Source organism: Hippopotamus amphibius, chromosome X, assembly GCF_030028045.1.
Source record: "Hippopotamus amphibius kiboko isolate mHipAmp2 chromosome X, mHipAmp2.hap2, whole genome shotgun sequence".
NCBI lineage: Eukaryota > Metazoa > Chordata > Mammalia > Artiodactyla > Hippopotamidae > Hippopotamus > Hippopotamus amphibius.
The window spans coordinates 124,620,449-124,764,627 of NC_080203.1; the positions used below are offsets into that span (position 1 = coordinate 124,620,449).

General features: G+C 38.5%; 3 protein-coding genes across 5 annotated transcripts; 2 read left to right on the forward strand and 1 right to left on the reverse strand.

Moving 5' to 3' along the window:
- Positions 1-33,952: 33,952 nt before the first annotated feature.
- Positions 33,953-96,478, reverse strand: MOSPD2 (motile sperm domain containing 2). Of its 3 annotated transcripts, XR_009050296.1 has the most exons (16): positions 96,335-96,478; positions 96,100-96,169; positions 77,971-78,126; positions 76,273-76,359; positions 74,550-74,704; positions 70,336-70,396; positions 67,881-67,919; positions 62,631-62,755; positions 48,829-49,005; positions 47,920-48,032; positions 45,807-45,903; positions 44,938-45,034; positions 44,434-44,563; positions 37,163-37,265; positions 36,351-36,540; positions 33,953-34,868 (listed from the first exon to the last, which is right to left on the reverse strand). XR_009050296.1 is itself a non-coding variant. In XM_057718397.1 (15 exons), the coding sequence occupies exons 1-15, from the start codon at positions 96,341-96,343 to the stop codon at positions 34,827-34,829; spliced, it is 1,461 nt and encodes a 486-aa protein (XP_057574380.1). In that variant the 5' UTR covers positions 96,344-96,478; the 3' UTR covers positions 33,954-34,826. The 3 variants fall into 3 exon arrangements, 2 of the variants coding, with proteins under 2 accessions (XP_057574380.1, XP_057574379.1); XM_057718397.1 differs by lacking the exon at positions 36,351-36,540 and having other exon boundaries at positions 33,954-34,868; XM_057718396.1 differs by having other exon boundaries at positions 33,955-36,540.
- Positions 96,479-96,822: 344 nt separating this feature from the next.
- On the forward strand, positions 96,823-121,548 carry FANCB (FA complementation group B). Its single transcript, XM_057718522.1, has 9 exons — positions 96,823-96,893; positions 104,092-105,163; positions 109,607-109,759; positions 110,505-110,597; positions 115,797-115,925; positions 118,500-118,666; positions 119,536-119,978; positions 120,098-120,335; positions 121,029-121,548. The coding sequence occupies exons 2-9, from the start codon at positions 104,231-104,233 to the stop codon at positions 121,441-121,443; spliced, it is 2,571 nt and encodes an 856-aa protein (XP_057574505.1). The 5' UTR covers positions 96,823-96,893; positions 104,092-104,230; the 3' UTR covers positions 121,444-121,548.
- A 14,267-nt stretch (positions 121,549-135,815) lies between these two features.
- Positions 135,816-136,685, forward strand: LOC130842486 (protein SET-like). The gene has a single exon (XM_057719146.1). The coding sequence runs from the start codon at positions 135,816-135,818 to the stop codon at positions 136,683-136,685; it is 870 nt and encodes a 289-aa protein (XP_057575129.1).
- Positions 136,686-144,179: the final 7,494 nt, after the last annotated feature.

The window sequence follows — 144,179 nt, forward strand, 5'->3', positions numbered from 1 at the left end:
TCGAACTCAGGGAGGATCAGGCAGGCCGAATGAAGCCTATTTCCTGTAATAAAGAAATGGAGGACACAGAAAGGCTTTTGTGCCCAGGAGCCCCGTGGGGTTCCTGCTTGGTATCTATTGCTGTTGAAGATGAGGGAAGATGAATACCTAAACTAGTGGTTTTCAATCTTGACTCCATGTTAGAAGCACTTGGGGAGCTTTAAAAATCCACACTCCAGAGCAATTAAATCAGGGTCTTTGGTTATCAGGCATCAGGATATTGAAAAGCTCCCCCAGGTAATTCCAACTTGCAGGCAAGGCTGAGAGCCAGTGGCCTAAAACAGTGGTCTTCAAATTTCCTTGCCGTAGGGGAGGAAAAATAATTTCCCTCAACCCTTCTGAGTTCTTAGCTGAGACCCAGTGATAAAAGATTAAGAAGAGAAATACAAAGAAAAGTTTACTGACATGTATACCTCATGTATACATGAGAAATACCCAAGGAAAATGAGTGACTCCTTAAGGTGGCCTCAAGATGGCCTAAGTCACCACCTTAAACACCATCTTCGGCTAAAGACAAAAGAAAAGTGGTGGGGAGAGGAAGTTCAGTTATGGGAGGTGACCAGGAAAAGCAAAGTAAACAAGGGTAAGGTTTGTTATGAAGACTAAGTTGGTACATTCTCCATTGATGAGTTTCTGGTGATTTAGTCATCTTCCTCTTCCTGGTATAGAGAGGGAGACCCCCTTACAAATAGAGACTTCCCTTGTAAATGTAAATGTCGCTTATAAGAGGGTAACTTCTACTCTGTCTTCAGAACTTTTCCTGTGTCTGCTGTCTCTCAAAATAATCTTTGTTGCCAAAGAGGCAGATTTGGGGGTGGCATATTCTGCTCCCCTTCAATGTATATTACAATTCCCAGGGGAGATGAAAAAATTCCTGATGCCCTGGTCACACTCCCCACCTAGGAAATAAGAATCCCCAGGAGCCGGACCCAGGTATCAACATTTTATAAGGTCCCCAGGTTAAGTCTGATGTGCAGACAAATTTGAAAAGTAGGAGCCTAAAGGACTGAAAGGGATGTTGCTGCCAAAAGCTCAGCCTCTCTGTACACTGATGCTGAATTGAATCTCGGAGACAGAGTGTTGGGTGAAGTAAAAAAGGATAGATTTATTACTTTGCCAGGCAAAGGGGGACACAGCAGGCCTCTGCCTCAGAAAAACTATGTGTCCCAACCCAGGAGCACTTGATTCAGAGTTTTATAGCAATGCTTCCCAAGAGTGAGGGTGCAGGGTCTCAGGTGGCGGGTCTCCTAATCTTGATGAGCTTTTCTGGTCCCTTTAATCTTGCCTCAGGTGGTTTCTTGGCTGCTCCTCCCTTGATTAGCAACCATTCAATCTGCCCTTTGGAACTCAGGGCAGGTCATGGAGGCTGGAGTCTTGCCTACAAGAAAGGGGGACGAAAAAGAGGCCTCAATGCCCGGGAGCCTCACAGGGCCCTGCTCGATTCCCGAAGGAGAGAGAATATAAGAAGGCATCACAGTTTAATCCACCTGGTCAATTTGCCCAAATCCTGTTCTTTCCAGTGGATAGAAATAGCTGGATCTCTGGCTAGACATAATGCTGGAACATAAAACATCCTGAGAACAAGCCTCATTTTCTTATTTGGGGATTGAGTGTAAAAATAACCCTCAATCCAAAAGAAAAAAAAAAGAAAAAAAATAACCCTCAATCAGAAAACCTCAAGTCAGCACCTTCCCTCACCTGCCTTCAGGCTCAATTTTATCAATTCCTATTAAGCTACACTCTTGATACCAGAAGATTTGTCCTTAACCTTGGAGGCACATTAAAATCACTCAGGGAGATTTTAAACTCTCAATGCCTGGGCCATATTCTAGACCACTTAATTCAGAGTCTAGCGGAGTGGGAGGATGGAAAGGGGGGGTGTGTGGTACTTTTTAAAATTGAAATTTGTATGGACATCATTGTAGATTCCAGTGCAGTGGTTTTAATTTGCAATTCACTAATGGCTGATGATGTTGAATGTCTTTTCATGTGCTGATTTGCCATCTCTGTATCCTCCTCCAGTGAAATATCTATTCGTGTCTTTTGCCCATACTCTCATTAGATGATTTGTATTTTTACTGTTGAGTTTGAGCCTTCTCTGGGTAGTCTAGATACTTTGTTAGACATGTGTTTTGCCAATATTTTCTCCCTGTCTGTAGTTTATCTTCTTCAGTGGGCTTTCACAGAACAAAAGCTTTTAAATTTCATGAGTCCAGTTTATCCATTTTTCTCTTAACAGATGGTGCTTACCGTATAAAGTCTAAGAACTTGCTGCCTAGCCCTAGATCCTGGAGCTCCTCCCCTATATTTTCTTCAAGTTTATAGTTTGACGTTTTACATTTAAATCTTTGATCCATTTTGAGTTTTTTTAAATTAATTTATTTATTGGCTGCGTTGGGTTTTCATTGCTGCACACGGACTTTCTCTAATTTCATCGAGCAAGGGCTACGCTTCATTGTGGTGCTTGGCCTTCTTGTTGCGGTGGCTTCTCTTGTTGTGGAGCGCGGGCTCTAGGCCCTTGGGCATCAGTAGTTGTAGCACATGGGCTCAATAGTTGTGGTGCACGGGCTTAGTTGCTCCGCTGCATGTGGGATCTTCCCAGGCCAGGGATCGAACCTGTGTCCCCTGCATTGGCAGGCAGGTTCTTAACCACTGCGCCATCAGAGAAGTCCCCAAAATTTCCATTTCTTAAGGATACAGTCCAGAGGTATCTCTTCTTGCATGGAGGGGGATCCTCCCATGCCGAGTAACTTTGACTTCCCAAATTCCCGGGTTTCGGCACCAAATATGATCTTAGGTGGCCTTGGCCCGCAGTGGCTTGAAGCAGGGTTTCAGTTCCTGGTCAGTGATTGAGGTCAGGTCGCATTGGTGAGAGCACCGAATCCTAGCCACTAGGCCAGTGGTCAGTGCTAAGGCCCTGGCCTTACAGCTTTGAAGAAAAGAATTCCCATAAAGACGGAAAGTAGTGAAACAAGTAAAGTATTTATTAGGAAAAAAAAGAGCAGAATACATGTGGATAGACACACAGGCAGACTCAGAGAGAGTCGCCCATTTTGAGTTAATTTTTGTATAAGATGTGGGATTTAGGTCTAGCATTTTGTTGCTTTGTTTTTGCTGATGGATGGCCAAGCATCAGTATTTTTTTTAACATGTTTGCAACGTGATTTCCACATGCAGCCAGGATTGAGAACCAGTGGCCTGGTGATTGAAGGTCGTCTGTTAGAAATCTGCACTCTGAGATTTTTTTCAGGAGCATTACAATAGGATTTAAAAAGAATGACACAGCACTATTTACAATAGCCAGGACATGGAAGCAACCTAAATGCCCATCAACAAGTGAATGGATAAAGAAGATGTGGCATATATATACAATGGAATATTACTCAGCTATAAAAAGGGATGAGATGGAGTTATATGTCATGAGGTGGATAGACCTACAGTCTATCATACAGAGTGAAGTAAGTCAGAAAGAGAAAGACAAATATTGTATGCTAACTCACATATACGGAATCTAAAAATGGTACTGATGAACTCAGTGACAAGAACAAGGACGCAGGTGCAGAGAATGGACTGGAGAACTTGAGGTTTGAGAGGGGGTGGGGGATGAAGGGGAAGATGAGAGGAAGCGAGAGAGTAGCACAGACATATATATACTACCAACTGTAAAATAGATAGCCAGTGGGAAGTTGTTGTATAACAAAGGGAGTCCAACTCGAGGATGGAAGATGCCTTAGAGGACTGGGGCGGGGAGGGTGGGGGGGACTCGAGGGAGGGAGGGAATATGGGGATATGTGTATAAAAACAGATGATTGAGGAGGAAAAGATGGCGGCGAAGTAGAGAGACGTGGAGTGCATCCCTCCCCACAGATGCATTGGGAATGCACGGAAGGACGCAGTCATTCCCACAGAGAACCAGCTGAACACCAGCAGACGGCCTCGGACACCAGAAAGGGCTGCGGGGAGCCCGACATAGCCGGTAGGGAGGCATCTACGAGGGCTCAAAGAGGGTGAAGCAGCGGAGCTGTGGCAGACGGGAGGGAGTGAGAAACATTCGGAGGGTCCGCAGCGCAGCTCAGTGTTCCCGGACCAAGACATCGATCCGCGGCTGAACGGAGGGTCCAAGAGCGGGAGTGTGGGAGCAGGAGAGCTGGTTCAGTGTGGGAAACATTGTTGCCGGTAGGGTGACGGACTGAGAGGACAGGAGGGAGGAGGCCAGCAGAGAGGAGTGCCCGTTCCTGAGAGCTGCCCGGCCATGATGGCGGCTGGAGGCTGCAGGCTCACTGGCGGCTGGGAGGAGCCACGCGCATAGCCTCTCTCTCTCTTTCGGCGCCTCTGCAACAGGCAGTGGAGAGACGCCCTGCGGGCCACCTAAGGCGCTCAGGGATAACAAGTACCCTCAGGCACTCGGGTGGGGCTAGATTAAAACCCCTTGCAACGCCAGCAGCAGGGAGGCTGCCTAGAGAAAAAAAAAGAAAAAAGAAAAGAAAAAAACCCCCGAGAGAGGCCCAACTCTAAGACTTTCTGTTTACGCCTGAGCCACCGGCGCCCTCTGCAACAGGCACCTCCAAGCCTGACTGAGACATCAGTGCGCCACTGCTCACTCCCTCCCAGGAGAAGGAGCCACTATTGTACCCTCTCCCTCCCCACACACCGACGCTTACAGACGAACAATAAAGGAACCTCTGCTGGTCACAGAATAACGCAAAAAACCCAAGGACAAGCAACTCCAAAAGTTTGGACAACCATGAGGAAACAAAGAAACACCATGCAGGCAAAGGAGCAGGAAAAAAACCCACAAGACCAAATAAATGAGGAGGAAATAGGAAAAATGCCTGAAAAGGAATTTAGAGTAATGATAGTAAAAATGATACAAAATCTTGATAACAAAATAGAGAAAGTACAAGAAACAGTTCATAAGAACTCAGAAAAACAAACAGCAATGGATAACAAAATAACTGAAATTAAAAATACTCTAGATGCTATAACCAGCAGAATGACTGAGGCAGAAGAACGAATAAGTGAGTTGGAAGATAGAATGGGGGAAATAACTGCCACAGAGCAGGAAAAAGAAAAAATAATAAAAAGATTAGAAGACAGTCTCAGAGACCTCACTGATAACATTAAGCGTACCAACATTCGAATTATAGGCATCCCAGAAGAAGAAGAAAACAAGAAAGGGTCTGAGAAAATATTTGAAGAGGTTATAGTGGAAAACTTCCCCAACATGGGAAAGGAAATAATTAACCAAGTCCAAGAAGCACAGAGAGTCCCATACAGAATAAACCCAAGGAGAAATACACCGAGACACATATTAATCAAACTAACAACAACTAAACACAAAGAAAAAATATTAAAAGCAGCAAGAGAAAACCAACAAACAACATATAAGGGAAAACCCATCAGGATAACAGCTGACCTTTCCACAGAAACTCTGCAGGCCAGAAGGGAATGGCAGGATATCCTGAAAGTCCTGAAAGAGAGAAACCTACAGCCAAGAATACTCTACCCAGCAAGAATCTCATTCAGATTTGAGGGAGAAATCAAAAGCTTTCCAGACAAGCAAAAGTGAAGAGAATTCAGCACCACCAAACCAGCCTTACAACAAGTGCTAAAGGAACTTCTCTAAGTAGGAAACACAAGAAAAGGAAAACACCTACAAATACAAACTCAAAACAATTAAGAAAATGGTAATTGGAACACACATGTCAATAATCACCTTAAATGTAAATGGATTAAATGCTCCAACCAAAAGACACAGACTGGCTGAATGGATACAAAAACAAGACCCTTCTATATGCTGCCTACAAGAAACCCACTTCAGACCAAGGGATACATATAGACTGAAAGGAAAGGGATGGAAAAAGATATTCCATGCAAATGGAAGTCAAAAGAAAGCTGGAGTAGCAATCCTCATATCAGACAAATTAGACTTGAAAGTAAAGACTATTAAAAGAGACAAGGAAGGACACTCCATAATGATCAAGGGATCCATCCAAGAAGAACATATCACAATGGTAAATATCTATGCCCCCAATATAGGAGCACCTCAATACATAAGGCAAATGCTAACAGCTATAAAAGGGGACATCGACAGGAACACAATAATAGTGGGAGACTTGAACACCCCACTTACATCCATGGACAGATCATCCAAACAGAAAATAAAGACACACAAGCTTTAAATGACACATTAGACCATCTCGACTTAATTGATATTTATAGGACATTCCATCCAAAAACGACAGAATACACGTTCTTCTCAAGTGCACACGGAACATTTTCCAGGATAGATCACATCTTGGGTCACAAATCAAACCTCAGCAAATTCAAGAAAATTGAAATCATATCAAGCATCTTCTCAGACCACAACGCCATGAGACTAGATATCAATTACAGGAAAAAAACTGCAAAAAAGACAAACACATGGAGGCTAAACAATTCACTCTTAAACAACCAAGGAATCACTAAAGAAATCAAAGAGGAAATCAAAAAATATCTAGAAACAAATGACAACAAAAACACAACAACCCAAAACCTATGGGACGCAGCAAAAGCAGTTCTAAGGGGGAAGTTTATAGCAATACAGTCCTACCTTAAGAAACAAGAAAATGATCGAATAAACAACCTAACCTTACACCTGAAACAACTAGAGAAAGAAGAACAAAGAAACCCCAAAGTGAGCAGAAGGAAAGAAATCATAAAGATCAGAGCAGAAAGAAATGAAAAAGAAAGGAAAGAAACCATAAGAAAAATAAATAAAACTAAAAGCTGGTTCTTTGAGAAGATTAACAAAATTGACAAACCATTAGCCAGACTCATCAAGAAAAAAAGGGAGAAGATGCAAATCAACAGAATTAGAAATGAAAAAGGAGAAGTCACAACGGACACCTCAGAAATACAAAAGATCATGAGAGACTACTACAAGCAACTATATGCCAATCAATTGGATAACCTGGAAGAAATGGATACATTCTTAGAAAAATACAATCTTCCAAGACTGAACCAGGAAGAAATAGAAACCATGAACAGACCAATCACAAGTACGGAAATTGAGGCAGTGATTAAAAATCTCCCAACACACAAAAGCCCAGGACCAGATGGGTTCACAGGCGAATTCTATCAAACATTTCGAGAAGAGTTAACACCTATCCTTCTCAAACTCTTCCAAAATATTGCAGAAGGCGGAGCACTCCCAAACTCATTCTACGAGGCTACCATCACCCTGATACCAAAACCAGGCAAAGATGTCACAAAAAAAGAAAACTATAGACCAATATCACTGATGAATATAGATGCAAAAATCCTCAACAAAATACTAGCTAACAGACTGCAACAGCGCATTAAAAAAATCATACACCATGATCAAGTGGGGTTTATCCCTGGGATGCAAGGATTCTTCAATATATGCAAATCAATCAATGTGATACATCATATCAACAAATTGAAGGATAAAAACCATATGATCATTTCAATAGATGCAGAAAAAGCTTTTGACAAAGTTCAACATCCATTTATGATAAAAGCTCTCCAGAAAATGGGCATAGAAGGAAATTACCTCAACATAATAAAAGCCATATATGCAAAACCAAAAGCCAACATTGTTCTCAATGGAGAAAAACTGGAAGAATTCCCCCTAAAAACAGGAACAAGACAAGGGTGTCCACTCTCACCACTATTATTCAACATAGTTTTGGAAGTTTTAGCCACAGCAATCAGAGAAGAAAAAGAAATAAAAGGAATCCAAATTGGAAAAGAAGAAGTAAAATTGTCACTCTTTGCAGATGACATGATATTATATATAGAAAACCCTAAAGACTCTACCAGAAGACTGCTAGCACTAATTGATGAGTTTAGTAAAGTAGCAGGATACAAAATTAATGCACAGAAATCTCTTGCACTCCTATACACTAACAACGGAAGAGCAGAAAGAGAAATTAAGGAAACTCTCCCATTCACCATTGCAACAAAAGAATAAAATACCTAGGAATAAACCTGCCTAAGGAGGCAACAGATCTGTATGCAGAAAACTTTAAGACATTGATGAAAGAAATCAAAGACGACACAAACAGATGGAGGGACATACCATGTTCCTGGATTGGAAGAATCAACATCGTGAAAATGTCTGTACTACCCAAAGCAATTTACAGATTCAATGCAATCCCGATCAAATTACCAATGGCATTTTTCACAGAACTAGAGCAAGAAATCTTACGATTTGTATGGAAACGCAAAAGACCCCGAATAGCCAAAGCAATCTTGAGAAGGAAAAATGGAGTTGGTGGAATCAGGCTTCCTGACTTCAAACTATACTACAAGGCCATAGTGATCAAGACAGTATGGTACTGGCACAAAAATAGAAAGGAAGATCAATGGAATAGAATAGAGAACTCAGAAGTAAGCCCAAACACATATGGGCACCTTATCTTTGACAAAGGAGGCAAGAATATACAATGGAAAAAAGACAGCCTCTTCCATAAGTGGTGCTGGGAGAACTGGGCAGCAACATGCAAAAGAATGAAATTAGAACACTTCCTAACACCATACACAAAAGTAAACTCCAAATGGATTAAAGACCTGCATGTAAGGCCAGACACTATCAAACTCCTAGAGGAAAACATAGGCAGAACACTCTATGACATCCATCAAAGCGCCATCCTTTTTGACCCACCTCCTAGAATCATGGAAATAAAATCAAGAATAAATGAATGGGACCTCATGAAACTTAAAAGCTTTTGCACAGCAAAAGAAACCATAAACAAGACTAAAAGGCAACCCTCAGAGTGGGAAAAAATAGTTGCCTATGAAACAACGGACAAAGGATTAACCTCCAAAATATACAAGCAGCTCATGAAGCTTCATACCAAAAAAGCAAATAACCCAATCCACAAATGGGCAGAAGACCTAAATAGACATTTCTCCAAAGAAGACATACAGATGGCCAACAAACACATGAAAAGATGCTCCACATCACTAATCATCAGAGAAATGCAAGTCAAAGCCACAATGAGGTATCACCTCACACCAGTCAGAATGGCCATCATCACAAAGTCTGGAAACAACAAATGTTGGAGAGGGTGTGGAGAAAAAGGAACTCTCCTGCACTGTTGGTGGGACTGTAAATTGGTACAGCCACTATGGAAAACAATTTGGAGGTTCCTTAAAAAACTACAAATAGAACTACCATATGATCCAGTAATCCCACTCCTGGGCATATACCCAAAGAAAACCATAATCCCAAAAGAAACTTGTACCATAATGTTTATTGTAGCACTATTTACAATAGCCAGGACATGGAAGCAACCTAAATGCCCATCAACAAATGAATGGATACAGAAGATGTGGCATATATATACAATGGAATATTACTCAGCTATAAAAAGGGATGAGATGGAGCTATATGTAATCTGGTGGATAGAACTACAATCTGTCATACAGAGTGAAGTAAGTCAGAAAGAGAAGGACAAATATTGTATGCTAACTCACATATACGGAATCTAAAAATGGTACTGTTGGACTCAGTGACCAGAACAAGGATGCAGATACAGAGAATGGACTGGAGAACTCGAGGTATGGGAGGGGGCGGGGGGTGAAGGGGAAACTGAGACGAAGCGAGAGAGTAGCACAGACATATATATACTACCAACTGTAAAATAGTCAGTGGGAAGTTGTTGTATAACAAAGGGAGCCCAACTCGAGGATGGAAGATGCCCTTGAGGACTGGGGCGGGGAGGGTGGGGGGGGGGCTTGGGGGGCGGGAGTCAAGGAAGGGAGGGAAGATGGGGATATGTGTATAAAAACGGATGATTGAACCTGGTGTACCCCCCCAAAAAATAAATAAATAAATAAATAAATAAATAAACAAAAAAAACAGATGATTGAACTTGGTGTACCCCCCCAAAAATAATAAATAAATAAATAAAATTTAAAAAAAAGAATGACAGAAAGAAATGTGTGCTTTTAGAACAGTGCTGTCCAATAGAAATACATAACACATAATATATAACATATTAGTATGTATTATGTATACATACGAAATGTAAAGTTTTATAGTAGCCTCATTAAAAATTAGGTAAAATTAATTTAATAATATATTTTGTTTATCGTAGTATATTGAAAAAATTCTTTCAGCTTGTAATCAAAGTACAAATTGCTGACACATTTTGCATTCCTTTTTCTGGAATAAGTCTTTGAAAGCCAATACGTCTTTTATACTTATAGCACATCTCAGCTGGACTCACCACAATTTTAAGTACTCAATAGCCACATGTGGTTAGTGGCTACCAAATTGAAAAATAGAGTTTTAGACAAAAACAGTCTTGTTCCTCACCCCCTGTTCTTTGCATGTTGGCTGACTAAATATGAAATTCTTGTGCTGTTCCTACCTAGCACAAATGTAGGGCTACTCATTTCAAATAATACAGGCTGTGTTTAGAAAACCTCGCTTCTGCTTACAGCCAGATGAAACAATTCTCTTCTAGACAGATGCACTGGTGGTGGAATGTGCTTTCATAAATATTTATGTTGCACCGACGGCAATGGGCCCCAAGCCATGGAGTCATGATACTCTCCCTCCACACTTGGATTCTTATGGTATTTTCCTTCAACTCAGGTTATTAAATTCACATGAGTGTGTACAGTGTTCTAAATCCACGAGGACCCTGTTTATAGATAGAACTGTGCAGCAGTGAGGGCGGAACAAGGTAAATCTTAGCCACACAGTGTGGACTAGAACAGAGTGTCTCATTGTCCACACTATTGACGTTTTGGATTGGACCACTCTTTGTCTTGGGGGGTGCTTTTCTATGCACCGGAGGATGTTTAGCTGCATCTCTGGTCTCTACGATCTATGCACTCCACAGGTGTGTCTCCAGACGTTATCAGATTGTTCCCTAGATATCAGAATCGCCCCCAGTGGAGAATCACTGGGCTGGAATGAAATGAATTTCTGAGTCATGCATGGGCTTTTTGATGGATTTGGTTTTGTTTTTTGTTTTGTTTTGGGTCTTTGGGGCCTAATTTGAAATTTTACATGACTAACTACATTCAAACTCTTAAAAGATAAACTGAGGCATATTAAAGAATCTGAGTTTATTTGAGCAAAAACGTTTCAAGCTGAGCATCCAATTTAGCAGATAGAAAACTCTGAGGAGCTGTACAAAATGAAAACATGAAAGACTTAGAAAGAGATGAAAGAAAGACTCTTTCTTTCAGATGAAAATGAAAGACTAGAGAAAGAATGGAACAGAAACAAGGAAGTTACATGGGGGGAAAAGCAGGTTGATTATTACAAGGTGACTTTCCCATCGGGCAGATGACCTAACTAGTGCTGATCAGGTGACTCCTCATTGACTGGTTTAAGATTCCATTTTGGGGAGAGCTAAAACTGTAATTAAGTCTTGGTTTGGTGATGTGGGGCTTAGCATAAGCCACTTCATTTGGGGCCTGTTGTCTGGTTTGATAACACATCAATTTATGGAGTATTTCATTCTCCAATTTGTTTTCTTTTTGAGAGGAAATTATGTTTCTAAATGTGCCTATGGCAGACTTTAATCATTGGGGAAATGGCACCCTTAGTTTCAGGCCACGGTACTGTGGACTCTTTGAGACACAAAAACAGGACAGATTCTCATCTAATCTATGATATAAGATTTACCTTCAAAAAAGACCTCTATTCCCTGCTTGATGAATTCTCGCTCATCCTGTAAGGCCAGCCCAGATGCCGCCTCATTTGTGAAGTCTTTGCTAATTTCCCGAGAAAAATGATGCCTTTGTCAGAGGTCTCCTTGCTTTTCACTGAAGCTCCGCTAAAAGCATCTATTCGTTATTACCCTCATTCCTGCGTAGTGCGTGCATGAAGGAATGATTCCAAGTGATGTTACGGGTAGAAGCTGGAGGATGAGGCACAGCCAGCTCTTATTAAACCAAGAAGCATGCTTCATGTACCCACAGACAACAGACAGAGCAAAAGTCATCAGAAGTAGATGCATCCTTGGAACATGGCCGAGAAGCTCTGCAAAAATATTAAAAATTAATAAAGAGGAGTGATTGTATCCATAAAGAGAACACCCAAGGCCAGAGTAGTTAGAAAAAATGGTCATCAGTGCTGTTCATACCCTTGAGTAAACTGGAATCAATGTTGCAAACTCCTCTGGCCCAGTAATTTGTGACTTGCAGGATGTCTGAATCAACATTCACAGTAAGTGTCCTTTACAGTCAAGAATCTCTATAAAAAGTTATTGTGCAGATGCTAAAAAACTCATTTACACAAAACATGACACTGCTGTCACTAGATGGAAATGTTAGAGCTTTACGTTATCTCACTGCACATCAGGAAGATGGCTAAAACTCTCCAAGTGGGTCTGTCAGGCTAAGCTAGAATATTTGGAAGAAACATAAATCAATTCACTTCTACCTGTGATCAAGAACAGGATTCCAAACAAGCCGAATTTTGCTTTCCTAAGCGCCAGCGTCATATTCAATCTGCCTTTTAGAAGAAATACTCAATTCAGTGGTTCTCCAACTTGAAGGTACTTAAGAATTTCAGACACGAGCAAGCTGCCTGATTTCCTGGAGGATTCTGATTCAGGAGGCCTGTTGGGGCTTAATCTGTTTTTTTTTAATAAGCCCTGCAGATAATTCTGATGTGCATTGGCCTATAATCATTCTTGCAGAGAGAATGATGACCTGTAACCCAGTGATTCCCAACTGGGGGGGGATTTTGCCCCTACCCCTACTCCACCCCCAGGGACATTTGGTAATTTCTGGATACACTTTTGGTTGTGACAGCTGAGAGAGGGATGCTATTGGACAGAGCCCTGGAATGCTCCTAAGCATCCTACGACGAACAGAACAGCCCCCACAATAAAGAATGATCTGGCTCCAAATGTCAGTGTTGTCACAATTGAGGACTCTGTGCGAACCCACTGGTTCTGAACCTTGGCTCCATACTGGAATTACCTGAAGAGCTTTAAGAGATTCTTATGCCTGTATCTCACCCCCAGACATTCTAATTAGTCTGGCATGTAGCATGGAATTTTGGACTTTTAATACTCCCAAGGTGATGCTTAATATGCAATCAGGGTTGAGAATTGTGAATCTAGCCAGTGGTTCTCAAACTTGACCATGCATCAGAATCACCAGGAGAATGTTAAAAACACAGACTGCAGGGCTCCACGCTTCGAATGTCTGCTTCAGTAGGTCATGGGTGGAATCTGAGAATCTGCATTTCTGCCAGTTCCCAGGTGATGCTAATGCTGCTGGTTTAGAGACCACACTTTGAGCCTGTCGTGGGAGGCACTGAAAATTAACTCTCACTCTTTGATCTCATTCTGGTCTGTGATTTTAATTTTGAGACTGCTAAGCTACAGATAGCCCTGATGACATGAAGAAGAAAGGAAGAAATTTTAATTGACATGTACACTCTGCTATATTTAAAATGGATAACCAACAGGGACTTACTGTATAGCACAGGGAACTCTGCTTAATGCTCTGTAATGATCTAAATGAGAAAAGAATTTGAAAAAGAATAGATACATGTGTGTATAACTGAATCACTTTGCTCTACACCTGAAACTAACACATTGTTAATCAACTATACTCCAATATAAAATTAAAAAGAAGAATCTTTAGATACCTTGACTTGAAGTACGCTCAGCAGAACAGAGGGGAGGCAGTGCTAACCATTATTCAGCATCCCTCCACTCTTCTTCAGAAAGGGGCCTGAGACTTGCCACTCCGTGGCTGAACAGCAAAGCTGCTTAAGATTTTGTCTTTTAACCTACCTTGAACATCAGCTCCCATGATCCCTGCCAAGAACGAACAGGCAACTAGAGATAGTGACAGACCGCAGCACAGATGTGTGACTATGGCTCATGGGTTGTCATCGGGGTCTGTCCAGGGAGGGAATGCATGCTTTCATAGCTACTGGTTTCCAGACCAGACTTGTAAATTACAGAGGGGTGAAGATGGAGTGAGTGGAGAACAAGGATGTGGGTGACAGCTTCTAGTGCGGGGCAAAACTCCCAATACCGACTGCCTGCTCATTCTGCGAGAGGCACTGTCGTGGTACCCAACAAGCCTGTGGGAGAAACAAGGATGGATAAGATACAGTTCCTAAAGGTACAGAATTTATTTACATTAGTTTCTTCATGGTGCTTGTCATGACCAGGCTGAGAGCACACAAACCATAACTTTTGATTTCCTGCTCTACTGGCATTTCTTATTTATGTGACTCTCATCTTGCAATAGGAGGATAGGTAGGATCGCAGTTTTGGGTCCAGTGTGCTTGGGTTGGAATCTCAGCCCTGTTGGTCACAACTTTTATAAGCCTGGCCAAGTCTTGCCACCTCTGTGTGCATTACTTTCCTCAAGGGTGAAGAGGGAACAATGATAGTACTTATCACATAGCTTGGTCCCAATGATCCAGGGAGATAATATATTTAAAGTGCTTACCACTGTAGCCCACACATAGTGAACCCTCCAAAAGTATTGGCTCTTATTATCATAGCATCCCAATCAGAACTCTTATTATGGAATATATGCTTTATAAGCAGCATTTTAATAAATCAACAAGGTAAAATCAACCATGTTCTTTATTTAAAAAAATAGCAGGCAGCAGCAAAGGGCAGATTATTTTTAAGAAGGGCTTCAATTAAGATTGCAAAGACCTCATTTCCAAGAACTTTAGGAAATCTGTCGGGTTTGGTTGTTCACATGCATTGGCCCAATTACCAATGAGCATGTTTATCTCCAGAGAGTCATTGACCCTGCCAAAATGAAGCTGAAGGATCAGGTCATTGAATGAAAACTCTCTGAAACGAAATGATTTCTCGGAGCAAGGCAAATAAACATAAACAACTTTAGATCCATGGCTTCCTATTTTTCTTCAGCAAAACTTGTGAGAGCCTTGACATGTGTTTGGAAAGCTATGTTCCGAGAAGCTTAAAAAGCAACTTCAAGTCCAACAAGAGAAGAGTTTTCATTTAGTCCTCTTTGGGATGGTTGCCATAAGGGTCAGCAGAGAAGTTTCTGTAACGTGAACATCTAAGCATTGCTTTCACATTAGGGCTTGCACACATTCTAAAGGCAAGATTGAGAAACCAAAGAGCCAGCTGTCAGAAAACCTGATGAGCGGGGAAAAGAGTCACAAGACCCTCTTGCAGCAAAATCATCAGACTGTGCTTCTCTTTTTGCTGTGCCTTTTTGCTGTATTCAAGGGTGTCAAGAGGAAGAGGGAAGAATCTTTGACCCAAAGAAGAAGAAGGGCAGAAGATTCTTATCAAATCTAAACTTGTGAGCATGTTAAGCATGTGACTTTTCCGTTGGTGGTTCTGATGGGAAGAAGCAACTGACCAGCTGAGAAGAGGCAAAAGGAAAAAAAAAGTCTTTGGCCCTAAACTGGCTTCAGATTGTGGGTTTAGATCTCTAGATGAGGGTTTCTCAACCTTGCACTACTGACATTTGGGGCTGGATCTTTCTTGGGGAGGGGTGCTGTCCTGTGCATTGTGGGCTGTTGAGCAGCATCCCTGGTCTCTCCCCACTACATGCTGGTAGAAACTGTCCCTCCTCTGCAATTGTGAGGATCAAAAATGTTTGTAGACATTGACTGGTGTCCCCTGGGAGGCAGGATGACAGCCCCGCCTCCCCTGCCCTGTTGAGAACTACTGCTTTAGATCTGACCCAGATGAGAAGACTTTGAGCAGGGGTCCCCAAATGATCTGTAGGGAAAAACCAGTTTTGAACAAATTTCCAATCCATTGTGAACCAATACATTTTGAAACACCATAAAAATGAATTACTTAAAAGTAAAGTAACTAAAGGATATAAAATATAAACGATTTTTTTATGATTAGATTCAAATGAGATGAAATTACTCTGTAAAGCTGGCAAAAAGGTTTCCAAATGCTCTCTCTCCATTTCTGTGCTTATCTCATGTGGACCAATAATGACCAGTAAACTGGCTCAGTCCTCAGTAGTACTCATTTGGAGCAAGTTCGACTTAGTGAAAAAATGCATTACATCAAGTAATATTTGCAACATAGTAAGAATTGTTCTAAAGTCTTTATAATATATCATGTTCAACATTTCATCACCTTTAAATTAGATGATTTAGGTTAGTTTTAGTGGTTTTGTTGGTAACTTCTAGTTAATTTTTAAAAGGAATACATGCCTTTGGAAAGGCATGATAATTTATAGCTGTTATCCACTGGAAAGCTGGCTATGAAGACTCCCGCTGAAATACAGCATTTGTCTTGTAGCTAGTACATCATTTTTTTGATTCATTCATTGGTGCATTAATTCAACATGTATTTGTTCAATAACCCACAGTATACCAGACATTGGACTGGGCACTGGGGATCCAAAGATGAGTGAGGAAGAAATTCTACCTCTGAGGGGAGGATAGTGGCATTCAGAGAACCTTCCTGGAGGAAGTGATACCCAGCAGAACCCAAGGCGTGACTAACAGTTCACAGGACGAAGCAGAGGAGGGGCAGAGTTTCAGGCAGAGGGTACTACATGTGAGGCAGTCAGCAGTTAGTCACAACCCTTCCAGGGAACTGAAAGTAAAACATGGCTGAAGTTGAGTAGAAGGGGAAGAGGCAAAAAGATGATGCTGTAGAAATAATGCAGGAGTCAGATCATGAAGTCCTGTCAGCCCTTGCTATGCCAGGTATGGTGCCAAGGACCAGTAGCACTAGCATCAGCTGGGAACTTTTTGGAAATGCAGACTTTCAGGTCCTACCCCCAGATCTGCTGAATCAGAATCTGCTTTTTAACAGGAACCCTAGGGGATTCTCAGTAGAGCCTGAGAAGCACTGTTCTGAGATGTAGGAAGGCTGAATTTTTTATTGAGACTTTATCCTGAGGGACACAGGTAACGATGACAAGGTTTTTTGGCACTGGAGGTTGGCTAAACTAGTATCCCCAGGCACTGTTGCCTGCCTTTGCCATAGGTGTCAGGTAAATATGCCCGTAGCTCAATATTGACTTTCCCAGACTCCCTTGTGGCTGGAGGAAGGGCTACTGCCTTCCTGATTAAAATAACAGGGGTGGCCAGCAGCTCCCTTGGCTGTTTCTTTCTGCCTTTAATGAGGCTGTATTTCTGGAGCTGTGGCAGCTATGTTGATTATGGGAGAAAGGCCAGTGCTAGGCCAGCCTTGACCTGTTGGACTGTGGAATCGAAGCCAGGAGACCCTTCCCCCAGATACTATTTGTTGTTTTTTTCGGTACTTGCAACTGAAAGTTCTCCTGTGACTAGCCCAGAATGGCACATCATTAGTACATCAGTTAGTGCTGTGTTTGTACATACACAAAGTCCAAAACAATATTTGCTTAAATGAGATATGTATTTACTGCTCTCACATAGAGAAAATTCAGCAACATGCAGCCTAGGCTAGAATGGCAGTTCCTAACCACAAAACACCAGGAACTCTGTGTATTATCTTTGTCTTTTTCACTGCTTGACTTCTATCCTCATGATCGTTGCTAAAATTCCACCCATCATGTCTGCCCTCCAGGTCAATGGACCACTTCCTAATTTTTCAGGAGTCTCCCCTGAGATCCCACATCATACTTTTACATACAGCTCATTGGCCAGGACTTGTTACATATTTATACTTTGCTGAAGGAGGCTAGGTGATGTATTTGTTTTTCTGGGTTGCCATGTACTAAACTAAAAACTAGAACTCTATGACAGAGTAAGTGGGAAGAAAAAGGTGTTTGCTATCCATATCTCTCTGGAAAATTCCATCACAGTTGGGTTTGCATTTCAGGAAGATCATTCTGATTCTGATAGCAGTGTGGGGAGCAGGTAATAGGGAAAGAAGATTGGAGGTAGGCAGACCAATGGATTAGACAGTGGCATACTCAAAGACAGGGGGTGACAAGCTACTGACCATAAGCTAAATTTGGCCTCCCGGGACTTCCCTGGTGGTCCAGTGGTTAAGATTCTGTGCTCCCACTTCAGGGTTCAATCCCTGATTGGGGAACTAAGATCCCTCATGCTGAGTGTGCGGCCAAAACAAAAACAAAAAAACCCCTAAAACCCTAGACAAACAAATAGATAAATAAATACATTTGGCCTCCTGCTTGTTTTTGTAAAGAAAGTTTTATTGCAACAGGCTGGGTCCATACACTTAGATACGGCTGCGTAGAGAGAAACCATCATTTTTTCCCCTGTATCCTTCTGCGTTCTCAGCTGGGAACCCTGTAATCAAAGACAGTTTAATAATGTATACCTCCTGTATATATGGGAGAGACCCAGAAATCTAAGTAAAACTCCCAGAAATGGCCCAAGCCACTACTTTAAATATCTTCCATATAAAGACAAAAGACAGATGTCAGAGAGGGGAAGCAGCCAGTTATGGAAGTTTAGCAGGAAATGAAGCATGGTCAACAAGGGTCAGGTTATGTGGAGTTAAGTGAGTGCCTTCTCCATGGAGAAGATTTTCTGGAGATTTAGTCATCCTTCTCTTCCTGGTGCAGAGAGAGAGACGTTAACAAATAGAGATCCCTTTATAAATGTAAATGTCCCTTACAAAAGAGTAGCTTCTACCCATATCTCCAGACAGTCTCCTGTGTTTGCTGATTATTTCATTTCTCAAAAATAATCAGCTCAAAATAATCCTCAGGCGAAAGAGGCACATTTTGGGGTGGCATATTCTGCTCCCCTTCAGCTCTTCTCTGTCTGTGACAGCGAAGTTGACTAGTTTCGACAGAGGGTAAGTTCCCATGGAAATCCTCAGCCGTACCCAGATCACTGACCTAGCAAATGCGACTTCACATGGCAGGGTTCTTGCGAGACTTCAGATGTACCATTATTTATGGTCCATTAACTAAAGAACCAAAAAAGTAATTCAGGTTTTGAGATCTTGGCTATCATGAATGAAAAATGAAAGGGCACTAGTAGTGCCTGTTTAAAAGGGAAGAGAACAGCCATGGAAACACGGAGTGTCTACAACATGTCAGAGGCTGTGCTAGAATTGTTTGTGCTGCTTGTTAATACCCAGGGACAGTTCTTTTTAATTTTGGTTTTTGATGATTAATAGTTAACATTTTTGAAGTGTCGAAAAAAATGATATAACTAACACAAGTCGTGTGTTTTTATTTTGTCTTGTATCTTTGTTCTTTGTCATTGTATGATCTTTGCCTTGTTTGGGGTTCTATCAAAAAACAAAATTCAACTAGTAAACTTGAAAGATCTTATTGATTTTATTCAATGATTCATGAAGGGCAGTATCCCATCTAGCAGATAGATAGGAACTCTTAGGAGCTGTACTAAGTGAAAGACTATTTATTTATTTATTATTTTTTATTTTGGCTGTGTCAGGTCTTCATCGTGGCACACGGGATCTTCCATTGCAGTGAGTGGGCTCTTTGCTGCGGTACATGGGCTTCTCTCTAGTTGTGGCATGTGGGTTTTCTCTTCTCTAGTTGTGGCACATGGGCTCCAGAGCACGTGGACTCTGTAGTTTGTGGCACACGGGCTCTCTAGTTGAGGTGCATGGACTCAGTAGTTGTGGCACACAGACTCAGTAGTTGTGGTGCAAGGGCTTATTTGCCCCAGGGCATGTGGGATCTTAGTTCCCTGACCAGGGATCGAATCCGTGTCCCCTCCATTGCAGGACAGATTCTTTACCACTGGACCACCAGGGAAGTCCTGAAAGACTTTTTATGGGCAGAAGGAAGCAGGAACAAGGAAGTCATTTTGGGCAAAAAAGCAGGTGCGTTATTGCCATCCCCTTTCCTTGAGGGGATGGCAGGGGTCTATCGGGTAGATGACCTAACTAGTGCTGATCAGATGATTTCCTTGTCCACTGGTTTAAGATTCCGTTTCTGGGAGAGCTGAAACTGTAATTAAGTCTTGGTTTGGTGACATGGGGCTTACAGAAGCAGCTCCATTTGGGGCTCGCTGTCTTGTTTTGAACAGTTCAAAACCATTCTGAGGATTTATGGGAGGTGCCTGGATTTGCACAAACCCATATGACTTTCAAAGCTCCTATATTTCTTAACCTGGAGAGTTAAGTCCCTGACATAATACCCTGAACACCCCACTATCTACTCAAAGGAATTTTTGAGCCAAGAGCCCTTTCCAGTACAGCTGAGCACTTTCCTCACTTGGGAAGAAGGAATCCAATCATTGTGTTGGCAGCAAAGCCTGCGAGTTGCTGCTTTTGTTCAGTGGCTGTTTGTAGAACCTATTTGTAGATGCAAACTCGCCCTTTTACTCTCGCCTTACAGGTGACAGGCAGGGTTGCTATAGTATGCAAGACAACTCTTCTTTCCCCAGTTGCCTTCCAGTGACATCCCTTGGCTCTAATCCTAATCTAAAAGCCCTACCCTTCTCTCCAGTCCTGGGAATACTTGCTAGCTAGCCCTAGATTCAGGAATCCCTTTTTAATACAAAGAAAAGAAAGGAGACAAAGTAGTGGAGTTATGGGTTATCTAAAGGAGCTAAATGAGAAATGGAGTGATTTTAGAGGTCCAGCAAAGCAAAAGTCCATTTAATTGGCACCCAAAGGAAACATACTTAATAAGAGCAATTACTAGGAGAGGATTCGGCAGTATTTTCTGTTTCCGAGGACCATCTTAGGGGGCAGAAAGTTGTAAATGGCACCTGTTGAGGTGTGTCTTTTATAGGTGCTTTGGAGAGCCTCAGAATATTGAATAATTGGTCCCCAGAATAAACTCTGTTTTGCTAATGGGTTTCAAACATTAAACGAATCCATTAATTCTCAGTGGAGCATTAAACATCTGAATTCGTTTTGCAAAGCTGAATATCAAAGTAATTTTTGAAATGGGAATAAACCTAGAGCCACTTATTGCTAGCGATCACACCAGCAGTTCTAACAGCTAGACTGTGCCAAGTGGAGGTCAGGCCATACCCTGCCTTTTTTACTGTGCAAGATGAACCCTGCACAAGGGGTAAGCTCCCACCAGTGTGGAAGAGGGTAATCATTCATTTCCTCAAGACCAGGGCAGGGATGTGTTATGGTTAGTGTTCTAAGCTGTTTGCCCTAAGGAAGATTTACATTTTCATTCAATCAGCAAATATTGTATTTATTGAGTGCCCCCTCTGCTTCAGATGCTACATTTTCAGGATGAGTTTTGTCAGAATGAAGTTAACTATTTTCCACATAAGTCTCTTAGACATTTGCCTCTCCCGTGCTTCTGCCTCAGAAAAGCCCACACTCTCTAAACAGTGTGCTTCATTAGCCAGCTCCCAGCAGGACACATCTGTGTAAGCGGGAAGGAAAGAGTTAACAGCTCATCTGCAGTCCAGCTTTTCCCACCCTGGGGTCACACCAGGGAAAAATGACCTGAGCAAATGTTGTAGATTTGCTAGCTGGACTTCATGACTGTATTTGCTAATGGGGAGTCCTTACCTATGGAATGTTTTTGTCAGGATATACCAGGTTTATATAGGGTCACTTATGGTAAATGTACCTGGAATCTATGGATTTCATGACCAGCTGGAAAATGTCAGTGTTATCCTTTTAATTATCAGAGTAAACAGTGAATAAGTTTCATGACAAAAGTAGCTCCTTTTGTATAAGTGATACCCCATATGTTAAATCTGGGCCAGGGCCGCCCCATCCGAAGGCTGTGATTCCCTGAGGATATAGAGACCACACCTTATTCCTCTTTGTAACACTGTGCCCAGCACAGTACCCAGTACTTAGAGAACACTCAATAAATGTTTGACTCATTTTAAAGGATATACATACGTAACACAGCCCACTTGTAAATGGCCACAAACTGTTTAGCTAGCAAAATCCATAAAAAGAGCATAACAGCTTCTAACCAAAACTGTTGCAGCCAAGGGAATGATGAAAAGTCAAATAAAATGGGAAGCCCCTTAGGAAAAAGGTCTTTGGAAAAAAAGGTAGGAGTTGTTTAGATCAGTGCTTTTTAAACTTTAATATATGCATACGAACCACCTGGGATCTTGTCTATGTGCAGCTTCTAATGCAGGCTATCTGCAGTGGGCCCTGAGATGGTCTTTTCTAACATTTCTAAAGCCTTGTTAGTCAACTTGTGGTCGGGAGCTACAGCAGCAGCATGACCTAGGTGCTTGTTAGAGATGCAGAATCTTCAGCCCTGCCCAGCCTTTCTTAATCAGATTCTGGCTCTCTTTTCATAGATTCTTGATTCCTTCGAACTCACTCTTTGAAAAGGGCTAAGGACTCTTTGTTGCTCTCTCTCTCTCTTTCTCTAAGGTTACCAGGCCCTACTTGAGAAGTGATATTTTCTTTGGTGCCTCTATAGCTCCTTCATAATTGATTGGCTTTTCCAAGCTTATGATTGGGGGGCAACAAAGCAGATTTCTCTCTCTTGTAACTTCCGGAATCGTAAAGCTTTGCGCTTGCAGTCCACTTGATCCAAGCCATGTTTGTTTCGGGGCTGCCTGGGCAAACAGTCTAATACTATTATGCATGCTGTTTACTAGAGTGCAGGAAAATCCAAAATAGAATAATGAGTCCTGTGGGCAAGAAAAGGCATGTGGAAATTTCACCTATAATTGAGTCAAAGAACACTAGATTCAATAGCTAGAGAAAGATGTACCTGGGGTAAATAAAATGCATTGATATTTAGGTACCTCGCAGAGTCAGTCACCTTTTTCTTTTTTCTCCTGAACCTTGAACAAAAAATGTATACTGGTTTTTAAGCCATGAAATGGAAGGGTTAATAGGTACAAGTAGCCAAAGATCAGTGCCAGAACCATTGAAATTCCAAGATGTAAGTAAAGGAGAAAATACTACTGGCATGAAGTGAAGCACTCACCAGAATTTCTGTCTTCAGAGTATCAAGATGGAAAAGAAGACTCAAAAAGGAAATGCCATTAACACAGGGGGAGAGGCAGGCTGAGATGATAGGATTACATGCAGTTATATCCAAGTCTGCCAATACTTGGGAAATGCCATTAACTTGAAACATACTTACATTTAGTGGCTGTAATGAAATCCCCTAAATTAGGATTCTCATAATGCCCTTGAGGTCTATTTGGATTTGCTCTTAGTGAAGGAAAGCCAACAAAAGCGGGTCTGTTTCATGGAGGTAACACCTGCCTCTAGCTATGCGCTGGGGCCCAAAGTCATGTATGGGTTGGCTGAAATCCTGCCAAGCGGAGAGCAGTAATGGCTGGCATTCATGATAAGCTGCCATCTAAAGGAGGCGCAAACACGTTTCACATATTTGGTCCACAGAAACATGACAGACAAATATTGGTTCAGATATGGGTAGGAAGGAAGGGAGAGTCAGACATAGGCAGTCTGGTCATGACTAAAATATAAACTAGCTGTAGGGGGGATATTTGGACATGGAAATGCAAATCCAGAGAAAGGTCTTCGAGAGTACAGGTAGCATTGACTTAAAATACACTTTCTGCGATATTCAGTTAATTTTACAAATGGAATTTAGAAAATGAAAGTCTAAAGAGCTATATCAGGTTGAACAGTATAGATCTTTATATTTACAAGTGTCATGGCATTTTAACTTTGAAACAACACCTTTGGCTCTGACAAATTTCGGTTGCAGGCTGGGCTTATAGGCATGCAGGATCCCTTCAATGTGTGTTAATACTCCTAACACAATGTTTTCCCAGGTGTATTCTCAGGATACTTAGTCCCAAAATATATTGCTTGAAAAGAGGATTTCATGGTTATAAAAATCAGGGAAATACATAATATTCTCATAGATTTGTCATGCACATTAGTACACTAAAGAGTCTGAGAAAGTCTATGGGGGAAAACTTCAATTTTGTTTAATACAGTGTTTCTCAAAATTGTATGACGATGGAAACCTTTCAGCCCAGAGTGAACTATGAATTAGAATTCTATGAGATCTCCTGGGTGAGGGCGGGGGAGGAGGGAACGCAGGCCTGTGGAGAGAGAAAGCAGCACTCGAGAAACTGCTCAGGCATGATATTAATGAAGCTATAGTTGTTTCTGCTGTGATGTGAGTAGGGTAAGAAAAGCTGGGGGAAGCTCCCTGCTCACTCAACATCTGGGCGAGCCTGAACACTACCTGGCTTTCGTGAGCCCATGACGAATGATGGAAGGAATTCCATCATTGTGAGGCTCGGAAACACAATGGCCTTGTTGACCTATAATTCCCAACAGGGCTGCAAACCAGCTATTCTAGGTTCTTTGAGAACAGCCACTGTCTCTTTGACTTGATATATTTCCTATGCCACCAAGTTACATGCTTTGCCTAAAGCTGTGCTTGGTAAATGTTAATTAATTGACATCCATGGAAGGAAAAGCTAGAAACAAGGAAGGGGAAGGCTAGCCTTGAACTTCAGAATAGTCTATTTTTTTAAACTAAGAAATTCCTTCATCAAGTAGGCTCCACCTGTGTAGCAGGTAGGTGCTAGGTGCTAGGGCCTCGATGGTGAATGTCATCCCTTCCCCTTGTGGAATTTATAGTCTAATGGGGAGAAAGGCATTAATAGATGTCACACAAACAGCAACATGGATGGACCTAGAGATTATCATATGAAGTGAAATAAATGAGGGAAAGACAAATATCATATGATATCACTTCTATGTGGAATCTAAAAAAAATTATACAAATGAACTTATTTACAAAACAGAAATAGACTCACAGACATAGGAAACAAACTTATGGTTACCAAAGTGGGGTGGGGGATAAATTAGGAGTTTGGGATTAACATATACATGCTACTGTATATAAAGTAAACAATAAGACCCTACTGTATAGCACAGGGAACTATACTCAATATCTTATAATAACCTATAGTAGAAAAGGATCTGAGAAAGAATATATATATATGTGCATATATATATGTATAACTGAATCACTTCTCTGTACATTTGAAACTAACATAGCATTGTCAATTAACTATGCTTCAATTTTTAAAAAGTCACACAAATATGTAAATATAAACAGCAATAAGTGCTCTGAAGAAAACATGGTGGTATCATGGAAACATCTAATAGCAGAAGCTGACCAACCACATCCTTGGAAAGAGAAAGGCCTTTTCCTTTTGAGATATTATTGATATAGAACATTATATTAGTTTCAGGTATAAAACGTAAGGATTCAATATTGATATATATTGCGAAATGATCACAACAAATCTAATTAACATCTATCACCACATGTAGTTACAGAATTTTTTTTCTTGTGTTAAGAACTTTTAAGATCTAATCTCTTAGCAACTTCCAAATATCCAGTACAGTATTATTGACTATAGTCACCATGTTGTACATTACATCCCCAGAACTTATTTATTTTATAACTAGAACTTTGTACCTTTTGACCCCTACACCCATTTTGCCCACCCACCCGCAGCCTCCATGCTCTGTAGCTATGAGCTCATTTTTGGGGTGATTTTTTTTAAGAGTCCACAAATAAGTGAGATAATATGGTATTTGTCTTTATCTGATTTATTTCACTTACCATAATGTCCTCAAGGTTCATCCATGTTGTCCTTAATAGCAAGATTTCTTAATTTTTGTGGCTAAATAATATTCTGTTGTATATATATTGTGTATTTATCCATTCATCCATCAGTAGACACAGGTTGTTTCCATGTGTTGGCTATTGTAAATAATGTTGCAGTGAACATGGGGGTGTGTATATCTTTTTGAATTAATATTTTCATTTTCTTCAGATAAATAGCCAGGAAAGGAATTGCTAGATCATATGGTAGTTCTGTTTTAGTTTTTTTTTCTTTTTTTAAAAATTTATTTGTTTGTTTATTATTGGCTGCGTTGGGTCTTTGTTGATGCCCACAGGCTTTCTCTAGTTGTGGTGAGCGGGGGCTACTCTTTGTTGCGGTGCACAGGCTTCTTATTGTGCTGGCTTCTCTTGTTGTGGAGCACGGGCTCTAGGCACGTGGGCTTCAGTAGTTGTGGCATGCAGGCTCAATAGTTGTGGCTCACAGGCTCTAGAGCGCAGGGTCAGTAGTTGTGGCACACAGGCTTAGTTGCTCCGCGGCATACAGGATCTTCCCTGACCAAGGATCCAACCCGTGTCCCTTGCATTGGCAGGCGGACTCTTAACCACTGCACCACCAGGGAAATCCCTGTTTTTAGGTTTTTTTGAGGAAACTCCATTCTGTTTTCCATAGTGGTTGCACCAATTTACAGTTCCACCAATGGTGCACAAGTTTTCCCTTTTTTCTACATCCTCGCTAACACCTGTTATTTCTTGTCTTTTTGATGATAATCATTCTGACAGGTGGGAGGTGATATCTCTTTGTGGTTTTGATTTGCACGTCCCTGATGATTAGTGATGTTGAGCATCTTTTCATATGCCTTATACATTTGACCTAAGGTACCTTGCTTACTGGCTATCTGTATGCCATCTTTGAAAAAGAAGTCTCTTCAGAACTTCTGCCTATTTTTAAATTCTATTGTATTTTGTTTGTTTTTGCTATTGAGTTGTATGAGTTCTTTATGTATTTTGGATATTAGCCCCTTATCAAATACATGATTTTCAAATATTTTCTCCCATTCTGCTGGTTCCCTTTTTTTTTCTGTGCAGAGACTTTTTATCTTGACATTGTCCCACTTTACTTTTGTTGCCTTTGATTTTGATGTTAAATTAAAAAAATCATAGCCATGACCACTGTTAAGGAGCTTACCATCATGTATTCTACGAGTTTTATCATTTCAGATCTTACATTCAAGTCTTTAATCCATTTGGAGATAATTTTTGTGTATGATGTAAGATAGTGGTCCAGTTTTATTTGCATGTGCCTATCTAATTTTTCCAACATCATCTACTGAAGAGACTATCCTTTTCCCATTACATATTCTTGGCTTCTTTGTCGTAAATTAAATGACCATATATGCATGGGTCTTTTTCTGGGCTCTCTATTGTGTTCCATTGATCTTTATGTTTGTTTTTATGCCAATACCATACTGTTTTGATGACTGTAGCTTTACAGTGGAGTTTGAAATCAGGAAGCATGATGTCTCCAGCTTTGTTCTTTCTCAGGATTGCTTTGGCTACTCAGGGTCTTTGTGGTTCCATGCAAATTTTAGGATTGCTTGTTCAATTTCTGTGAAAAATGGTACTGGAATTTTGGTAGGGATTATATTGAATCTGTAGGTTGCTTTGGGCAGGATGGACCATTTTAACAGTATTAATTCTTCTAATCCATGAGCACAGAATATCTTTTCATTTATTTGTATCTTCAGTTTCTTTCACTAATGTCTTATCGCTTCACTGTACATGTATTTCACCTCCTTGGTTAAACTTATTCTTAGGTATTTTATTCTTTTTGATGCACTTGTGTATAAGATTTTTTTCTTAATTTCTCTGATAGTTCATTATTATTGCATAGAAGTGCAACAGATTTTTGTATATTGATTTGGTATCCAGCCACTTTATTGAATTCTTATATTCTAACATTTCTGTTGGGGTCTTTATGGTTTTCTATATATAATGTCATGTCATCGGACAGTTTTATTCTTCATTTACAATTTGGATACCTTTTATTTTATTTATTTTTTGCCCAATTGCTCTGGCTAGGACTTCCAATATCATGTTGAAGAAAAATGGTGAGAGTGGGCAGAGAGGTACCTTTTATGAACAAATGAAGAGCTGAGAGCCACCTTGAAGAGGTGAAGGTGGGAGGTTGGGATGGGGGGAAGTTCCAGGCAGAGAGATGGAACCAGACTATTTAGAGGGAGAGAGAGGGGGAAAATGAGGCTGGGAAGGTAGGAAAGGCCAGGTCATTCAGCAGCTTGTAGGCCGAGTTAGGAAATTTAATCATGGGCTGAGAGCCATGGAAGCCACTTAAGGTTTTAATCTGGGGAGTGATATGATAAGTTGTGCATTTTCAAAGGGTCCTCAGTGTCCCTGACTACGATACAAAGAAATGACTGCAGAGAGTCAGAGGGGAAGCCCAGACACTGCTTGAGATTGTTGCAGAAGTCCAGGTGAGAGATGCTGTGGATTGAAGATGGGGGATGGCAGTGGAGAGGGGAGAGGCCCTGTAGGGTCAAGGGTGAAGGTCATGTTTCTAGCTGGTGTAAATATGTTACCAAACCAAACTGGGTTCTGCTCACTCATGTGAAGTAAAGCCAATCTATTGACACTGGGTTGTGGTGAAGGAAAGTGCAGCGTTTATTGCAGGGCCAAGCAAGGAGCATGGGTGGCTAATGCTCAAAAGACCTGTTGGCTTTCAGGGAAAGGTTTTTAAAGACAAGGTGACAGAGAAGGTTCTAGGGTATGTGATTAGCTCATGGACATTCTTCTTCTGATTGTTGGTGGTGAGGTAATTGGGACTCAGCATCATCTATTTTCTGGTTCCAGGTGGTCTAGGGTCTATGTGCTTGTGGTTAACATGCAGTTAACTTCTTCCATCTGTTGGGAGTATCAGTATTTGCAAAACAGCTCAAGGATATGGCTCAGAATATTATCTGTAGTCCTTGAGGAGGAACTAAAGGTCCTTGACTTTGTTCTATGGCTAAACTATTGTTATTTTGTCTTGCTCAACCATTTCCCTCTGTTTCTGCATTTTCTCACACCTCTGATTAAATTTGCTCTTTGGAACTTGGGGAAGGCCTAAAAGGCTAAAGTTTTTCTATAAACAAGAGCCAGGTAGAGGACATGGCAGGGGGAGGGTCTGTCCTAGTAAGGTCCCATAGGGTCCTGCTCAGTTACAATCCTCCCTTTTCCCTCAATCTTGAGGGGGGATAGGTGCGGAACAAGAAAGGGAATAAAGTTTTGGATAGAGAGATTAATCATAAACTCCGCAGAGGAACTCAGTTTTAGGGGTACTTGGTTTTACATGGATGGAGGGTGGTACTATCCATTGAGATAGGAACTGGAAAACTAGGTCTGGCGGAGGATCATGAGTTGTTTTTGACACTTTGTGATGGACACCTGGAATTGCTGAGTTGATGGTGGATACATATGTCTAGACCTAGAACAGGAGGTATGGTTAGAATATCAAAGAGTTAATGGCTTGCTGGTGCTAATTGCAGCCCTGGGTTTAGAGGAGATCACCTATGGAGAGAGGCCAGTTCTAACTTTAACGTCTTAAAGACTTGGTGGAGGAAGATGAGCCAGTAAAAGGCACTAAAGCGGGAAAAAAGAAAGTAAGAGTTTGTTGCCTCAGAAACCTAGCGGTTGATACAGCCAAATGCTGCTGCAAGAACTCACTTCAGATATAGGCCGAAGCAAATCCAATGGATGATGTGATTAGGAGGTTGTTGCTGGACCTTAGCAAGTACTGTTTTACTAGAGTGATGAGAATAGACACTAGAATGGAGTGAGACAGCAGGGAGCAAGGTAGAAGTGGAGATGTGGTGAGGACCCTTCCTAAAGAGGTTTGTCTAAGAGGAAGACCATATTTCAGTTCTAATTTTGGCTGTAACTATGTGAGCAGCCTCATTTATATCTGGCTGTCAACTCTTAGACTCAAGATGGTCTATTCCACTGTGTATAGAATGGTAAATATGAATGTTTCCCTTTCATTCATTCCCACTTCTCTTGTGTCCCTTAAGAGAATCTTGATGATGGTGATTCTAGTTTTAAAGACAATATGTATATTTATTATACTACATGACACCCCCACCACCACCACCCCGGCCTCCACGAAATGAAGAAAACCAAATGCTTTATCTGGTGTTAGAAAGGTTTGGACTCACTAAGATATGGTTACTATATCCATCTCTATTTTGGCACCTTCCTGGTGAATTTTCAGGGAAAATTCTGACTATACTCAATTCTACCCTTAAGTACTGACTTTAGAATATAATTCCTCTATAAGATACACCTCCACCTTTAATGACTAAGATCTTAAGTGGTTTAAGAGATCTCAGAGCAGTAAATACTGGATTTGCAAGGAAGCTTTGCTTTTTATATCAGTATCCTTTTAAGCAACTTATTAGTTCAGCTGCATAAAAAAAAACTTAAATTTTGGTAGACTGCATCATACTATTGTTATTCCCCTAATTATAACCTTCTCCCTCTCCACTCCCCCCTAAAAGGAAGTAGCTGGAGTCACTGAGAGTATTGGAAAAGTACCCAAAACACATTTTTGACATTTAGTTTATGACTGAGGACAGTGATTTGGTATTTGACTCAAGCACACTTGCCTGTTAGTGGGCGAAAGCTGTTCAGGGCAAATTTAACTGCAAATAGGAAGTTCTACTGAATGAATTTATATGACAGCATTATGGTGAGGGTTGGCTGCAGAAAAGAGAGAGGAGTATTGGCGTGGGAAAGACAAATGATTCACTTCTTAGTTTGTTATAGTCCCAGATCCTGCAAACGGGGACAGTCATAATATTAGTAGTTTTAAAGTTTCTTGCAGTCAGAAACAAGACTACATACATACATAGAAGGCAAAATCAAGTTTGAATTCACGGGGCAATAGCAAATCCATGCAGAAGGAATTTTGGGTGACTTACAAAAACTAGTGAGACTTTCAATACACATGTACATACACAGTTCAAGAATGACCTGAAAATTTGAAGGGGACTTTCTGGAATAATAGAATTCAAGGCACTGGACTTTGATCCATAGTAAATTAGACAGTGAATATTCTGGGGATCATGATTCAGGTCTCCATAAGTAAAGGATTTTTTTTTTTTCATTTCTTAGTTTTAACTTTTACTCATAGCTACCTTAACAGCATATGTAAAACTAATTTAAAGAAACAAACTGAAATGGATTATTCTGAAAGAAAAGGGAAAGTTAAAAAAAAAACTGTTTTTGACTAGAGCTTTGTTTACAAAAGCACACAATTACTGGAAGTCCTCTTTGACCCAGTGCATTAACTCATGGTGAGAATGTTTCTTGAGTGTGTTTTTATGATTGACTCAATGTTTAAAATAGTGGTGACATACTTTCCCTTAACAGATTACTTATAAAAGTTTGAATACGTGTGTGCACTGAAGTTATGAGACTGGAGAAAGCCAACTGGGATAGAGACATACTGTCCTCCACGCCTATCAGTTGATGCCTAACACAGAAGTTCTAGTCTATTTCTTTTCATGTGAGGACATCTGTGAATTTAAAGCAATCAGTTAGACTGGGTAAGATTGGGTTCAGCTTTCTGACCCTCTGTCTCCTGGTTTGCCAGATGAGGGTACCAGATTGGATGAGCTTGCAGGTTCCACCCAACACACACTCTGTATAACCCTTTCCCTTGAGTGGGGGCTGGGGCTAGTGAAAGTGATGCACTAATATTACCACGATTTAGATTAGTTTACACAGCAGGAGGTATTTTGCAGATGTAATGTTTCTAATCAGTTACCTTTGAGTTCATCAGAAGGGAGATTGTCCTGGGTGGGTCTGATCTAATCAGGTGAGCCCTTGGAAGTGGATCTTTATCCAGTTGAGCCTCCACAGAGGGTCCCATTGGCTGACAGCTTGATTTTAGTCTTGTGAGGCCTTAACCAGAGAACCCAGCCATGCTGTACCAGACTCAGCCCATGCAAACTATGAAATAATTTGGGTTGTTTTAAGATGCTAACTTTGTGGTAATTTGTTACATGGCAATAGAAAACTTCTATGATCTGATTGTATTAAACACATGACTCCTTGAGGTGACTAGACTATGGCTGAGACAACTAGTAGTGATGCACCCTACCAGATGCCCTTCTAGAGTGATGGATAAACCTCTCAGAGGGTTGATGCTGCACAACACAGCCCTCCATCAAAGTAAACAGTACATTAACCTGTATGTTTCAAACTTTTTTCAAAGTAAGGTCTTACTTTGAAAGCTTAGAATACCAAGAAACTTTTTCAGCCAAGGGTCTTGAGTGGTTATTTGTGTTTTGTCACCTCTGCTTCTCAAGTATTCTATCTTCTCTCTGTTTTCTCTCCTGCTGCTTACAGTAGGTAAAGTTCTCAGACCTGTCCTTTCAACATTGTAACCTATTACTCAGACATGGCAGTTCTGAGTGCTTTTAACAAGCAGTGGACTTGGGAGACTAGGTCAGCTCTTGGCTCTGAAACCAACTAGCCTGTGACCTTGGGAAAATGAAACTTTTCTCAGGCTCTTAGTTTCCTTTTCTGTAAAACACAAGATCTTATCATGTGTTCTCACACTGTTCAGACAAAGGAATATGAAAAATTGGTAATTTTAAGGATCAAATTCTCACTCTAGAAAGACTTGAAAGTGTGCATTCTCTCATTCCTGTGGATCAGAGAGATGTTCCTCCATATTCTTGCCAGTTGAACCAGTTGTCTCAAATATTTTATGTGTAAGAGATTAGTCTTACTTTGCAAGGCAGCGGACGTGAGTAGGGTAGGGAAGAGAATCTTTGGATATTATAGGGAAGTGATTATATTCAGTGTTAAGGATGAAATTGTTATGAAGATGCGAAAGATCCTATGTGATATTTTTATGGAATTGTTACAAATGTAAGGGGAAACTGTTATGGGTAGAATAGTGCAAGATCAATTCTGGGTCTGGGTGTGGTGTCATGAAGGGGTGTGGGTGCAGTGGTGGAAGGAAGCATCAAACCAAGTCTTCCTCAGACTTGTAAGGGATACTCCTTCACAGGACTCAAGGCAGCCGATCATCACTGGCCTTCCACGTGTCCCTTGACCTGGGCACCAGAATTCAGAGTGAGATACCAAGAAGGCAAGGATAGGAGTTCGAAGCAAGGAAGAGTTTGGAGAACTGACATTTGGCTTTGAGTGAGACAGGATATTCAAGAAGATCAACTTGAGTGTGAAAAGTTCTAGGGAGCTGGAATGGAAGGTAGTGGAGGCAGCATCAGCAAAGCCAGGCTAGCCTCTCTGGGGCTGCTTTCAATGCAAGATTTCCTCTCATTCTCACATTTATCCTGGGAAGTTGTACTTTGATTATCAGAAGTACTTAGGGATGAGGAAACAGGCTGAAAGAGGTTAATTAATGTTCCCGAGTCACACAGGTAGCAAATGTCAGAGAGGGGACTTCAACCCTGGCAGTCTTCATTCGGAGCCCTCACTCCTGACCACCACTCCCTCAGTTGGGAGAAATGGGAGGACTTCCATTCTGTGCTTTTGGGCCAGGGAGAAATGGGGAGCCCTATGCTTCTGGGGACCCATGTTGTTCTGACATCAAGAAACCTCAAGTTGCTGGTAAAATTTAGAGGAGAAAGAGCTGGATTGTTGTAAAGTAACTGATCCTTTTGTAGCTGGAGCTTTCTCCATACAGGAGCTCTTCTGTTTCCTAGAAAATTGTGAAAAAAAATTTTTTGTGAAAGGAGGCTACACCTTCACAATCCTGGGTAGGTGTGCTGTTCCCTGGTAGGTTTGTGGCTCTATTTTGAATTTCTCCCATGGTTTTCTATCTCCACTTCCTTTGTAGTTTAGAAGATGGACCTGCCCTTTTTGTTCTATTTTATGGAGCTGCACTTGGGAGTTGTGTCTTCCAGTGGAGAGGGGACCACACCAACAGTCCCCAGGGCCTTTGCCATCACCATCGGGGCTGCTCCTCCCCAACCACACCCAGGCCCCTTGCTCCGTGCTCTGGTGCCTTCTCGCAGGGACCGCCTGCCATGCACCCGGCAGCCAGACAGGATGTCTTGTCAGCCTACTTCCTGCAGGTTCCTGTCAGGCAGGCAGGTGTGCAGGTACTAGGACTGGGGGCTGCAGGGCGATTCTGACACGTGTGGCCGCTGTAGTGATAGGTTCTGTGATGGAGCCCCCAGCTGTGACAGTGCAGCCAATGTTAAGTCGGGAAAATGGAGAGTGCCCCCTGAAGAGCAGCCATCCCTGACCCAGGAGCAAGGAGAAACGGGACACACTAAGGATGGGTTCACCTGATCGTACAATTGTATCTTCGGAAGCTTGCACTGCTGTCCTTCTAAAAAGGTAAGCAGGTCCAAAAGAAATCAATGTGATCTTTGAAAGGTCAGAGTGAGCCTGAACATTGATTTTTAAGATGCTTTATCAATTAGAGACCAGAGGTTTTTCCTGATGATATTTATTGCATAAATGTAATTATTTTTCTAAAACATATTAAAATAGAAAACATGTTCTTTTGATCAGTTTATACAAAGAAAATACCAATATAGTAATAAAAATACTGAAAATATATGAAAAGCACCAGAACATTAGAGAAATTACACTGGCAACAATTCTAGGAATATATTTTTTTGCAATTTTACAATAAAGTGCTATTAAATCCAGTCAAAATTAGTGGCAAGATATAAAAACAGTTATGGTATATTATGAAATTTATGAAATTTGAGGCTAGCTTTACTAACAATTATATTTTTAGGCTACTTGCCTATAATGATATTTCATTAATGTTTTCATGGAAACTATGCATTTCCATTTCTAAGTGGAAACAATCTAAATCTTAAATGTTGGTCCTTGGTAATTTGGTCATGAACAGGTATTGACATATTAAAAATAAAATGATTAATTATAAAGTACTCAAAATAATCATACAAATGTGATTAAATAAAATCAAAGACAATAAAATCAAATGTAAATATATATGATCAATCAAGACAAGTACAAAAGTTTAGATGCCTTTGATTTTATGGTTAATTTTCAGTAAATTTTGCTTAGTCACATTTAATAGACACACAAATGTTAACAAGATATGTTATTAAATTCAACTGGCCAGACAGCAGGGAAAAACATTTTAGTGAATCAATGTAATTTTCATGTGAAACATTAAAGGGACACCTTTAGGACAATACATTTCCAATTTTGACTAATTCTTTCCTCACTTATTTGCCAAAGAACAAAACACATACACAAATAGTGTGGGATTGGATTATAATAAAGCCAGGAATCTAACATATAAGGGGAAACCGCTGTGCACACACACAGGGAGATACTACGGACAGTACTTAGGGTGGGCTGCAGTCACTTTCACGTCTGGAGGTGGCAAACTGAAACAGAAAAACCCAAATTAAGACAAAGTATCAGACCAGTGTCCATTTAAGGTTTTATTTCCTAGGCCAATTTTGAAGGAACTCTTATTTTTTCATTCTTCATAATGCCATTTTGGAATCATCAAGTTCTTAAGATGAAAGCCTCCAACACTACAACCTCAGAATAAAACATTCTCCAAACATGGCTCAATCAAAACTCAAAATTTATTTTACAGGCAGACTTTTTTTCTTTCATATAAAGTAGATTTACATGTGAACCAACATGGACTGAAACTGATTATATTACTGAGAAAACAAACTACTTTCACTAGGCTCTGCTCCTGCGAGGTGTCTCTTGTTAGGAATGGAGGCATCATCCTCAGTATTGCTGTGACAAAGGCAGAATATCAAGCAAGTCAATTGACCCTGGTCTGAAGGTTTTACAGTGGATCAGTGAGTTATATTTTTCACTCTTAAACAGAGAACTGACATTTGAGTTTCGTTTTTTTTTTCCCCACCCTTACAGATACTCCAGTCTTTTGCCAAGTTCCCGTCTCACGGCTGATTTTAAAAATGAACTGAAATGTAAACAACTTATACTGCTATGCATCTCAAAAACTAACTTTTCAAAAAAATTTTATCTAGCTCCTTTCATTTAGAAAAGAGCGTGAAGATGGTCCAATGGATCAGGCCTTTATAATAAGTGAAGCAAAAGGGTCCGAGTCCAGCCAGAGAGAGCAACAGGAAAGAAACTATGTAAAAAAAAAGACCGGAGAGGCTCTCCTTCTGGATGTTGCTGACAGAATTCAGAGAAAATCCAGCCAGACTTGGTTCCCCAAATCCTACCTAAATGAGAGTGTGAGTGTTCATTAAAAAGTCTGAGATTAATAAAAGGCAGGCAGGCCATTAAGAAAGACGGATAAGAAACAAAGGCTAAAAGGTGGTTTGGCATTAAGTAGCTGTACATTCCAAAAGAACATCGACTAGCATCTGGTAGTAGTTCTCAAAATTACAAAGTCATGGTTACAGAAATTACTCTGTATTTTTTTTTCAATATACATGTTCCTCTATATACATAGTATAGAAAAGCTAATAAGTTGGCTCAGCTATAATAATTCTGTCAAAAAAAAGGAGATGACTTTTTTGGCTGCAACAAAGCATGTTACTTTTCTGTTCAGCTAACATAAATACATGATAAAACAAGCTTTAAAAGTGTTCAAATCAAAAGGGAAAAATAAATTATCTCTAAACTATTAAGTCACACAACGGATATGCCTTTACTTACTCGACTAACTATCTATAGTCTCTTAGAATCAATTTCTTCAGTGTTTCCTTATTCTAACAGTTTATTTTTTCAAGACATGTTACAGTTCCAGCCCCTAAATGCCCGTACATTTCCTTGGAGGAAGCACAGATGTGCAACTAAATGCCGTACATTTCCTTGGAGGAAGCACAGATGTGCAACACTTTTCAAGGTGATGAAGAAGTTCTGGATCTTACTTTTTCCAACTAATGAGCGGAAGAGCCTTGTTTCCTACTGAGCACCATTTCTTTAACTGTACAACAAGTAGAAGAAAGAAACGACAAAAGCAAGCGAGAGCACTGTTAAAGACAGAAGCAGTTGTTGGAACCAGATACAACGCTGAACTTGGTCTTCAAGCTTCCTATTGCTTTCTAGTAAACGATTGAGCTAAAGAGGGAAAAAAGGATGAAAGGTTTGTATCAATAAAACAGTACATTAATCATGTACATGACAAACAGGAATATTAGAAATCCCACAAACGTTTACGGGCTAGAGTCCATCTACTCTGAAAGGCTGGGAGCTGAAAATGCAATGAGGAATTAGATTTGGTTGGTGAACAGATGTGTATCTGTTTATTCTCATTTTGTAAAAGGTCTAATTATCTAGTTGAGAAAGGAGCAAAGCAGTCATTTCCTGGAGGTACTGAAACCAGCTCTTCAGAAAGAGAGCCCCTCTACCTTTTTCAAATTTAAGTGCACTACATGGTACCTCTTCCATGAGATCAGGTTCTTTGATACCACCCCCCCACCTGCCCTCCCCCACCAAGCACCATGTGCTTCGCTGTATGGTCCCTAGTCCAAATCGAAATAGCCAGAGTGCTTTCAAAAAGTTAGTAGATCTCCAAAAGTAGCTCACCACTTACCGTTTCTGATCTGGCTTCCCTTCACAAAGAAGAGAGCATTTCTGTCATGTCTATGCCAATGGTTATCCTTATGTTAGTGGGGAAAAATGGATTTCTAACATTGATTAATAATAAAGACTTTTTTAGTTAGGAAGAAAGAACACTTACTTGTAGGTAGAGATCTTCACTGGTTTTGTCTGACATGTTAAAGGCATGGTCTTTTAATGTAAGAGTGGTTGGCTTACTGCTCTCAACAATATGGCATCTTAACCTATGAAAATCCAAAGGAAACATAGCTTCTTAAAGTTTTTAATGAGTTTTTTTTTAAAGTAAAATATAAAATGAAAAAAGTTAAACACAAAAGTCTCTCCCCAGATGTACCTAAGGCAGCAGCTCAGTATGTATTTATCTTTGAAGGGGAGCAGAGCTTGCCACCCCAAAACATGCCTCTGTGGCACAAGGTTTATCCTGAGCTGGCTATTTTTTAAGAAAAAGCAGACACGGGAAAAGCTCTGAAAACTGAATAGAAGTTACCTTTTTGTGAGACATTTACAGTTACAAGAGAAATCTCCATTTTTAAGGGTGTCTCCCTCTGCACCAGGAAGAGGAGGATGACTCTATATCTCTAGAAACTCTTATTAATAGAGAACAGAGACTTAAATCTGTAGGACAACCGTAGCCGTGTATACTGTGCTTTTCCTGCCATCCTCCCAGAACTTGCTCCCTCATCCCCCAACATCATCTTTTGTCTTCAGCTGCAGATGGTATTTAAGGTGGTGTCGTGGGCCCTTTCAGGGAGTTTTACTGTTTTCCTGGTTCTCTCTCAAGTATACAGGAGGTATACATGCTATTAAACTTCTGTTTTTTTCCTGTTTTCTTCTGTTCATCTCTCTATGATTACGGGGGGGAGGGTCTTAACCAAGAAACTAGAAAAGTAAAGGGAAAATTATTTTTCCTCTCTTACAGTTTGGCAGCCTCCCATGGAAGCTGCTAAGATACCATACTCGCTTGGGAGCCTACAGCTGGGATCCTGGAAAAGTGGCAGAAGCCAGAGAGGATAATAATCATTATTGAAGTCAGCTCTCCTGCATCTCACTCTGGTGCCAGTTGAAAGAGGAAGGTAAAATTTTCACCTTGTCCCTTCTTTTCCAAATTGAAGTTAGCTGGAGAAAAGATTTGTGTCATCTAGTTTCTTAGGTATCGTGACTTTGATAGAGATTTTTATTATGAGTACTTTTGTTTTCTGCTGATCCTCTTTCCTCCCAGAGATGGTCAGTGTTTGCTTTTATCTCTGTTTTTTTGTGGTGCTTGTCATAAGGAGAACCACAGGACACATAAGATTTTCCTTTTGTTTTATTCTGTCTTGAGAGCTTGGCTTTATGACCAGTGAGAGTATTCTCTCTGGTCTCTGCCAGCTGGATGATGCCTGTGTCTGCATGCATCTGGCGACCAAACGAATAGGCTGGAGCTGCAAGACACGAACTGCTAAGCAGCGTTCTCTGGCCCCACCAGCTCTCGGGGCAGTTTGTCATAAGGGGCCCTTGTCGTCTCAACCTTCTTGTCTCATTTAGGGCTGGAAAGTACTGTTCCAGTAGTGCCTACCCAGTGCCTTCAGTGTAACTGAAGGCATATCACATTCTTATGGGAAACTGGAGATACTTTTCACAACCCAGTTCTTACCACCTGTGACAATGAAGGTCTTTGCTTTCTTAGGCTAACTCCAGGAGTGAGCTTTCTGAATCTCGTGAGGGCTGCACCTTTTGCACTCCCTTTTGGGATGCCTCTTGCATCCATGGTTAAGTAATAAAAAGGCTTACTGGTTTGAGATGCTGTTGAGATTAATATAAGATCCTACGCATCAATGGCCCAAATGATGGATCTTTTGACTTGGAAAAACTCCTGTGTTTAAATATTTTTTAGAGAGCTCTCATCCTACACAATTATCTTGGTGGTATCTATAGAAAGACCAACTTGAAAGGAGGACGTGAAGGAGTATGGTGGCTAGCCTTAGGGATGTCCTCAGGAAGATGAAATTACAAAGCTCTTTTTACCTCCACTTTCAGAAGATGTCTACCAAATTTAGAGAAGAGTTAAAAAGATCAGTGGCCATTCAGTTCCCCACTCAGAGGGACCTTGATTGGCTGCTAAGAGGGTGTTCTTCACACCCATGATTATATGGTAGTTATCAGACAAGCCAGATGGCCCTCTGGGGAAAACAGGCACACTCGCACAGGAAACATGACCAGAATTCCTCCCAAATTATCAGGAAATGGATCGGCTGAAGGCCAGTATTCAGGGGCTGATAGAAGCAACAGTAGGGGCTTTTTCCCCTAAGGTGAATTGGTCCAAGGTTGAACTGTGCACTCAGAAAAAGGACAGCATTCAAAGGCATTTGTTGAATGCTTTATGAAGACTTTGTAAAGGCAAGCTGCATTAAGCCCTGAAACTCCAGAACATAGAAATCATTTGATTTCCATCTTAATTGGAAGTCTTCTCCCTGATATAAAGCAAACTGAAGAAAATGTAGTTGGATGGGCAGGTCAGTCCCTTGATATCATTCAGGCTGCAATCCAATTTTTTGAGGAATTAAAAGCAACTATCTTTGTCTTGCAAATCTTTACAAAACCAGAAATTCAGCTCTAGAAGCACTTCAAAGTTCACCTAGCCTAACCAATTCCAAAACCTGCCCTGTTTATCTCAAAATACTTGTAGGTATTGTAAAAGACCAAGTCATTGGAAAGAGAACTGTTCTGCACTTAGAAAAGAAAAAATTTAAATGGTAATTACTCTAAACCTCTGATAATAGGCAAAGTACCCCCAAAACTCCAGGAAAAAAACTTAACCTTCTCTGTGCCTTTGAGATCTAGGACCTGATAGCCAGCTCTCAGAAATGCAAGCTTTAGGAAAATGATGCTCATCAGAAGGAAAAAAAGGAGCTATTTTGAAATTGGGCAAACGAAAAAAGAAACACAAACAAAAAACTCCACAAATATTAGTAAAAAAAAAAAAAGCTTTAACACTCTAGGCAGGTAAACTTATTCCAATTACCAGAAACACAATTTAGATCCAACTGTTCTTTTCTAAGCTAGTGAGTTCTGTGTTACTGTACCTAATTCATGGCTATAATTTTAGAACCAAAGCTATACTAAGGTCTCTGCATCTGTATGTTTACATGTGTTTATATATGTATGTTATAAATGTGTGATATTTTTCTACCTCTGAATGGTGCTGCCAAAATTACTTCATAAAAGCTCTATTTAATTGGCTTAAAGAAAAATAAGTGCTGATTTTCAGATAAATATTCTGAAAACTCTCAGAAATATAGGAACTAACCTCAAGTTTTTTTCAAGTTCACATGATCTAGGATAATCTAGGATAAAAGCTGGGTTTAAGTTTGTTGGTTTAATTAGACAGGCAGGTCTTCAGAGGTAGCAACATTAGATACAATGCAGACATGCAACTTTTATTCTGCCTGGGCTTACTATTCAAATAAGTTCATGTTATCGCTTACAAAATCTGTCAGCAAGAAAAACACCTTGGGATGATGGCTGACTTTGTGTAATGTCTCCTGTAATGTCTCCTGATGTTTTTGTGAGTAGTCTAAACAATTGCTGGGAGCAAGTGATTTAGATACACGTAAGCAGGATAAAAGTTTCTAGGGGAACTTTTCAGCAGTGAGTATGTTTTATGGTATATCTCTTAAAAATAGTTTTCCAAATGTCTTTGGTAACTTACTTGAAACTTTAGAGTTTTGATAAGTTAAATGACAGGAAATTCATTTAATATCCGGGTCATTTCCAAATAAGATAAAATACTGAAAGATTAACTACTAAACATAGGTTTATCTACTTTTGGCTTCTTATTACAGAATGAAAGATATTTGAGTATATTAGTAAACATATCTTGTGCCACACTGAAAAACTATACTAGGAGGAAGTATCTGTTTCTAGAAATTATGGAATGTAGTCATAAGTTTGCCAATGTAAAGAATGCTGGTGTAACTGACTGCAAGTGCTTCTTTCTTAGTTTTCACTAAAAATTAAGGTTTCTAAGGATTATTAAAACTACTAGAAATAAATATAACAACTCTGTACGTAAGAATTAGGATGTGTTTTTGGCCAGGAGAAGTATGGAGATGCATTTTTGTTAAGGGAAGTGAAAGTAATTTTATTCTAAAGTAAAGCTAATTATTTCAGAATAGAAAGTAGGAGAATAAAGGTCAAACTAAGTGGATATACAAAGTTGGGAAGAGAGAGAAAGAGAAAACTTTACCTTATATAGTCAAGCCGGCTAAAATTGAATAAATTTGCTTGAAGGGTTTTAAAAATAAGCTTAATATCAATAGTGTAATTACATAAAACTAAACTTTCTTTCATTTGCTAAAAAGACAGTTTTATTGGACTATTGTTCTGCCCCTGATAAGAGACTGTGAAAGGTTTTTGTTTACCTTTTTAAGTAATCTGCCTAGAAAGCAAAGATTTTGCATTTTATCAAAATAATTTCCTGTGCTTCGTGTTATCTTTATTATCAGGTCTGATTATTTTAGAAAACTGAGTCTTTTAAAAATTAAGAGCTAAGTTTCGCTCACAACTATGTGACCGTCTGTATTTGCTTTTGAAATTTTTTTGACTGTCACTTTGGTTAATTGGATAATTATTGTTTCATAATGATTTATGATTCTATTTAGTCAAGTGTCCAGAACCTCTTGTTTTTTTGACAAACTTCCCCAAATCAAATTCTAAATGAAGTCTTGGGACTTCCCTGGTGGCAGAGTGGTTAAGCATCCACCTGCCAATGCAGGGGACACGGGTTCGATCCCTGGTCTAGGAAGATCCCACAAGCCACGGAGCAACTAAGCCTGTGTGCCACAACTACTGAAGCCCAAGTGCTTAGAGCCTGAGCTCCGCAACAAGAGAAACCGCCACCATGAGAAGCCCACGGACCACAACAAAAGAGTAGCCCCTGCTCACCACAACTAGAGAAAGCCTGCAATGCAGCAACAGAGACCCAACACAGCCAAAAATAAATAAATAAGTGAATGAAGTCTTTTTGACCTCAAACTAACTTTGGGATTTTCCACAGGGCCCCTGGAATATCTCAAAAGATGTGTTCTCTCTCCTTACAAAAAGATATTAAACCATTTAGGCTTATTTGATACGTTAAATTACGTGGGACACATTGTCAAATAAGAATACTAAACCTTCTTGATTGAATAGATACGTTTCATCTTCAAAAAGATGCACAAAAAGGACTCTGACAAGTACTCTAGAATACAGGTTTCTGAGAACTTTAAGATTGTAAAACTGAACTTGGTAAGAATTTCTAGAACTAATGGAAAAACTGGATTCAAGCAGAACAAAAATTAATAACATGGGATTGAATGAACCTGATGAGGATGATTATAATTTTTGACTTTTTGTTTGAAACATGTTTTGTTTCTCCAGACTGAAGGAAAACTTTTTCTCTGAAGCGATCTATAATTTACTGCAATTTGGTGAATTATACCTTTGTGAGCAGAATTGAGACAATTTTTCTCCATACCTGATCCCTCCACAATTTAGAAATTCTTAGTGAATATTCTCATTTTCATGGTGATATAGTTATTTGCATAAGTTCAATGAGAATCTGTCCTCCTTGTAACAGGACACAATTGGAAACATGGTTATATTATCAAGGTTTTGACTCAAATGTCATATTTGAAAGTGAGATGCATAAAGTCAGATATGACCAGACGGCTTGAAGGAACTAAAGACCCTTAGCAAAAACTGACCTGATACCTTGCTTACTCAGTTCCAGACAGCCTTACTAGGTGAGTAAGGAAAGTCAATTCCTGGCAAGCTCAGGAACCTCAGAATATTTTGGGGACCTCATGAAGAGAGGAATTTGCCTCAATTGCTTTAATAACCTTACCCTTGTTTACTGTGCTTTTCCTGATAGCCTCTCATAACTGGCTTTCCTCCCCCAGGAAGAAAGCCCTGGGGGAGGAAACATCTTTCTTTCGTCTTTAGCTGGTATTTAAGGTGACAGCTTGGGCCATTTGGGAGAGTTACTCAGTTTTCCTGGGTCTCTCCCATGTATACAGGAGATATCCGTGTTACGAAACTTCTATTTCTCTCCTGTTTATCTGTCTTTTATTACAGTGGGTCTCAGCCAAGAACTTAGAAGGGTAGAGGGAAAATTATTTTTCCTTTCCTATATCTTCCAGCTTCCTAATGCATGTATAAGTAACACAATTACACACAATGCTCAATAACCTATGAAAAGTTTTTTATATGATATTCAGTAGAATTCACCTGATCTTATGATTTGAAGGAAACCACCGTTTCTAGATGGGAGGCAGTGCTTTCAGCTGGACCTTCAGTACCAAACCACCAAGTCTCCCCTTGTGTGTGAGCTAAGTGATGATCGATCCTCTTTTGACAGTTATAGAACAGTAAGCCGTTAGGAACTGATTTACAAAACAAGAGAACAACTCATATATAACAAAACAAAAAAACCCATATAATTTTGAGGTACTGTTTCATAAGAACTTCAAAAGTAGGCCCTCCTGAAACGTAACTTGAAAATTTAAATATCTACTCCATCTAAAAACACATCACAACCAGCAGGAGCCTCATCTAGATCTGTGTTCCTTCCTCCCTCTTGGCTTAAGGCTGATCCCTACCTTGGCTTTAGACTAATCTCTATCTACTAGATGCCCACAGCACCCCACTGTCCAGTTATGACAACCAACCATGTCTCCAGGTATTGAAAGTGTCCCTTGGGGGGCAAAACTGGGCACACTCTGAAAAAAAACCACAACCGACATTCTCTATTCTCCTTTTCTCTTCTATACATCTTTTCAAGACCTGACAAACTTGCATGCGCACACAGACATACATGTATATGCCTATACGGTCACAGGGTTTTCTCCTCTTAAATAGGATAACTGTCATACATATTTTTCTGTGAGTAGGTGTTTTTCTTTCCCTAATAGTATATATCACAGATGTCTTTTTCCTGTATCAGAACAAACTGACGTACTAGACTCTTGAATGAATGCAGAGTACTCCTTCTCAAATGCATTTCACTCTTACTTTACTGATTAACATTTAGGTTCTTTTCCATTTTTCACTATAACAAACAATGCTGCAACAAACATTCCAGTACATAAGGCAAGATTCCTACAAAGGTAACTGCTGGAAGAGAAGTATCTGTGTTTGTAATTTTGACACATCCTGATTCTTGCACTGGTCAGCAAGCAAGTCTCTGCTATTAGCGAAACTCCAGGCCTCATTCACCTGGGCACCTCAGAGCCTTGTAGGGGTTGGGGCCCACATGGTAAGCCTAGATGTCTGCCAAATGCCAAAAGGAAGGGATGCCTGCCTAGCCCATGTAGGCACATTCCTCTTTGAGATTTTTCCCATCACAACTTGAGAGCCTGTGAGTAAAAAGCATACCTATGCTCCATCACTTTGTTTCTAGGAACTTCTTTCCAGAACTGAGTCAATTCTGCTGGGCCTGTGCCAGATGACTGTTCCATTTCTGCAGCCATGATCAGAAAACGGTCTTGGGCAGAGACTGTTAAACCTGCATTCCAAAAAGGTAACTTATTATATAAACAGGAACCTCTACAAAGGGGTGGATATCTGGCTTAGGTGTTATTCTAGAAAACAAAACTAAGGAAAAAGAATAATATGGAAATATTTTAACAAACAGAAAGTTCTCATAAAGATGAAGACTTTTTTTCTTTGAAATTCAATTTAAACTGGCATCAGTTTAAACAATTTTACTTGTTAAATTTTTTTTTAATTTTACAGGTGAGGACACAGATGCCTAGAGTGTGCTGAGGTGACTTGCTGATACTCTTCTAATTTCTAGATTCCAGTCCTGCTCTGCTAACTCATCACCCAGCCCCAGATCCCCCGTAACACCCCACTGTGGCCACCCAGGTGACGACTTACCCCCATGGGGAGACACAACTATATCAACTGATGCGCCAGGGTCACAACTGCTGTTGCTTGGCTTGACCCTGTACTTTTCTGGAGCAGTTGTTCTCACCTGTTCATAAAAAACAGTAGTCACATTATAACCTTTATGCTCTTTGGGGGGAAATGGCTTTAAAATGGCTTAAAAATTAAAATCTAGAAAACAACCTTGGTGGTTATGTATACAATGTATCTTTCCCCATCTATAGGAAAAAAGCATCTCAATCTACTAGAAAAAAACGCTAAGTCTGTCACTTAGCCTTCCTCTTAAATTAAAAAAGAAATCCAACTGTTAAATTTATGCTGTTAATCACCTGAATTTAATAATTCATGTTGAAAAAACAACACACATTAGAACACGTTACAATAGCATTCATAAATTTAAAAACAAGATAATCAAAGGACATCGAGAAAAATAGATGATTTAAGGAAATAATATGCTACAATATGGGGCAGTGGTAGACTCGGTCCTGTTACACTTAATGCTCAGTATTAGGTTAGTATACAGTATAAACTACACTCCAGAATATACCACACTTGGGGGAAAATGCACTTTGGATTTTACAGTTTTATTTTTCACTCTATGAATGATTCATACAATGAAAAGTGAGTTTCTTTCTTTTTTTTTTTTTTAAACAAACCCTGGGACTAATTTGGACAGTACCCTATCACTGCACATTAAAGACTAAGATACAGACCTCAGGGAAAATTTTGATAAGCTATGACACATGGTTAGAGCTAGAAGGCAGTATAACAAGCCTAAAAATATCATAAATAAAAACTGTACAAGTTCAAAATTATCAGTCTTTCAATTTTCACACAATTTATATCTTTCAGATATTTACCTTAAATGCCACTATGTTTTTAGTTACATTTGTCAACACTATCAAGGCTTTCTTCTCTCCAGATTCTGTACTTCCAAAATACAGTTCTTCTGCTGGGCTAGGTGGTGACAAAAGTATAAGGCAATGATATTGCTCAGGATAAATGACACTCTAATCATCAGCTTGAAGAAAAACATATGGTTAATATTTTATGCTCAGAGATTTCATCAAAGAAGATTATAAAACAGTTACCTAATATATTTTGTATTTTAATCTTACTGATTTAATGCACACTATTTAAAAAGTCCTATGGTTTCCCCCATGATCTAAAAGCAAAATAGGAAGGAACAAGAGAGAATTAGGAAGATTCTGAATTAGTCCTATAATCAGCACAATCACATAAGGTTTGTTTATTAAAACTCTTTGGTAGGTGATAGATAAAAATCAGAGAAGAAATTGCTGCTTCAACTTTACCTAAATACAAACATTAGAATGGGGCCCATTTTTATATACCAACAGAAGAGTATAACAGGAAAAGATCATCAGGACTGTATTTAAGTAACAGAATAATTCCTGACTATATAAAGGTTTTTTCTAAGTAATATGGAAGGAGAAAAACACAAAATTTGGAGTGGGAACTATAGGAAAAAATTGTCCAAAAATCAGTGAGCCTCAAAATGCAAATTTTACTATTACTGGCCACGATCCAAAATAAAAACAAAAAGACTCAAGCAAAGTTTGTGTAGTTTAATTACATGAGCCAAATCAGAGTCCTCCAAACAATGCAAAGGACTGTGATTTTTAGATAAAAAGGTGAACTCTTCAGATAGCCCTTGACTTTGAGCTCCATCTTTAAATAGATTCATTTTATATCAGGAATATCGGCATATCAGAGATACTTATTCATGTCAAGAACACACATTTTTAAATAAGTGCTCTCCCAGGAGAGCTGTGCTCCACTTTGGACAAAACATAAATTAGCATGATTGCTGGCTTCTTTTCAAAACCCGATCTAAAATATACCACAGAAAAGACAGGAAGGTTATGGATCTCAGAACTGCTCTCAGTATCCAGCACAAAAACCATGAAAAGCTCTAGGGAGAGAGAGGTTGGTTAGGTCCCTGTGTGTGTGCAGGAGAAGCACTGTGACTTTCTGGAGGGATGGGGAGGCATTGTAGAGTTGGCTTTCTCCCTGTCCGGCTCTTCCAGCCATACCTCGATAATCATAAGCCAGGACCTATAGTTTTGACAGGCCTCCGGAGAAAAAACAAGAACTTCCAAACTAGCCGAGGGAAAAATGGGAAAGAAATTCCACAGCGGGGGAAATGACGAAGAAAAACCATGGAAAAGAGAACACTCATGTGTATTTCTCTCCTTCCCTCTCTCACACACACATGTAGATGGTGAAGATATATCCAAATAGAACGGAAATCAAAATATATGTATATAAACCAATCTTGTCAATTAGAGAATTTCAGATTCGATCCTTAAAATATCTGGCTCTATTGTTCATGAGTCTTTAACAGTTATATAAAAAGTTTCAAGCAAAGGGATAGAAAATGATATAGTAGGTCACTACTAAATAAAGTTGGTAAAACAGTATTAACATAGGCTGTATAGATTTACCAACCAAAAGCATCACTAGTGAGAAAGGTCTTTACATAATGATAAAGAAACAATACTGAATTTTTTTGGATTGAACAACCTAGAAAGAAAAATAGAGATGTGCTGAAATTTGACTTTGGTAAAAACCCTATTTTCCTGGTTCAACTTTAGCTTTCGGAAGGTCAAATCGATAAATGGCTACTTCAGTGGCATTTCTGGCAAACTCAAACTTGCTCAAGTCAAACACTATCAGTAAAATAAGAAAAATGTGTCATTGAGATTTGTTGTTAATATAGGAATACTCACTTTTATTACCTAATGTGGGATAAAGGCCCTTTAAACACTCAACAGAATAAATAACAAACAGGTAGCCACAAATATCCACTATATCTGAAAACCTAGGTGAGTCTTCAGATAACCCTTATTTTTATATTTCTACAGTTTCAAAAACAGTCCAGAAGTGTCCTTAATTTTGCAGTTCCCTCAAAGCTATTATGAAAGCATAGCTAATAAAATCCTCAACTATTACCTGATGTGTAATAAGGGCCCTTTAAACACACTCAGTGGTTTCTTGAAAGCTTTCATTTTGGAATCAACTTTTTCATTCTCTTCTGCTTTGGAAGTAGGTTCTATTATGTTAACCTAAAGACAAAAAATACATATATATGAAGATAGAAAGATAAAGAAATTGAGTTTCACCCGACAAGCAGTTCATTAGGTCAAAAAGTAAGTACTACAATGACTCAATCCAAATTATAATCTTTAACATAGGTTTATTATATCTAAATTATATATTTAACATATAGTAACCTGACCATTAACCTATATTTGAGTGCCTACTATGTAAATAGGCCCCTTTAGAAAATGTAACATGGTCTTTCCCTTAAGAGTTTTTATTTTTATTTTTTTGGCTGTGGCATGCAGCTTGTGGGATTTTAGTTCCCCAGCCAGGGACTGAACCTGGACCCTCGGCAATGAGAACACAGAGTCCTAACCACAGGACCACCAGGGAATTCCCCTCCCTTAAGTGTTTTTAAATCTGTTCTACATCACGATATATTTATCCCTCTATCAATTCCCTGATATCTCATAAAAACATAACAACTAAGTGCTCTTTAAAAAATGAAAAAGAGGAAGTAGATCAAGTAACGTTTTAAGTTACTTTTACTTTATTTTAGGTAGATTAAAAAAATATTTTAGATAAAAGGATTCTTTCAAGGTGTGTTTTGCCAATTTTTATACAAAATCATGGAATCAGCCTTTTATATACTGTAGTGGTACTACCAGTCAGCTAGTGCTATCCTTCCTCTTTCTTTTTACGTAAAGATGTGGAAGGGCAGCAAGTTAAGTGAGGCACCTGAAATTACATAGCCAGCTAGTGGTAGAATTGGGGCTAGGTCACAGCTTTTGTCTCAATTCTATTTTTTCTTAAAATTACCTTTTTAGGAAGAGCTATTTGTTCTTCACTAGAAATTGTTTCCAAGGTTTCTTTGCCATCACTTTCTATATCTTCTTTACTTGAAGCTTCATCCTCACTGGCAATAGGCCCATTTTCACACAGCGGGGTCTGGAAGTCATCATCTACAAGTGGTGGGTAAGTATATTTGAAAGGATCCTGAGAGAAAAGAATTCTGTATCAGTTTGAGAAAAAATACTTAGTAAAGTTAAAATCCATTCCTCTGGCCAAGAAAACAGTTAATTAGATAGTGAAATTTAAAACAAAACGAGCATTTCAAAACAGCAAGGAAAAAGCAGGATGTGGTGTGGGACAACTGGCCAGCCATCTGTGAAGGAAGCAAGTTGGATCTTTAGGTCATTATACCAAAAAGAATTTCAGATGAATAAAAGCTTTAAATGTATGTGTATATTTTTTAAAAACGATATAAGCTCCAGAACAACACATAGGAGGATTAAAAAGACAACAAAAACAAAAAAACACAAAACCTAAGTAAGGGAAGCCCTTTCTAAGTAAACCATGAAACCTGGAAGTCATAAAAATATTGACAAAAATTGAGCACCCCAAAATGAAACATTTCTGATTGAGGGCAGAGACAAGATGGCAGAGTAGAAGGACGTGAGCTCATCTCTTCTCATTAAAACACCAAAATCACAATTAACTGCTGAACAACCATTGACAAAAAAATAATGAAACCTACCAAAAAAAGATATTCTACATCCAAAGACAAGAAGCCATAACGAGATGATAGGAGGGGCACAATCACGATAAAATCAAATCCTACACCTGCCATTTGTGTGATCCACAAACTGGAAAATAATTATATAGCAGAGGTTCTCCCATAGGAGTGAAAGTTCTGAGCCCCACATCAGGCTGCCCAGCCTAAGGGTCTGGCATCAGGAGTATGAGCCCCCAAGAGTATTTGGCTTTGAAGGCCAACGAGGTTTGATCACAGGAATTCCACAGGATGGGAGGAAACAGAAACTCTACTCTTAGAGGGCACACATAAGGTATGATGAGCACCAGGACACAGGGGAAAAAGCAGTGACCTCATAGGAGCCTGGGCCAGACCTATCTGCTAGTATTGGAGGTCTCCTTCTGAGTCAGGGGGTGGCTGTGGCTCACTGCAGGGACAAAGAGACTAGTGATGGTAGTTCTGGGGAGTACTCATTGGCGTGAGCCCTCCTGGAGGCCACCATTTTCTCAACAAGACGTGGCCCCACTCAACAGCCTATAAGCTCCAGTGCTGGGACACCTCAGGCCAAACAATCAACACGGTGGGAATGCAGCCCAACCCATCAGCAGACAGTCTGCCTAAAGTCTTTCTCAGCCCACAGCTGCCCACCAGAGGGGCAAGACCCAGTTCCATGCACCAGTGGGCAGGAACTGGTCCCTCCCACAAGGAAACCTGCACAAGCCTCTTAAATAAGTGGGGGTTTTTTTGGTGGGGGACCACACCACGTGGCTTCAGGGATCTTAGTTCCCTAACCAGGGAATGAATGTGCGCCCTCAGCAGTGAAGGTGTGGAGTCCTAAACAGGGAACCACCAGGGAATTCCCTGCAAAAGCCTCTTAGACTGGCCTCATCCACCAGGGGGCAGACAGCATAAGCAAGAAGAACTACAACCCTGCAGCCTGCAGAATGGAAACCACAATCACAGCAAGTTAGACAAAATGAGACCAGCAGAGGAATATGTCCCAGATGAAGGAACAAGATAAAACCTCAGAAGAACAACTGCATGAAGTGAAGATAGGCAATCTACCTGAAAAGGAATGCAGAGTGATGACAGTAAAGAATATCCAAGATCTCGGAAAAGGAATGGAAGCACAGACCAAGAAGATACAAGAAATGTTTAATAAAGAGCTAGATGACTTAAAGAACAAACAGAGATGAACAATATGATGACTGAAATGAAAAATACACTAGAAGGAATCAATAACAGAATAAATGAGGCAGAAGAATGGATAAGTGAGCTGGAAGACAGAATGGTGGAAATCACTGCCACAAAATAAAGAGAAAAAGGAACAAAAAGAAATGAAGACAATCTAAGAGACCTCTGCGACAACATTAAATGCACCATCATTCATGTTAAAGGGGTGCCAGAAGGACAAGAGAGAGAGAAAGGACCTGAGAAAATGTTTGAAGAGGTAGTAGCTGAAAACTTCCCTAACATGGGAAAGGAAATAGTCACCCATGTCCAGGAAATGAAGAGAGTCCCAGGCAGGATAAATCCAAGGAGGAATACCCCAAGACACATATTAATCAAACTGACAAAAATTAAACACAAAGGAAAAATATTAAAAGCAACAAATAACACACAAGGGAACTCCCCAAAGGTTATCAACTTATTTTTCAGCAGAAACTCTGCAGACCAGAAGGGAACAGCACGATATATTTAAAGCGATGAAAGGGAAGAACCTACAATCCAGAATTCCCTACCCAGCAAGGCTCTCATTCAGATTTGGAGAAATCAAAAGCATTACAGACAAGCAAAAGCTAAGAGAATTCAGCACCACCAGACCAGCTTTGCAACAAATGTTAAAGGAACCTCTCTAGATGTGGGGAAAAAAACAAGGCCACAACTAGAGACAAGAAAATTATCACTGGAAAAGCTCACCAGTAAAAGAAAACATACACTAAAGGTAGGAAATAATCCACACACAAATATAATATTAAAACCAGCAATCATGAGGAGAGTACGAATGCAGGATATGGGAAATGCATCTGAAATTTAAAGACCAGCAACTAAAAACAACTTTATATGAGGGTGAGTCAAAAATTATCCAAACTCTGGCTGTAGAATTTATTTTAATTAACTTTTAGAAAAGACAAATACATCATTTTTTGACATAATCTCCTTGCTTTTCAATACTTTGTCCGTCTGTCAATAAGCTTTCAGATTCCCTCATTAAAAAATGTTTTAGGCTGAGCTGTGAGCCATAAATGAACCACTGTCTTCACTTCTTCATCAGAAGTGAATATTGATCCTCATAGGGCTACTTTCAGGGGACCAAACAGGTGAAAGTTTGATGAAGCAAGATCAGGACTATAAGGAGGATGCTTTAACACCTCAAAATGAAGTTTTTGCAGTGTCGACAGTATGGGCAAAAGTGTGCAGATGTGCAATGTCATGCAAGATCACAAGGCCCTTGGATAGCAGTCCTCTGCATTTAATCTGTGGATGGTGTCTGGCTCCTTCTTGATGGTTAACACTTGTACAAACTTTCTTGAACTTCTCTATCCATTCATACACACTTCTTCACGGCAAAACACTTTCTCCATACTGTGTACAAAGTCTTCCATAAATAATGGCACCAGGTACATCCTCAGACCACAAAAAACGCATCACTGCATGCTGCTCTTCTTTCACGCAAATCACAAGTGGGGCATCCATTTTTTGCTCGCACTGCAGTTACAAACAATCTGATGTAACACATTCACACCTGCACAGCAGTGACTGGGGAGATAGTTGCCTTGAACAGAAAGTGCTCATAAGACAGTGCAGCCAACAGAAGTTTTAATATAACTGGAGTACGGATAATTTTTGACTCACCCTGTATATAGACTGCTATATCAAAACATGGTAACCACAAACCAAAAATCTACAATAGACACACAAAAAGGAAAAAGTAATCCAAACACAACACTAAAGTTAGTCATCAAATCACCAGAGAACAAAAGAGGAAGGGGAGAAAAAAGATGCACAAAAACAAATGAAAACAACAATTAACAAAATGGCAATAAGAAGGGAATTCCCTGGTGGTCGAGTGGGTAGGACTTGGTGCTTCCACTGCCATGGCCTGGGTTCAATCCCTGATTGGGGAACTAAGATACTGCATGCTGTGCAGCATGATCAAAAACAAACAATCAAACAAAAAACAAAAAACTGGCAATAAGAACATATATATCAATAATTACCTTAAATGTCTGGATTAAATGATTAAACCAAAAGACACTGACTGGCTGAGTGGATACAAACCCATATATATGCTGTCTATAAGAGGCCCACTTCAAACCTAGGGGCACATATAGGCTGAAAGTAAGGGGATTGAAAAAGGTATTCCATGCAAATGGAAATCAAAAGAAAGCTGAAGTGGCAATACTCATATCAGACAAAATAGACTTTAAAATAAAGACTGTTATGAGAGACAAAGGACACTACATAAGGATCAAGGGATCAAAGAAGAAGATATAACAATTATAAACATATATGCATCCAACTTAGGAGCACCTAATACATAAGGCAAACGTTAACAGGAGAAATTGACAGTAACACGATAATAGTGGGGGACTTTTAACATGTCACATCAATGGACAGATCATCCAGACAGAAAATCAATAAGGAAACACAGGCCTTAAATGATACATTAGACCAGATGGGCTTAATTGGTATTTATAGAGCATTCCTTCCAAAAGCAGCATGGTACACATTCTTCTCAAGTGCACAGGAAACATTCTCTAGGATTGATCACATGCTGGGCCACAAAGTGAGCCTTAGTAAATTTAAGAAAACTGAAATCATATCAACAATCTTTTCTGACCATAATGCTATGAGATAGAAATCAACTATATAAAAAAAAAACCAATAACAGTAAAAAAAAAAAAAAAGTAGAAAAACACAAACAGGTGAAATTTAAACAATAAGCTAATAAACAACCAATGGGTCACTGAAGAAATCAAAGAGGAAATCAAAAAATACCTAGAGACAATGACAATGAAAACACAAAGATCCAAAACCTATGGAAGCAGCAAAAGCAATTCTAAGAGGGAAGTTTATAGCAATACAATCCTACCTCAAGAAACAAGAAAAATCTCAGTCTAACCTTACACCTAAAGCAACTAGAGAAAGAAGAACAAACAAAACCCAAAATTAGTAGGAGGAAACAAATCATAAAGATGTAGAGCAAAAATACATGAAATAGAAACAAAAAACAATACCAAAGATCAATAAAACTAAAAGCTGGTTCTTTGAGAAGATAAACAAAATTGATAAAACTTTAGCCAGACCCCTCAAGAAAAAGAGGGAGGGGACTCAAATCAATAAAATTAGAAATGAAAAAGATGTTACAATGGACACTGCAAAAATACAGAGCATCATGAGAGACTACTACAAGCAATTATATGCCAATAAAATGGACAACCTGCAAGAAATGGACAAATTCTTAGAAAAGTACAACCTTCCAAGACTGAACCAAGAAGAAATAGAAAATATGAACAGAACAATCACAAGTAATAAAGTTGAAACTGTGATTAAAAATCTTCCAACAAACAAAAGTCCGGGACCAGATAGCTTCACAGGCAAATTATATCAAACATTTAGAGAAGAGCTAACACCCATCCTTCTCAAACTCTTCCAAAAAATTGCAGAGGAAGGAACACTCCCAAACTCATTGTATGGGGCCCCTATCAGCCTGATACCAAAACCAGACAAAGATACTACAAAAATAGAAAATTACAGACCAACATCACTAATGAATATAGATGCAAAAGTCTTCAACAAAGTACTAGCAAACAGAATCCAACAACACATTAGAAGGATCATCCACCATGATCAAGTGGGATTTATTCTAGAGATGCAGGGATTCTTCAATATATGCAAATCAATGTGATATACCATATTAACAAATTGAAGCATAAAAACCATATGATCATCTCAATAGATGCAGAAAAAGCTTTTAACAAAATTCAACAGCGACTGATGATTAAAAACTCTCCAGAAAGTGGGTGAAGAGGGAGCCTACCTCAACATAATAAAGGCCATATATGACAAACCCACAGCCAACATCATTCTCAATGGTGAAAAACTGAAAGCATTTCCACTAAGATCAGGAAGAAGACAACAATGTCCACTCTTGCCACTATCATTCAACACCATTTTGGAATTCCTAGCCATGGCAATCAGAGAAGAAAAAGAAATAAAAGGTATCCAAATTGGAAAAGAAGTAGTAAAACTTTCACTGTTTGCAGATGACATGACACCATATGTAGAAAATCCTAACGATGCCACCAGAAAACTACTAGAGCTAATCAGTGAATCTGGTAAAGTTGCAGGATACAAAATTAATGCACAAAAATCTCTTGTATTCCTATACATGAACAATGAAAGATCAGAAAGAGAATTTAAGGAAACACTTGCATTCACCATTGCAACAAAAAGCATAAAATACCTAGGAATAAACCTACCTAGAGAGGTAAAAGATCTGTACTCAGAAAACTATAGGACACTTATAAAAGAAATCAAAGATGACACAAACAGATGGAGAGATATACCATGTTCTTGGATTGGAAGAATCAATGTTGTGAACGTGACTATACTTACTACCCAAAGCAATCTACAGACTCAGTGCAACCCCTATCAAATTACTAATGGCATTTTTTACAGAATTAGAACAAAAAAATCTTAAAATTTGTATGGGGACACAAAAGACCCTGAACAGCCAAAGCAATCTTGAGGGAAAAAAAAACAAATGGAGCTGGAGGAATCAGACTCCCTGACTTCAGATTATACTGCAAAGCTACAGTAATCAAGGCAATATGGTATTGGCACAAAAACAGAAATACAGATCAATGGAACAGGATAGAAAGCCCAGAGATAAACCCACGTACCTATGGGTTTTAATCTATGACAAAGCAGGCAAGGATATACAATGGAGAAAAGACAGTCTCTTCACCAACTGGTGCTGGGAAAACTGGACAGCTACATGTAAAAGAATGAAATTAGAACACTCTTGAACACCATACACAAAAATAAACTCAAAATGGATTAAAGACCTAGATGTAAGACTGGACACTATAAAACTCTTAGAGGAAAACATATGAAGAACACTGACATAAATCACAGCAAGATCTTTTTTTGACCCACCTCCTAGAGTAATGGAAATAAAAACAAAAATAGACAAATGGGACCTGAAACTTAAAAACTGTTGCACAGCAAAGGAAACTATAAACAAGATGAAAAGACAACCTTCAGAATGGGAGGAAATATTTGCAAACGAATCAACAGACAAGAGATTAATCTCCAAAATATATAAACAGCTCATGTCGCTCAATATGAAACAAAAAATGAGCAGAAGACCTAAACAGACATTTCTCCAAAGAAGACATACAGATGGCCAAGAGGCAGATGAAAAGCTGCTCAACATCGCTAATTATTAGAGAAATGCAAATCAAAACTACAATGAGGTATCACCTTACACCAGTTAGAATGGTCATCATCAGAAAATCTAGAACAATAAATGCTGGAGAGGATGTGGAGAAAAGGGAACCCTCCTGCACTGTTGGTGGGAATGTAAATTGATACAGCCACTATGGAGAACAGAATGGAGGTTCCTTAAAAAACTAAAAAGAGAATTACCATATGACTCAGGAATCCCACTGCTGGGCATATATCCAGAGAAATCCATAATTTGAAAAGACACATGTACCCCAACTTTCACTGCAGCACTATTTACAATAGCCAGGTCATGGAAGCAACCTAAATGTCCATCAACAGACAAATCGATATAGAAGATGTGGTACATATACACAAGGGAATATTACTCAGCCATAAAAAGGAACAAAATTGGAAAAGTAAGTCAAAGACAAATATCATATGATATCACTTATAGGTGGAATCTAAAAAAAGGCTACAAATGAATTTATCTACAAAACAGAAATAGAGTTACAAATGTAGAAAATAAATTTATGGTCAGCAGGGATAAAGGGAGGAGGGATAAATTGGAAGATTGGGATTGACGTATATACACTAATTTGTATAAAATAGACAACTAATAAGAACCTGTTGTATAGCATGGGGAACTCCACTTCGCTGTACAGTAGAAAGTAATACAACACTATAAAACAACTATAACCCAATTAAAAGAAAGAAATCAACTAAAAGAAAAAACTGTAAACAATACAAACATGTGGAAGTTAAATAATATTCTAATAACCAACCAACGGATCACTAAAGAAATCCATTGAAACAATCAATGGATCACAAGAGAATATCACAAAATACCTAGAGACAATGACAATGAAAAACAACACAGAGATCCAAAACCTATGGGAAGCAACAAAAACTATTCTAAGAGGGAAGTTTACAGAAATAAAATCTTACCTTATGAAGCAAGAAAAATCTCAAATAACCTAACCAGGACTTCCCTGGTGGTGCAGTGGTTAAGAATCCTCCTGCCAATGCAGGGGACACAGGTTCAATCCCTGGTCCGGGAAGATCTCACATGCCATGGAGCAACTAAGCCTATGCACCACAACTACTGAGCCTGTGTTCTACAGTCCGTGAGCCACAACTAGAGCCCACGTACCACAACTACTGAAGCCTGTGCACCTAAAGCCTGTGCTCCACAACAAGAGAAGCCACTGCAATGAGAAGCCTGCACACTGCAACAAAGAGTAGCCTCCACTCTCCGCAACTAGAGAAAGTCCATGCACAGCAATGAAGACCCAACACAGCCAATAAATAAATTAATTAATTTAAAAAACAAACCTAACCTTACAGCTAAAGCAACCAGAGAAAGAACAAACAAAACCCAAAGTTAATAGAAGGAAACAAATCATAAAGATCAGAGCAGAAATAAATGAAATAGAGACAAAGACAACAATAGAAAAGATCAATGAACCTAAAAGTTGGTTCTTTGAAAAAATAAACAAAATTGATAAACCTTTAGCCAGACTCATCAAGAAAAAAAGGGAGAGGGTTCAAATCAATAAAATTAGAAATGAAAAAGGAGACACTACAACAAAGACCACAGCAATACAAAGGATCACAGGAGACTATTTCAAGCAACTATATACCAATAAAATGGACAACCTAGAAGAAATGGACAAATTCTCAGAAAGGTACAACATCTGAAGAATGAACCAGAAGAAACAAAATATAAACAGATCAATCACAAGTACTGAAATGTAAACTGTGATTTAAAAATTCCAACAAACAAAACTTCTGGACCAGATGGCTTCACAGGCGAATTCTATAAAACATTTAGAGAAGAGTTAACACCTATCCTTCTGAGACTCTTCCCATAAATTTCAAAGGAAGAAACACTCCCAAACTCCTTCTGTGAGACCACCATCACCCTGATACCAAAACCAGACAAAGATACCACACACAAAAAAGAAAATTACAGGCCAATATCACTGATGAACACTGACGCAAAAATCCTCAACAAAATACTAGCAAATTGAATCAAACAATACATTAAAAGGATCATACACCAAGATCAAGTAGGATTCATCACAAGAGATGAAAAGATTTTTTAATATCCACAAATCAGTGTGATACAACAAACTGACAAAATAAAGAATAAAAACACTATGATCGGGGCTTCCCTGATAGCACAGTGGTTAAGAATCTGCCTGCCAATGCAGGAAACACAAGTTCAATCCCTGGTACAGGAAGATCCCACATGCTGTGGAGCAACTAAGCCCATGCACCACAACTACTGAGCCTATGCTCTAGAGCCCATGAGCTACAACTACTGAACCCATGCTCTGCAACTACTGAAGCCTGCAGGTCTAGAGCCCACGCTCCACAAGAGAAGCCACCCAATGAGAATCTGACACACTGCAACAAAGAGTAGCTTCCACTCTCCACAACTACAGAAAGCCCTCATGCAGCAACAAAGACCCAACATAGCCAATAAACGAAAATAAATAAATTAAAAAAAAACCCTCTGATCATCTCAATAGATGTAGAAAATGCTTTTGACAAAATTCAACACCGATTTATGATAAAAATTCTCCAGAAAGTGGGCATAAAGGGAACTTACTTCAACATAATAAAAGCCATTTATGACAAACCTACAGCTAATATCATACTCAACAGTGAAAAGCTGAAAGCATTTCCTCTAAGATCAGGAACAAGACAAGGATGTCCATTTTTGGCACTTTTATTCAACATAGGTTTGGAACTCCTAGTCACAGCAATCAGAGAAGAAATAAAAGGAATCCAAATTGGAAAAGAAGCAAAAATGTCACTGTTTGCAGATGACATGATACTATACATAGGAAATCCTAAAGATGCTATCAGAAAACTACTAGAGCTCATCAATGAATTCAGTAGGGCTGCAGGATACAAAATACACAGAAACCTCTTGCATTTCTATACACTAACAACAAAAGATCACAAAGAGAAAGTAAGGAAACAATCCCATTTACCACTGCATCAAAAAGAATAAAATACCTAGGAATAAACCTACCTAAGGAGGCAAAAGACCTGTACTCTGAAAACTATAAGATGCTGATGTAAGAAATCGAAAATGACACAAACAGAAGGAACGATATACCATATTCTTGGATTGGAAGAATCAATATTGTGAAAATGACTATACTACCCAAAGCAATCTACAGATTCAATGCAACCCCTATCAAATTACCAATGGCATTGTTCACAGAACTAGAACAAGAAATTTTATGATTTGTATGGAGACAGAAAAGAACCCGAATAGCCAAAGCAATTGTGAGACTAAACTACCAAGCTATAGAAATCAAAACAGTATGATACTGACACAAAAACTGAAATATAGATCAATGCAACAGGATCGAAAGTCCAGAAATAAACATTCCCTCATATGGTGCTGGGAAAACTGGACAGCTACATGTAAAAGAATGAAATTAGAACACTCTTTAACACCATACACAAGAGTAAACTCAAAATGGATCAAAGACCTAAATGTAAGACCAGATACTATAAAACTCTTAGAGGAAAACATACGCATAACACTCTCTGACATAAACTGCAGCAGTATCTTTTTTGTTCCACTTCCTAGAGTAATAAAAATGAAAATAAAAATAAACAAATGCGACCTAATTAAACTTAAAAGCTTTTGGATAGCAAAAGAAACCATAAACAAAATGAAAAGACAACCCATAGACTGGGAGAAATTATTTGTAAACAAAGCGACCAACAAGGGATTAATGTCCAAAATATACAAAAAAGCTCATGGAGTTCAATATCAAAAAAACAAACAACCCGGGCTTCCTAGGTGGCGCAGTGGTTAAGAATCCGCCTGCCAATGCAGGGGACACGGGTTCGATCCCTGCTCCAGGAAGATCCCACATGCTGCAGAGCAACTGAGCCCATAAGCCACAACTATTGAGCCCATGTGCTGCAACTACTGAAGCCCATGCACCTAGAGCCCATGCTCTGCAACAAGAGAAGCCATGGCAATGAGGAGCCCGTGCACCACAACGAAGAGTAGCCCCCACTCACTGCAACTAAAGAAAGCCTGTGCACAGTAAAAAAAGACCCAACACAACCAATAAAAACAAACAACCCAATCAAAAAATGGGCAGAAGATCTAGAAAGACATCACTCCAAAGAAGACATAAATATGGCCAAGAAACACATTAAAAGATGCTCAACATCACTATTGTAGAAATGCAAATCAAAACGAGGTATCAGCTCACACTGGTCAGAATGGCCATCATTAAAAAAATCATGTATAAACAATAAATGCTGGAGAGGATGTGGAGAAAAGTGAACCCTCCTGCACTGTTGGTGTTGTACTAATGAAAATTGGTACAACCATTGTGGAGAATAGTACAGAAATTCCTTCAAAAACTAAAAACAGAGCTACCATATGATCCAACAATACCACTTTGTGAGCATATATCCAGAGAAAACCATAATTTGAAAAGATACATGTACCCCATCTTTCACTGCAGCACTATTTGCAATAGCCAAGACATGTAAGCAACCTAAATGCCCATCAACAGAGGAATGGATACAGAAGATATGGTACATACATATAATGGAATATTACCCAGCCATAAAAGGAATGGAATAATGCTATTTGCAACTTAGAGATGATCATACTAAGTGAAGTAAGTCAGACAAAGACAAGTATCACATGATTTCACTTATATGTGGAATCTAATAAAAAAAAGGTACAAACGAACTTATTTACAAAACAGAAAGAGACTCACAGATCTCGAAATCAAACTTACGATTACCAAAGGGGAAAAGTGGAGTGCAGTGATAAATTAGGAGACTGGGATTCTACTATATATAAAATACATAAGTAAAAAGGACCTACTGAATAGAACTGGGAACTCTACTCAACACTCTAATAATCTATATGGGAAAAGAATCTGAAAAAGAATGTATGTGTGTGTGTGTGTGTTTATAAAACATTCACTTGACTGTACACCTGAAACTAACACAACATTTTAAAGCAACTATACTCCAATAAAATTTTTTTAAAAAAAGACCGAAATAATTGGATGATGAAGGGGAAAAAAAAGAAACATCTTTGCAGCCATCTTTAATGACCATCATTCAGTAATAATAGAGACTTTTCATTTGGTTTTTCAGATGTCTGGGAATCAAGATACCAGTTTAAGGTCCAATTTGGCTGAAGAAATAATTGTGCACATCTGTATAGAAAAAATTTCTATTTTTTGTCTCCCCCCCCCCCCACCCAATTTCTCATGCAGTGAGCTGAAGTGTGTTGGCAGTTCCATGGAGGATTATGTTGAATTCTGATAGACTGGAAACAGAGTCTCAGACCTAAGGATAATATATGTTTTTTATCCTTTAAAATAAATCTGAGTCTCAGATCATAAGTGTTGTCTAGGGACTTTGTACTATTCCTTCTCTTTTTTCCTTCTTAAAATCATCTTTAGCTGATTGCCAAAAGCTGCTGAGAACTTTCTGTATAATACACCATCCTTGTGGAGAGTAAACTGTGGTTCAGATATTTTATTCAGTTGCTAAGAGATGAGCTTTGGTATGTTCCAGATGTATTGTACAAATAAAAGGTTGATGACCCCCCCCCCCAAAAAAAAATATTGGTTCAAGTTTTTTATAATGAAAGAGAACCAAGAAAAGGACCTACCAAGACTTTTCATTTTGCTAGTTCTTTGGTTCTATGCATACAATTTTGCCAGTACAAAGCAGACTGTAAAAGTCAAATAACTGAAATATTATCAATCAAGTTAACCCAAAACATATCAAATCCCTAGGTTTCACAGTTTACAAAAAAGAAGTCATTATCCAAATATGTTTCATTGTTATGGAGTATTAAAAACTTAACACATATCTACTTACTTCTGGTCTCTTACTTATAAGTAATAAGATCATTTCCCCAAAATCTTGATAGTATATATTATCTTTTAAATTAAAAACTGTTCAACAGTGAACAACTGGAAGCAAACCAAAGACACGTCGAAAGGAAATTAAATAACTTATGGTTATTCATTAAACAATTTATGGCTCATCTCTAGACACTGGAATACTATGCAGCCATAAACAAGAGTAAGACAGCTTATCACATATTGATATAGAATGATCTCTACGATGTGAAGAAAAAAGCAGGATACACAATAGTGTATAAAAACACTACTTGTTTAAAACAGATGGGAGGGAGAAAATTGTATAGATACTATAGCTGCTTATTATATATTATATATATGCTATAGCTGCTTATATAGGTAACACAGATCCCTGGAAATAAAAATAAGAAATGAAACTAGGGAGGGGAACAGGGTGGTTGGCATAGCAGTTCAAAGACTTTTTACTGAATACTTGTTTCTGAGTACTTTTACTCACTAGTTTTCAGTTTAGAACCATGTAAAGACATGACCTATGCACAAATAAAAATTTAACAACTCGAAAACTTAAATAAAAAATGTCTGTAACACTGCTTGCTATTTTAGGTAGGGTATCTATGATTTTTCTTAGGATGGTAAGATATTGCTTTTTCTTTTTCCTTGAGGAAAGAATACAGCACCATGTGCCATGTCCCAGTCTTATTTTAGAAACAGGTTTCAAGTACTGTACTTACAGTTCCGCCCATGTGAGGAGGCAGGTATTCTATACTGACATAGTCTTGGACATCATTTTTACTTGTAAACTTCAACAAACTCACTGCTTCTGGACCAAGCCAGGATTTCACAATTTTGAAAGCAGCTGAAGAAGAAACAGTCACTTCATGAAATTCCTTTCATTCTCTTTCTCGATTTACTTACTGTATGTGCTAACCCAGGACTTCTGAAATTAGTTTAGGCTAAAATCTGTTAATATATATTTTTCCATGGCACGATACTTAATTCATATTCTCTAATCCCTGTAGGCATTTACACTTTGTCCCTTATGGGTTTCAAATGTTCCAGGGAGATTCAGGAAGATTAAATTACCCTGATTTTCATTAATAAACCTATCAGTGTTTTGGTCTCTGTACAAATCCATCAGTGATCCCAACTACTAAGATTCCCAGACAATGAATCAAACAGCATTGTGATTCACTAACTACAATAGTATGAGAAGAGTCATTTGCCTTATGCCTCTCTGATAAGCCCCCAATCTGAAAAACTTTCTTAAATGGGAAGTCAGGAAGAGAATGTAGAAGCCCTCCTCATAATGCATGTGAGCCAGACCCAGACTTTCTATCCTAACCCTAAAACTTCTGTGCCTTTTCTCCCAAGCCCTGCAGTTTAGAACTGTGACCAAACACAGCTGTTTAGTAATTACAATTTTGTTCTGTCATGCCATTCTGACTTATACTTAAACTTTTAAACCTTGTTTCCATCATGACTTTCTAAGCACATTAAAGGAATTAAAAAAGAAATCCTGCATTAAATTTACAAAAGTATCAATGAAAAAATTCAGGAAATAAAACAGCATGATAAACATTAAATAGTAGTTCAGAAAATTACATTTTTACTTTGACTAATTATGTTTCAAATTTTTTTACATAACATTTACATTTTCACTAATTTCAATTTAAAAAGTCTGAGTTGACATGTTTGAAGCTAGGCTATTTGAATTAACTGAAGTGCTAAATCTGACTTTCTATAACGGCTTTATTGAGATAAAATTTACATACCATAAAATTCACCTTTTTAAAGTGTACACATCAATGATTTTTATTTAGTATATTCACAGAGTTGGGTAACCCAACACCATATCTAGTATTGGAACATTTTTATCACACCGAAAAGAAATCCACACCCACTGGCAATCTCCCCTCATCCTTCCTTCTCTCATTCCCTGGCAACCAGTAATCTAATTTCTGTCTTTATGGAGTTCCCCATTTTGTATAAATGGAATCATACATGTTTTTTTCCTACTGGCTTTGTTCATCACTCAGCATGTTTTTAAGGTTCATTTGTGATGTAGCATGTATCAGTATTTGATCCCTTTGTATGGCTAAATAATTTTCCATTTTATGGGTATATAACATTTGTTTATCCATTCATCAATTGATGAACTTTGCATTGTTTCTACTTTTCACTATTATGAATACTACTACTATGAACATGTGTGTACAACTCTGTGTAGACATATGTTTTCAGTTCTTTTGGGGATATACCTAGGAGTAGAACTGCCGGGTCATATGGTAATTCTATGTTTAATTTTTTGAGGAAGTGCCAAACTGTTTTTTCCACAGTGGCTGCACTGTTTAACATTCTCACCAGCAATGTATGAGGCTTCCGATTCTCTACATCACTGTCGACACTTACTACTTTAGTCTGTTTTTGATTACAGCCATCCCAGTAGGTGTGAAGTACTATCTCATTTGGTTTTTACTTGCGTTTCTCTAATGACTAACGATGTTGAACATCTTTTATGTGTTTATTGTCCATTTGCATATCTTCTTTGGAAAAACGTCTATTAAAAATCCTTTGCCCTTTTTAGTTGGGCCATTTGTCATTTTATTGTTGCATTATAAATGTTATTTATATATTCTAGACACAAGTCCCTTATCACATGTCTGATTTGTAAATATTTTCTTCCACTCTGAAAGTTGTCTTTTTACATTCTTGATGGTGTCCTTTGAGGTACGGAAGTTTTCAATTTTAATGAAGTACAATATATCTATTCTTTTGTTGCTTGTGCTTTTTGGGGGTCATATCTAAGAAACCACTGCCTACTCCAAGATCACAAAGATTTACTTCTATGTTTTTTTCTAAGAGTTTTATAGCTTAAACTCTGGTCCATTTTTAGTTAATTTTTTTATATAATGGAAGGTAGAGCTCTACCTTCATCTTTTTGAATGTGGTTATTCAGTTGTCCAGTATCATTTATTAAAAAGACTAATCATTCTCCACTTGTCTTGGCACCACTATCAATAAATCAATTAACCATAAGTGTTAGGCTTTATTTCTGGATTCTCAATTCTATTTTATTGATCTATATGTCTACTGTTATGTCCACACCACCACATTTTAATTACTATAGCTTTATAGGAGTTTTAAAATCATGAAGTGTGAGTGCTTCAATTTCACTATTCTTATTCAAGATTATTTTTATTACTCTGGGTCTCTTGCACTTCCATATGAATTTAAGGACAAGCTTGTCAATATCTGTAAAAAAAAAAAAAAAGTGGGGGGCAGTTGGAATTTTGACAGGGACTGCATTTAATCTGTAAATCAATTTGGGAAGCACTGCCATCTTAGCAATATTAGGTCTTCTAATCCATGCACAAGAGATGAATATTTACCTAAGTCTTGAATTTTCTTCAATGGTATCTTATAGTTTTTAGCATACGAGTTCAACTTCTTTTATTAATTTTATTCCTAAGTATTTTATTCTCTGTAATGCTATTATAAATGGAATTGTTTTTAAACTTCATTTTTGGATTATTCATTACTAGTATATAGAAATACAATTGGTTTTGTGTATTAACTTTGTATCCTGACACCTTGCTGAATTTGTTTATTGGTTCTAATAGGCTTTTGTGTACGTGTGTGTGTATTCCTTTAAATTTTCCATACAGAAGATGTCACCTGCCAATATAGGTAGTATGACTTCTTTTCCAATCTGGATACTTTTTCTTTTTCTTGCCTAAGTGCTGACAACCTTATCTTGCTTCTCATCTTAGGGGAAAAGTATTCATTCTTTTTCTGTTAAGTATGATGTTAGCTATGGGTTTTCATAGATGAAGGTTTTCACAGATGCCCTTTATCAGGGTGAGGAAATTTTCTGTGAAGAAATAACTTCACCCAAAGAAAGGTCTGGCCTTTACCCTCAGCTTCAGGAGGTAACCTTCATGCCTGCTGGAGTGTCTCTGTTTGCCTAGGGACCTTGAGTCACACTGGAACAATATGATTTAGGGTGGGGGCTTTGGTTCACACAGTATTTGTAGACCTCTGGAGAGACTGGAGACTGAGATGAACCATGTGATAAACTGGTCAGGCCTAGGTAACGGAGCCCCAATAAAAACTGTGAACACTGAGGTTTGGGTGAGCTTCCCTGGTTGAAAATACTCCATGAGCACTGTTACATATTGATGATGGGAAAGTAACACTCCACATTTGGTACTTCACTGGATTCTGCCATATGTTTTTTTTACCCTTGGCTGATTTTAATCTGAATTCTTTCCTGGCAATAAACCATAACTGTGAGTATAACAGCTTTCAGTGAGGTCTGTGAATGATTCTAGTAAACCTGAGGGTGGTTGTGGAAACCCCTTGAACTTACAATTGGTGTGATAAGTAAGGGCAGTCTTGTGTGAACTACTGTGGTCCCCCTAACTTTGTAGTTGTCCCAACTCTTTGCACCTTCTAGTCCTAGTTTCTTGGGTGCCTTTATCAGGAGAGTGTAGTGGATTCTGTTATGTGCTTTTTGTGTCTATTAAGATGATTATGTGGTTTTTTTCCTTTATTAATATGTTGGATAAGTGGTTGACTCTCATATGTTGAGCCAACTTCTCATTCCTGAGATAAATCCCACTTTTTATATGCTGCTAGATTCAGTTTATTAGTACTTTATTGAGGGCTGGTCCATTTATATTCATAAAGGATATTAGTCTGTAGTTTTCTTTTTCTGTGATGATTGTTATTAGGGATATAATTGCCTCATAAAACGAACTGGAAAGTGTTTTCTTCTATTTTTTGGAAGAGTTTGAGAAGAATTGGTATTGATTCTTCTTTATATGTTTAGTGGAATTTACTAGTGAAGCCATTTTGGGTCTCAGGTTTTCTTTGTGAGAAGTTTTTTGATTACTAATTCAATTTCTTTTTTATACTTCTATTCAGAATCTGGAGTCCATTTTGACAGTTTGTGTCTTTCCAGGAATTTGCCCATTTCATCTAGGTTATCTAATTTCTTGGCATGCAACTGTTCACAGTATTCCCTTCTAATCCTTTAAAATTTTGTAAGGTCAGTAGTGATGTCTCTCCTTTCATTCCTGATGTTAATAATTTGAGTTTTTTTCTTCTTCCGTTTAGCTAAAGTTTTGTCAATTTTGTTGAACTTTTCAAAGAACCAAGTTTTGATTTCATTGGTTTTCTCTACTGCTTTCTATGTAACAATTGACTCTGGCGAACACAAATGAAAATGCACATTCTGAAAATAACATTAAATTTATAACCACATTCAAGTTGGTTAAGAATGGTTTTCAATGGTTTAAAAAAATTTTTTTTTGCCAAAAAATATATCACAACTGTCCTAAGGATTATGTGACTACAGAGATTTGGACTAAATTTCAGATTCATCCCATTTTGTTCCTCAACACCTGAAGCCTATGAGAAAACCTAGCCAAGGTCTGCATTCTGCGACATATCCCATCTGCAGGTGACAAACTGAGGCTTCTGGCTATAGTTTTATCTGAATGGTTGAACATTTTAAAATTGTTTTTAGACAAGACTAATGGGTAAATGTAAAATAGATAACTAGTGGGAAGTTGCTGTATAACAAAGGGAGATCAACTTGATGATGGGTGATGCCTTAGAGGGCCAGGACAGGGAGGGTGGGAGGGAGTCGCGGGAGGGAGGGGATATGGGGATATCTGCATAAATACAGCTGATTCACTCTGGTGTACCTCAAAAACTGGTACAAGAGTGTAAAGCAATTATATTCCAATAAAGAGCTTAAAAAAAAAAGACTAATGGCTATCCCCAGAGCCTGGGGGTAGAATGTTAGCCCAGTTTGCTTAGGAACAGCCTTTGAGTGTTCTAACTCCAGCCTCTTAAAAGTACACACCAAACATAATAACATATTTTTTAAAACACCATAGAAATATGGCTAAGTTGGCAAACTAAAAAAAGGAATCAGACATTTTGTGTTAGAAAAGTATAAGTAATATACTCACCGTTCATTATCCAAGGCATATCAAAGATCACCATTTTTGCTGAAAGATGAAAAACAATTCACTGACTGTGACTTAGTACCACAATAGTAGTATCAGTTATACCTGGCCTAGAAAAAGCTAGTGATCTTAATGTAACTAAAAACTGAGACGGATGACTCAGTTTTAATTCCATAAAGTGTGAGTGGTGCTAGAACTAAACTAACTTCTCACAATGGTGAGGGCCTCACCTAGGAGGATGGCTTGTGTGAAATGAATAACACACTATCATTGCCCTTTAGCAGATAGCCTGTTCTTTTATTCATTTACTACTTTTGCTTGCAGAAAGGTACAAAAGAAAACAGTTAAGTAGGTAAGTGGAGACTTTGGATGTGGCATGTTGTATTAGTGCTAAAGGCCACTGAGCTTTCAAATGATTTCAATGTCTAATTTATGTTTTCAATGATAATTTTCTAGAGATTATATTGTTAAAACCACTCTGACAGTTGTCCCTCCCCCATTTTTAATCAATCATTATGTTTTAAGAAACAAAAATTATTTCAACTTTTCTTGATATTATGAGCACCAGGAAACGAATAATTCCAAAGTATACAGAAATATTAATTGTCTACTTAGATGAAGATATTAAACAGCCCTATTAACAATTGTGAGAAAGAATCAGAACCCACAAAGGGGATTTTTGATATCAAATTCGTTCTTCTATTCCAGATGAATCAAAACATAATTTCATTCTTCTCTGAACAGAGAACCTCCTAGAATGATTATATTAATGTAGGACAAATAATGTACATGTAAGGAACAAAGTATTTGCAAACAGGTACCCTGGTGCTTAATACCTCAGTTGTCATCTGAGATATGCCTAAAAAGATTTGGACTCAAGATTTTAATAAATAATATTTATATTTCATGACAAATTTGGAAGCATAATCAATGTAAGATTCTACAAAATTCAATGTTTGCAAAACATTATGTAGCTAGAATATATACATCATCTCTCGTTGTTTGGATTGACAATGTTCATCTTTTTTTTTTTTTTTTTTTTTTTTTGGCACACGGGCTTCGTTGCTCCGTGGCATGTGGGATCTTCCTGGAGCTGGGATCGAACCCGTGACGTCTGCATTGGCAGGCGGATTCTTAACCACTGCGCCACCTAGGAAGCCCAATGTTCATCTTTATATAGACCCATGTATTAATAGTTTTCTCAAAAGAATCTTAGACGTGTTTCATCAACTACTATTAATATCTGTGCTCTTCATAAATGGCTCTTCACAAACCCCTTTAAATATTTCAATAAACAAGTGGATATTTTATTTTCATTTTGTACAAAAAAGAAAAAAATCTAATAATACAGGGCAGTGATTCCCTATTGACCAATGAATGGTACCACTCAGCAAGTCTTAACGAATCAGGGTATATGCCAGATCCAGAAAGGATTCAAAAGGAACAGTAGATCCTACGGGTTCCCCAAACTAGACATTCCTTTACCCAAAAATGTGCATGAATACTCTCTCTGAAGACACGAGAGCACAGGGCTGAGAGTGGCACTGATCCACGATATCCATCATGCTTTCTGTCTGTTCCTCACTTCACATTAACACTAATGTGAAAGCACATCAAAATAAAATGACTTAGGGATTTCACGCTTTAGTGTCACCTGAGTCATAAGTCCAAAAAGACACTAATTGTGGCATGTGCCAGGGGTGTGCCCAGGCAGACCTGTGAGTTTCCATTTTCTGATGTCCCTGTTGCCTCTCTTCTGTCTCTTCACTTGAGACCCACTGGGGTTTTTAAAAATATTTGACTGTTTATGTGGGATGGCATCTTGATTTCCCCAGGGGGAAACCATCATGTAAATCTAATAAATCAAAAATGAATATATGAGATTTAGGAGTTCTTCAGGTAATTAATAGAAGAGTCACAATTAAAAAGAAACTCCAAATGCGAGATTCAAATGTAGTACACACTAGTGTTTTCTTAATGACAATTTAAAAACAGCAAATAGAAACATAGTGTCCTTTATGTGCGCATCGTTCATCACACAGTATACTTTAATTACCAATACTGCTCATCTGTATCTTGCATGTAAGAAGTTCCAAATAATATTATTTACAATTAATTTCTCAATTGAAAACTTACTAAAAATGGGATAATCTTGGAAATAAATGTATGTTTTTATGTCTACGTGTGTGTGTGTGTGTGTGTGTTTGTTATAGGATGCCACATACACACATTATAACTTAAACTCTTAAAACCACCTGTAAAGGACAACGATTATTTATGGGAAATTTTTCCTGTACCTACTAGGGTATGTATTTAAACTTCTAGAACACAGTTAAGCTCTCCACCAGAAAACAATGTCTCAGTTATTAAAGTCTACAATAATATAAAGCTCCACAATTCTTAGACATTGTCTACGGTTTCACTATATTATATTTTTATAAAGGAGGAAGTTACTTACAGAGGTATTTAGGGTAATAAACCTTAAAGCAGTTGATGATGAAGCGTACAAAGTCCATGTCCTAAAATAAAGATTATACATTTAAATCTTTAAGACCGTCCACATTAGAGAATTTTAAATGGTATATTTCTAAAGGTGATAAATTATTAAATATAAATGAGGTAATTATTAAATTCTTTAAAAAATAGCTCATAAATATCTATATTTCCAGGAATTAGGTTTTAAGCCATCAAGCTACTTATAATAATCAGTCCTAAAATTGAGTTGAAGAAATTAGCTTAAACATCATTCATGTTACCTTAAACTAGTTAGATACTTCAGGCTGCTAAGGTAATGTGGCACTATCAAATGGATCTAAAAAGGAACCCCCAAAAAGAAATTCTAAAAATCTGTTGAACAATTAAAGAATTATTAGAACAAGTATATAGTTTACAATCTGACTACTTGGAATGACAATATACATGCATATTAATTCTGATATGTTTGCTTTTTAAACCTAATTTCTATACCTCATAATAGAGTCAATAAAATATATTTGATTAATTTTTTACACAACAGTTAACCTGATCATATTGGCCTACTGTATCTACTTCACTTTTAGCTTCTTTCCTCTTGTGTAGGAACCTAGAATAAGAATTAGAATTTTTTCATTTATAATTAAATGTTGTTCATTGACTTCAACTTCTAAGAGACATAGCTGACTATTGGTTCTATTACACTGAACACAACAACATGAAACTAGATTATTAGGGTTACTTTCACATGGATCATTTCATTCCGTGGCCACAGGTTGACTTACTCATTAGCCATCTTTTAAGGGCTGTAGGATGAAAGATATAACCAGGCAAACTTAAATCCATCAATTACTCAAAGGTGAGCTGTCCTAGAGATCTGAGTCTGTAAAGTTATTCCTAGCATGTGAGTTGTAGCATCTTTAACCCCAATAAACTGAAAATAAGCATCTGTAACTATCTTATTTATTATGGGATAAATCCTTTATAACTAATCATTATATCCACTGTGCACAGAGTTGACTAATTTGTAGTTAAGTAAGAGTCAAAGAAAATATCTCAGAATAAGTAGTTATATGAAGATTTGGGTGACTTCCTAGGTTGAGCAGTGGTTAAGAATCTGCCTGCCACTGCAGGGGACATGGGTTCGATCCCTGCTCCAGGAAGATCCCACATGCCGCGGAGCAACTAAGCCTGTGTGCCACAACTATTGAGCCTGTGCTCTAGAGCCCGTGTGTCACAACTATTGAGCCCATGTACCACAACTACTGAAGCCCATGCACCTAGAGCCCATGCTCTGCAACAAGAGAAGCCACCACAATGAGGAGCCAGCACACCACAATGAAGAGTAGCCCTGCTTGCCGCAACTAGAGAAAGCCCGTGTGCAGCAATGGAGACCCAATGCAGCCAATAAATAAATAAATAAATAAATAAATAAATAAATAAGATACATTAAAAAAAAATTGAAAAAAAATAAAAGATTTGGTTACCTAGTATATGATCTGTGGCCCCCAGACTTTGCCCCAAAAGTTTTCATCCAATATCCTTGTTTTCATCTTTAATTGAATAACCTTGCTTATAAAATCCCGAATTACTGCTAATTGAAGCCGATTTGATAGGATGCCACTGGTGTACACATATTAGTGGATACTACATAAAAAAGCTCCATGAAACACACTGCTCTGCACTCTGTGAGGATGTTTTCAAGGATGCTATTCATTATCTTGTAAAATGTCTTCCCTTTAAGACCCATAAAAGACTTTTCTGGACTTCCCTGGCTGTTCAATGGTTAAGACTCCGAGCTTCCAATGCAGGGGGCGCAGGTTTGATCCCCGGTCGGGGAACTAAGATTCCACATGTGCGTGGCCAAAAAATAAACAAATGAATCAAAAACTTGAAAAAAATTTTTTAAAAAAGAATAAAACTTAAAAAATAGGGACTTTTCTTCTAGTCAAGTATCAGGAATGGATACACTTCTCCTAAGACACTGGTTTTAAAGTATGTCCACTGAGTAATTTTAAATGATGGCATTTCTTTCAGGCAAGCTTAAAGCCAAATTAGTGGCCTAACTCAAATAATCTAAAAAAAATTTTGACTTGCAATTCTGTATACATCTTTAAAGGCTAACTTAAATCTTTTGTGAGGATCATATATAAACATAATTCTATAAGATTCTAGTATTTGAAAACATTAATGATTTAACTACTTAGTAATGGAAATAATCTTATTTATAAATTAAAGATAATGACATAGTATGTAAGTAGCTTGAAAAATAGACAGCTCAATTCCTTACCCCATATTTGTCAATAAAAAACATTAACATTTATTTTTTATGATTCTGGATTAATAATTAGAAAACTATCATAAAGGATAACAGAATCATAATTTATTTTTATGGAATATTTATTTATCTAGGCATTTTGATTTAGATTTTGGGTATAAAATAGTTTACACTGTAATCTAGAACTCACTGACATGGAAACTAGATTAAAAAAATAATCCAGGGCAAATGACTCAGAGACACAGAAAGATGAAAACAAAAACTTGTAGTCCCACTGCCTAAAAAAACTCTAGCCTGTTTTTTGTTTTTTTTTTTAACGTCTAAGGTTTCCCTTTTCGGGACTGTGTATCACTATGATATAACCCTGTCACCTTTTTCCTCTTAAAAAAAAAGCTATATTCCAATATTACTACAAATTCTTTATAAACACCATTTTATACAGCTACATATACTCCACCAATTAGATACACCATAATTCACCACTTTGCTGTGTTGACATCTACATTTTTTTGAATTTTTCACCATTCTAAATGACACTCTGAAAAAACATTTTGATGTACAACACTTTTTCTGTACTCAGGCTTATTTCTTTGGAATAGATTTTCAGAAGTTACTTACCAGACAGAGTATGAATACGAACAATTTAAGGATATTAATGTACTTTGCCAACTGGATTTTCTTTTTCTTTCTTTTTTTGTGTGGATCACTGATTCATTTATTTATTGAATATTTACCACAGTCCATTCCCTTACGATCTTATAAAACAGGGAAATATTTGGCAAGCAAGTAAGCATATTATTGAAGTGAAGATTATGACAAGGGCTTCAAGCAGCATGAACAGGGTGGTGATATAAAGTGTAATAGATCATACAGGTTGGTCAGGGGAGATTCTTGTGAGAGAATTTAAGCTTAGAGCTTAAGAATGAAAAAGAGCCTGCCACGTGCAAGAATGTGGGAGGGAGTGGCACAGGCAGGTAGGAGGAACGTCATCTCCAATACTATGAGGAGAGAGCTTGACTTTAAACTCACTGCTTCATGAGTTTATTTTCCCTCCAGGAAAGTTCTGTGGCCCATCTACCTGCTTACTTCTGCTGGCCTCTACCAGCAAAACCACACATGCATCAAAATATTCAACTGGATTTTCAAAAAGATTTCTACACTGCCCCAGGCAGGTCTCTGAATGCCACTTCACTGCCACCAGAATTAGCCCAGCTTTGAGTGTTAGAGACCACAGCTCTAATAAATGTGCCAACAAATTCCCATCGCTGCTGAAGGGTTTGTAGTTAGCACTACTAAGGTCACAAGGGCCCAAATTTAAGGCCAGTAGGTTTTATTTTTTAAGCTTGGCAAAATCACCTGAAGAAAACTCGTTTCTGAAGTTAACCATATCAAACAGAAAGTGAATCTAAACGATCAAAAAACCTCAACAAAATCATAAAGTGCTGGATGAGCAAAAACGCAGGTGAACATCTCACCGCTGCAAAACATGGCTCGCAGGGAACGGTACGCTGGCGAGCATACATTACTGCACTCCACATTTCCTGAGTGCATTACTCTGTGCCAGGCACAGGGGAAGTGCCGTATAGGATATTAGCTTTGATAGAAAAGTTCACTGTTATCACATCTACTCATTACCCTACCAGCCTCAACGTCGTCCTTCCATATCCTGCATATCAGACAAGGAACATTTCTAGGAAATCTATAGTTTCAATGCCAAATACTGAAGCACATTTAATTTTTTGCAAATCCTCTTCCATGTTTGACTTTACTCACAGTGCAGGGGGGTGGAAACAAATCCCAAACATGACTTGGTTAGCTCCATTTTATACGACTATTTGGTTGAGAGGGTGGTGGTAGGGAGGACAGGAGAGAGGGAGGATGCCATGATAAACAATAACTTAGAATTAATGAAAAATGCTTACTATGCTATTTATTCCAGTCTCCGACAGGTCAAACATCACTGTTACAGGTTTCCCACTTTCTCTCTTAGCATACCGTTCCAACCAGAATGCAATTAGCTTCTTTTTGTCCAATATGGTCTTATGGTCTTTTATATGATACTTCACCCTGATCCAGACTTTAAGCAGGAGATAAGATCAAAATAAGAAAAAATATTTATGGCATAATAATATTATTTATGCATATACTACATCTTTCCTCTCTCTTGACATTTGTCTTTATTCTGTTTCTCAGATTAAAAACATCTCTTCCCTCTTTTAAATGAGAAATAGTACATACCTGGGAACCTTAAAGAGTAGCAGAAAGGTAAACTATCATCCCCCCTTAGAAAATACACTTCCCCCCTTAGTAAGTAAGGGAAAAAACGATACCTGATAATAACCTAAAAGTACTCTACATTGTGCTTAACAAAAAACAGAGCACTAGAAGAATGTTCCATCCAGAGGAAAAGCCCAGACAGAAGCACAATGGGGGCATGGGCGGGTGTCACGTGTGGGGGCGGAGCCTGGCATCTGGTCAGAGTGGTGGCAGCCAGGACGAAATGTGCCGAGCGGTGAGAGGAGCAGCTAAATAGAGAGACACAGGCTGGGCTTGAAGGACTCTGCAGGAAATGCTAAGGTGTTTTGATTTTCCTATTTAAAACATCTCTCGGCAGCAGCACAGAGGGGAGACTGGAAGAAGCAGAGAAGGAAGCCCAGCAGGCTGTGTCTTGGGAAGGGTGGGGTGTGCAGGGTGGGGGTTGGGACTGAACTGAGGAAGTGCTGCTGAAATCATAGGAGGGTCTAGAGCGAAGCTCTGCCAGAGGAAGAGCCAATGGCTGTGGGCCTGTACTGGGCAGTACAGGCAGGGCAGGTGGTGGGACGCGTGCAGTCCAGCTGTGTGTTGTATTGAAGGCAGCCAACATCAGTCCTGTGGGCAGCTGGGTATGTATGTGTATGTGGCCTGGGGATAGCCTGGAGTCGCTGCTGTTTGGGGGAAGGCAGCTGAAGGTGCCAAGGTACTTGAGATCACCCAGGAACACTGCGTTGGCTGGAAAGTAAAAGAGGCCAAGAAAGGAACAAAGCCTGAGAAGCACATGTGAGGTACAGGTGGAATAAGAGACATGGGAAAGGAGGATTAAGAAGGAGCCAGCAATGGGAGGAAAATGCTACGAGAGTACTGTTACAACAGGTGCAGACCACAGGCCAACACACAGGGCGTGGAAGGCGGGCACAAACTGTGCAAGAAACGCCTTGATGGGATGTCTGCTCAGGATGGTGCTCTGACACTGCTGCTGAGTCCCAGCCTTGGTACAAACCAAGCTTGTTATTCCTCTATCCCCTTTGCCCAAAATTTAGCTTAGTCCATTTAGCCACCCTTAGTGGCTGTCAAAAAGATTTTCCATAAAGATACTGGGTTGAATCAGTATCAGTAAATGAGAAAGAAGATAATGACTTGGAGTTACATCATTTTGGCTGTGTGATGTGATGTGGCATTTGCCTTTACAGCCTACTTTATTATAACGCAAATGGTACACTCAACTACTAAGTATCTGACGCTTGGTCCAGCTGGCCCTAACAATCCCTATTGTATGAAACCTGATGTGTGGTACATAGGTAGAAAGCTCTGCCTATTATTAATTCAGTTGAGATGGATGACTACATCTCAAAATCCTGAAAAGCCAGTATATACATTAAATATACTTACACAACTTGTTGCCTTCTTTGTCATAACCGTGGAGATAAATACCACCAATTTCCAATAACCACCTAGGAATGGAGGCTTCCGTCAGGTCTAAAAAGTGACAAACTTTGATGAGTAATTGTAACTTGGAGGCCTTTTAAAAAGAAAACTTACAAGATAAAGGTTACTGTTATATAGTAGTTCTGATATAAAAAAAGATAAAGCTATTAAAAAAGATAAAGCTTATGCAAACCTCTGGAAAGAACCTGACAATAAAATATGGTGCTTCTTATTAATTAGAAAAAAAAACCTACATAAAGCCACAGATGACAGAAATGGAAAAAATCCTTTTCCTTTTACATGTCAGCCATTATGATGTGGACACATTTTCATGTTCTAGTTGGACAATTTCGAAAGAACATGGCAGTAAACACCCACATTATAGCCTCAGAAGTGGTGTAAGAAATCACTATGGTTTCTCTAGTAAAATATAATTTTTCTACAAAGTTTGATAACCAGTAGAGTCTAATACACTTATAATCTTGGGGCAGGTGGGAAATACTTCAAGAAAAATGCTAGATCCTTTAGCAGGAGAACCACTCTCTAGTGAGGCCGAGAACCAACACAGCAAGGCAGCAAATGTCAAGGCTTTTTTGTGTCATTCATCAGTACTTCCCCGGGAACTCTCAAAGATTTCTTTATCTTTCCTCACCCGCCTTTCATCATCTCTCTGCTGCCTGCCACTAGAAACTAGCAATTCTATGTAAGAGAAAACTATTGTTGAGTTTAAAGGTTTATTCTGTACTTAAATGATTTAGAAATATCAGGTGTACATTTCTTTGCTTGATTAATAAATGCTTCACTGTTGAAATTACCTACAGTTTTTATATTTCCAATCAAATTATTTTTTAAATACTCTCCTTCTGATAGATTCCTTCTCCAAGTATGATGACTGGGGAGAGTGTATGCTCTGGATTTATTTGTTGACTATTTTGGATGAAGTCTCCAGACTCAGAGTTTATAATCCTCAAGGTCAGGAAATCCTTCTTTATACCTCCTCAAAACCAGTAGTTATGCCAGTTTCTTCCTGTTAAATTTTTTAGGAGGAGAGAGAGAACAGGTAACCTTTCCTGAAAAGAGTTCTTCATTTACTTGAAGACTATTATAAAATCCCCTCTAAGATTTAAAACTACTTTTTTTTGGAGGGGGGAGGGGCTTGAAATCAAGAGGTTAAGAGGAGGCTACTATAGGCATCCTTGGGGATAAGCTTGCTTTTGGGGGACTCCCATTCGTCTAGTAATTCCACATGGAGCACTTATTAGCACAAGGAATTCTGGGAATAGATACAGACACCAGGCAACAACTGAGAAAAACAGGCAAATAGTATCTCCTTATCTCTAGGCCTAGTAGTGAAGATGCTGTCTTGCTATTTTAATGGTTCTAAACCAAACAGACACAGAATAGGAGATTCTGCTGTGAGTTAAGAATCTGAGTGTGATTCTGCTCCTTGGTGATCTGATTTCCTTAGGAATAATCCTACTTTTAAGACTTCTTCATAAGATGCTCTTTTCAAAATGTTACTGGGTCTTTATAAAACATGATACTCTGCTATTTATGATGACTGTCAAGAATATTTGCATATATGCTATTAGATAAATGTAAAATATTAACATTTATGCAGGGGAATATAGTACACAGTCAAGGTTAAATTGAACAGCTTACCATTGACAGACATTTCTCTCCTCCACTGAAAACTCTCATCAACCATCTTCAGGGTTTCATCTACAATATTATGCCTCCAACATAAGTAACTTTCAACCCAGTTATCATCTTGTTGTAGTCTTTCAACATCACGTGGATCATACTTATCTGACTTATCTAGGGGAAAAACAATAATAAACATCCAACTCAGATAAATTCTGTAGTGAATGATAACCAACACTAATACCAAAGGAGAAGAAAGACCCAGAAGATAAAGCTAAGCTATTGGAAGACAGACACAGGGATACAGTTCAGATGAAAATGCAATTTAAAGGACTGATGGAATTTCTAAGTGTGACGAGAATAAAGTTATCTAAAAATTGCAGCTTTAAGACAAGCCATCATAGATTTAAAAAATAAGACCATAGTAAAATATTTTGCATAACCCTCTCTAAAACCATAAACCAACATCTGAGAAGATCGATTATGTTATCTGAACTTAAAATCCTCACCCTAGTCAATGAAAAATGAACTTTTATGTGTAAAGAAAGAACTAGGTTGCACTTAAAAAGACATGTCTGGCAAGTATCTTTTTTGAAAATCAACTAAATACAAAATGGAAAACTATGTATGCAGCAGCCAACATTTCCCATAATTCATTGGAATAACTGTTGCCAATAATTTCTCATTATCCACCTACACACATGCTGTGTTCTCACCAACCTCTACATCCTCCTTCCACGCCCCACTCTATTTTTCTGTAACTAAATTTTCGTTGTCTCCTCACAACCACCTCTGCACACCCAAATTCTACCATTCTGCAAGACTCCTTTCAAATGCTTCCTCTTGTGTAAAATTTTCCCTGGACCCAGAAGTAATTCCTTCCCTCCTGTGAATAGCTACAGGACCTGAACTATGCCTTTCTTAAGGCACTTAGTACATTTCCCCTTGAATCAGAGTTACTGGTGTTTATGCCATATCTTCCCATATAGAGATCCTAACAGCACAGTCTATATACATCCTAAGAAGCCCCCAAAGCAGATTACAGTAGTGCCAATGAAAAGGCCTTCAGGAAGCATTTGTCGATTGAATCTATTCCTTCTCTATTTTTATTTTCTCGGTCAATGGTGCCCTCCCAGGGGCCCAAGGAAGAAACTTCGGAAAATTGCCTGGCTCCTTCATCTCCATTTCTTTTTTTTTGCCCCTAGTTAGTTGCCACGTTGTATAGATTCTCTCTCCTCTCCATTTGTTGTGACTTATTTCAGGCCCTCAGAGATAATAACTGAAAGGGCAGGGAAATATAAAGTGCATTCATGGAATTATCTTCTTTGAGTCCCAATTTCCTTATCTTTAAACTGTTTTAGATACTCACAGGGTTGTGTGAGGATCAGATAAAAATGTATATATGAAAGTACTTGAAAGTTTAAAGCACTATAAAATATACGATGAGGCCATAAATCATGCATTTGTAGAGTATTCCCTTGGATATGGCTTTCAATATCTGGGCTCTATATAATGAGTGGTTCTGGTGTAGGTAAACCTTGGAAAATGGTATTGTTAGCTTTGCTATTCAAAAATTCATCAGTATTCAAAGCACTTTAATTGTAATTTATAAACATGAGTTGGATATAAAAGAATTTATATACTGTTTAGCAGCAAAAAGGCCCCTGGGAACACCTGCCCCTACAGTCGGATCATCAAGTTTGGCCACTGGAGAGCCCTCTCCACTGGACCAATATGGTGTTTTCCTTGAAATTACTGTCTGACTTCATTTTCAAGAAAATTTCTCCCAAATACCCACGTCTGAATAACCATAGTTTACTTAATAGTTTTTCATTCAGATAAAAATAGTGGTCCATGAAAAATGTGACTAATTTAGCTGGCAACGCAAATATGCGTAAGTGTTGAACACGTACTTCCCAATTTTATTACTCAGAACATTTAAAGGACATGTACTCAAGGGTCAAGATTAATAAAATTTACTGTTTCATTGGGGACTTTCTAAAATAAAGTTGACTTAAAAAATTTTAACTGAGAGTACTGACAATGAAGACTATCATGGCCATTCGCCTTGATTAGGGTGGAGGAGGCAGCAGTTTTGCCCACCATTGCTTCTGTGAAATCAGAGAAAATGAAAAAGGGAAAAAGACTTCTTATCATCAGTGTGAAAACAGCTTTGAACTCATGGGCTCCTGAAGAGTCCTGGGCATCTCCAAGGGTCCGCAGATTAAGCTCTGAGAACCACTTCCCCAGCACATGTGGCAAATGGTGAAAACTCAAAAAATATTAGCCATAAGAAGAATAAAACATTATTATTGTTATCATTATTCCTACCAGTGCTGGTGTTACTACCACTACGGATACCATAAACAAGATAGTGCCCATTACCAAGAAATGTAAAGCTTATTGCTCTTGGATAGCTTTTAGGGATGCAGATCTTTGAAATAAGAAATCGCCATTTAGATTAAAATGATTAGGGACACTTCCCTGGTGGTACAGTGGTTAAGAATCCACCTGCCAATGCAGGGGACAAGGCTTTGATCCCTGGTCTGGGAAGATCCCACATGCAATGGAGCAACTAAGCCTGTGTACCACAACTAAGCCTGAGCCTGCCCTCTAGAGTCCACAAGCCACAACTACTAAGCCTGCGTGCCTACAGCTCGTGCTCCGCAACAAGAGAAGCCACCACACTGAGAAGCCCATGCACCACAATGAAAAGTAGCCCCTGCTTGCCACAACTAGAGAAAGTCCACACGTAGCAATGAAGACCCAATACAACCCCCAAAATTAATTAATTAAATTAAAATTAAAAATAACATGATTAATTACTGTTATTAATAGACATGTGAGACACCTGTTCTTAAACATTTATGCCTGGACAGGTAGAAATAGAAACAGCTAGAAATGACACAACAAGAGAAGATTAGGAAGGAGGTCATGCAGGAGTGGAGGGAGAGAGGCAGGAGAAAAGTAGGGGCAGAAGAGGACAGAGAAGAGGGCTGAGGGGAAGAGAGGGAGAGACAGGAGGACACAGAGAGAGAAACAGAGAGGAAACTGAGCATGCAAGGTAAGGAAACCTTGGCCTGGGACCACAAGGCCAAGTGCAATAATAACTAATTATGACATCACAATATGCTGCTTTCAAGCACAGCTCCCAGGCAACTGAACTGAGGGGAGGCAAACTACACAGCCCAAAACTACCTCTTTGGCATACTGATTATTTTAGGCTGATATTTCTAACAAACAGCAGATACAGGAATCTTTAAAGTGAATAAAAGTCACCCTTTCATGAGAAATATATACATGTATAAGGGAAGTCTCCATTTGTAAGGTGTAAGGGTACCTCCCTCTCTGTAACAGGAAGAGGAAAATTATTCAAAATCTCCAGAAACTCTTATCAATGGGAAAGACAAGGACTTAAATCTGCACAACCATACCCTTGTTTAATGAGCTTTTCCTGGTCACCTCTAATAAGTGACTCCCCATCCCAACATCTTCTTTTGTCTTTAGCTGGAGACGGTATTGAAGGTGGTGGCTTGGGCCACTTTGGAGACTTACTCAGTTGTCCTGGGTCTCTCCCATGTATACAGGAGATATACATGTTATTAAACTTTTGTTTTTCTCCTGTTCATCTGTCTTATATCAATTTATTTTTTCAAGAAACACGGGTTTAGTTTTTTTTTAATCAAATGTTTTATTTTACCTTTCTTTAGTGTATTTTTAAAGAACTTTTGAGATATAATTGACATACAATAAACTGCATATATTTAAAGTGTACAATTTGATATTGTTTTCCTTATTAGTAATGTATATATGGCAATCCCAATCTCCCAACTGTCTTATATTCATTTAATTATTAGACCAGTCAAAGAACCTAGACGGGTAAAAGGAAAATGTTTTCACCTCCACAGAACCCTAAAGTGTTAGGGAGTTTTCTGAAATCCAGTCCTTCAGTAAATCCAGATGTTACAGGAAGAAGCTAAAGATGTACACTCAAAAGGTATCTGAAGATATCAAAACACACATGTGGGGAGAGACCTTCAAGATGGCAGAGGAGTAAGATGTGGAGACCACCTTCCTTCCCACAAATACATCAAGAATACACTTACATGTGGAAGAGCTCCTACAGAACACCTACTGAACACTGGCAGGGGACCTCAGACTTCCAAAAAGGGTCTTGGTGCTCCAGCTGGGGGTCTGGCCTGAGCCGCTGAGGTGGGAGAGCTAAGTCCAGGATGTTGAACCACCAGAGAACTCCTGGCCCCATGGAATATTAATTGGCGAGACCTCTCCCAGAGGTCTCTGTCTCAGCACTAATATCCAGCTCCAGCCAATGGCCAGCAAGCTCCAGTGCTGGATGCCTCATGCCAAACAACCAGCAAGACAGGAACACAACCCCACTCATTAGCAGACAGCCTGCCTGAAGTCATATAAAGCTCACAGACACTCCAAAAAACATACCACCAGACACAGTCCTGCCCTTCAGAGGGACCAGATCCAGCTCCACCCACCAGAACACAGGCATCAATTCCCCCAACCAGGAAGCCTACATAAGCCACTGGACCAACCTCACTCACTAGAGACAGACAAGAGAAGAGGAGCTATGACCCTGCAGCCTGCGGAAACGAGACCCCAAACACAGTAAGTTAAACAAAATGAGAACACAGAGAAATATGCAGCAGATGAAGGAGCAAGGTAAAAACCCATAAAACCAAACAAATGAAGAGGCGACAGGCAATCTACGCGAGAAAGAATTCAGAGTAATGATAGTAAAGATGATCCAAAATTTCAGAAATAGAATGGAGAAAATACAAGAAACATTTAACAAGGACCTATAAGAACTAGAGAGCAAACAAACAGTGATGAACAACACAATAACTGAAATTAAAATATTCTAGAAGGAATCAATAGCAGAATAACTGAGGCAGAAGCATGGATAAGTGACCTGAAAGATAGAATGGTGGAAATAACTGCTGCAGAGCAGAATAAAGAATGAAAAGAATTGAGGACAGTCTCAGAGACCTCTGGGACAACATTAAACACACTAACATTTGAATTATAGGGGTCCCAGAAGACAAAGAGAAAAAGAAAGGGTCTGAGAAAATATCTGAAGAGATTATAGTCACAAATTTCCCTAACATGGGAAAGGAAATAGTCAATCAAGTCCAGGAAGCGCAGAGAGTCCCATACAGGATAAATCCAAGGAGAAACATGCCAAGACATACATTAATCAAACTATCAAACATTAAATACAAAGAAAAAAAAATTAAAAGCAGCAAGGGAAAAGCAACAAATAATATACAAGGGAATCCCCATAAGGTAATCAGCTAATTTTTCAGCAGAAACTCTGCAGGCCAGAAGGGAGTGGTAGGATATAGTTAAAGTGATGAAAGGAAAAAATGTACAACCAAGATTACTCTACCCAGCAAGGATCTCATTCAGATCTGACAGAGAAATCAAAATTAAGGAAACACTCCCATTTACCATTGCAACAAAAAGCATAAAATACCTAGGAATAAACCTGCCTAAGGAGGTAAAAGACCTGTACTCAGAAAACTATAAGATGCTGATGAAAGAAATCAAAGATGACATGACCAGATGGAGAGAGATTCCCTTTTCTTGGGTTGGAAGAATCAACATTGTGAAAATGACTATACTACCTAAAGCAATCTACAGATTCAGTGCAATCCCTATCAAGTTATCAATGGCATTTATCACAGGACTAGAACAAGAACTTTTACAATCTGTATGGAAACACAAAAGACCCAAACAGACAAAGCAATTTGAGAAAGAAAAATGGAGCTGGACGAATCAGGCTCCCTGACTTCAGACTATACTACAAAGCTACAGTAATCAAGAAAGTATGGTACTGGCACAAAAACAGAAATATAGATCAATGGAACAGGAGAGAGAGCCCAGAGATAAGCCCACGCCCCTATAATCACTTTATCTTTGACAAAGGAGGCAAAAATATATAATGGAGAAAGACAGCCACTTCAATAACTGGTGCTGGGAAAACTGGACAGCTTCATGTAAAAGAATGAAATTAGAACACTCCCCGACACCATGCACAAAAACTCAAAATGGATTAAAGACCTAAATGTAAGGCCAGACACTATAAAACTCTTAGAGGAAAACATAGCAGAACACTATGACATAAATCAAGCAAGATCCTTTTTGACCCACCTCCTAGAGTAATGGAAATAAAAACAAAAATAAACAAATGGGACCTAATGAAACCTAAAAGCTTTTGCACAGCAAAGGAAACCATAAGACGAAAAGACAACCCTCAGAATGGGAGAAAATGTTTGCAAATGAATCAATGGACAAAGGATTAATCTCCAAAATATACAAGTAGCTCATGCAGCTCAATATCAAAAAAACAAAAATCCCAATCCAAACATGGGCGGAAGACCTAAATAGACATTTCTCCCAAGAAGACATGCATATTGTCAACAAACACATGAAAAGATGCTCAACATCACTAATCATTAGAGAAATGCAAATCAAAACCACAATGAGGTATCACCTCACACCGTCAGAATGGCCATCATCAAAAAACCTAGAAACAATAAATGCTGAAGAGGGTGCAGAGAAAAGGGAACCCTCCTACACTGCTGGTGGGAATGTAAATTGATACAGCCACTATGGAGAACAGTATGGAGATTCCTTAAAAAACTAAAAATAGAAATACCATATGACCCAGCCATCCCACTACTGGGCATATACTCTGAGAAAACCATAATTCAAAAAGATACATGTACCACAGTGTTTACTGCAGCACTATTTACAATAGCCAGGACATGGAAGCAACCTAAATGTCCATCAATAGATGAAAGAATAAAGAAGATGTGGCACATATGTACAATGGAATATAACTCAGCCATAAAAAGGAAAGAAACTGAGTTATTTGTAGTGAGGTAGATGGACCTAGAGTCTGTCATACAGACTGAAGTCAGAAAGAGACAAACAAATACCATATGCTAACACATATGTATGGAATCCAGAAAAATGGTACTGATGAACCTAGTGGCAGGGCAGGAATAAAGAAACAGATGTAGAGAACACACTTGAGGACACAGGGGGCCGGGAAGGATGGGATGCAGTGAGAAAGAGTAGCACCGACATATACACTACCAAATGTAAAATAGATAGCTAGTGGGAAGCTGCTGCATAGCACAGGGAGATCAGGTTGGTGCTTTGTAATGACCTAGAGGGGTGGGATAGGGAGGGTGGGAGGGAGGCTCAAGAGGGAGGGGATATGGGGATATATGTATACATAGAGCTGATTTACTTTGTTGTACAGCAGAAACTAACACAACATTGTAAAGCAATTATACTCCAATAAAGATGTATAAAAAAAAAACACGTGTGCACACCCCTTCCCCCACCTAAGACACTTTGAAAGACTACCTCTCAGTGATTAAAACATAGAGATGAGGTAGAGATCAGTCTTATACACAGATATATATGTGTATACTCTCATAACACCTTGTCCTTATTACTTTCATCTTGCTGAGGACCAGTGAAAACTTCATCACAAACCAACATTAATCTCAAGTGGTGGACTTTTAAGCCTCATCATTGCATTTTTTCAAAATAGCTCAAAGATCATTTTTGGCCACTCCTCTGTTAAGAAACCTCAATGACCAATCGCCACACCTATATGGTTCACTGTCTCTTTGTACTATCTACTTCTTCCTCCATGAATTTTGCTCTGTAAATTGGTCTTATATTTATACAGTGTATCACCAAACAAAGTGGGAAGTTCCTAATTTTGCAGAGAAACAACTAGATAAATGGCAATGGTAATTCACCTCTAGGTGAGACAGGACTAAATGCTGTATGGCAAAGACAACTCCTCTCAGCATTTCATCTCTTTCTCACTTCCCTGCACGCGCATGCTCACCTCCTTCACGCTCTCTCTCACATACACACTTTTATGTGTTGCAAGATAGAGAATACAGTGCTTACTCATAAAACAGCAAATTCCCATTATTAACTTTTCTTTTTCTCTCTTGCATGTGTTGGCTGGTGGAGTTACCAACCAGCCAGAAACTGTGTTTTACAGTTAACAAATATGAAAAAAATTCACAGCCAGATTCAGGACACTGGGCAGAGGTATAGATTCAGAAGATCTCTGCCACTAAGCATGTACAGGGAGACTAAGCAAGTCACTCCAGGCCTGATTTTCTTCTTTGTAAAACGGAGATAAGGTCTGTCTATCCACAGTCTTATGAAGATCAAGGGCACCTTGAAAATTTTAAACACAATACCAATGAATTTTTATTAACATAATGTAGAATGCTACCCATGTACAGAAGACTAAACTCTAAATGACCTATTAATGAGTTGAGAAAATCTTGAAAGTATCTTATAGTTACTATAAGTGTGCCTAGAATTCATATAAAAGGTTGGAAAAATACAGAAGTATTCTGATAAAGAAAACCAGAGAACAGTTATTAACTGCGTGTCATAGTGTTCAAAAGCAGCAAATACACAGCTGCCGAACATTAACAGTAGTTTAAAACCTCTTAGCCTGTTATTTCTCCAGGAATCTGAGCACTGATCCACTTAAAGTCCTGGTGGGGCCCTGGAAGAGCATTTGTACTGGATGGACCACTTCTATTGGCTGGACCATGTAAATATCAACAAAAGGAGTGATCAGGCTGAAATAACAAAAATATTCCCTTTAGGGTATCCTCTGCTGGTTGGCCACAACCTAACCTGAATCTCCTCCTTCCTGTGAAGCTATCTGGTGAGAGACTGAGAGGCATCTACAATGGGATTAAGCCATTGGCCTATAGCAGTGATTCTCAAACTTCAGCACCTATCAGAGTCACCAGGAAGGCTTGTTAAAATGCGGATTACTGGGCCCCACCTCTAGTGTGTCTAATTCATGGGTGGGATCCCAGAATCTGCACTTGCAGCAAATTCCTACAGGATGCTGCTGCTCCTGGGACCACACTTTGAGAATTATGGGTTCTTATAGGGATTGGCAAAATGCTTCAGTAAAGGGCCAGATGGTAAACATCTAAGTATCTTAGACTTTGAAGCCACATAGGGCCTCTGTTGCTGATTCTTTTTTTTTTTTTTTTTAGCAACACTTTAAAAATACAAAAACCATTCTCAAAAACAACAGGACTTTGCTAACCTCTGGTCTGTTGTAGAGAGGGGAGGTGCTTTCTGCTTCAGCTCCTATCCATCAAGAGCTGAATTCATATGCTGGATATGTATGAGATATTGTATCTTGGATGACATTTCTCTTTTTATCTATTAATGTCTTCTTTCAATGTTCTTTAATAACATTTTATAATTTTCTCCATAAAAGAAAAAACTTGTTTATTTCTTCTATCAGATTATTAGGCAGTCTAAAGATTTTTGTGTTGCTACCATGAGCCAATAATGACAAGACTGACAAACATTACACCTCTTATTTTCCTTGCCATGATGATAACTCGGTTATTTTATATCCTGCAGAATTAAAGAAATATTGTAGGTCATTGTCTTTTTCTGACTTTCCAGGAATCATTTTGAAGTTTCATAATTAAATACGACCTTTGCTGTAGGATTTCAGAAGGCACATTTTAGAGTTAAGAAAGTTTACCTTGTTTGGTAAAAGTTTTGTTTGCTTTTCACAAAGGTGAATTATATATAGCCAGTGTGGTTTCTGTCTTTATTGAAATAAACATTTTCCCTCATTTAATTTTGTTACTGCAAATATGTTTGTATCTGCTTAAAAATACAGAAAAAAGAAACAGAAAAAAAATATGGCTAGCTAAAGAGGGAAGAGGAAACGGGAGTAAAGAGGCACAAGAGATGAAAGTCACTTCTCAAACTTTACCTTCTTATATAGTTTTGGTTGTTGAACTGTGCCCATTCAAAAATTGCACTGAGAAGCATTTTGTTAACGTGGTAAGTTCCTCTGCTGCATTTTCGGATTATGAATTATCTTTGCATTCCTGGGGCTAACAAAAGACCTTGGGCCTCCTGTGTACATGTGCACCTCTGTGATGGTGGGGTGGGGAAGGGTGGTAGAGGTCTATGACTACCAATTCAATTTCTTTATTAGTCATTGATGTATTTAGGTTTTCTACTTCTCGTTGAGACAATTTTAGATGATTTTTCTCTTCTCCAGAAAGTTTTCCACTTGCTAAATTTTCTAACTTTCTCTTATGATTTTTTAAATCTCTACCACATCTGTAATTCTACCTGCTTTTTGTTCCTAGTGTATGTGTTTGCCTTCTCCCTGTCTTCTTAATGGGTCATCCTAGGTTTGTTTACTAGTCTCTTCAAAAGGCCAGCTCATGTTTATTACACTTAGTATCTTTTTTTCCTATACCATGAATATCTGCTCTTATTTCCTTCTACTTTCTCTGAATTTACTCATGTTCATTTTGTAACTCCCTAAATTGAATCTTTAGCTGATTTTTATTTTGGCCTTGTTTTCTAATAAACGAATGTAAGACCGCAGATACTCTCTTGCTCAGCTTTAAGTATTTTGTAATTTCCATTGTGATATCTTCTTTTTAAGTAAGAGTTACACACATTGCTGGGAAGTTGTTAACCCATGGGTTATTTAGAGGCATTTATTTTAGTTTCCTAATATTTGATTTGTTTTTAAGCATGTTACCTCTCATTTAGTTGCTTAATGGGTTGAGAATATGGTCTGTATGATCTATCTGCTTTGGAATTTCTGAGACTTCCTTTATGACTTAATATGTGGTGAATGTTTGCAAAAGTTCCAAGAGCCCAAATATATATTCTACCCATGTAAAGTTACCACATTATATTATACTCTCTATATCAGAGGCTTGACAGTTTTAGATATGTATTAAGGACAAAAATTGATAAACTCTTAACATCTTTTCCTCTGTTTGATCATGAGAACTTTAAAAGGTTGACCTGGAGAATGTTGGCGCAGCACTTAAGGAAACCCAAGTGCCTGTGTGTCTGTCTGTCTACCTACCTATCTTCTAAAGGCTTCCTCTCTTGGGGATAATACATAACTCATTAGTTATGAAGACTAATTTATTATCACCCACCATATGTTAGCTCAAAAGAGAGCTAGGAATTGCAGATGCAAAGATGAATAAAGCCTGAGCTGATCCCTTGGATGGTTCATAATCTAGAGAGTTTACGTAAAATATCCAGGAATGTAGTTATACTTTAAATGTCATTTTCCTTTCACCCTTCCTTTCCAGAGAGGGCAGTTGATAAGAACAATCCTGTTTTTATGTACCTTTACCTACAGAGCTTCCTTCCATTCACTGCTGAACTTCCTGTCCTTGAAATTCTCCTCTTGGAGATCATCTATGATACTAAAGTTTCCTGGTTCTTCTACTTCTCTAACCACTTTGTCTCCCTCAGCCTAATAAGGTGAAGCCATTCTGCAAGGTTAATCGCATAATTTTTTAAAAAAACGGAGAAAATAAAGACATTTTCAAAATTAAGTTTACCACCAAGACCCCACCAAGGGAAAAACTAAAGGCTATACTTAAGCTGAAACAATAATGATATCAGATAAAAAATCTGAAACTTAAGAAGGAATGATAAAGATATTGGCAAATACATGGTATATAAGCAAACACTAAAACATAAAACAACAATAATAAATTGGAGGAAGGGTGATTTATGGGGAACCAAGTTAGAACTACACAATGACTATATCTTTCAGGGAGTAGAAAAGAGGAAATACTCCTAATTCATTTTATGAAGCGTGCATAATTTGATGTCAGTCACACAAGAAAAGTACAAGAAAGGAAATTTACAGGCAAGGCCACTTTTTAAATACATATGCAAAACTCTCAAACAAAATATCAGCTAACTGACTATAGCAATATATATTTTAAAAACCTGATTAATATAATCTACCATATTAACAGATTAAAAGAGAAACGCTAAGTGAACATTTCATCAGACACAATGTGTTCAACAGATGAAGAAAATGCATTTAGTAAAATTCAACCCTCAATTGTGATGGGAACAAAACAAAACAACAAACAAAAACCAAAACTAGCAAAGCAGGAACAGAAGGAAACGTCTTCATTTTGATAAAAGATATCTACAGAGATCGTGGTAGGGGATACCTCTCTAAGATCAGGAATAAGACAAGTAGGCTTTTATCACTGCTTCAACTCAACAGTGTTCTAAAGGTTCCAGCCAGCATAAAGTAAAAGCACTTAAAGCTGTAAAAATTGAAAAGTTAGAAAGAAAACTATCATTATTTCAAGGTGATATTATTGTCTACATAGAAATCCCCAACTTATCTAGAGATAAATTATTGAAACTAATAAGAGTTAGTAAGATTGAGTCCAAGATTAATGTAAAAAAGTTGAATGTACTTTCCATAAGCCAGCAACAACCATTTAGAAAATAAATTCTTTAGAGATACTGTTTAAACCACTACAAAAATAAAACATATAAAGTATCTGGAAATAAACTGAACAAAAGTGGGTTAATCTTTATGGAGAAAATTATTAATCTATCAATAAGGAAGAGTTCAACAGATACGTATACCAGATTCTTAGAAGACTTAACCATGATGATGTCAAGTCTCCCAGAATTGGTCTTCTGATTTAACATGATTCCACTCAAAATCCCAAAAGAGGTTTTTTTGTTTTGTTTTTGGGTTTTTTTTTTTTTTTCAAGAACGTGATAAACTGATTCTAAAATTTATATGGAGGAACAAAGGGCCAAGAAGAGCCTGAAGAAATGATTTTTATAAGCAGAAACCAAATGGCCCATAAAGATATGAAGGGATGCTCAATCTCATTGGTACTTAAAGATATGCAAATTAAAACCACAATGAGATATCCCAACACCCCCATCAGATGGGCAAAAATTTAAAAAAGACACTAACAATGCCAGATTTCAGGGTGTTGAAAAAATAAGGACACTCAAAAACTGCTAGTTAAAATGAAAACAGGGTGCAATCACTTTGGAAACTAGTTTGGCATTATCTAGTAAAGTGGACCGTGTGCCTTTTCTACTACCCATCCATTTCACTGTTGGCTACAAACTAGAGCAGTAGTTCTCAAACTTGTTAGTCTCTGGCCCCCTTTAAAATAACTGAGGGCTCTAAAGAGTTTTTTTGTTTATATGGGTTATATTTACTGGTAGTTACTATATTAGGTATTATAACTGAGAAAAATTTTAAATATAATGACACACAAGCACACATTCTATCATCTGTCAGAGCAATATCATCACATGCCATGTAAGCTCTGGGAAACCCCACTGTATGTTTGCAAGAAAATGCCAGTGAAAAAGGAAAATGATGTCTCAGTGTTATTATGAAAATAGTTTTGAACTCCCAAGCTCCTTGAAATGGTCTCAAGGAACTATAGTTCCTAGACCAACTTTGAGAACCACTGCCCTAGAGAAAGTCTAGGCACCAGATATGCATAAGAATGTTTATAGCAGCACTGCACATAACAGTAAAATCTAGAAAGAACCCCAAAATCCATCAATTGGTATTTTCATTCTGTGAACTACAACACAGCTACAAAAAGGAATCAACTACAGTATTAATGACTCTTGAGCAACAGAAGTAAGTCATGGGAAAAAAATACTCAGTTTTTATTGATATTTCAAATTCAAAAAAGAGGTAAACAATAGAGTACTGGTGAGGAGTACATCACAGGTGGTAAAGCTAATGAAAAGCAGGAGAATGAGTAACGGCAAATGCAGGATAAGCAGCTGCCCGGTGAATGGCAGGGTTGGGGATACACACAAAGTTCTATTTCTTTTGTTGAGTAGTGAGTACATGCATGTTTATTTTATTCACGTTTCATACATTTTGTACATAAAAGATATTACAAAATTAAAAATAAGAGGCCAAGACAAAACATAAAAGACTAGAAAAAGTTATTGGATGAGACAATTATTTAACATAACAGCAATGGGAGAAACCACAAAGGAATGGGTAATTTTGAATACATTCAAAAAATGAAAAAAGTCAAAGTGACATAGACAAGAAAAGCCCAAACCAATTTGAAAAGCCATACCAAGGAAAAAAAAAAATTAACTACAAATGGATGTAAACATATGAAAAGAAGTTTATTTTCACTAATAACCAAATGCAGACTAAAACAAAGAAGCATGAGTTAAGAAATGATCCTAATATGGGTAAGGCTGTGGTGAGACTAACTTCATATATACTGGTGGGAATGAATCTTAGTGCAACTTGTATGGGAGGAGAATTAAGCACACATATTAAGTGTCTTAAAATATTCACACACTTCAAACCAATCATTCTACTTCTAGACATGACTCTTAAGGAAATAATGTGAACTACTGCACAAAATATTGTATTAACAAAAAGTGGAAAGAGTCTAAATGTCTAAAAGGGACTATTTCAGATAAAAGATAAGAAAATGTTTATTTATAGAACTGAATATTAAGTAGTAATGTAAAACATTGCTTACTTTGTAATATGGGGAAATAAAATCACGTCAATAAAAACGCAACAGAGAAAATTACATACAACTATTTTTTTTTAATGTACAGAAAAAAAGGCCAGAAAAAAAAATGCATCCACTGTTAGAAGAGATATCTCTGGATGACAAGCTTATGGGAGATTCTCTGGACTGTTTTTGCTATCACCCAAATTTATTTACATGAATTCATACACTTATAGAGTCAGAAAACAAACCTAAAATAACAAAACCCATAAACCTCTCAGTTACTCTTTAAACTCACTAAAGTACAAATGCATTGCTTTGGTGGCCAAGGCTCTCTATTCTATATTCCCACTGTTTTTAGCCAGGTGTGCTCACCCTCCTTAAGGCTCATCAAAGTGGACTTCCTATGGCTTCCTGAACAGGCCCCATACCTTCTCACTTGAGCATCTCAGCTTGGACTATTTGAGCTACCTGGATCACATTCTCTACCTAGCCAAGTTCTAGCACCTTCCAAAGTTCTTGAGAAACACCACCTTTTCAATGAAGTTTTTTTTTTTAACTGCATGCTAACCCAGTCACCCTCACTAGATGTGATTTTTCCGGCTCTTTGACTCCAACAGAAATGTTTTTAGCACTCTTATTCTTCTTGATAGTACTTGCCTTTACTTTAATAGTTAGCTCTATTTTAATGATTCTACTAGACTGTAGTAGCTCAGGAAAGGGCTCTAGCCTTCTTCAGCTCTTTCTGTAATATTGACACACTAATTCCCAGAATTAAGCACATAATAAGTGAGGAATTGAATAAATTGTCACAAGGGATTAGTCTCTTGCCTTCGCCACAAGAAGGAGGAAGAGAGAAGGGGAAATGTTTCTCATTCGAGACGCAGCATGAAATTTCTCAAAGAAACAATGAGGGGGAAAAAAAGGACCATTAGCAGTGCTACAACAATTGTGGACTTAGATTTTATTCTTTTTGCAGCTACAATTCTATCCATAATTGGTAAATTTCTGTGGAAACAAAAACATGCTTGGAATTCTCAAGAACTTATCCCCTAAAGAGGTGTTGGAGTACAGCCAGTGTGTAAAGTGATATACTTGCAGATAATAAATATTTTCCTTTAGGAAAAACATGTTTGCTTAAGTCTGCCTTAAGCCTCTTCTGAAACAAAACATTGTTATGATAAGAGAAAGGGGAAAATGAAAGACAGAGGAAGGAGGAAAGTGAATGTTCTCAACACCTGAGTTAACTTCTAAAAAGTAAACTTCAAAGGGAGAACACAGGCAATTCAAAAAAACCTTTTCACCGCTTTCCTACTCTACCTTTACCCAATGCTGTATTTCAGGAAACAACTGAAACGTTAAGGGGAGAAAGTCTTTAAGGAATTTTTATTTTCCTTTCCAACAGAAGTCTTTAAATTAATTAATATCTGCAATGGCTATGCAGATAACTCACACACATACATTCATATAGACCCAGGTGTGACATAACCCTCCCTATACTTAATGCCAGACAGTGCTTTACTTTGAAATAACACTGGACTTCATGAGACACTTTGTGAGGAAGGGGAGACGGTTAGGAGCACTCTTGACACAGACTTGGACTCATCTTCATATGTATGTATTTAAGCGTTGCTATATTCTATATTCAGTCAATGACTATGTACTGAGAACTGTGCTAAGTATACAGAGGTGAGTCAGACCCTGCCCTCAAGGCCCACAGGTTGCCCCAGATCCACAGACATTCTACTGAAGAAAATGAGCAATAAGTCAACAAATGAATGAGGGAATTACAGGTTATGGTAAGAGCTGTAAAGGAGACAAGACAGGGAGGCTACTTAATAATCGGCAAAGGCCTCTCAGATACATTTAAACCAAGATGGAAAAGAAAAGAACCTAGATATGCTCACTACCTATAAAGAGCTTTCCAGGCAGAGAGAAGTGGAAAGGTCCCGAGATGGAAACAGACTCAGTCCGTTTGAGTTTGTTATTCAAACTGTGGGTCACATTTGTAGGTTGTGCTGTCAATTTTGTGGGTCATTGTATCAGGGAGTCATAGGTTTTCAGCATAAGTGTTCTTTAATGAACTTTTGCTTCAGTTATGTGTGTGCATGTGAGCTTGCAATGCATAATACGTTTCTTACTGTGGGCAGTGGTGAAATCTGTACTAAGAAAGAGTAGTAACAGATGAGGATGGTGGGGTGGGCACGAGTTGGAGCATGCATGGCCTCACATTGTAGGCCACCATAAAGAACTGGGATCTTTATTCTCAAGACAGTGGAAAGGTACTGAAGGGTTTCAAGCTGGGGCGTGCCATGATCTAATCAGACATGATGGTGTTGCCAGATCACCAGAGTGAATTCAGAGGACCTGAGCACCAGCTTCAGCCTTGCTACTAACACCAGGAAGTTTGAGCAAATCACTCAATCTCTCTCCAGCTTACTTTCTTCATTGTAAAAAATGAGAAGGATGGACCAAGATGACCTTTAAGATCTTATCTATTGCAAATTCCCACGACTGTATCCTGCTTCCTTCCTTGGGCCTAAGTAAGTAACTATAGTTCTGGATTACTTCTTACAATGTTATAAACAATGTAGCTCAAAGAGTTACATTTCTACAGAAAGCAATTTTAGACTTCTCTCTTTACTGGAACCAGCTATCTTATTAGAAATGAGATCTCAAGTGCTTTTGCAACTCTTTGGTACAAAGCTTCTTCACAGTTTTGTGAAGACAACTGACAGGGATGAAAAGATTTACTGACTAGATTATTCGGAACACATTTTTAAAATTTGTTTTAGGTCATCAACTGACATATAATCTAAGGCAGTCTAAAGCTACAGGGAACCCCCACCCAGCACTAAAATCAAGATGTAGAAGCGGAACTCCTTTCACATAACCAAAAAGACTATTAAGGAAAAATATTCATTGAGAGCCTACTATATGCTAACCCCATGCTACACAGTTTGATATATGCGTTTTCATTTAATCCTCCTAAGCTAATTATTCACATTTCACACATACGGAATCAAGGGCTCAGAAAAGACAAGCAAGCTAGTAAGTGGCAGGGTCTGGATTAGACTACTTATTCCATATTTGTAATAAATTATCTTGCAGGCTTCAGAAAATTACTGTATAAAGATTAAATCATCAGTTAAATGCTGGACAACTCAAGTTATCTGTGACATCTGGACACAGAAGTTTCCCCAATAAATCAATTCTGTACTCACAGGTACTTTGCTACGTACAGTGAGGGATGAAAAGACAAGAACTTGCTCCAGCACAGGAAGGCCTACTTCGTGGGGAGCCTGCTGGGTTGTATGAAGTGGAATTAGGCAAAATGGCCGAGGAATTCAGATCCCCAATTAAGCACACGTGAGTAGTATTACGGCTGTTTGCAGGTTCATTTTCTCCACTGTTGCTGGTGAACGGTCAGCAGAGGATCAGTGTCACCTGAGCCGAGGGCCTAACAAGTGTCCTGCAAGTTCCATAAACTCGAAACGCTTGAAACACTAATTTCCAACTTGCATTAACCCTTTAGGAAGCAATGGACGCATCACTTGCCCAATTGGAACAGTGTCCTTACCATATTACGGAGAGTAAAACCTGGGAAACGCGGAGGTCACGGTCACTAACCCCATGAGGATCGAAACAGTCCCTAATACGTCCCACAGAGACTCCCGCAAACACCCCAGCAAAGTTGGGGACGCTCATTGCACACCTGCCTCAACACCGAGATTATGGTACCCACCTGTCACATACTCAGCTTCGAACCTCCGTCGGACGTCAGAGATGAGCTTGGCTTTATTCTGGGTTTGATACTAGAAGGGAAACACGAAGGGACGCTTAGACATTACGCGCACCATCCCGCTTCCGCTCAGCCCAGCCCAGCCCACCTCCACCTGGGCGCGCGGCCCCCGGGCCTCAGAGGCGGCTTCGGGGTCTAGGGTGGGGGGGGCCCGGCCGCCGTGCGGTCGGCTCCTCACCTCGGCCATGGTCGCGGTCGTGGACGTGATTGCAGTTGCCGTCGCCACTTCCACAGCTGAGGTCCGAGTATCTCATCACCAGCCAAGCCGGCCCGGAGGTAAAGAGGGAAGGGCCGGAGCTGGAGGCGGTCGCGTGACAACTGAAGGCGGGCGGAAGCGTCGCCGCACCGCCTAATCCGGTGCGGCCGCCTGGTTCTGGAGGCAGGACCAGGCCCTCAACCTGATTTCCCATTCGCTTCTCATTCGGGCCCGGTCCCTGACGTCACCTGCACCAGCCAACGGATCGCGGGCGCTTGCCTCGTGGAGCTCCGCCCGTACGAGCTCCTCCTGCCATTCGCTTTCACAACATTCCCCGGAGGCTCCGCCTTTTCAGCCTCCCTTGGCAACTGTGTGGGGGCCTGCTGGGCAGGCTCCGCCTCCTCTGAGCTGGATGCAGCTTCCGGCCTGGCCCTCCCAAGATGCAGCGCGCGGGCGGGAGGTTTGGAGCCGCCGAACACTGCGCATGATTTGCGGTGTCGGGAAGTGGCGGCTGCGTTGCGCTTGGGCCTCACACGCAGAGGTAGGGCTGGCGGCGTGTTCCCTGTTGCGACCTTCGCTGAGGGGGTGGCGGGGCTGGGTTTTGCTCCCCTAGTCCCTTTGCTGCGGAAGAGCGGGAAGGAATTGGACGTCCCGGGGCCTGTGCCCACCATTCTCTGGAGTGATATCTAGATTATTCCAAATGCTTACTCTTTTCGGGGATTATTTCGCTTGAAACTTTCTTCAGCTCTGCAGCATCTTTCTCACTTGGAGTGTGAGATACTTAACAGAGAATATATCTTTGACATCTTTAAAACAGTTTTATGAAGTTAAAAGATGTAAAGCGTGTTACAGTTTATTAAGGTAGTTCTCACCTGCGGCCAATTTGCCACCCGGGGCAAGTTTGTCTCCCCGGGGACATTTGACAGTGTCTGGAGACATTTTTAGTTCTCGCAACAGAAAACTACAAAGAAATCGTAGGAAGAACGGTCCCCATATTCCCACCAGCCATAGCCAACTAAGATGGACACTTCAGCATCTTTTGCCCCCAACTTTTTTTATATCTTTACTTTTTTTAATAAGGGAAAAATGGACACTTTGTTTAAAAGCTATTTGAATACATCCTTGAAATAGTATTTCAGATATGACTAAAGTCTCTCTCTGGCTTCACTCTTCTACCCTGATAGCCTTCCTCCTCTCCAGAATAAACAGTCATTGGGATTTGGCATGAATCTTTGCACCTTTGCTTTTTTAGTTTTGGACCAGGCTGCCTAGGTTTGAATTCTCGCTCTGTCACTTCTTATCTCTAGGCCTTTGAGAAGATCCTTAAACTCCATGCCTCTGTTTCCCCATCTGTAGAACGGGATAATACTGCCTAAAGCATAAGGATGTCATGAGGAATAAGTTAGTTCAAAGTGCTTAGAACAGTGCTTGGCATAGAGAAAGCAGTCAGGGAATGTAGCCATTGCAGGTAAACAAAATATATCATGCTGTTTTATGTGTTTTCATTTTGGTACATAATGTACTACAGTATACATTTTTCTTGCAACTTAGTTTCATTTTACTTTTGAAATCTAGCCACAATAATACACATCTAATTCATTCCTTTTAACTATAGTATATTCCATCTGTATTTATTCATTCCTCTATTGGTGGCCATTGAAGTTTTTGCTTTTAAAAAAAATTACAAATAACAGCACAGTGAACATTCTAGAGCAATGTGTTTGTGCATTATTATGTAGGATTATTTCTCTGGGTTCATATCTAGAAATGAAATTGCTGGGTATATGCATTTCTGTTTACCGCCAAATTGCCTTCCAAAGTCTCCATTTAATTAAGTACTCGTAATTATTTCCTAATTGATGGCTCCTTCAATCTCACTGCACTCCCCCATCTTCAGCACTGTCACCAGGAGCTTTATTATTCAGAAGTACAATCCTGTAATTTCTATTTTTGAAGTCTTTCAGTGATTTATCATTGCTTAGAGAAAGTTAGAAGTCCTTCCTGTGGTGTCGAGAACCTGTCTTCTTTCCTGATTCTCTTAATGGATCACCATTGCCCCACATTCACCTACATTTCAGGTACACTGAGTGTGGTTGAGAAAAGCAAAGGGGAGGTTGATTCTGGACAGGCCCCAATAAATGACCTAGTCATATAGGTAAAGAAAGTTTTAACGGTGGACCCATTCTGTAGTCAAGTTAATTTACTTAGGTAAACAATGTCCTGTGTGTTGGAAAAATGATATCTATGGGTATTATGCTCACAAGATTATGTTTAATATTATTAGGTGAAATTCTTAGTTGACTGTCTTAATTCTACCTTTTTTCAAAGGTAGAATTCCAAAGACACTTTCCATTGGTCTCAATCTATCGATTGGTTTCTTAGAGAGTTTTATAGCTTTCATCTGCAGAAAATACAGTGTCTTTTAGGATCTTCCTGAACCAGACCTGTAGTTTAAGAGTTCTGAAATTTATAATGCCAAATATTATTAGCATTTAACGGGAACATTGTTTATTTGGTGGGAGGCTGGGAGAGAAGGGTGGATAAGAGTGATAATTTGTTGCCCATCTACTATATTTAGGTTAGCATGTATTGTTTTTCTAGAGTACTCACACATCTGTTTTCATTTTATATGTAAAATATATACAGTCAACTTTGATGTGTGGTAATACAGAACAGGAAAAGCTCAAATTAACTACCTACTATTTTATAAATAATCTGCATCCAAATCTCTGCTGCCTCCTTCCCTCCCCAACCCTCCTCCAGAGCTGCAACAGGAGGTAAAACAACTGGTTTGAGTTACCTGTTTTTTTTCTGCAGCCACTGTTATGAGTGCCAAGTAAAAAAGTCAGATGACCAACAGGCTGAAATACTTAAGTCTGGTGTCCCGATCTGATTAATCAAGGCTTGTTTATATTGGTTTAAGAACCTCTAAATTGAACCGTGGTTTGTTTCCAGATTATTTCTATGTGAAAAAAACATTACCACTTATTCCATAGCCTTAAAGGTTTGTCTTATGAACATATGCTCAAAACTTTTACTTTTAAAATAGATGTTGCATCAGTACAAAATAAAAGCAGATATTCACAGATATGTGAATTCGGTAAGCCTTGAGATTACAGAAAGTTTGAGGAAAAACTTATTTTTATAAATTAATATATTAATAGCTTCTAATTTTTAACTCTGAAGATGGTTCATTTGAAATAACTTACCTTAAAAATGTGCATGTTTTTGCAGTAGTATTAAAAAATAAAAAATAATGACCTTTCATATGTTAGGTTTTTTAAGTCTATTTGAATTTAAGTCCATGAGAATAAGTTTGCTTTTTGCCTAGAGCTCATGCTAAAAGAATGTTGGGTTAGGATTATAATAGGGCTTTGAATGCCATGCGAATCTTTATAGCAGTGGTTTGCAACCTTTTATCTCTGTGTCATTCGTATGTTCAATACACAGTGCTTAGCATCTATCTTTCCAGGTTCAGGGATCATAGATCATTGATCTGGGGGCTGGTGGTGGGGGTGGGGGTGGGGGTGGTGGCAGTAAGTGCATGCAAAGTTTTTGAATTAGGGGACAGTTACCTGGTCAAGTTTGTGTTTTAGAACAATACCTGAGGTAGCATAAATGAATGGATGTATTAGAGGGGAGAGAGACTAGAGTAAGGAAGACTGATTAAAGGGCTTTTACTGCAACCTAAGTAAGAGATGAAAGCCTGAACCATCATAGTGGCAATTGGGACAGAGAATTGGGAGAAAGAAGTTTCTCAGTTAAGGAACTTGGTAATAGAATTAAAAAAGTAGAATGCAAGGGGCCTGCTTTCCCTAACTCATAACTTTATGAAGGTGCAACAATATCTACTCTAAAGTTTATTGAAGGGGGTGATTCTACTGACTTTTTAGCACAAAGATCCTCCTTACTCCTGTCACATTTGGGTGTTGGTGAATCAGAGCATTGTGTTGATGACACATTAGTTGTGACATTTAATATTAAAACAATAACCCTGGACAGAAGTTATTTTTGGTTGTTTTTAGTATTAAAAAGTCTGAACACCTTTTGAAGTGAGTAGGTAGTGAAAGACAATGAGTTCTCAGATCTTTACCTCAGAATGTATAATTTATATTTATAATATATAATGCTAAAAAAAGAATATATCATTTAGTACTAAAAAAGGAAACTTTCTTAGAAAGTTCCTTAAAAGTTCCTTTTAAGAGGTCTGAGGGAAATTTGAAATAAAGACATTATTAGCCATACATTTTGATGTAATATAACCAATATGTGTATTTCCTTTCAAGTAAAACGTAGTTTCATAAATAAAAGCCACACCTTTGGTTATCCTACCTATCTTCTTTACTGATGAAGCTGAAACTACTCTGGGGTACCTGTTGTCCCAGATCTTTGCACGAATTGCCTACCAACAAGCCAGGAAACCATTTGGCTTCTGCTAGTTCGTATTATGATCCATTATCTCCAGTTACTTCACTAATACTTCTTAAAATTCTCAAAAACAATATCATCAATTTGATTTGAAAAAAAACCCAAATGCCATAGAGGAATGTATTTATCTGTTGCTGCATAACAAATTACTCCCAAATTTAGCAGTGTAAAACAACAAACATTCATTAACTTAAAATTTCTGAGGACCAGGAATTTGGGAGCAGCTGAGTGGGGTGGTTCTGGCTCAGGAAGGCTTGACTGGAACTGGGAGTTATGATCCCAGGAAGGCTCACTCACATGGCTCTTGGCAAGAGGCCTCAGTCCCTTGCTGGCTGTTGGCAGGAAGCCACAGTTCCTTGCCGTGTGTACTGGGGCTGCCCAAGTGTCTTAATGATATGGCAGGTGGCTTTCCCCAGTGCAAGGGATCTGAGGAAGAGGTCACCGAGGAAGCCACCATGCTCTGTGACCCAGTCTTCTGCTGTATTGTGTTGGTTGAAAGTGGTCATAATGACCAGGCCTCAGACAAGGAAAGGAGAATTAAGTGCCACTTCTTGATGGAAGGAATTTCAAAGAAATTTGTGAGCATATTTTTTTTATAAATTTATTTATTTATTTATTGGCTGTGTTGGGTCTTCGTTGCTACACGCAGGTTTTCTCTAGTTGCTGCGAGTGGGGCTTATTCTTTGTTGTGGTGCACGGGCTTCTCGTTGCCGCGGCTTCTCTTGTTGCAGAGCATGCGATCTAGGCGCATGGGCTTCAGTAGTTGCAGCACATGGGCTCAACAGTTGTGGCACACGGGCTTAGTTGCTCCACGGCATGTGGGATCTTCCTGGAGCAGGGATCAAACCTGTGTCCTCTGCATTGGCAGGCAGATTCTTAACCACTGTGCCACCTAGGAAGCCCTGTGAGCATATTTTAAAACCACAAGTGATGTATTTGGAAGTTAGACAATAAGGTGCAGCATCTCCAATTCAAATGTAGATGCTGACTAGTCTAGTCTGCTTTTAAGTAGAATTGCCTCTAAATCAAGTCATTTCAATAAAATGCAGGCTACATTAAGTTAAATTTATAGACTGTGGTTCAGTGATACTTTTTTCTAATTGGATTACTGGTAGATTCTTATAATAAAAGAACAAAACCAGAATCTTTGGAGTTTGCTTCTCATTTAAAAGAGGAAAACAATATTACTTCCTTGTACATGACCTAGTTTTCATTTATTTTTTTTAATAAATTATTTATCTATTGGCTGCATTGGGTCTTCATTGCTGCACAGGTTTCTCTAGTTGCAGCGAGCAGGGGCTCCTCTTCACTGGTGCGTGGGCTCCTCATTGCAGTGGCTTCTCTTGTTGTGGAGCACAGGCTCTAGGTGCGTGGGCTTCAGTAGTTGTGGCTCACAGGGTCTAGAGTGCAGGCTCAATAGCTGTGGCGCACGGGCTTAGTTGCTCTGTGGCATGTGGGATCTTCCCAGACCAGGGATCGAATGCGTGTCCCCTGCATTGGCAGGCGAATTCTTAACCACTGCGCCACCTAGGAAGTCCCTTCATTTATTTTTAAAGTACTTGATTTTCCCGGTGTAAATGATCCACAAATAAGAGAAAAGAGAGTATGAGTTAGAGTTACTTATAGTGATGAGAGACCTTTCAGCATTCACAAACCATTAAGTATGCAACTATTCTGATGTTTCTAAGGTTAGGTACTGTATGAACCAGAGCTGGCCATGATGATGAGAAGGATAGTAGCTAGCCTTTATTAGCACTTTCTGTGTGTCAGGTTCTATTTCAAGTGAGTTATTTAGCTAATTCCAGTACCTTGTAGGGTAGATACTGTTACTGCACCCTATTACATAGATGTGGATGTGAGGCACAAAGGAGTTAAGTAACTTGCCCTAAATCACACATCTAGTAAAAGGCAGACCAAACATTCAGAGGGTGCTCTAGTGGTGCACTTTTCTTAGTATATGCTAAGCATTTGGTAACTGTTACAGGAGTGACTCAGCATATATAGCCACTGGATAAAGAGACATCAACATCTTTTTTCTTACATGTTTTCTTACATGTGTTCAATGGAGGGGGTGTTCCTTTGTTCTTTATTCTACTTTACTAATTCTCTCAAGTTGCCTTTCTTATAACCAGTGTTCAGAGTAAGGGAATGTGTGCCAGGACAGTGTAGTGGTTAAAAGTGTAGGTTCAGGAGCCAGAGGGCCCCTCTTCCAAATCTAGTGCCATTGCTGATTAACTTTGTAACCTTGGAAAAATCTTCTGATCTTCGTTAAAATATGGTTTTCTTGTTTAAAAGATGGGATAATAAGAATATTTACTTTAAAAGAATAGTTGTGAGCATTAAATGAAATAATGCATGTATTGTACCTGGCATATAATAAGCATGATATATAATAAATAGCTATTATTTAATGCTTGTGTTTATTATAATATTACTAATCCTCTATTTTTTTTATACTTTGAATAAGGATAGTGACTTAGGGTGTAAAACTGCATTGTTTTTGCAAAGTAAGATTTAAGATTTCTTTCTATTACTCCTATGGAGATTTTTTTTAAGGCCATGTTACGGCATCTCCTGTTTTTCTTTCTGTGCTTTCATTTTGGCCATCAAGTCTGTACAGACTCCCTTCTCAGGGAATCAGGAACCCAAGTGCCTGGGCTGTGGGAGTGCTCTAATTTGAATTCCTCACTGACTGAGTTGTCATTGTAGAGGCGCTAAGCCGAGAGGGAGAAACCAGGTTAGGTCAGTAGGTTTGAGAGGCAATGTCTGCAGTGCCTTATAATAGAGCCCCCACACCTTTTTTTTTTTCTTTTTAAGACTTTTTTTTTTAAGCTTTTTATTGGAATATAATTGCTTTACACTCTTGTACCAGCTTTTCAGGTACACCAAAGTGAATCAGCTGTATTTATACATATATCCCCATATCCTCTCCCTCCAGCGACTCCCTCCCACCCTCCCTGTCCTGGCCCTCTAAGGCATCACCCATCATCGAGTTGATCTCCCTTTGTTATACAGCAACTTCCCACTGGCTATCTATTTTACAGTTGGTAGTATATATATGTCTATGCTACTCTCTCACTTCGTCCCAGCTTCCCGTTCTGTTAACGCATTCAGTTATCTTTTGTGGTGTGGTTATTTGCATTCTTTGCAAACTGTGTTTTTTATGGGCTGTACAGAAATAATATTTGGGATACAGTTTTTGATAAGCGTGACATTGTTAAGATAGCATACAAAGCTTAAAAATGTTAATATTTAAGTATAGTTACCTATGTGATATAGTTCTCTAACAAAAACATGTGTTTTCTTTTCAGCTCTGCCTACTCGACGGCAGTTTCCCTTGTTTCATTTTTAAGTTTCGAAGCATCAAGCATCAACTAGAATTGATTTACATTCAAAAATTGGACTAACACAAATCGGACTTGATATTGTGGATTTACTAACAAACAAGCAATGTCATCTAATGAACAAGAAAGGCTCTTCTGTTATAATGGAGAAGTCCTTGTTTTTCGTTTGTCTAAAGGAAATTTTGTAGATATAGGGCCTGCAAAAACATCTGTGTTACATGTCAGAAGGATGGTATTTGACAGAGGAACAGGAGTATTTGTTCAAAAATCCACTGGATTCTTTAGCATAAAAGAAGAATACTCTCATTTAAAAATTATATGTTGCGACTGTGTTTCAGATTTCAGAACTGGAATTAAGCTGCCTTATATTATGATACAGTGCATTAAAGAGAATAGCATTTTCAAATATTTTCTGCTATTTCTTCACAGTACCAATAAATTTGAAAAGCGTTTGAGTTTTAGACTAGGCCATGAGTTGGAGGACGGCCTAAAGGTACTTAATGGCCCTTTAGTTTTATGGAGATATATCCAAACATTCTTTTATCTCTCTTCCCAAACTGGCAAAGTTGTTACTGTGTCCATTAAATTTTCCTCCATTGAGTGGGCAGGGGAGATTGAAAATCTAGGTATGGTTTTGTTAGGACCAAAAAGATGTTATTTATCTGAGGAAGGATGTACCCCAAAGCCTTCAAAATCAGATTATGCAATTTGGAATACACAATTTTGTGTATACTCCCTTGAAAGGGGAGAAGTAATAAGTGATACGTACATTATCCCTCCTGTTTATACCAGTGTGATAACGTGTGTGCATGTCTGTGCAGCTGAGATTGTCAACAACCAGTTAAAAATGTCTCTGACTGCCCTTACTCAAAAGAATCAGCTGATTTCATTCCAAAATGGGACTCCTAAAAGTGTGTGCCAGCTTCCATTTGGAGATCCTTGTGCAGTTCAACTTATGGATCCAGGTGGAGGAGACCTCCTTTTCGTTGTATCCTTTAGGTCCAATGATGCTTGTGCTGTTTGGGAGAAGAACTTCCAGGTATGGTACTTATAATCATTAAATTGGCATAGTCTTTGACCTACTACACATCCTTGTGCTTCATAAGATTCATCCTGGAGTCTTGTTATCCAAATCAATTTTTAGTGCTGCACTTAAAAGAAAATCATATATGTTACATCACTCTTTTTTCTTAAAATTATCTGAATATTACTTGATAAAGATTTTGCCTTTTCATTTTGAGTCATAAAACCCTTGAGTTTTTGGAAATACATTAATACATAACTACAATTATTATCTATTTGTCTTTTACTGTAACTAATTTTCATTAATGTGATAATAATTGGATTTGTATTTTTACTTAGAATAAGGTCATAAGCCTTTCTAGAAAACTCAAATCAGTTGTTGAACTTTTTAAAAGTTGGTAATTATCATTTTAAACTTAAAATGAAGTCTAGAGGAATTCCTTGAAATCTATCATTGTCCCTTTAGAGACAGATAATTGTTCTCCAGGGAAAAGCAGTGGGTTAATTTTTCTAAAAACTGTTGCTTAGAGAATTTCATTATGTTACATTTTGAAACTCAGAGTTGCGCAGGTATTCACATTTTATCTACATGTAGTCATGTCTTTTAACATAAGGTTTGGAAATTGCTTTAAAATACTCACTGGTAGTGAGCATTCAATAATGAGTAAAAAGATGCCGAAAATGAAAAGGAAATTGGAGGATTGTAACTGTGTGTCTCCAGTAATATTTCTCTGACCCTGATGTTTTGTTAACATTGCGTCCTCCTGACTTAAGATGTTTATCAGCACATTCAGTTGTGTGATATGAAGTGTTTATAATTCAGGATCTTCCAAAGTAGTTTTTTAGTACGTCATACAACTCTTTAAGTTCTTGTGCTACTTTCGGGAAAAAAGCAGATACTACCTTACTTGGTGTGCCCTGTCCATTTAATTAGAAGCTCAATTAAAATTTCTATGACAGGACTTCCCTGGTGGTCCAGTGGGTAAGACTCCACTCTCCCAAAGTGGGGGGCCTGGGTTGGATCCTTGGTCAGGGAACTAGATCCTGCATGCCGCAACTAAGAGTCTGCATGCTGCAACTAAAAAAAAATTCTATCACTGTTATCACCTTGATATGGAATATTGATGAATGTTTTAGAAAGTTCAAAAGGCATTTTTTTATGTGAATGTGTGTACGTGTGTTTGTGTGTGTGTGTGGAAATGTCAGGTTGAAATTGTTTTATCAGGCTTTGCCTTGTGAATTGCCTTTATGTTAATATGAATTATGTGACCATATTCAACCTCTGTAACACACAGAGGACTTAAATCCTCAAAAGGAAAATAATTTGAAAACTATCCTATTTTATTTTGAAAGCAATCTTTTAAAAGCACATTGCACTTTTATTTCAAGGTTTTGTGGGAAGGTAACATTTTCTGTCTTTTTCTAGTCTTCCTTCGAAGAAATGGAGCATCTAGTAGTGGGGGACAGTTTAGAAGCACTTAACTTGTAGATATCGGGATACCTATAGAGCATCTAGGATAGCCTATAATCCTTACTGGGGTCAGGGTAGTGGAAAGAGCACAACCTGGTTTTTAATCTCAACTGAGCACCATACTAGTGTTACCTTAAGGAATGTATTTACTTTTTGTGAACTCATTTTCTGTCTGTATGAATTTGGGATCATCCTGCCTCTGAGAGGGGAGCTTTAAATAAAATGACATTGTAAAGTGACTTGGACAGTGCTTAGCACTCAGGAGAAGCACGGTAAGTGATAGCTATTATTGTGTTGGACGAGGGCGAGGGCTGTCATTGGTGGTGGTGCTTACCTAAGGTTCCCTCTTCACCTGAGTAAGAAATAGTAACTTTGTGTCTCATTCATTCAGTGGAATATAGTCCTCTCTTACTTGAAACAGGTCCCCTGCTTGGACACTGTAGAGCTCTGCCGCTGACACATTACCCAAAGCAGGAGACTGTGTCACTCCCTGTAAGTGGGCCTGGAACTGGTAGCCTCCCTGCCTTGAAACTGTGTTCTAAGGTTCTTTCTCTTTACTGGACCACCATCCTTTTTACAAGATATTTACCTGAGTCCCTACTGACATACCCCTAAGCTACCTCTTCAGGGATTCTGTACTTCTAAGTTGTTCTCAAATGCCCAGTATTGAATGCTTGGGAGTTACACCCTGATACCTACAAGTTAAGTGCTTCTAAATTGTCTCTGTAACCTTGCCACTCTGGGAGTTTTACAGCTCCTGCCTCTATCATGGTGTTACATTTATACACACCTACTTTAAAAAAAACCAACTGGATTATAGCTTAGGGTAAAATATTCAATTACTTTAGAAACAGGAATAAAAGCTAAGAATCTACAAATAAAAGGGGGAATAACCATGTCAGAAAACCTGAGTTAAGGGAGGTAATTGCATTTGAGCAATTACACTTCGTTTAGCAGTTAAGAGAAAAAAAGTAAATACAAGAGGTTTTACAATTGAATGGAACATACTATTAAGGGGAAAAAAATATTTCTAACGTTGCATAATGAGAGGAATTTACTGTTTGTGGTACCATACAAGAGGTTTTAAATAACAAAATGAATACATTATTGAATATTAAAATGGTCCTTCTGATAGCAGTTTTGCCCCCAAATGGGAGAAAACAACAGAAGCAGTCTTTCTCTGGGTTGGCTATGGAGTCATCCGTCCATCCTTTTACTACCTAATTACAAACAGGAATTAAGGCATCTTACAAAGATAGATGAAATAGAAACAAGCATAAATTAGAATAAATAATGAAAATCAAGGTTAGTGTGTTCTCAGATGAGCCCTTCCTACAGGCCCTAGGTGTAACCTTCAATCCAGCGATAGGACTTGAAACACAGAGCCGAGTGTAGAAAAATACGTGATTAGCTTTTTGCCCAGGCTTTTTCTTTAGAGTAGAAATTGTCTCTGTAAGCTTTGACAGGTATCTATGTAGCAGGTATTTCAAAATTGAGATCATTGTCAAGTATATGTAAAACAGATAGTGGCGTGTTGTAGATAGAAAGAGGCTAATATATTCTAGAGGTGTAATGTCTGATACAGTAGCCACTAGCTCCAGGTGTGATTCAACATTTGAAATGTGGCTGGTCTGAATTAGAATGTGCTGTCCATGTCAAATATGCACCAGATTTCAAAGGCTTAGAAAAAATGGAAATAAAATATTTCATGAATAATTTTATTGATTATATTGAAATAATATTTTAGATATATTAAATAAAATATAATAAAATTAGTTTCACCTTTTTACTGCTACTAGAGAATTTTCTTTTATTGGCTACTGGAAAATTTAAAGTTGTATATGTGCCTGGCATTTGTGGCTCACCTATATCTCTTTTGGGCAGCACTATTCTCGAGCTAGAGGTTGCAAGCATGTGTATGCATGCGTGCATGCACAGCTCTATGGTGTTTGCATGCTGAGCACATTCTTATTACCAACGTCTCTTCACATGATTCATTATGCTCCATGATACGGCAGGGCAGTGGGAGGAAGGGAGGCTATGAGTTTACAAATAAGTTTTCTCCCTGCATGAGTAAAAAGTCACTGCTTTGGAATTAGCATTATAGGGGAAAGATTGATATTTGATTGTATAGATTGAAGAGTCTTATAGACTTGCTCTAATGCAAGCTACCCTCTACCTAGAAGATTATGTATCCTTGCGGGATTCTGAGTGGGAGTTTCAGCTCTTCTGCCTGAGGGAGAATGGGTTTCTGATCCCCATGGTGTTAGTTTTCTAGGGGACCAGTCTGGAAGCTTTCAGCTTTATGGATCTTTAAGAAGTTGTCTTCTATTTTAAACTTGGGGTCTCAAGTTCTGGTATAAACTTAAGAAAGCATTCCATTAGGCTAGAATTGTTCTAGGTGCCCCACTATTAGGATCCCGCCCCTTCTGTGCCCCTCATAATGACTGTGTTCTCTCCTATCAGAATTTAGGGCATTAATTAACTTCATATGGACTCTTAAAGGTTATTCTGCTTTGAGAATTCTTAAAGTGTTTGCTAGTACCTTCTAGTTACCTAATGGAACTGAATTCCTTGTGGAATTCCTTGTGATTACGAATATCAATACATATCCACCAAGGCTTATGGGAATGAGGGTCATCCTTAAATTAACCGGTTAGAGAAAGAATTCTCACTAGAGTTAGTCATGAGAAGTGTTAGAATTTGTAAATTATAATAAAATTTTAGTATAGAAATCAAGAACGTGACAGTCCCTGGACAAATGTTGATAAAATATTAAATTTCATTACCTTGCTATTTATAAATTTGACTCCTTACATCTTCTGATCTCCTTATATCTTTATTTTATTTTAGGTTTTAGTGTTTACCATTTTCATTACTTATTTGTAAGACTGAAGATGACAAATTAGAACTACGTGCAGCAAAAGGATTTAGCTTACTTCATGTCCGATTTTTTTCTTTCTCTATTCCTTCACTGCTCTCTTTCAGGTTGCTGCTAAGTGGGAGAAAATTAGCTCAGTACTGATAGATGACTTTCTTGGAACTGGAACTGAACAACTACTGCTACTTTTTAAGGACTCCATGAATTCAGATTGCCTGAGTTCCTTTAAAATAACAGACCTTCACAACTTAAACTATTCAGTAAGTTCTGTTTACTTTCTGTGCATTACTTAAGGACATTTTAGAAAATTTGAGCACTTTAAAGCTTTTGACTTACGCTTTATTTTTGATTTCATACTTAAAGTAAGCTTTTAGAACCTTAAAAATACATTGAATCTTTTAAATAGTACAGTGACTCTCCTTTCAACAAATGTTATACAAATTGTTTTTGTTATAAATTTGGAATATAGTATATCTGGTATTCACTCAGGTGACAATACTGTAAATTAACTTTATCATTGATTCTGAAAAGCACATTTTATACCAATAAACATAATAATATTGGATTCATTAAGGAATAAAATGAAGTGAAACTGCTTTATTAAAAGAAGGAACAGTTCATAATATTTTAAGATCTTGAGCATAAGGGAAATAATACCCTGGAAGTTTCAGATCTAAATAAAATATCTCTGAGCCTCAGTTTTTTTTTTTCATTAGTAAAATGAGGATAATTCTTATTTTCTCTAGTTATGGGATTTTATAAAAGCCTAGTAAGCGGATACATTTTGAAGCAGTATGCAAATGTTAGGTGGGTGGTAATAGTAGTAATAATTTTTTTTTTCTAGTTACGATAAGATGATGGGGAAAATATGTATCTTGTCTTTCAAATAATAGTGTGTATTGTGGCACACTGACTTTTGGATAAACTTTAATTGTATTTTGTTAATCTTAAGAATTTTCAATTTATTTCAAAATTTCAATTTTAATGTACTATTTTATTTATTAGAGTGAAACATTGGATTGCAATGAAAATGGCTTATTTGACGACAAACAAGAGAATTATTATTTGGTGGTTCTACCTCTGGAAAGAAGATTGAAAGTTAGTGTCTTTTTGCTTTTGCTTTTCTGGATTAGTGCTGTTCTAAATGAAGGAAAGAACATTGAGAGAAAGGTTCTTAAAATATAAGAAACTCAGTGACTGGGGGGAAAAAATGGTACAGATATCCCCTGCTTTTTGAAAGTTCGCTTTACGCCACTTTGCTTTACGCCACTTTGCTTTTAAGAAAGACCTACATTAGCACCTGTTTTTGCTAACCAAAAGAAATCCGAAGAGGAGTTTTGCTTTTATGAAAAAAAGGCGAAAGCGAAAATAGCGTTCAGTGTTTGTTTTGCAACGAGCTGTAACAGAGCTCAGAGCAGCGAGCAGCGAGAGTGGCCCTGCCAAGCTCCTTCCCGGGAACTGCTCTCAGTTTCTCAGCATCCAGCCACCATAGCTTTGACCTGTGTTTATGCGCACCTGTGCTTTATCTCAGTGTATTTTGTGCATCCCTTAGCAAGATGTGTCCTAAGGTAATTGCTTCTTTGCTTTACATCATTTTATAATGGTTTACAGAAGGTTTCATAGGCATGCTCTACTTTCGGATAGTGGGGAAACCTGTATTTCAAAGGATCTGTTTCCTTTTTTGGTACCTGTGTAAAAGCCATTATGAGATTACTTATAAATGTATTATCTAAAAATGATACCTTTTGGTAGTAAGATTGTGTAAATTTAATAGGCCTTATAAGGTAAAATATAAGAAGCTGACTTTTGAAAACATATTCTTTCTAGTTTTTAGGATCAGTATACCATTACTTTCTTAAAGGAGCAGCAAATGTGCTGAATCATGACATTTTCTAAACATGAATAGTTTACCTTCAAGTTTTCCATACAAAGCTCTCTAAAAAAGTTTATTTTTTCAAATGTATGAAGGTGATGTACATTCCCTGTAAAATACTCAGACTATGCCAAGAAATATTAAAAAGAGACTAACAACCTATGGTTCCACTACTGTGATATAACCAATTTTAACACTTTGACACGCATATTCTTGTTGATGTTTTTAATGAATATAAGCAAGCTTACATGGAAATGTGATTATGAGATGCCTGTTCTTATATAACTTGCCTTTTTTCATTCATAAAAAACTTTAAATATACAGAAAATTCATAGAATAATAGTGATTATTATTATATTTTTATATTATATATTATATTATATTATATTATATTATATTATATTATATTATTGTTATTATATACAATCCCCATGTAGATTCAACTGTTACTTTATAAAAAATCATATTTTCCTCATCTGTTTCTGCTTGTGTGTGTATGTACATGTGTTTGTACATTTTTGCAGAACCATTTGAAAGTTGCAGATATTCTAACACTTCACTCTTGTGTATTTTAGCAGGATTCTCCTAAAAATAAGGACGTTCTCCCATGCAATCCTGACACCATTATTCACTTAGAAAGTTAATATAATAACCTCTTAATCTTATTTACTGTTCAGTCCATATTCAGATGGCTTCAGTTGCCACAAAAATGTTTTACATGGCTGCTTTTTCCAGGACCCATTCAGAGTTTACACTTGCACTTGATTATATGTCTCATTGGTCTTTTTATCTAGAATGGCCTCTCCCCCTTTTGAAAAAAATGACACTAATGAGGCCAGGCCAGTTGTTCCTTCTTTTGGATTTGTTTGACTGTTTCCTTGTGTTGTCATTTATCTTTTTCCTCTATCCCTGGCAACCTTTTTTGGTGAAAGGCCAGATAGTAAATATTTATACTTTGCAGGGCCTTTAGAAGTTTTTTGCAAGTATTATAATATTAAAGTGAATTCACTGGATGCTTAGTAAACACATATCAGATGTGAATGTAAACAGTAGATAAATAAGACATCATAATGGGTATAGAACCATAAAGGAAAAGGTTGATTGCATTAAAAATTTTTGTGCTCCAAAGTAAAATAAATAAAAGGACAAATTATGTAAAAAGAAATTGTAACATTTGACAAATGATTAATTTTCTTAATATTAATATGCATTCTAAAAAACAGTATTGTTGAGTATGTAAAGTGGGCCAACTTCTTCAGAAGGAAACTTGTTATAGGTATTGAAATGTGAATTGCACATATCTTTTTATTCTTGCAGTTTCACTTCTAGAAATCTGTTCTAAGGATATACTTATACATGTAAGCAAAGCTGATTTTACAGGAACATTTAAGTAGTATTTTAAGCAAAATTCAATCAAAATCTAAATACCCATCATTAGGAGTATGGTAAATAAATTATGATATAACTGAACCATGGAGTACTATGCAACTGTCAAAATGAATAAGGCACCTTTTATAGTGATTTTTAAATGATGCCAAAATAATTTAATTTATGAAAGCATGACTTTTAGAAATTCCACTTCCAGTAATATATCACTTAATTTATTTGGATCAACTCTGATGATAAAAACAACTTAAAATGATAGTTGAAATATGTTTTTAAAAGCTTCTTAAAAGCTTCAAAAAGCTGAAAATAAAATAATAAATTAGCAGGCCAGACTCTAAAGGCTGGAACCCAGAGAGATAAGCAGGACACAAATGCTTGCCCTGGGAGCATTTGCATTTAACCTAAAGCAAGAGTGCCCTAGTCATGTGGCAGAAACAACATAAAATCCTCTCTAGGAACACACATTTATCCTAGGCCTCCTCTGAATCTCACAAATAATTTTTTTATAGAAAATAAGCCACCCACAGAATAACTAAGCACATGAAGAAACAAGGCATCATGATTAATAATTTACAGAAAATAACCATTTCTGTAAACTAAAAATACATTGCAATTCTAAAAAAAAAAAAAAAAAACCTCAACAGATGAGTTTAACAACTGACTCAAAGAGATGTGGAGCAAATAAGCATACAGGACTGTTAGAAAAATTATCTAGAAGGTAGCACAGGGACAAAGAAGGAAAATATGAGAAAAACAGAGTGGGAAGGCAGGGACATAACGGAGGCAGGCACTAAGAGAGAGTCGAGCGTCCATGTTGTTCAAGTATCCACATGTTATACCACTGGCTCTCAATGTAGCTAAAAACATTTCTAAGTGCTGGAGAGCATTTTAGATATGAACAGATCTACCATCTCCGCCATTTTGCATTTGAGCAAGCAGATGGAGAGCCAGAAATGTTGGGTGGCTTGCAGAGCTAGAACTGGAGTTCGGCTCACAGTTCTTCCCCCTCTGCGGTTTATTTTCCAGCCACTCATTGGAGGGGACAAGATGAGGCTGGGGCCTTGGAGACACTTGTGCATATGTACAGGAATGTTCACAGCAGCATTGTTTGTAATGCTCCACAGCTGGGTGTAACTCCTGTCCATTAGCAGGAGGAAGGAGAGGGGAACTGGTGTAGTGAGCTGATGGGATGCTACAGAGCAGTGAAGGGCATGAGCTACAGCTACTAGTGACAAATGGATGACTCGAAAAACAATTACATACAGAACGATTCCACTTAGAAAAGTTCAGAAGCAAAGCACACACACAAACTAAACATATTCTTCAGGAGTTCTTATGATGATGGTAAAATGATGTAGACCAACAAGGAAGTTATCGTAAAAGGCCAGGATAGTGTTACCTCCAGTGGAGAGACGTTCTTGATTGGGGAGGATCCATGGTCCACTCCTAAAATGCTGCTTTTATGACCCAGGTGTGGTTACAGGGGTGTCTACTTCCTCATTAGTCTGTGAACTTTTTTTTTGTCTTGCACACTCTTCTGCATGTATGAGAGAGATCACAATAAGAACAGGAAAGCAAGATTCAGTGTCACGCAGTGCAGTGTGCTCCTGTATTTGGTTTGGGGTGGGTTTTGTTTATGGGGAAGAGAATGAAAGCATACCTTAACATATACATGGAAAAGTTCTGGAAAGATAATCTTTCGGCTGTGCAAATGGGATTGAGGGTCTAGGAAGGGAAGGTGAGATGTCTTTTTTGTTTAAATTTGTTATCATGGGCTTATTTTCATAGCAAACAAAACTTGTAACAATATAGAATATTTAAGTAGTCCAATGATGCACAATTTATTCCTGGAGTGGGGGTCGTGTTGAAGAGAGTAGGGAAGAGAGAACACGGATAATTTCTGAGGGTGCCCTCATTGTCAGTGTGCCTGTGTATCCCTCTCTTCCACTCCCTGCCCCTCCAGCAGCCTCAGACTTGGTTCTCCACCTCGGACAGGTACATCTCACATCCCCACAGTCATGAATTAGCCAGAGAATGATGGAATGTGAATGATGTGGAACCCTCAGAACTAGGCCAACACATGAAGTTTTAAAATATTAGCTAGACACTTTACATACTTTGTGCAATGAGGTAAGATAGAATTCAGTCTTCACTTTCCAACTTCTATTCATTGATAAAAGGAAAAAGAATTTATCTGCTTTAAAATGTAATTGAAAAGAAAAGCAAATACAGGCTGCATTTTGTTTTTTTTCAATCTAGGAAAAAAACATGTTATATTAAAAGCTGGATTAATACTTAAAGAGTCTCAGATATCCATCTGAAATGAAACAGCTTCTAAAAGTTCAATGACATGACTCTTTTTAAATTTTCAGAAGTAAAATATATTTCATGAATGTTTCATCCTTAGTGCTGAGATCTATTTATCTGGCATAATAAAAGGAACAATTTACTCCATGCCCAATTCAGAGCCAATTATCCCCCCCCCCACCCCCCGTAGTTAAGAGTCGACCCCAGTACTGAGTTTATTTGCACAAAAATAAACTTGTACAGTTTGGGATCTGTTACGTGTTACCTTTAAAATTTTGTTATAAAAGTCATATGAACACAGGATTTCAAGCAGTATCAAATCAAAAGTGAGCATTTCTATTCATAATGATATGTCTTGATTTTTGAAGCAGAAATTATTTCAACAAGAAAAACAGTTTTCTTGTTGGGAGTGTTGGTAGACCTTGCTTTTTATTTATATTGATTTATGATTTATATTCATACTGATTCATTACTTAACTCAGTGAAATGCGAATACATTGGCATTCTCAATTTGATATGTAAACTATTGCGATTATTTGCTGTATTTCCCTTTGTAATTAGAGACTTAAAATTTTTAAGTAAAATGGTTTTGCTCTGAGAAGTATTCTTTGCTTGTCTATAGAAAAATGAATTAATAAGCAAATTTGGAGAAAATACTTGCTGAATTATTGGTATGCTCAGTTTCATTTGAAATTATATCTCTGGAAATGATTTTTCTTTATACTTTACAGGTTGGTTTCATTTCTGTTCAGGAATTACAGCAGCATCTCTTGCTTAAGGAAAAAGTTATTTCAAAATCTTACAAGGCTTTAATGAACCTGTTTCAAGGGAAAGATGATAGTACATCAAGTGCAGAGGAGGTAAAGTTAATTATGTGACTTTTATCATTTTATGAATTGAAAACCTACAAGCTATTGAAGAGTTATTTAGATTGTAATATTAGAATATATTAGAAAATGCTGCTCAATGGATCAAGAAGCAAAGGTGCAGGGATTATGTAATGGTGGACTTTTATGACATTGAAAACTATTTGGTTAAAAAGCCAATATTTTACCAATTTGCAAATTATTCTGTAAGATATTAAAATCTCAGTTATCAGGAACCTCAGGGAACAAGTCCTTTTGTTTAAATAAGATTTAACTATTAAATTGTTTTATTTGTATAGTTTGAACAGAAATTACTCCTGAGTGAATTACAGTTAACGCTTGAACAACATGCGGGTCAGGGGCACTGACCCTGTACGCAGTTGAAAATCCACGAATAACTTTACTGTGTGTGCTCTGTATCCCTAGTTCCCCATCCACAGATTCAACTAGCTGGGAATCATGTAGTACTTTAGTCTTTACTATTGGAAAAAATCCACACATAAGTGCACCTGCACAGTTCAAACCCCTTTTGGTTAAGGGGCAACTGTGTATGTTTTCTGACTTCTTAAACAGAATATGCTGAGGAGTATTTTACCTTGTATTAATGGTGACATAGTTTCATCATTAATATAATTATATTTTAGTCTGTTGCATGATTCATTTCTAAGGATATTTATTCCTCTATTTAATGTCCCTAAATTGCTATGCTTTTTTAGTCCTCAAATTTGCTTTTTATAATTTTACTCTCATTTTCCTTATGGTTGACCATCATAAGAACCTCTTCAGGTAACTTGCAGTTACTTATGCCAGTATGGTAATGTAGAAAGTGAACAAAAACTGCTTTAACTTCATAAAAAATAGTATTTATGTACACTCGTTTCATAGAGAGAAAGATAGCATAGCAGAATTACAGATAAATCAAGAAAAGCTGGACATAGACACACTTGAAGTTGCATTTTCTTCCCTCAAGTCACTTTAGTGCCTGGCTCTGACTTTCTTTAAGATTTACCATTCTTGTAATGGTCTTTGCCTTGTGTCTGTATTTCAGTCTTAGCAATATGAGGATTTTGGCCCAGAATGTGATTCCATTAATGTAAGAAATAAAAGCACATCATGTTGCATTTCTGTATTACTGTTCTCATCTCCTGGGAAACTTCATGCAAGTCATTGTTGAAAGTCATTCTTCAAAGTCTCCCCATTTCCCTTCCCCACTTGACCCCAGTGATTTTACCAGTATTAGAAAAGGGGAAGAAATGGTAGAAATTAATGCGTTGAGGGACTTCCCTGGTGGTCCAGTGGGTAAGACTCCACATTCCCAGTGTAGGGGGCCCGGGTTCGATCCCTGGTCTGGGAACTAGATCCTGCATGCATGCCTCAACTAAGAAGTCCGCATGCCACAATTTAAAAGATCCCGCGTGCTGAAACAAAGATCCGATGCAGCCTAAATAAATAAATAAATAAAATATTTAAAAAAAGAAATTAATGCATTGAAACCACTGTGTGCAAGACACTGTTTTGGGCCCTTTACATTGTTAACTTTAAGAGCAATTCTGGCAGTTAATAAAAATTTCTGCTGGTTTCGGGTGAATAGCCTGCCTCAAATCTCACAGCTAGCTACTGGTAGAAGTGTCAGATTCCTAGGAACATGTTTAGTTCACTGTAATGTAAGTGCCATATCTTTTTTCAGTAATTACCACATTAGAGGGACAGTGTAGAGTAATGATTAATATGCATAATGGGCTCTGAAAGCAGTTGGCTCTGGTTCAGATCCCAGCTCTGCCTCTTGCTAACTGTGTGACCTAACTGTGGGAGGTACCTAACCTCCCTGTGCCTCAAGTTTTCCTTATCTGGAAAACAGATTGTAATACTACCAACCTAGGGTACTAGAGTCATTGCAATGGTTAAACAAACTGATACATGAATCGCATTTAGAACAGTGCTTGACATATAGTAAACATTCAGTAAGTGTTGTGGATGATTATTACCATGACTCCTCCTCCTATTTCCATTTGTATTAAAAATCCATATGTGTGTGGAAATAAGTGAGTGTAGCCTGGACTTTAAGAAGAAAATTTTAGCATCAACTATACTTGAATTTAAAAAAAAAAAAAAGTAAATTTTAGCAATAATTGATCAGCTGTCCAAAGATAGTTTAATCAATGTTATTCATACAGAAGTTTCCAGTTATAAGTTTAGAGATTGAATTGTTCTCAGCATGCCTTGGGTACATATTGTAAGATTATTTTTCAAAATGGACTCCAGGTTTATATCCCTGCTGGCTCTGTGTTGGGTACCCAGAGCCTTGTTTACAGTCAAGCCATGCTTCTTGATCCGAGTAGATAGTTAATTATATGTTTTATAGATTTTCTTTTAGTGAATTATGTATAATCTGTAATATATTATTGATGATAATGTATTGTAAAATATGTAAGCCATAAGGCCCAGCCAAAAGCTGGTTTATATTATTTTTTTAGTTTTGCTACATTTGGTAGTTTTGTTTTGTTTTTTTTCGGGGTTGGTTTTTTTTTTTTTTTGGTTATCAGTAATTTAAACATATTTTTCCATAAGGAATGTCTTGTTACTCTTTGTGGTGAAAAAGAAAATCCTGTCTGTACCTTTGATGAAAAGTTATCAGACAATTTTCAAGATTCAGAACAGCTAGTAGAGAAGATATGGTATCGTGTAATAGAAGATAGCTTGGTTGTTGGAGTGAAAACCACATCTTCATTGAAGGTGTAAGTAAATTTTATCATGATAACCTTACCTTGATGCTCTAGAACAGCACTGTCCAACAGAAATGTAATGCATGGAGGTGTTTCATTCTAAATAATTCAGCTCTTTTAAAAACTAAGTAGTTTTTTTTTTCTTAAGAGGAAAGGAGAAAAATCTACCTCAAAAATAAAATGCAAGCTTTACTTTCCTTTCTCTTAAAAATTTATTTTCCTAAAGTCCAGCATATTTACAATGTTTTCACTTTCCTATTTCAAGAGAAGTGCTATTACAGCATCTTTAAAGAAGTGTTTGGCTTTTACACTTAATTTTCTGATATATTTTACATTTGAAATGGTGTTTCCTAGGAAAGGAGAGAATAAAACTTTTTGGATGTTTGTATGGCATTTAATCATCTGTTTGATTTTAAGAATAAGCTTTTATTTTTTAATTTTTATTTATTTTTTGTTTTGTGAGGAAATTCCACGCTTTATTAAATGCACTTTTGGTGGAAGAAGCCCTACAGAGAATTTCTTAATAAATTTCAGAGAGGGGAGGTGTTTGGTCACTGGAGTAGCCTACGTAAGCAATTGTGATATTTGTGGAATGTCAAAGGGCAGGTTGTTGTAGGTAATCATCCTGTTAGTATCACAATTGTTTCTTAAAATAGGCCAAGGTCTAAGACAGTGGTTTGGGGTTGGCTGAGACACATGTTCTTGTGTTAAAGGATTCTGTTAATGACATGGACTCCTCAGTTTGGAAAGAGCTTCAGAGTGTAACCATCCATATGTGTAGCCAGTGCTCCCACACGTAAAGGTCCATGGCCCAAAGAGACACTATCCTGATATTCAACACCTTGGCTTTTAGACTAAACTGAGCTCTGTATTTTTTACAGGTCCCTGAATCATGTGACTTTATCGCTGTCAATGGATCAAGCCCCTAACTCCAGCTTTCAGCTCATTAAATGTCAAAATAGGGTGATCAAGTTGAGTAGGAATTCTTCCCCAGCACCAGGCTCAGTGCCATATGAAATAAGATCAGAGGTAAAAAAAATCAAGTTGAGTTTTGATCGTGAGGAAGAGGAAGAGAAAGAGGACAGCATTGTTTGTGAACAGCCCTCTGAGAAAGAATGTGTACAGATGATTACCGCTGTAACACCTCTTTCGCCACTTTTAGCATTCAGTAATTTTTGTTGCATTGTGCTGCTACAAATTAGAGAGAAAGAGAATGGTAACTGTTCTGAAGCTCGTTATGTTCAGTGTGGCAGAATTTTTTTAAGTCTAGAAGATTTTTCAAGTGGGAAATACCTGCTGACATTTCCGAAGAAGAAACCTATAGGTAATTTTTGTGGGTCCTTTTTAATCATATACCTAATCGAATCAGAAAATTTTAAAAACTCCCTTTATGTGATAACGTGAAGAGTTTAATGACAGCACTTGTGAATGTTTTTGCCATAGAACACATGGAAGATCTCTTTGCTCTTCTTGCGGCATGGCACAGAGCTTGTTTTCAAATCATATCACCTAGCTATACTCTGACTTCAATGAAGGTATGGCTCTTAGAATACATGGAATGTGAAGTTATCAGAGAATTTCCAGAAATTTGCTTTTGCAAAAGGCCAGGAAGTCTCTATGGGACACTCTTCAGCTGGAAACAAAGAACACCATTTGAAGGAATTTTAATAGTCTATTCCAGGTAATGCATATCAAATTGGTATTGGTCCAGGGAAGAGAGTGTGTGTGTGTGTGTGTGTGTGTTCATTCCAACAGGGATCCCTGCAGTAGTGTTTTGTGCCATTGTGGGACATGTCCAGGTCATCACCTGGTACCACATGAATGAATAGGTGGTCTCATTTAGAAACTGAAGCCATTTTAATTTTATGTTTGATTTTGGGTTTTTGGTGGGGTTGATTAGGGCCTAATAATGACTTTAAGATTTCCCCTTACCACTCCCCTACAATAAAATTTTTTAAAATGTAATTTTGATCTTATTATTCAGAGAAAAACTTTAATCAGAAAGCAACCCAATTAATACTGAGTTGGTTTAGGATATATATACAGTTGTTCCTCTGTATCCATGGAGGATTGGTTCCAGGACCTCGGTGGACACAAAATTCCACGGATGCCTGAGTCCCTTATATAAGATGGCATAGTACAGCCCGCCCTGTATATCCATGGGTTCCACATCACCGGATTCAACCAACCATGGGGCTGACCGTATTTGATTGCTACAGTCTAAATTGTATCAGTGACCACATGCATGCATTAGTGTTCTACTCATTGCTAGAGGGTTTAGAAATGAACATTAATTGATTACTTGAGTATGTTGTACATGACCATTTTGCACTGTCCTGAGTTTTGTAACATTATGTTTGGTTTTTTATTCCAGGAATCAAACAGTTTTGTTCCAGTGCCTTCATAATCTCAGCAGAGTTCTCCCTATAAACAGTTTCTTCAAATATCTAAAATTTGGAAGTGAGGATTTCCTAATTGGTCATTTGGCATTAGCTTTGGAGAAGGAATTGGTTACCCTTGGTTCTCTTTCTTCTGCCTTAGTTAAGGTTGAAAGCAACTTGGTGCAGAGTTGTGAAGCAAGCAAAGAAAAGAATAGTGGCGATGTGGCTGCTTTATCAGACATAGAGGAAAGCATCCGTTTCTACAGAGAAGAACTTCAGAGAGAAAAGAAGCAAACGTTGGGGATGAACCTAAAAGTGAGTGGTGCACTTTACAGAGAAATGACTTTGAAATTAGCTGAGGTTCAGCTGAAATCAGACCTTGCTGCCCAGAAACTGACTGATTTATGATCACAATCTCAGTTTGATTATATTTTAGAATATTTTTCCCCGCCAGAATGTTTTGGTCCTATTTATGTTCACTTTACATTAAATACCTCCTCTGTAAAAATAAAGATTGAGGCTTACTATAGAATCTTTGGTTTTGAAGATGTGTACAATGGCATGCCTTAGAGCAGCACTTCTCACCTGGGCTCATTTTGCCTCCCAGAGGCTTTTGGTTGTGTCTGGAGATATTTTTTGGTTGTCAGAAATAGTGGCAAGTGGGGAGGGCGAGAGAGGGGTGATATTTGAATCTGGTGGGTTGAGGCCAGGGATGCTGCTAAACTTCCTACTCTGTACAGGACAGCTGCACAATAGGGAAGGATCCAGCCCAAATGTGAGTAATGCCAGGGTGGAGAAATCCTGCCTTAGTGTTTCCACTTAAGACACAAGTAATGGAACAATATTTTGTTCTAAATCTTCAAAAAAACTTAAATAGTCCTTTTGTTATATTCTGCTTAGTAAAAACCTAGCATATAAAAATCAGCTTCAAACAGATAAACAGGGTTGTCAGGATTCAGAAGTTTCTGTAAACGTCAAGCCCCTGTGGAAATTTAAATGGCAGAGTGTCTAGGTGACACCATTAAAATGAAAATGGTGGAAACCCTTATTACATTAAATTTTATTAGAAAGCCTCTTTGAAATTGTGTAAGTGTATAGGCATGTGAAAACTTTCAGGCATTTCTCTGAAAAAGCATCTCTTTCAAAAGGCTTACCTCACAGGGCACTATTTTTTAAAAATCGAAAATGCCTTTAAACCATTTGAAATTCCAACTCTAGGCAATGCTAAAATGTAAAATCCTAACTAAAGTAACTTAAAGAACGTGACATTTCTTTAGGGACTTAGAAATTTAAAAGTAAGTGAAAATTCACTTCATTTAAGTGATTTTTTAAGGGGTCAAATGAGGCATTTCAAAGGGATAAAAATTCAACCTATTCTCTTTTCTTTTGGGGAAAACTAAGAATTCTGGAGTAATAAGAGAATGTCAAGAGAAGGGAAAAGACACAAAAGGATATGGGCCAAAAAGAATGTTTCTGATCCTTTTAGCTCTAAAATCAGTAAGTGAGATGGAAGTTTCTATCTCGGTTGAAAGAAATAAAGATGATTATAGACAGCGGCATTTCACGCTTGCTGCAGTGACGTGCTAATTTACCCTGTGGCTCAGAAGTGCTTGTCCCTAATGATCTGGTGATGCAGGTGGGTTTTTGAGAAGCTAGGTTATTACTGTCTTGTCTCGATTTTTATGGTTGTCCATATAATATGCTACCTCTTTTTTTTTCGTAATCCATTGCAAATTGAGATAGAACTCTGTAAGTCTATTTCTATGAAATTTCAATGAAAAATATTTCAGACTTTCTGGAAATGAAAATGTGATAATTTCAGGATTAATTGTGGAAATATGGATGTAATCAATGCGTATCAATAGATATATTGAAACTGCCCATGACATGTTCTGAAAGAACAACCAGGTAGAAAATATAGGAACTAAATTGTAAAATAGAGGCTGTCAAAAAACTAAACAGAATTTAATTGTAATAATTTAATAGTTTATCTGTAGAAAAGCTAGGATAGTAAAAAAAAAATTAGCATATTGCTTATTTTTTATTTATAAAAGCAACCAAAATGTGTTAATCTGTATGTATCAAAAAACCTCCTTACAAGTGAGCTTTGTACTCCAGTATACTTTTTCTCCTTATTACAGACTAGAAAACCCAAAGTTTGAGGAAATGATGCCCTCGCCGTGCTCTCATGATTCATTTGTGTTTACCTCTGTAATCATATTCCTTTGACCACTTCAACAATCTGAGACTCCCCTCAAATACCTGTTTTTCCAAGACAAAACCCTCTTACACTGTTGGTGGGAATGTAAATTGATGCAGCCACTATGAAGAAAAGTATGGAAGTTCCTTAAAAAACTAAAAATAGATCTACCATATAATCTAGCAATCCCACTCCTGGGCATATATATGGAGAAAACTCTGATTTGAAAAGATACATGCACCCCGAAGTTCATAGCAGTACTATTTACAGTAGCTAAGACATGAAAGAAACCTAAGTGTCTGTCAAAAGATAAATGGATAAAGGAGATGTGGTACATATGTATGATGGAATACTACTCAGCCTTAAAAAAGAATGAAATAATGCCATTTGCAGCAACATGGATGGACCTAGAGATTATCATAAGTGAAGTAAGCCAGACAAAGACAGATACCATATGATATCACTTATATGTAGAATCTAAAATATGATACAAATGAACTTATTTACAAAATAGAAACAGCTTCAAAGATAGAAAACAAACTTGTGATTACCAAAGGGGAAAGTGGGGGAGGGATAAATTAGGAGCTTGGGATTAGGAGATACAAACTACTACATATAAAATAGATAAATAAAGGTCCTACTATTTAGAACAAGGAACTATATTCCTATCTTGTAATAAGCTATAATGGAAAAGAGTATGAAAAAGGTGATATATATGTATAACTGAGTCACCTTGCTGTACACTAGAAACTAACACAGCATTGTAAATTAACTATACTTGAATTAAAAAAAAAAACAACAGAAAACCTGTCCTCCCAAATCCACACTGCTAAAGTAGAAATGAGTTTTTGTTTTGGAACAGAGCCCTCCACAGTTTTCAGACACAAAATTTTGCATTGGCCTCCTGATCCCTTAACTAAGAAATGTGTGCCAGCCAGCTTTGGTGGGACATTATTCAGTTTGGTGACTAGGTTGAGGGAAGGAAGAAGAAATGTAACAGTTATTTATTGTCTATCAACTATATACCAAACAGGTTGAAAACACACACACACCCCCAAACACATTAATATCCATGTCTATACATATATATGGTTTAATCCTTCAGAGCAGCTCATTAGTGTTGTCTCCAGTATGGAAAAAAATGCTAAACCAAATTAAGGGGTGGGGGGTGCATGCAAGCAACTTGATCCTCTAACCTTGTTACACATTTTTTTCAAAATCAGCAGACCCTTTAAGAATTCTAATAATATACAAGTGAAAATCTTCTGTTGTCCTGATAACATCTCTTTGTACCACATAGAATTGACCACTCAGTTTTCTCCCAGTCTCAGGAAGGAAAGATCCAAATAACTTACTTCTTTGCCTGCCTTTCCTAATAAAAGCAAATTTGGGGTCCTTTCTTTTTCTTCCCCCTCCCCAAACTTGGCTAGTACCAGATGTTGAGAGGTATCCTTTTTCTTATATTCAAATTGTGAAAACATTACTTTGCATGCTAAGAAGTTGAGAGTGAGGGCTCTTGCTTGGGTAGCCCCCTTTGGAGAGCTTGAGGCTTTTAAGCTAAAGACAGCGCGGTGCAGGGGGAAGGATGCTGACCCGTAAACAGTGTATTTAATTGAATCCTTCAAAGGTTTGCTCTGTTTTCGATTTTGTGACTTGAATTGCTTACTGCCTCAACAAAATAGCCCTGTCCTATCAATTCCTACTGTGTTGAGTGTCTTCACCGTGCTAATGGTGTGGCCACTTCCTAGGAATTTATTTCAATAATGCTGTGTTGCCTTTTTATTCAGTAGGGTAGCAGACACTGTTCAGGTCGTGAATGTTCATAAGGGCAGAAAATCAGACACCTGCCATGCCCTCGCTATGCAGATTTTTCCTGTGCTACACTTGTGAACAGCTATACTGGACAAAAGTGCCTGCATGCCTAACTAGAGGTCAACATAACAGTCCTGAGTTCACCTAGGAAACTTCTTTAGCATCTTTAGCTTCGTCTTGGATTATCCATTTCCCCACAGCAGCAGTCCCTTACCCCCAAAGTATAAGCAGTGTTATGGGCCAGTAAAACATACTCTTAGTAACCAGTCAAAGCATCTAGTGCTAGATACCAGGTCCTCCAGGAGTGAGAGGTAAGCGTGAAGCAGTCGTTGATTTCTTCCTTTTACTCATACCAGACCTCTCATTTTGCTCAGGAAACTTCCTTCCCACCATTCATGTGACTGGGCAAGTGGACTCTATCCCCAGTTCCAGAGGACAGTCCTGACTAGTCTAAGCCAGTTAGTGCAGGACATTTTCTGGGCAGCCATTACTGGTCTGGGCACAAAACTTAAATTGGGCCTAATCAAACTGGGGAAGGACTTGGTTCTTCCCCTCAGTCTAATTAGGAAGAGGCTCTTCCTGTCCCACTGGAAGTAGGTGGCCCTAACTTGAACAGTTGAGAGTTAGAATCACAGGAAATCAGGCTTTAGAATGAATCTGACACTGTAGACTGCAGGGTTGCTTTCTTGTGCTGGTGAATTAAGCATAATCTCACCCTTTCCCGGGACTGCCCATTACTTCAGGAAAAGAAAATTCCTTGTAATAGAAATCAAGGTTTCTGTTACTTGCAGCTGTAATGATTTCTCACTGCTTGAAACGGGATAAAGAATCCCAGAGAGGGACTCCCTGGTGGTGGTTCAGTGCTTAAGAATCTGCCTGCCATAGTGGCTGTACCAACTTACAGTCCCACCAAGTAAGGTAAGTTGGTACAGCCACTATGGAAAACAATTTGGAGGTTCCTTAAAAAACTACAAATAGAACTACCATATGATCCAGTAATCCCACTCCTGGGCATATACCCAAAGAAAACCATAATCCCAAAAGAAACTTGTACCATAATGTTTATTGCAGCACTCTTTACAATAGCCAGGACATGGAAGCAACCTAAATGCCCATCAACAAATGAATGGATACAGAAGATGTGGCATATATATACAATGGAATATTACTCAGCTATAAAAAGGGATGAGATGGAGCTATATGTAATGAGGTGGACAGAACTACAATCTGTCATACAGAGTGAAGTAAGTCAGAAAGAGAAAGACAAATATTGTATGCTAACTCACATATACGGAATCTAAAAATGGTACTGATGAACTCAGTGACAAGAACAGGGAAGCAGATACAGGGAATGGACTGGAGAACTCGAGGTATGGGAGGGGGCGGGGGGTGAAGGGGAAACTGAGAAGAAGCGGGAGAGTAGTACAGACATATATATACTACCAACTGTAAAATAGTCAGTGGGAAGTTGTTGTATAACAAAGGGAGTCCAACTCGAGGATGGAAGATGCCTTAGAGGACTGGGGCAGGGAGGGTGGGGGGGAATCGAGGGGGGGGCGTCAAGGAAGGGAGGGAATATGGGGATATGTGTATAAAAACAGTTGATTGAACCTGGTGTACCCCCCAAAAAAATAAAATAAAATAATAATAAAAAAAAAAGAATCTGCCTGCCAACGCAGGGAACACAGGTTCAAGCCCTGTGTCCAGAAGATCCCACATGCCGCAGAGCAACTAAGCTCATGTGTCACAACTACTGAGCCTGCGATCCTGAGCCCGTGAGCCACAGCTGTTGAGCCCATGTGCTGCAACTACTGAAGTCCATGCACCTAGCCTGTGCTCCGCAACAAGAGAAGCCCGCGCACTGCAACAAAGAGTAGCCCCCGCTCTCGCAACTAGAGAAATCCTGCGTGCAGCAACAAAGACCCAATGCAGCCAGTAACTAAAATAAATAAAATTAATTAAGAACAAAACAAACAAAAGAATCCTAGAGAACAAAGCTGACTGTCTGCACATGTGCAGACCCAGGACAGGGAAAGTTTCCTGCAGAAACAGGATGCTTGTACCTGCTGAGAGAAGAGTAGGGCAGAGCCACTTCTCCCTATCCCCATCCCCCACAGTTCATTTCTGGGCAGTGGCTTGCTAGGATGCTTTCCTGTTTTGTTTTGTCTTTTTCTTTCTTTTTTTAAGTTTACAACTCAAATTAGTTCATACCTGATTGTAGTTTCTATCTGAGATAAGCTGTATTTTTCTTTAATTCTTTATCTTTTCTCTCTTCCTTAGTTTTCCTCTGGTATTACACCAGGCCACTTGTTTAATGATGCCTTCCTCATTGGGTTAGAGATATATGTCAGATTATTTACCCTTTCTCCATACTTCCTGTTTTAGAATATAAAATTATGAATGTAAGGACCACATCTATTGTGTTTCTTAGATAGCAGGAGAATTCAGACTTGTAATTATCTTCTGACAACTGTTCTCATATTCTCAGCTATCTCTTCTCCAATGGGAAGAGAAAGGAATCTTTACTAATTTTGATTGTTCTAGAAGTCTTTGTGCTAGGAAAAACAGAATGTGATATTATGGGACTGTTTTGGAAATAGAGTAGTATTGCTACATCAAAAGAGATGCACAGCCTTATTGATTTAGAGCTTGCAACCTTTTTAAAGGTAACAAATATGTGCTAGAATATGAGTGGTTGCATTTTAATATATACCAGGGAGCAAAAGATAACCTTTTTAAACTTCACTCTAACCTCATACAAAAAGCAAGATGATGGAAATATTTAGTGTAGTTTCTGTAAGCCTGATAAGATGTTTTGTGGAATGACTAATTTCATTATGTCACATGTGATAATAAAATCCTCTTATATGTTATCCAAACAGGAAATGAATATGCGCTAACACTTGAAAGAGTCTGGTAAATGTAGTAAAAACATTGGGAATGGGGGCAGCAGGTACCATCCTAAGGGAGCCAGGACCAAATGTGTTCTTGAGAGTTTGCAAAACCTTCAGAGAAAGTGACCATGTAGTGCATGTGTTGAGTCCAAGAAGGGGAAGTGGGGCTTGGTGTGCAAACTGGTCTGGTGTTTCCTGAAGCCAGTGCCACCTAGAAGGGGAAAGAATTAGTCTAGAACTATAAATAGTAGGAAAAATGATTACATAAAATTTAGGGAAAGAGTTGAAGAAAAGTATAATCCACAGTTGGGTACTAGTTTTCTATAATATGACATGCTGGGAAATAGCAGTAGCTAACATTGATTATTGTGTGTCAGACATTGATTTGAATGCTTAGCCCTTATGATCCTTACAACCCTCTAAAACTATGCTTTCCAGGACATTGTCACTAGTCTTGTGTGGCTATTTATATTTAAATGAATTAAAAGTAAATTAAAAATTCAGTTTCTTAGTTGCGTTAGCCACATTTCACATGCTCAATAGCTGCATGTGGCTTGTGGCTACCATTTGGACAGTACAGAGTAGAACCTTTCCATAGTCTCAGAAAGTTTTATTAGACAATGCTGCTTTAAGATATGCTCTATTAACTATCTCTTGTTTACAAATCAAGAAGCTGAGACCCACACAGGTTTAATACTACACCCAAGGTCATATAGCTATAGTAAGGAGCAGAGCCAAGATTGAAATCCAGTGTAGCTCCAGGACCTTTGCTTTTTCACTATGCTGTTCATGGTAAAAGAACAAAGGTCAGTTTGTAATAAAGTCAGTTTGTAATAAAACAGTGCCATGTGTTCTGGCAGTTTTTTATTAACAAAATGCATTTATTGTTTTAAAAATTTACAAAAAAAGTATAGTTCAATAAAAGTATAAATTTATTAATAGTGAGATATCAGGGGAAATGTAGGCCATATTATTTTTTATATAAATTTATTTATTTATTTACTTATTGGCTGTGTTGGTTCTTCGCTGCTGCACATGGGCTTTCTCTAGTTGCGGCGAGTGGGGACTACTCTTCATTGTGGTGCATGGGCTCCTCATTGCGGTGGCTTCTTTTGTTGCGGAGCACAGGCTCTAGGTGTGTGGGCTTCAGTAGTTGTGGTACTCAGGCTCAATAGTTGTGGCTCACGGGCTCTAGATCGTGGGCTCAGTAGTTGTGGTGCATGGGCTTGGTTGCTCCACGGCATGTGGGATCTTCCTGGAGCAGAGATCGAACCCGTGTCCCCTGCATTGGCAGGTGCATTCTTAACCACTGTGCCACCTAGGAGGTCCCAAGGGCCATGTTATTTTTAAAATATTTTTTATTGAAGTGTAGTTAATGTACAATATTATGTAAGTTACAGGTGTACAATATAGTGATTCACAATTTTTAAAGGTTGTACTCCTTTTATAGTTATAAAATATTGGCTGTATTCCCTGTGTTACCATATATCCTTGTAGCTTGTTTTATACATAATAGTTTGTACCTCTTAATTCCCTACTCCTATATTGCCCCTCCCCTCCTTCCCTCTCCCCACTTGTAACCACTAGTTTGTTCTCTATATCTGTGATCCTGCTTCTTTTTTGTTATATTCACTAGTTTACTGTATTTTTTAGATTTCACATATAAGTGATATCATACAATATTTGTCTGTCTGACATATTTCACTTAGCATAATGCCCTCCAAGTCCATCCATGCTGTTGCAAATGGAAAATTTTCATTCTTTTTTATGGCTGAGTAATATTCCAGTGTGTGTGTGTGTGTGTGTGTGTGTGTGTGTGTGTGTACAGACACTGTATCTTCTTTATCCATTTATCTGTTGATGGACACTTGAGTTGCTTCCATATCTTGGCAGTTGTAAATAATGCTGCTGTGAACATTGAGGTGCATGTATCTTTTCGAATTAGTGTTTCTGGTTTTTCCGAATGTATACCCAGGAATGGAATTGCTGGGTTATATGGTAGTTCTATTTTTAACTTTTTGAGAAACCTCCATAATGTTTTCCACAGTGGTTGTATCAATTTACATTCTCAGCAACAGTGTACTAGGATTCCCTTTTCTTCACATCCTCACCAGCATTTGTTATTTGTGTTCTTTTTGATGGGAGCTGTTCTGACAGGTGTGACGTGATATCTCGTGGTTTTGATTTGCATTTTCCTGATGTTTAGTGATGTTGAGCATCTTTTCATGTGCCTGTTGGCCATCTGCATGTCCTCTTTGGAGAAATGTCTATACAGGTCTTCTGCCCACTTTTGAACCAGGTTGTTTGTTTTTTTGATACTGAGTTGTGTGAGATGTTTATATATATTGGATATTAACTCCTTATCAATCATATCATTTGCAATTATTTTCTTCCATTCAGTAGGTTGTCTTCATTTTGTCGTGGTTTGTTTTGCTGTGGGCTATGTTATCTTAGATCCTATAATGAGCGAGTTCTTAGAGGTGATTGCTGGCCCCAGCTGAGTTTTATCTCTTGACTACTGCTTCCAACTATATCTAAATACCCGAGTCTCTCTTTCTTATTTCCTTTCAGTTGTCTTTGTTAGAACCATCACTCTCTAGAATTATTGCATTTACCATTGTTCATTTATATTTGGAGATTTCTTAAATGAAAGTGTCAGTTCTTTAAATAACCCTTAAGTTACTTCTCTTTGAGACATCTCTAGGAAGTGTTGCGATTCTCTGAAGTGTTTGTCATTGTCTGGGCATCACTGCAGTAGAGCTTAGAAGTCCAGGAAAAGTTAGCCCTTTTAGAAAACTTATGTCTTTATTCCACCTAAGTACATCACTTGAGAAGAAAAGGAGTGGAATTCTGTTTTCTCTTTTCATTCTTTGTGTGTTCTAATCCTTCCAAATGATGTGCCTGTAGAAAACATTTTGTCTCTTTCAAAATATCAATGGTGTTTGAAGTGGAGGGGGATATGGAGATCTTTCATCCAGTCACGTATTTATTGACATTCCGTTGAATACGATGTCATGCCCAAGTGTATAAATAGGTGCTAGGGATCTAGAGATAAATATGACTGTTCGCAGCTTTCAGAAAGCTTGCAGTCTTATGGGAGAGACAGTGGCACAGAGCTATACACTATACTAATTCAAAGTATTCCTGGGGTCTCGTGGGAATACCCTTACAGGGCACTGTACCCAGTAGGGACACTATCTGAAAGGAGGAATTCTTAATTTTGCATAACAGAACTCTTTGGGGATCTGGTAAACTCTAAGGATGTTCATGTTGGGGTGGTTGTGGATTAAAGTGCTATTTTAATATACTGGAGTGTTGCCTGATGATTCAAGGATCATCTAGCAGACCTGCTGCTGCCCCATGAAGAAAGGCCCAGAGAGATAGGTATACACAAAGAAAGCACTTCAACCCAGAGCACTAGGGGGATAGTGTTCACTATATTGGTGAACCCATAATATAATTACATTCAAAACCCTTTTAGAAAACCAAATTTATTCTAAAAATTCAAATTGTGTATCTGTGTATGTTAAAGCAAATAATTTAAAATTGATTATCTGAATTATTTTACTTATTGTGGTAAATGTATAATATTAAATTTACTATCTTAATCATTTTTAAGTGTACAGTTGAGTAAAATATATTCACTTTGTTGTGCAGTAGATCTCTAGAACTTTTTCATCTTATGAAACCAAAAATCTATACTCATTAAACATGAATTCTCAATCCTCCTCTCCCTAGCCCTTGCTTTACACTAGTAATTCTCAGCCATGGTTGTTGATAAGAATCACCTGAGGACTTCTTAAAGGGCTTTGCTGATCATAAGTCCCACCCCAAAGATTCTGATCCAGTTGGTCTAGGTCCTGCCTTGGGCCTTAGCATCAGTTTGAAAGCTTCCCCAGTGATTCTGATGTACAGCCAGAGCCGATGCATTACAACAAGCAGCAAATCCGCTTGACCATTTCAGGGGCACGTCTTCACAGATTTCTCTTTGTCATCTGTCTTTCTGTTCACAGTGTAATAATGGCGTTATTTCTCAAGCTTTCATGTACATACAAATCACCTGAGGATCTTCAACTCTACATTCTGATTTAGCGGGTCTAGGGTGGGGCTTGAGACTGCATGTCCAACAAGCTCACAGGTGATGTCGATGCTGCTGGTTCATGGACCACACTCTGAAGGGCAAGGTGATAAGCAACTTTATGGTATTGTCAAAGCCAAGACTTTTGTGCTGAGCAAAATTCAAGTCTTCAAATACCATCTTGTTGCCATTCCATAAAATCTCCACAGTCTGATGTGTTTTCTGGGTGGCTAACTACAAGGTCATCCATCTCTGCTGGCATTGTGCTTCCATTGATACAAATTCTACACACAAGTATTGCACTCCATTTTCTATGTCCCAACATTTTTGCTGATGAAAGGAAAAGCAAAGAATTCATAAACTTAATCTTACTTTCTTCTTTGACATTTCCCAATTTAGGTTATCTTCCATATCTTATGTCCATAATCATTGTGGAAGGGTATCTTTTCTTTAATTCCTAACAATGAAAATTGCTCAGAATAATGAAACAATGTAAAGATAATGATTACATAGTGCCAGTTGACACCCTTTATCCATTAGGACTTATATTAAGGGAACATCCAACTCAAACTTACCAGTGAAGGAGATGTCATGGTTATTGTAACTGGTGGGAGGTGTGCAAGCTTGAGATGTTTGATTCAGCAGCTCAGCAGGATATTAAGGTGTACGTGTCTGCACACCACTCCGTCCAGAAGGAGAAAGCTTACAGAAGAGTGAGGAATCTTCTTTTCCAAAGGACAATCTCCACTCATGTCATACTACCCACATTCAGTCCTGAAATGGCCTGTGGTATTTGAATATCCTGTATTGATTGGCTTAGGCCTGGGTTATGAGAGGGAGACTTCACTGCTTCCTGTTTACTACTACTTAAATGTTTTTACATAGGCATTTGTTATGGGTTGAATTGTGTCCTCCCCACACCCCCTAAGATATGTTGAGGTGCTAATCCTTAGTACCTCAGAATGTGACTTGGTTTGGAAATAGAGTTGTTATAGATGTGATTAGTTGAGAGGAGGTCCTACTGGAGTAGGGTGGGTGCCTACTGCAGTATGACTGGTGTCCTTATAAAAAGTGAAGACAGACAGGGAGAACACAGTGTGACAACGAAGGCAGAGATTGGAGTTATGTAGCTGCAAGCCGAGGACTGCCACAGTTTACCAGTAACCCACCAGAAACTAGGAGGAGGCAAGGAAGGGTTCCCCTGCAGATTTCAGAGGGAGCATGACCCTGCCTACACCTCGATTTCAGACATGGAACATCTAGAACTATGAAACAGGTTTCTGTTGGTTTAAACCACTCAGTTTGTGGCATTTTGTTTCAGCAGCCCTCGGAAACTAATACAACACTTACCCATCACATTAGTTCTCAATATTAAAAAGTTAAGTGTGTATTGAAGGAAGGAGGGTAGGTTATTATAAAGGCAGTGAAAAGTGTAACAGCATGATGTTTGCATAGAACTGTAAGCAGATGGTTGTTAGTGTTAAAAAGTATAAGATTCTGTCATCATCTTTCCATTGTTTCAGTGTTCCTTCAGCAGCTTTCCATTACTTTTATGTATTTATTTATTTTATTGGCTGTGTTGGGTCTTCGTTGCTGCACACGGGCTTTCTCTAGTTGTGGCGAGCGGGGGCTCCTCTTCATTGTGGTGTGCAGGCTTCTCATTGCCGTGGCTTCTCTTGTTGTAGAGCACGGGCTCTAGGCACGTGGGCTTCAGTAGTTGCGGCACATGGGCTCAATAGGTGTGGCTCATGGGCTCTAGAGCGCAGGCTCAATACTTGTGGCGCACGGGCTTAGCTGCTCCACGGCATGTGGTATCTTCCTGGGGCAGGGATCGAACCCATGTCCCCTGCATTGGCAGGCAGATTCTTACCCACTGCGCCACCTAGGAAGTCCCTCCATTACTTTTAGAATAAAGATCAGAGTCCTTATGTGGCGTGTGAGGTTTGGTGTCACCTAGTCTTCCTCACGAGCCTAGCTAGGATTCTGCTCCTGCCCCTGTGGGCGCTAGTCACTGACAGCCCATCAGTTCTTCAAGCACAGCCTTGTGTTTCCCACCTCACATTTTGTACATGCTCTTCCCGTTATCTGTGCCGCTCTTTCTTCCTTCACCTAGTTTCATGCCTCTTCATCCTTAAGATCTCCGTTCTTAATTCACTTCTTCATGGAAACCTCTGACCTTTGAAGTCCAGGCCAAGTTCCCCTGATGTATACTTTTGTAGTACACTGTACTTCTTTCCAGTGACTGTAATTTAATAGCTGACTAATTATGGGCAAGTACTACAGTTAATTCCAATTTGAAATCAGGGCTGTTGACTCCAAAATTTAAAACTCCCAGTACGTATCGCTTAACTTCCTTATGGGCAGGGCCCATTTTGTGTCTTGATCACCTTTGTATCCCATCTGGCATAGTACTTTGCACATAACTGGTACTTAACTAATATTAGTGTAAATTTTTTAAAAAGAAAACGTTAATGAATGAAATATAGTTTTAAGAAATTCAAGTAAAGAGCTAACCTTGGTGTGTTTGTGCGTGTGTGGTAGTGGGGGATTTCCATATCACAGACCACATTAGGAAACTTGTACTGAATTATTCAATCAGTGGTTCCCAGACTTTGATCATTTGAGTGGGTGTAGTTTTTAAAATTGAGGAGACAAGCATAGATTTGGCATCTTTTTGTTTTACTGTGTAAAAATGTTAAAAAATGGCACCCATGCTACCATCATTTCGTAAAACAGAATATATTGCCACTAAATATATAATCATAGAATGCAGATAATTTAAACTGAATAAATTTGGTTTCATAAAAAAATCACCATGTTGTCTTTATTTTCTGAGTTTCATTGTGCAACACACCAGTAGAAACTTATAGACTGGCACTTGTCAGTGGATCAGTGTTTAGGAATCATAGATGGGAAATTTTGAAGGAGTTTATGTTGGCATGTGGCACAGTCTGATTTTTATTTTACATGTGTGGCCTTGCTGGCTGTTTAGAGGCTGGGTTTTAAGGAACAAAGAACAGATTTAAGAATAGCAATGAGGAGATTGCTAGAGTGGTCTAGGCGTGAGATGATGACGTATCAGTTTAAATTGGCAAAGGTGGGACTTCCCTGGTGGCACAGTGGTTAAGGATCTGCCTGCCAATGCAGGGGACATGGGTTCGATCCCTGGTCCGGGAGGATCCCACATGCCGTGGAGCAACTGGGCCTGTGCACCACAACTGCTGAGCCTGCACTCTAGAGCCCACAAGCCACAGCTGCTGGGCCTGCGTGCCAAAACTACTGAAGCCTGCGTGCCTAGAGCCCATGCTCCACAGCAGGAGAAGCCACCACAGTGAGAAGCCTGTGCACTGCAATGAAGAGTAGTCCCTGCTCACCGCAACTAGAGAAAGCCCCTGTGCAGCAAGGAAGACCCAACACAGCCAAAAAATAAATGTATACAAAATAATAATAAAAAATAAAAACAAAAAAATAAATTGGCAAAGGTAAAAATGAAGAAGTATATTGCAGAGATATTTAGGGTGTATGGTCAACAGGACTTAGTTTTTGGTTTATTAATGATTCTTAAAAGGTGGGGAGTCACAATCATGAGTTTGATTGTGATTCACAGACATACACACGCCTAGACTTGCCCTAGAGCTGAATCAGAGTGGACAAGAGTAGAACCTAGCTGTATGTATTTTTAAAAGCTGCAAGTATGATTCTTATATTCACCATCAGTTAAAAACCATGGATAGAGTTCTCAGAGCTCCAAGCACGAACCTCTTCCCCTGGGTGGATTCTTGGCTTTTCTCCCAGCATGGCCCCCAAACACCAGTCTACACTTCCACCCCAAGTGAAGAAAGCGAAGAAACCGAGACTGACTCCTGCCTCCGGGTCAGAGGCAACGTCTGCTTCTCCGAACTTGCCGAAGGAAGAAAAAGAACAGCAAGAAGCAATTGAACATATTGATGAAGTACAAAATGAAATAGACAGACTTAATGAACAAGCCAGTGAGATTTTGAAAGTAGAACAGAAATATAACAATCTCCACCAACCATATTTTCAGAAGAGGTCGGAATTGATCGCCAAAATCCCAAATTTTGGGGTAACAACATTTGTTAACCATCCACAAGTGTCTGCACTACTTGGGGAGGAGGATGAAGAGGTGCTGCATTATTTGACAAGAGTTGAAGTGACAGAATTTGAAGATATTAAATCAAGTTACAGAATAGATTTTTATTTTGATGAAAACCCTTACTTCAAAAATAAAATTCTCGCCAAAGAATTTCATCTGAATGAGAGTGGTCATCCATCTTCAAAGTCCACTGAAATCAAATGGAAATCGGGAACAGATTTGACGAAACATTTAAGTCAAACACAGAATAAAGCCAGCAGGAAGAGACAGCGTGAGGAACCAGAAAGCTTCTTCATCTGGTTTACTGATCATTCTGATGCAGGTGCAGATGAGTCAGGAGAGGTCTTCAAAGATGATATTTGGCCAAATCCATTACAGTACTACTTGGTTCCGGGCATGGATGATGAGGAAAGGGAAGGAGAAGAAGATGATGATGAAGAGGAAGAAGGACTGGAAGATACTGATGAAGAAGGGGATGAGGATGAAGGTGAAGAAGATGAAGATGATGATGAGGGGCAGGAAGGAGAGGAAGTTGAAGGAGAAGATGACTAATGGAACACTGATGGATTCCAACCTTTTTTAATTTTCTGCATTCCCTGGGAGCAAGTTGCAGTCTTTTTTTTTTTTTTTTTTTTCCTCCTCTTATGCTCAGTCGCCCTGTTTTTGAGGTCTCTTTTCTCTTTATACCATGGTTCACAACCTATTTTTGGGGGAAATACCTTGAGCAGAATTCAGTGGGAAAAGAATCTCTACCCCTTTCTGTTCCAAATTCATTTTTATCCCTTCCTTCTCAACAAAAACTTTATGGAATCAACACCACCATGCTCTGTGGGAAAAAAGAAAAACCTTCTGTTCCCTTAGCTCTGCTGGAAGCTGGAGGGTGCTAGGCCCCTGTGTAGTAGTGCATAGAATTCTAGCTTTTTTCCTCCTTTCTCTGTATATTGGGCTCAGAGATTACACTGTGTCTCTATGTGAATATGGATAGTTAGCATTTACCAACATGTATCTGTCTACTTTCTCTTGTTTAAAAAAAGAAAAAAAAAAACTTAAAAAAATGGGATTATAGAAGGTCAGCAGAGGGTGGGTTTGAAATGTTTGGGTGGGTTAAGTGGGCATTTTGACAACATGGCTTCTCCTTTGGCATGTTTAATTGTGATGTTTAACGGACATCCTTGCAGTTTAAGATGACACTTTTAAAATAAAATTCTCTCCTAATGATTTAAAAAAAAAAAAAAACATGGATAGATGGTCAGTGGAAGGAGAGGGAATAGTCAAGGAGTACTACCAGGTTTTTTATTTTGGGCTATTGATAGAATTTAGGGAGAAGACTAGTTTGGACTCCTTTAATGAATCTATTCCATCTTATGAAAACAGTTTTTTTATGAAATGGGCTGAACTCAGTGAAGGCAGTCTTCTTTCCCTACTCTCAAACAGTGTTTCTGGCACATCCCTATAGCTTCTCCAGTGCTTCTAGGTACTGAAGAGCAATCTCATTTTCAAGTATTGAAAAGTTCATTCCAATCTATTATCTGCAAAATGAGACTATGTAAGAAAGCAAATGTAGCATAATTACAGTAACAACAAAAAAGTACCCATAACAAGAAATGTGCAAGACCTGAATGAAAAAAACATTTAAATACTACAAAAGGATCCTCCCCTCCAAAAACAAAAACAAAAAATAGTAACACCTCATATTTTTAGATAGAAACTCAATGTCATTAAATTGTCAGTTCTCTCTATGTTCGTTTATGGATATAACTGAATCCCAATAAAAATACCAATAGATTTTCTTTGGAACAAGTCACCCTGATTCTAAAGTTCTTGGGGAAATCTACAAGTCAGAAGTGATGAAAAGTCTGAAAAAGAAAAGCATGGTGGCAAATGGAGAGTCACCCATTAAGATATTAAGATATATAGTAAAATATCAATAAGTAGAAGTGTGTTTCTAGTGCACACATAAGACACACACCAGAATGGAACAGAATAGAAAGTTCAAATAGAACCAAATGCATATGAGAATTTGTACATTATAATGACAGCATTCCACTTCAGTGAGTCTTAGGGAATCCAGGTAGCTATCTGGGGAAGACAAGTGAGAATGCCCATTACCAGGATCAAAGTTTCAAATGTAAAAAAAAGAAACAAAAAAATTAGATGAGAATTAGAGATAGCTTCCTTGTTAGCTTAGAGTAGGAAAGACTTATCAATATATTTCACAAAATCCAGAAGCCATAAAATTCAGTCACATAAAAAAATCTTTCTTAAAAACATCAAAAGACAAGATAATATGAGGAAAACATTTGTGACATAGCTCAAAATAAGGACTAATATCTACAGTACAGAGAAAATGTCTTAAAAATGGTAAAGTGTCACTAGAAAAAAGGGCAAAGAAAAAAACTAATGGAACAGGGGATGGAAATAAACATTTAACAACATGTGCAACTTCACAAAAGCAAAAAAAACTGCATCAATAAAACTGGACTTTCACTAACAACTTTCAGCTCTGTGATCTTGGTAAACTTTTTGGATATATGTATGGGTTCAGCAAGCCTAAACCTTGAAATGCATGGTGTAAAAAACTTTCAGATTGATAGGAAGTTTTGTACATAAAATTCAAAGTCTGTAAATGAAAATAAAGAACAAATGCCCTTAGTAACAAAAACAAAAAACCCTGGACTTTCACGTAACAGTGAAATGAAATACGTTGCCACAGGCCCACTCTTCCACCAGACAAAACTGGGTACGCTACAAAAATCTTAAAGGATTCAGAGGGCTGTGTAAACAATGACTGGATGAACTGAAATAATAGAAAAGGGAAAATTGTTCCAAAGTGACTTGATAATTGCCAGCCCTTTGTTTATCTGAGGACAGGCTGTAGGCCATGCTTGTTCCAGGCAAAGGGGTTTTGCTTGAGGACAGATGTTAGCAGCCTTTTAGCAGTTGCATAGTACTGTAGTGACAAATTGAAATATTAAGGGGCCCTAAATGCACACAGTTTTCACCGTGGGATATTTTCATTGTTCTGTGGCTGCACAAGAAATGGAGGAGCCAGCACAAAAACTTCTAAAAGACAGACTGAAATATCTTTCAGTTGTACAGTGCTGCCAGAGAGGAGCTCTGCTTTAAACACATGGTTAGTTTTCCCTTAAAGACATTTGCCAAGTTTTAAAGCTGAGTAAAAGTAGGAGGCTAAAGGAGCCTGAAAACTTCTGAAGGTCAGAACTGCCTGTTAGCTTCTACGGCTGAGGAGATCTGTATTTCCAGAATCTAGGAACAGGAACATACCAGAAGGAGACTGAGTGTGGGAAAACATTCAGCAGTCTTTCTGAAACCTTGAAAATGTTACTAAAAGTAATTAAAGTATGTGGGCCGAGCAACTGGATGCAGGATGTCCTGCTTGAGCAGCAGAGGAACTAAGGGTGCTGGGTGTGGAGACCATGGGGGCATAGGCTACCATGGAAACAGAAAATTGACCCTCTCTGGGGGCGCAGTGCCTTTCTCTCTTGCACACCTCATATCACCCTGTTTGGCCCCAGAGGATGGCTGGTTAGCCAGAGACGGGTAAGATTCCTCAGGGGAGGAACGACCTAAGACAGGCACAGTCGCAGAGGGGCCAGCAGGGGTGGGGCACAGACCCTTAATCCTTCTGAGAGAGGTCTCCTGCCCCCAGGGCTGCTTTGCTTTCCACGCCCAGCTCAAATCCACACCCAGCTCAAATCGGGACCCAGGAGGCAAACAAAGATCATTTCCCCCAGTCATGTGAGGCCTTTGTTTGTTTACTTCAAAGATAACCTTGATTGTGGGAGGAAACTGGGAGTGTTAGACCCCTAGGCTATGCCGAGAGCTCAATAAAAGCAACGTGGGATCAATCAGCAGCGAGGCTCTTGATCCTAGAGGTCTTGAGTCCCCCGGTCCCATCTTTCTCTTAAATCTGTGTCTGTGTTTCTTTAAGCTTGTGGCACCCGTCACTCGCCCTGAGTCACCGAGCTGGTCTCGGCAACTGAGTCTTACTAAACTTGCAGTATCTTCCTGATCAAGCTCAATTTCTGATTGGATTGAGTTTATTAGCTACTCACCTTAATTGCCTAATGAAATAAAAGGGAAACCCTCTTTTCTGTGAAACTTCTATGGTTCTTCTGTACACACTACCTGGCACACAATAAAATTTGTAGATGTGCAAAAAGGCAAGACTGACTGGCAATTAAGAGGAAAAAAAATAGATGCAGATCCACAGATGTTGATGATACAGAAGTTAGTGGATAAGAACTCTGTTATATAATATATTCTAAATAGAGGAAAAGTACAAAATAGATGAAAGAAGAGAAAATTTAAAACAATTGGAATGTTTAAAAATAATCAAATAGAAAGTTTAGAACTGAAAAAGGCAATATCTAAACTTTAAAACCCAATGTATAAGTTTGACAGCAGAGGGGACATAGCAGAGTGTAGGATTAGTGAACTGGGATATGGGTCAATAAAAAATGCTCAAACTGAAGCAGGGAAAGAAATGGTGGAAAAAAGATTAGAGTATAAGAGCCATGTAAGATGCACTCAAATGGTTTAACATTCATGTAATTAAAATTCCAGAGGAAAAGAAGAAAGAGAATGAGGCAAAAGCAATATTTGAAGAGGTAATAGTTGAGAATTTGTTTAAAACTGATGAAAGACATCAACCCAGGGACTCAAGAAGCAAGTAGGAAACTGCACTTAATGTGCATCATGGAAAAACAGCTGATAAAGACAAAGTCAATTAGAAAATCTTAAAAGGGGTTAGAGAAAATGCATTGCCTTCGAAAGAACAAGAATATAAACAACAGCCAATGTCTTATCAGAAACAATGGAAACCCAGAAAGCAATGGAATTTTACCTTTAAACTGCTTGTAGAAAATAACTGAGCCTAGAATTCTAGGTGTAGCAAAAATATGCTTCAGAAATGAAGATAAAATACATACATTTTCAGACAAAGACTAGGAATTCATTGCCAGCAGTCCTGCTCTAAAAGAAATATTAAAGGGATTTCTCCAGGCAGGAACAAAATGATGCTGTATGGAAACATGAAAATTGCAGGAGGGAATGAAGAACATATTAAAAGATAAGTAGTAAATATACATGAATTAATATTGTACAAAACAATAATTGTCATGTCTTGAGTTTAAATTATTTATAAATTTAAAATACATGACAAGAGAAGAGTGATATTGCCAAGATGGCAGAGCAGGACACCCAAGCCTCTGTCTGCCTACAAAGAACAGCAGTTAGCAATCCACAAAGGAAAATAGTTCTGGGAGTGCTCGGGAGTCCACTTACAAAGCTTCAGCAACACATTTACCACAAACCTGAGAATAACTGTATAAAAAAAGAGTAGAAAGAACAGTTTCATTTTGCCTGCATCATCCCAGTGCCAAGTCAACACTTCTCAGTGCCAAAAGGGAGCTCCCTGGTCCAAAATAGTTCCCTTTACTGGGAAAAGGAGAAAGGAGTGAGTGACCAGCTTACCCAGCCTTTCAGGGCACTGCACAAAAGACCTGCTTGATTTCACCCTTCCCAGAGACTGGCATAGTTGAGACATCTAGAGATGGCTAGGAACAAGGAAGAAGGGCAGGGCTACCATATCGGCCATGCAGTTGACGTGAATGTGGTTCCCAGTGGCCTGTTGTGCAGAGGACCCCAGTAGCCTTTGCCACTGAGGACCTTGACTGCCTTCAGAATGCTGTGGACTTCTGTAGCTTTCATCACTGAGGACCTCATCACAGATCCCAGCAGACCTCTCCACAGAAGATCCCAACAGCTTTCAACATTGAGGAGACCAATGGCCAGCACAGCCACCATGGACCCGCTGCAGCATCTGTTACTGAGGGCCCCACAGGATTTTTGCATTTACAGACACCAGCTGCCTGTGTCCCTTCCTGTTTTCCTCTACCTTCCCCCAGCAACCTTGCTGCAGGATGCCCAGGACCCAGGATCTATACTGCCAACCAGCCACAGTCTTTGTGATTGTGGGTGCATGATGCCAGCTTAGGTCCATGCACTGCCACCATGTGCATACCTGCAGCTAGCCCAAGTAGATGCATGAATGTATGTCAGAAGTCCAGGCACCACAGCTGCTTGTATGACTGGAGCTGGTGCTGCCTCCTTTCACCTTACTGCCATGCATGTACCTGCAGCTAGCCCCTGCAGCCACAGAAGGGCACATTAAATAGCCTGGGACCCTATAGATTCTTGTGTGTTCACTGTTGGCCCTGGCCCCTGACATTGGCCTTTGTCACTGCATGTGTACTTGCAACTGGCCTCTGCCCTCACAAAAGTACCTATAGCCAGTGCCCATAGTTGAGCATGTACATACCACCAGTTCTGGCCAGAACTAATACCAGTCCCAGACCTAACCCTGGACCTGGAGGCATCACTAAGGACCCCAACATCCATTGCAGCCACCAGATACCCTGCAGCTCTCACCACAAATGATCATGGAGTTGTCAACATTGTGATAAATAGCTGCCTGAGCTGATGAGGCACTATGCACCCCCCCAGACCCAGAGATACCATGTGCCCCACACTTGGCACCTCATACCACTAGACCAAGGGCCACAGTATGCACCAGCATGCCCTGACTCACAAGGTTTTCCTTACCAAAATCAGCCCATAAAATCTGGAACAGGTGACTCCCTCTTCAAATGCACAGACATATGCATACGATTACACAGACCATGATGAGCTGGGAAACATGACACCACCAAAGGAAGCCAGTGCACTTCCAGTAACTGATCCCAAAGAAATGGAGATCAACAACCTGCCTGACAAAGAATCGAAATAATTGTTCTAAAGTTCAGAGAGCTGCAAGAGGACACAGATTGACAATTTAACAAAATCAAGAAAATGATACAAGAACAAAATGAGAAGTTCAGCAGAAAGAAAAAACATTAAAAAGACCAAACATATTTTGGAGCTGAAGAATATAATGATTGAAATTCTAAAATGCAATAGAGAGTGTCAACATCAGACTTCATCAAGAGAAGAGCAAGTCAGTGAATTAGAAGACAGTTCATTTGAAATTATCCAGAGGAGAAAAAAAAAAATGAAAAGGAATGAAGAAAGCCTATAGGACAACATCAAGCCAAATAATATTCACAGTATAGAAATCTTAGAAGGAAAAGAGAGAAAGGAGCAGAAAGCTTATTTAAAGAAATCACAGCCAAATCTGAGGAAAGATATAGACGTCCAGGTACATGAAGGTCAAAAGTCCTCAATGAAGTTCAACCCAGCTAAGACTTCACTGAGACATATTGTAATAAAACTGTCAAAATCAAAGACAAAGAGAGCATCTTTCTAGAGAAAGCAAGATCAGCAAGAGAAAAGAAGCTCATTACATACAAGAGAAACCACATTTCCACCTCTACCCCGCAACATAAGTAGATTTCTCGGCAGAAATCTTGCAGGCCAGGAAAGAGTGAGATGATATATTCAAATAGCTAAAAGAATAAAACTGCCAGTTGAGACTACTTTGCCCAGCAAAGTTAAACTTCAGGAATGAAGGAGAGAGAATTACATTCATAGGTAAACAAAAGCTGAAGGAGTTCTTCACAACTAGACATACTTTACAAGAAATGCTAAAAGAAGTTCTTCAAGTTGAAAAGAAAGTGCTAAGTAGTAACATGAAATCATATGAAAGTATGCAACTTACTGCACAAGGTAAATATATAGCCAAATTCAGAATACACTAAAATTGTAATGGTGGTGTATAGATCACTTATAACTTTAGTGTAAAAGTTAAATGACAAAAGTATTAAAAATAAGTATAGCTACAATAATTTGGTTATTGGATACACAATATAAAAAGATGTAAATTGTGACACCAAAAATATAAATTGGAAGATCAGTGTACTCTTGGTGGAAATGTAAATTGGTACAGCCACTATGTGTGGGAAGACATTCTGGAACCTTTCTGAAACCTTGAAAATGTTAAAGTATGTGGGCCGAGCGATGGGATTCAGAATGTCCTGCCTGAGCAGTGGAGGAGCTGAGGGTGCGGGGCGTGGAGACTAATATCAC

Excerpts from the sequence above, each read along its gene's own strand:
- LOC130842486 (XM_057719146.1), top strand. The coding sequence starts at position 135,816 with ATGGCCCCCAAACACCAGTCTACACTTCCACCCCAAGTGAAGAAAGCG.
- MOSPD2 (XM_057718396.1), bottom strand. Across the intron at positions 74,705-76,272 it reads CAAAGAAGGCAACAAGTTGT|TCTGGATCAGGGTGAAGTAT; the intron begins GTAAGTATATTT and ends TCCTGCTTAAAG. Across the intron at positions 37,266-44,433 it reads AACAAAGTGATGGAGCATAG|GTTAAGATGCCATATTGTTG; the intron begins GTATGCTTTTTA and ends GGATTTTCATAG.
- FANCB (XM_057718522.1), top strand. The coding sequence starts at position 104,231 with ATGTCATCTAATGAACAAGAAAGGCTCTTCTGTTATAATGGAGAAGTC. Across the intron at positions 105,164-109,606 it reads TTTGGGAGAAGAACTTCCAG|GTTGCTGCTAAGTGGGAGAA; the intron begins GTATGGTACTTA and ends GCTCTCTTTCAG. Across the intron at positions 115,926-118,499 it reads GTACATCAAGTGCAGAGGAG|GAATGTCTTGTTACTCTTTG; the intron begins GTAAAGTTAATT and ends TTTTTCCATAAG.